Below are 144,179 nucleotides of genomic sequence, written 5' to 3' on the forward strand. Positions count from 1 at the left end.
AGTTCAGAGCCGCTAGCAGAAGTTAATGCCGAGAAGGTGCAACAAACAACTACATCTTTACAATTTTCAGTCTTAGATGATGGATGCATTACAATGAAAGGCTATACAATAGGAGGTTATATACTCCCATCTCAAGATCATGCTACCAATACTGGTGAAACACTCCAACCTCAAGAGACACATTTAGGGGAGGAAGACGAAGACGGAGATCATGCTGCGAATAATAGTGAAAATCTTGATGATATGTATGAGTACGAAGAGAGGATTGAGCGAGGTGACTTTGAGAGGGATGTGGATGACCATGAACTTGATCCCAATTTTGAAGAGGAAAATATGGAGTACCATGATGAAGGTGATGCGGACGATGATATTGGCGTCCAGCAAGTTACATATACCACCACTGCCTACACACCTCTTGCCGAGTCATTCTACACAAATACTTGAGAAAATATGGTTGATCTTTCACGTCTTTAGATACCATTTGTTTCTACTTGGGAAGATGGGATGCATTTTAGTAAAGGGTTGACTTTTGTAAATAAAGAGTCGGTGAAATGTGCATTGATAATATACGCAGCAAAGGATAATAGAAATTTTACAATCCAAAGGTCGACCAAAATTAAATTGCGCACCCCATGCATTGACACCAACTGCAAGTGGTATGTTGGGGCATTCATGAAGGCTAACTTAATAGTCTATGGATGGTCACGTCTTATGTGGGTCCACACAGTTGTATACCCTTTGGCCTGTGAAGAGACGGTAAAATGATGGATTCTAATTTTGTTGCATCGAAAATTGTGGAAAAATTGCGATAGGATCACATTACTCATATTGATCAGCTCTGAGATATCATACATACTAAGTATGATCATGAGCTTTCTTACTATAAGGTTCGAAACAAAAGGGAATTGTTAAGATATTGCGAAGAGACGGTAAAATGATGGATTCTAATTTCGTTGCATCAAAAATTGTAGGAAAATTGCGACAGGATCACACTGCTTGTATTGATCAGCTATGGGACATCATACATACTAAGTATGATCATGAGCTTTCTTACTATAAGGTATGAGACACAAAACAAAAGGTAATTGCTAAGAGATTCAGGGACTAGGAATAGTCTTACTAAAGGTTGCGAAAGTTGTTGTTGGAATACTTGGATCAGGATTCGCGTACCCAGTACAACTATCACACCATACCTAGGGATGTACCTGGTACTACGTTACTACGCTATGTACTTTGGGTATTCGCTCCATGCATTACTGCATTCAGATATTGCAGGCCAGTGTTTAGTATTGATGGGACTCATATGTATGGTAAATATCGAAGGGTGTTGATGATTGCAATGGCAATCAATACTAACAACAAGGTTTTGCCTCTCGCCTTTACTGTTGTGGACAAGGAGTCAGGGCCTAGTTGGGGTGGTTTTTAGAGTGTCAAGATTTCGATAGGGCATGTGATACCTGACGAGGACATTTGCATTATTTCTAACCAACATAAAGATACAAATGCGCCATTGCAGAGTGGCCTAGAGGTGATGATGGAAGCTTACAGGTATTTCATCAATATTGCCTTCGACATATTGCTAGCAACTTCAACACACACTTTAATGACCGGATTTTAAAGGCATTGGCCTTGAAAGCTGAATATGCGACTCAAGAAGCTAAATTTGAGTCCATAATGCAAACCATTAAGGATGTCGAGATTAATGCACTTAGGAGGATAGACCCAGATAATGACAAACCTGAACGTTATATGCCATACACATATCTAACGAGTGAGGATCTGGACAAATGGACCCAGTTACATGATGGTGGAAGACATTATGGGGCAATGACAACCAATATCTCTAAGTGCTTTAATGGCGTACTTAAAGGTGCCCGCAATTTGCCCATTGCTGCAATGGTTGAGTTCACTTGGTGCAAACTTATTGCATATTTCCATGATTGACATAAAGAAATTACTTTTGATCTCTCTCAAGGTAAGGTGTGGAGTGATTATGCCATAGAGATCTATACCAAAAATGTGCACAAAGTTTCAGGACACACTATGAGGGCATTTAATCATCAAGCTAGTATATATCAAGTGCTTATCCCGTACAACGACCATAGAGGTGGAGGGGGAAACCACAGTCATGAAATAAACATATTCGCTAGAACATGTGGTTGTGGAAAGTGGCAAAACATTAAGATCCCTTATTCACATGCAATTAAAGTTTATTAAAGTCTGCAACTTGATGCGACCAGCTATATTGACCCATGTTACAGTTTGGGCAACGTCATTCACACCTATTCACATCAATTTGTGGTGCCAAAATCAGAGTCATAGTGGAGGAACGTTAGCGGGCCACGATGGGTGCCTGACCTAAAACGGTTGTGGGCCAAAGGTCGTCTTATGTAGTCAAGAATAAGGAATGAAATGAATGGGGTACGGCAAGAACGGGGAAGCCGGAGGCAAGATTCGGACTTGAGGGAGATTCAATCGAGGCAGCGATGTAGAGTGTGTCGTGAAGAGGGGCATAACCGTAGAAGATGTCCCAATTTCCATGGGGCTTCGACAAGCGGTAGTGTTACAAGCTAGGCAAGTGCTGTTTTCATATAATATGCTCAAAATTTCATTTGCTTTTTGTTCTTCGCATTCGGGAACTAACGACCTTATTTAAATGTTTGTCAGGCGAGCGGAGTCTCGTTTTTAGAATGGCATTGTACATGGAAGTTGTGGTTATCTTCAATATGGACAAGTGCTAGGAAACTATGTAGACTATGTTGTATCGACTCAATTGTTATTTTGTTTATTGCTGAATGTTGTTGTAATTGAACTATTCTCTATCCATTGTACTCGTTACATTAGTTGTGTTGTGCAGCTTTTTATTGCAACTAACTTTAAAATATGTGTTGATTTCATCTACATCTTCTTCGGTTAGTAATTTGGCAAGTTCAACCACAGGAGCCTTGTTGCTGCTACTATAGCTACAGATCATGGCTTTCATCATATTTTATTTTTAACTGATAGCAAGAATGCAGCTCAAGGTGGCTAGATATCACTAGGGTGGCTGATTTGAATTTTCTTATCGTTCATAGTCTGTTTTGTAATGTTTTCTGTGTGCCTCATGTAGTGGTTAAATCTGTCTGGTCTGTAGCTAATAGGGCAACTATAATACCCATGAATAGTAACTGGTTTAATCCAGTTTTTTGCATCTAATGTACTCTCCCTTTGACTGGTATAAAAAAAAAAAATATACATATATATATATATATATATATATATATATATATATATATATATATTATGCGTTCTGAATCTGGTTTACAGCAACAGGTGGGGCAAGAAGAAAAAATTCCCAATGGAAATCGAGTCTTTTAAACTCGATTCCATTTGGGCGCCATGTTTGTAAATAACTACTAGTATAAATCGAGTTTCAAAGGCTCGATTTATACTGGATTTATTTACCAAAAAGCCACTGCAATGTAAATCGAGTTTCAAAGACTCGATTTCCACTGGGAATTTTTCTAATGGCATTTGGCCGTAAATAATTTTGAACTCTCGACCTAGCGTACTCGCTGCTAGTGAACTCGAGTACTAAATAGGACTCGAGTGTCTAATGCTCGAGATATACTGTTTTTGATTTTTTTTTAAAATAATATAACTTGATTATTATATACTCGATTTATACTTTTTTATTTTAAATAATGGAACTCGAGTATTATATACTCGAGTTTCATTGTAATTTTTTTCTTACTCCTGTAATTTTTGACCTTCTCTCTATCTGAACTATAATTGCACTTACTGATGCAAGTAAAATTATGAGAGAAAATTCAATATATATATATATATATATATATATATATATATATATATATATATATATATATATTAGATGGCACTGCAATATTGTTGGATTAGACCTTGAATCAAACATAGAAGACACAATGTAAATGGACCAGGTTCAAATAAGTCAATAATGTCCAGCATTTCCTAGACCATAATCCAGAATCTTTGATGAGACACCATCGAGTTGTCTTCAACACCTTGGTTATTTGAGAATATCAAAACAATGGTGTCTAGTCTAATACAAGTTACAAATAGCACAAAGTATGCAGCTGTAGATATGATGATTGCCTCTATGCCTCGTGAAGAACAAGAATCCAATCCATTGGAATGGTGATAGTGAAGCTCCATGCATCAGTCATGAAGAGTTCCCAAAATATCCTCATCTCTATACTGGAATAAAGTCCAAGAAACATATGTTAGGAGTACAACAATTATTCCATGGTGACAAGAGAAATAAAAGGTGAATATGTTCGTGACAAATTTAAATGTTTGGAGGAAGTGTTATATGGATTGCTGTGTTAGAATCAACATAAAATGATTAATAAACCATTCCATATATATGTGGAAATACAAAGGAAGCACAAATATTTCAATATATACCATCACCATGTATCTTTTGTAGATACACACAAAGCAATGGAAACTGAGCAAGAATTATAAAACTAGAAATTTGAAAATGAGTTTACTGCTTGATACCAACATAGCTTTAATATCAAATCAATGCTATAGAACTTATACAGAACAACATTGACTTTAAATGAGTAATTCTCTGTAAAGTGCAAAAAAATTGCTCTCTAAATTTTGTAAACATAGGTGCCTCCAGGCCTTCCACTAGTCATGTGTATTAAGTATTCAGAATATCTTGAAATAATGCAATGCTCATTCTGTAAGAGCATAGTTTAACAATATTGGAAAGGGAAAAATCATCTTTACTCATTTATTTTGGTCTAAAGTCAAACCTGTCATAGAAACCATGTTTCTCATCTATGTGTTAGACAGTATACAAATAAAGTACAAAGGCCTTTTGGAATTACTATGTATAGTTCAACAAATAGTTTGATTTCATGGAAAGATGCAACACCATTGGCATGGCATACAAGAGTTTGCAATGTCCAAGATCACTAAAATGCGGCCTGCTTTCAAGTGGAATGTGACCCTTTTTTTCTCTTCTATATATAAAGTTATGAACAGCATATTAAGTATTATTAACAACATTTTTCTGCAAACATGGTTAATGTCGGTTCCCTACAAACATTTTCCTGGTCTATACCTAATGCAAGACATAGCTGCACAAACATAATTATACCATTTATGTAGCATTCCACTAATGAGAATTTGCCCAGAGTTATAAAAGCAATTTTGGGGTAAACTAGAAGGAAGATGCAAGAGCAGATTATAGAAGGAAGAAATTCTGTGCTGAATAGGAGGAAGAGAAAAATAATTCATCTACTCATGGCATACCTCTTTCCATATGTCAAAATCTATCTCCCTATATCCTTTGATGCTATCATCTGCAGGTACAACCAGTATAAGCCCATAAAAGCAAGCACCAAATTACATATTAACCAAAAAGAAAAACTAGGGGGTGGGAACATACTCTAGATTCCAGATTCATTAGAATAGCAGATTTGGTGGACTGTTTGGCACAATCAAGCTGACCCTGACTAACTATGAGACCAACCATAAACCAAAAAAACAAAAATGGATGTACATATTTAGAACCAAAAAGGCATTTTCTATATATCATCTCAGCTTGTTCACAAAATATACATGCCTAACTTTGAACACTTGTTCTTCACAAAATACTAGACTACCCTATCCTTACTTCACATCAGGGTAGCTCCTGCTGCATGTCAGGAGGGGTTGGATCAATACCCTAGTCAAAGGATGGAATGGTTGACAGCTTAGGAAATGACTGTGGGGTAGGAGGACGGATGTCAGACTTGGGACATGGATGTGGGGTGGGTGGAGGGATGTTGGGGGTAAGAGATGGACGTAGGGTGGGTGAAGGGATGGTGGGGCTAAAAGATGGATGTAGGGTGGATGGAGAGGGATCAGGGATAGGGACAACCCGAGGGGTAGCAACAGGCGGACGAGAGCCACGTCTGGCAGGAGCTGTGCTCGTGCTTGGCCTCTCAATAGTGCTTGTCCTTTGAGTAGCCGATATCGCAGGAGTAGCTGCCTTCTCATTCGGGGCCTCAGGGATAAGAGGTTGAACATGATCAATCTCCTTCACTGCCTTTTGCACATCAGTAATGTCCTTGTAGTCCTCCGTGCCCACTGGGTGACGCTTCAACAAACGGATGTATCCTTCAATCTGCACATGGAAAAACGATCATATTAGTAATGCAATACCAAATCAACAATGCCAATCAATAATAAAATAAACGTTGGTTTTAAATTGGTCGTGCTAGTAATAATTGCAAATTATAGGGAGACCAAGTGTTACCTTTGACTAAATTTAAATTATCTTTCCTATTAAAGATATAGCTAGTGGATAGATTAGACAAAAATGCTAATAAAAAATTCAAATGAACAGAAAATTAAAAATAATTAAAATGGAAAGAAGAATGTAATCAATTTTTTCATCCAAATACCAAATATATCAAATACAAATGAGACTATTGTTGTAAATCTAGCAATTCTTGAGTTTATTGTGTTGGACCTACATGCATCTCATACAAAGACAAACCCCATTTTCAAAATTGTGTCATAAGTTGTATAGGGTTAGAACGATTTTAAGGAGAAATGTCTTAGGAGTTACTGCTATGGTATTTAGTGGCAGGATTGGAGTATCATGTGAATCCAATAGAAAATACTTAAGCCTATTTAGAGATGTGTTCACAATAAAAGATGGGTCTAGAATTTTCTCATAGCATTTAAAATCCTTCAAGTTTATAACTGGGTGGATTGAAAGAAACTGTCTTTCACTTAATTTTTCATCTAATGCCTTTTATTTATTCTATGTAAGCTTACTAGTAAATGTATGTTCTTATTACCAAATTAGCTTATTATATAGTAACATATATGTTTCCTGTGGTTTTCTTGTATATACTTGTCTACTACGTACTATAGTGCTCTACCATTAAACTGTTTTGGGTTCCCATAACACAATTGGGCAAACTGAAGCTTGGTATTCTACAAACTCTTTAGCTAAGCGCCCTAGATTTGACAGTGCAAGAAATTTGCTTATATATCCACAAAGGCCAGGAGAGAAGGGTTGTGCCCACTATATGCCCACAAGAACCTGTAAATTTGGAGATAGCTGCAGGTTTGACCATCCTATATGGGTTCCTGAGGGTGGAATCCCAGATTGGAAAGAGGTCACAATTTTTTGCTATCTTCTATGCCTATAATGATGTTATTTTATTGGAATACCAATATAAACACTATCATACAATATTAGTAGTTGTGGTAGTAGTAGTACAGTTGCTAAGTAAATTATATGTTCTCATAAACTATATTGTAATATATGAGTGAATTAATGGTGTAAACTATGCCTTACCAAGAATTATATGGTATAAACATTATTATGAGACTAATTTGCTTATATTTTGAATTTCTGGTTATTTTTTTATTTAATTATTTAAATTGGTATTCAATAGCTTTTATGATTATCATTTGCATCTTTGGTATAATTTTGTTGTATGCTAATCAAGTGTAACTTGTAGCCAATGGGCTCTAGCTCAAATGACATCTCCTGGCCTTGTAAGAGCAAGGTGGAGGGTGAGGTTGTAAGCTCAGGACCTAATGGGTGTAACTTATAGATGATAATAAATAAAACCTCATCTTTTGTATCTATAATGTAATTTTGCTTTCCTACAATTCCAATATCTTGTATACAATGTTGTTATAGAGGCCACCGGACATGCAACCAGTGAACTGGCATGACATCAGAGTTGGGCTTGAAAAAAAATTAAAATTTTATATACATGTTTTCTCTTGCCCCCCTCCCCATTTAAAAAAAAAAAAAAATCCTATTTTCTATATAGCAATAATTATATTAAATCTTATAAATTCATAACTTAAGTTTCCTAGTTTTTCTCTTTTCTATTTTTTTGGTTCTCTATTTTGAATGATTGGCTATAACTATAAGTAGATGATATCTCACTTCAATGAGTTGGTTTTACTCATATTCTTTGAAAAGAAAGAAAATTTGGTTCAAACAAAAATCAAATATTTAGGATTGGTTATAGAAGATGGTAAACATCATCTACAACCTCATATCTTAAATAACATTCAACAATTTCCTAGCAATGTATCAAACAAGACTCAGCTACAAAGGTTCTTAGGATGCCTTACCTATGCTGAAGCTTACATCAAAAAGCTTGCTGAAATGAGGAAGCCTTTACAAGCAAAACTTAACAAAGATGTCACATGGGTTTGGAAAGATTCTGATACTCAATATGTTGACAAAATCAAAAAGCAAATAGTTAAGATTGTGACTAAGAAAAAGGATAAAATAAAAACCATTTTTAGCTTATATATGTATACCATAACTCTAAAGGCTGAAACATGAAATATGAGCTTAGAGCATTTGAAATTAGATTTTTAAATCAACAAAGTTCTCTATAAGGAATCTTAAGTAGACAACAGCTTTAAAAGGGAGGTTTCATGCTAAGAAGACATTGGACCACATATATCATGTTCTCTAAACAGTGGTTTCATGCTAAGAAGTACGGTAAGATGTAGAAGATATGGAGAAGTTACCATTATAACCAATTTAGCGCCGGGGCGATCAATGAACCTCCGAGTTACCCTTTTGAACCAATCAAAGTACTCATGCTGTGGAGGCATATCACCAAGCACTGCTTCACAAAGCTGTTGAAGGCAATTACCCCACTCGATGATATGCCAAGCATGTCTCCGCTTCCAATCAACACTGACCTTCCCCCTCAAATCAATCTCATGAAGCACTGTATCAGTGTCAACATGACAGAGAATTTCTTGGATCATCCCAAATTGACGAACGACACGATCCGGTGTATATTTCTTTACTAGGTGGAAACATACAAGCGGCACCGTTGTCGTTAACACGACCCTCCCTACAACGCACCACAACGAAAGGTTCTATAATTTAGCTTCTTATGGCAGCCACACCACCTAGAACAACCAAAAAACAAGTAAGTAACACATTAGGCAACAATGTTTATATTTCAAAGTTCACCAAACATATATCTTGTTCCTAAACATGTAGAACAAGGCATTTTCATACCTGGCCTGACAACATTGAAACTATTTGCTCGTGATACCTATCCCTAAAGATGTGGGTGGCCTATTTTTCTTGTTTGGGACCCATAACCACCTACAATCAAGAACAAAGGATCATTAACTTTGTATGACTTTCCCACTAAGAAAATCACATGATTAAAACTATAATGTAATCAAGTTAATGTAATGAAGTTGTAGGAAACAATTTGCATATAAACTCTCTGAGTTCCAAATCATGGTCATTACGGTTAACTATAACATGTTATTGGGGAGAGCTTGGTTAATGTACACAGTAATTTTAAATAAAGTATTATAACCTTAGCCCACCTAATCACTTTTCAACTAATCATTACAAATGCGCATACTTTGTTATGCTGCATTTAGAATATATTTTCTAACAAGATAATTAATCTAGTAAACTAAAGTTTGGTTAACTAAGTAGTTTTTATATACTTATAAAATAATAAATAAATAAAAAAGTAGCATATATATTAACCTAATCATTTAATTTAGGAAATTTGACACAAAATTAGAGTATATTAACCTAATCATATATATTGAACCTCTGTTTAATATTGACTTAAATAATTCCTAGAAGCCTTTAAAATAAATAAATAAATTCAAGTTACATGACGTGTATGAGGTAGAGACTTATTTCAAGGACAGTGGACCACGCATTGGAAGACCATAGCGAGCCACGCTCAACTGTAGTGCACAAATATGGGAACATGGCCCATGCCTAATACTGGATCAACAGTAAGCACCCACCAATCTGACTGGCTGTCTTATCACTTGCCCTGCATAACTCTCTATACAACCATGCAAGGTAAGCACTTCCCCAACTGTACCTTCATGGGTTATGATGGTCTTCCAACTGCTGCACCCACATTAGATGCACCCTATTGCCGAATTTGTCTATGAAGATCGTGTCCCCCAGTAGCGCTAGGATGTAGCATTGTGCATACTTATGCAGCAAATCTTCTTCAGCATTAGGCGGCAATGAACCGGCAACTTACTCCAAAAGTCGTTTGATGACAATCCTCTGGCCAGTAGGTTGCTTTGTCCCATCATTTATTGGAACAAAGCCAAGGAAGTCCTTGTACACATCCCGCCATACTTTTTGCGTGCTCCCTATTGTAACCTCGCCATTAACAAGAAGCCTGAGAAGAACCTTCACATCTTGCAATGTGATGGTGACCTCACCATGTGGCATGTGTAAGGTGTGAGTCTCGGGCTGCCATCGCTCCACTAAGGCCATTATCAGGCCATGGTCAATCTCTCTACCCGAGGTCTTGAGGAGTCCCTCCAAACCAAGTCCCTTAATGATGTCAACGACTCGGTCGTCCACCATTGGCTCTAAATTAGAGAACTCTTCATTATGGCTATGGCTGTGGCAAGTAAGGGCCCCCGAATCCTGCATGACAACAAACTAGTGTACATTGTATGAATTAACTGGGGTACCATAAGAAGGATACAGTTCAGAACAACACATTCCAAAATATCAAGTTGATGGAAAAGGAAAACATAAAGAAGCAGAAAGCAATGTAAAGTAAATCTACTCCATGCATAAAGTGCATACACAACTTGACCAAGCCTTAATCTTAATAAGCATATAAAGGATGTATCTAATGCAAAAAACTCCCAGTTAACGTGCATGAAAAACATCACGAGGTTTTTCCATTCTTCTCTTCATCCTCCTGTTTTATGAAAAATATGTTTTGCTTTGCTCTCACCCCTTAACCCATCACCTAGTTTCTTAAATTGTAGTAGACTATGTTTCAATTTCAAAGTCTTGAAAATTTCTCAATTGCTATGCTGCCCTATGTTTAATTTAACAATATTTCCATTTATATAGGTTTACAGACAAAAGGTGAATTTATATGAACTTGGGCAATGGAACTTTCAATTTCTTAATGGCTTAAGTCCAAATTGATGCCAGGAATCCAATTCTATCCCAATTTTACGAACATAAATTTCAAATATGGCATGACTGTCAAAACCCAGTAAAAACATTTCTTCGTCAGGTACAAAATGAATGCAACCCTACAAATTTTCTATAGTTTATATTGTATTTGAAAATTCCAAATCACTAAATTCTAGTAGAACTATTGTTCCTTAGGTTTCAAATCAAAATCAAATCGATAAGGCCTAGAAATCTAAGAAATTCAGAAAAAAAAAATGGTGATCAACAAATCGGTCACCTAACTTCATCTCACATTTACAACAATTAATTAGAATATTATCTTTTTCAGCATGTTGATTTTTGTAAAAGCAAGGAACAAAAAAAGAAAACGCATTGTAAAACTAGATACAATCCCCTTGTGCAAAACATAAAAAGAAAAAGAAAAAATCAAACCCACAACATAAAACAAGAATTTAAGAAATGGATTACCTGTGGAAAAGGAATTTGGTGGAGGACAAGGATTGGACAGAATGAGAGTGAAGATTGAGTGAGAGTGGAGACGGTGCGTGAGAGTGGAGATTGAGTGAGAGTGGAGAGGGTGCGTGAGAGTGGAGCCTGAGCTGTGGAGAGTGTGTCTGTGACTTTTGAATTTTGAATAAACGATTTTATGAAATCAAGTCTTAGAGACTCGGTTTCCAAGTGGCTTCCATGTGGATAAACCATGTCATTCTTAGAAAGCAAAAATCGACGGTCAAAGGGTCGAGATATAACTCGAGTCTTAGAGACTCGATTTACAGGTGGAAGCCACATGGAAAAATGCCAAATCAGACATGATCAGAACATGGAAACTAAGTTTTTGAGACTTGATTTATAAGCCCTAAATAGAGTATTTTAAACTCGAGATGTTAGTTAAAAATATAGTTTTAAAACGTTGCCTACTAACTATATAGTTTGGCAACCATGGTTAATTCCCAATTTTGACCTTGGATGGTTTATAGATGTGTTGTTTAATTGTTAGTACTTTTTGCTTTGCTATTTGCCCTGGCTTGTTTTGGTTTTGTAGTTAGATACTTAGATTTTCCTAATGTTGGTTTCTTCCCTTCTTTGGTTTTGAGGTTTTCCCTACATACATACTATGATTTGTTTCAATGAATATAAGCTAAATAAAAAATAAAAAATATTAAAATTTTATGAAAAATTAATCATTTTCCAAAAAACATTTTCTAATAAATTATTTTATTTTTCTATGTTTGGTAGCGGCTTTAAAATGAATTGAAAAACTATATTTTGACTTCCTTGATTTAGTTTCACACGAGATAAGTTGTTTTCTATTAAATTTTATTATAAAACAACCATATCTCATACTAAACTAAATAAAGGGAGTTAAAAAATAGTTTTATTTTGACACATTTTTATCGGATACTACCAAATACATAAAAATGTGGAAAACTATATTCATGTAAGGCTTTTCATTAAAATTAAAACAAAAGGAGCTCAAGTTTTTTGACCAAAGTCATAAACAAAAGGACTTAATGGTTATTGATGAACCTTGCCATCAAATTAACTCTTAACACATGTGATTTATATTTTTAATTAAAAATTTATATACTATTTTAAAGAAATATTAAGAATATGCACTATTTTTATATAATATTTTTCACAATTATTAAAGTCATCAATTGAGATTGAAATTAAGTTTTTAAAAAACTAATAATAACCATAAAAAACCCTTTTTTGAAAAAGAAAAAAAATTTAAGGGTTGACAGAAAGAATTTATAATACAATGGAAATTTTATTAGATACAAATACAAAAAATAAAAAATAAAAAACACACATACACACACACTTTACAAATTATAGTACAGAGACCAAACAGAAGTGACTGTGTCTACTTTGATAAGAAGAACAAAAATGTTGCTTCGTTCCATGCGATTCCGTGCAACCCTGGCTTGCGCCGCCCGCCGCTTCTCGGCGCAAGCTGCAGCAGCAGTAGCAGCGGCGGTGGAAGAAAAAGCCGCCGCCGCTGCCTCAACGAAAAGCTCGGGCGATGGCAGAGACACACTGGGTAGGAGGCTTATGAGTCTGGTGTACGCAAAACGCAGCGCCGTCATCGCCATTCGGAAATGGAAAGAAGAAGGCCACACTGTTCGCAAGTACGATCTCAACCGCATCGTCCGTCAGCTGCGCAAGCTCAGGCGTTACAAACACGCCCTCGAGGTCTCTCTTTTTTCACTCTCTTTATTTGTGGTTTAGACATTTAAATTCTGTAAAGTGAATATAGATGTTGTTGTTGATTATTTTGTTAGAAATGGAGTTGGGAGTTTTATATAAAGATGGGTTTTTTTTTTTTTTTTTTTTTGGTGTGGATTGTTAGCGTTTGAGAATTGAATTCCATGTTTGATGGTTGGTAGCATTTGGTTTATTGGTTGAAGGGCTTGATTTAGTGTGGTATTATGAAATATGAATTCGGGTTTACAGTGAGTATGACTTCGGATAAGATATAATGGTGGAAAAAAAAATACATGTGGCCAACTTGACTAGTCTGGTGTCCAGCTTTTATTGTGTAAAGTTAGGAGTTGTAAAGGAGAGAAGTTGGGGTGTAGTGGTATGAAGAAAGATGAGGTGGTTCTAATGTAGTTGTGTGCAAAAGGGTTTGAGAATTATGTTATAGGTTTTGTTGTCATTGATAAGTCATTGTTCTGGTTCCTTTTTTGGTTAGGATTAATGAAATAAGAAATACGCAAACTAGTTAATGTGTGAGCTGTGATGTGTATGTCATCCCTTAAAGATAAAAGGGCTCGTAGCGAAAGCTAATAGGGTTCATTAATATTGCACTACAGGTCTGCAGATGCACTCAAGCTAGCTGCATATGCTGGAAGTTTTTGAGAACAACAACACATTCTTGATTTTGTGCCACCCTCACAGAAGCTCCATTTGCACATTTGCACTCTCATATGGAGTTGAAATATGGGAATTAAAATGCGCCATTAGCAGTTCCAAGCTTGGAAATGGTTAAGAGTAGGTTTAGCATTGCAAGTCTAGTTATTGGGAAAGAAAATTATAAGGCAAATTTTCAACCACAACCGTATTAGGGATTTATTAAGTTGGAAGAGAAAAGCACCTCCTTTGTGCGTCTTGGACAACTAATTGTGGATTTTGATTGGAGCTTTTAGAGCTTAGTGACAAGTACCGCTCATGACAGAGTAGATATATTTGTGGAGTATTTACACAATATGCAAGTAGGTGATACAGAACAATATGTAAGACTCAAAAAAAAAAAAAAGTAGGTGATACAGAACAAAGGTCTCTCAAAGGGGTTGTGTGTGGGGAAAAGTAAAAGAGAACCAAAAGATGGAACCTAGGAGTCAGCATCAAGCCATTATGGAAAGAAAAAAAAAAGGTGGGCTTTTGCGCCTAGGGTTGCTTGGAGTAAGCACCAAGCAGTGAAAAAAAGATAGAAACCTAGGCATCAATATGTGGGTTCCCTAAAGTTAGCAACATGGATTGGAGAAGATTGAAACTTAAGGTTGCCTGGAATCCAATCATTTGGAGAAAATTCCAACATTATTTTATTATTCTATGGTCAAGCATCCACAATTGTGAATTTTACAGCTTTTACATAGGGATCCTAAATTACATCAACGATGGAAAGAAAATAAACTCTTAATGAGATTACATCAGATATGGAAATAAAAATCAAATCCCTCTAATACCATTAATCAATGTCAATCAACATAATCTCGATCAATAAAATCCAATGAAATCAATCAGCATCAATAGGTCCAATCTGCTGTCCAATCTGAGGTGGGAGAAACTCAACTCTATCAGGTATAGCTCCTGGAGGCATGCTTGAACACCTAGGAAATGTAAACATGGGCCAACACATGTCACAAATGTGCTGAACCACATGTATACAAATGTGATTACCTGTTGAAGTTTAGATGCGTTAACTGCAGACATGTTAGATGCTTCTGTTGGTGCCAATAAAACAATGATGATATATATATATATATATATATATATATATATATATATATATATATATATATATATATATTTTGGAATTTGATTATTTGGTTACAAAGAAATACAACTTCTTTATTTAGGCCCTATGTTGTTATGAGAATTCTTATGTAAATAAAATAAGTTATACCGCCTATTCTGAAACTTCAAGTTTTAATCAATATTGGAGAACGCTCAATATATTTGCATCTCAAGTCATCTCTACTTGTCATTTAGGCATGATAGCTGCCAAAGATAGCTAGCTTGAGGAAATGTGATGGCGCAATAGAGAACATAATGAGGCAATTCCAAGGGCTTTGCCAGATTGCAGTTGCCCTGTGTTACCTTGCAGAGTTAGTTGACTTATTTCTTAATTCTAATCTTGTCAGATGACAATTCATGCGGATAACTTCTTGTTTAGTAGTTTAGCATTGTAGGATTGGAAGATGTATTACTTTAGTTGATGCCTGTGGTCCAAGTTGCGTCTCTGGAATGTAAGTCATTGATTCATGAGTTAATTGCCAAAAAAAGGTTCATCAAAAAAAAAAAAAAAATTGCCAAGAAAAGAGTAAAAATAACTTGTTGGAGTTGAACTGGTAGTGGAAATTCATACTCTAAGGTTTTGATAGAATACAGAAAATGCAAACCGCTGATTTGGGTCATCTCCTTGCCTTTCATTTCTAGTCCTTGCTCTTACTCAAAGATTGAACTGCCTTCTCTTTTTGTGGACAGCCAAGGAGATCTCAGCTGGATGCAGCTATCTTTTTTAAATATCTATTATATTAATGTCAATTATAATTGACTGCAGTGAGTAGTTGGATATGTGTGTGTTTCACCATTTTTGACTTCTGAGTCATTGTATCCTTCCCAATAGGCCATTTAGTTTACCATCTTGATTCGATTGTCTATGCAGATTTGTGAATGGATGACATTACAGCAAGATATCAGGCTGCAAACAGGTGACTATGCAGTCCACTTGGACTTGATTGCAAAAGTCCGTGGTGTAAATAGTGCAGAAAAATTCTTTGAGGATCTTCCTGATAAAATGACAGGCCATCTCACTTGTTCAGCTCTTCTCCATGTCTATGTCCAAAACAAGTTGTCTGCCAAAGCCGAAGCTCTGATGGAGAAAATGTCCGAATGCGGTTTCTTGAAGAATTCCCTTCCTTACAACCACATGCTTTCTCTGTATATCTCAAATGGGCAGCTAGAGAAGGTCCCAGGAGTGATTCATGAACTAAAGAAGAACACTTTACCCAATGTTATTACATACAATCTATGGTTAACAGCTTGTGCTTCCCAAAATGATGTCGAAACTGCAGAAAAAGTTTTCCTTGAGCTAAAGAAGGAAAATATAGTTCCAGATTGGGTTACATATAGTGCACTAACCAACTTGTACATAAAAAAAGCACTCCCTGAAAAAGCATCATATACTTTGAAACAGATGGAGAAAAATGCTTTTCGGAAAAATCGAGCTGCGTATTCTTCTGTCCTAAGTTTGCATACAAACATGAGGGATAAGGATGGAGTTCATCGAATATGGAAGAAGATGAAATCATTATATCGTAAAATGAGCGATGCTGAGTATACTTGCATGTTATCTTCACTAGTGAAACTTGGAGAGTTTGAAGAAGCTGAGAGTCTCTATCGTGAGTGGGAAACCGTTTCTGGGACTGGCGATGCTAGGGTTTCAAATATACTTCTTGCAGCCTACATCAACCGGAACCAGATGGAAATGGCTGAAAACTTTTACAATCAAATGGTAGAAAAAGGCATCACTCCTTCTTACACTACTTGGGAGCTTCTTACATGGGGTTATATAAATCAGAAACAGATGGGAAAGGTTTTAGACTATTTTACCAAAGCTGTTGGTAGTGTGAAAAAATGGAATCCTGATGAAAAGTTGGTTAGAGAAGTGTTTAAGAAATATGAGGAGCAAGGCAATGTTGAAGGGGCAGAGAAAATCTTAGTCATTCTAAGGAAAGCTGGCCATTTGAGTACTGAGGTATATAATTCCCTACTACGAACTTATGCTAAAGCCGGCAAAATGCCACTTATAGTAGCAGAACGGATGGAGAAGGATAAGGTTCAGTTGAATGAGGAGACTCATGAGCTCATAAAATTAACCAGTAAAATGTGTGTCAGTGAAGCTTCTATCACTTATTCTTAATTAGAGTGCCAATGGAAGAAAATGTTTCTGAGATAAGAAGGGTTTCCAAAACTAAACCTTACAGGCGAGTTGGTGGTTGGTTTAGGACATTCATACACGATGACTTCTCCACCCTAGTGTCTATGACTGTCTTACCATTCCAAAGGCATTGGAAAAACATGTTAGAAAGTTCTGTAGTATGGCAATGTTAATGTATGCTATATCAGCTGCCTTCAATTTCAATGGACCAATTTGTTCAGTTAATTTCTCATGACTAGATAAAATTATATCAAAACAGCAGGTTTTGTAGTATGAGTGAGCCAAAGATCTTGTGTACTTTTGATATTTGCTCATTTAATACAGGGATGCAAGATCTTCCTTGACCCGGACCCATCTAGAAAGCAAATTTTGTTGGCCTAAATGGTTTGAATTTGAAGTTTGGTCAACCAATATGAACTTCGTTTCTTTTCAACTTTCCAAAATGATTTACATATTACGTTATCTAAAATATTGTAAGAATATTTTAGTGTTGGCCTACTACTAATCTGGTTAAAGTTTGGCAGGTTATGAAGCCAATCATTACCAAATTTAGTAATAATTTGATCCAAAGAATTTGATTCATTAGTCATTACCAGCTCCACCCTAATAGTTATCAAACGGATTGATGATCAAAAGGGGCTCAGTTAAATAAGGTGAGTCGCATAATTTTAAGTTGATTAGAGTATCAAACAAAACACATTCAATATGGATTAGTTAAAAGAAAACAAAAAAGTTCTCAAACCAATCCCCTAATGACATGCCTTGAACTCATATAATCTCTAATCTCATAAGTCAGAATTTCAGAATGTGAAAATTTTAGATGTAGCAGATAAGGAACCCACTTTGTTAAACCAAACTTTTCAAAGAATGTATGGAAAGTTGGTGTGGTGGGTAAGAAGAAGCAATACAGTTCTATAGCTTAGAAAAAGTGTTCTCATAAGTGTCATCATTTGTACCAATCCAATTCACTTGATAAAAAACCCAATATAATAAATTTGTGCTGTCAATAATGGGTTCGCATGAAAGTGATGTTATTCCAATTACAACTTGTGATATTAACCAATTATAAAAAAATATTATAAAAAAAAATTACTGCATAGCATATCCATCAGCATTGTTAAAAATTATATTATGAAAGAAATATATTAAAAAAAGAAAAAGAAAAATTAAGAATAAAAAAAGGTTAATGGAGCTAGAAGGTAGATCCTCATCAAGTGAAGAATAAACACTAGCCTGCAACAACCAAAGAGAGAGGGGGTTTACCCAACCCAACCCAACCCACCTCCACGTATACATCCATGTTTTATTATTATTAATAATTTCTTACATTTCAAAAACCGAAATGGAAACCAAACATTACGCGTAAAAGAAGCGCGTGGTTATTTTTGTCACACCGAAGCCAAACATATGGATATGATTTTTTTTCTCCACGTAAAAATATTATATAGTGTTATTGTAGTTATGCAACAGGTTAGAAGTTGGAGCTTAAAAGCCTCTCTCTCACTCATTTCCAGAACAAGAAACCAGAAAGGAACTACTACATATACTGATATACATATACATAAACATAATAATAAGCCCCTCTCTATCTCTTTCACTTTCTATCCCTTAATTTCTTTCTTTCTTTCTTTCTTTCTTTCATTCTCTCATGGCTGCTGAGGATGTTTGTGAGGTCGGTTTTGAAGAAGGAATGTTGTGGTTACCTTCACATGTCCTAGATGAGGCTTGTGACACAAAGGTACGTGTTTTATTATTACATGGTAGTTGCTTTTCTGGGTTTATTAATTGTTTGTGAACTTGTATGTTGCACTCGTTTTTTCTTGTTTCTCCTCTCCATGAGTTTACCTCTACTTTGAATGCAATCTTTTTTTTTTTTGGTTGATTTAAATTCTTCGTGTTTGGTTTCTTTTTTTAGGTGAATATGAGGCTGCAACAACAACAGCAACACCACCAACTCCACCAACAACAACAACTTCATCATCGTAAATTGCCCAAAGAGTCACTCCCGCAGGTACTTCTTCTATGTTTCTCTTTCTCTCTCTAGCGTGAGGAAGAAAATTTTGTTCTTGTTAATGTTGCTGTTGTTCTTGTTACTTAAAGACCAAGGAAATTGGGTTAAGAATATGGTTTGCTAGGATTTTATTGTTTTGAATATTGAAGATTTTTGATCTGATTACTGAGGTTATAGATAGGCAATGTAGTAGTAGATGCATACTTGTAACACAGTGATCATCCACATCCACCTAACAGACTTTCATTTGAAGCTCAGCGTTGCATAAATTGATGTAGGAGAGATGTGGCTATTTGATCCGAAGAAAAAGAAAGAAAATTACTAAACACTACTAAGGACTAGTGAAGAATGAAATTTTTTTTAAGAATTTCTTCTTTTATTTATTTATTTTTTCCCACCCTTTTGGAAGCAAAAAAAAGGGGGTCTTTTTGAATGATGCAAATTTATGAAGAATATTAATTAGAGTAAAAATGTTGACATGACCAACCTTTTATTGGTTTTCATTTAGGCCCACTATTAATATCACATTTTCATTTATCAATAATCACTCACTACATCAACAATTTGTAAAAATTTTTGTAAAATAATTTGTATCTTTAACATTATTTTATTAATTTATTTATTTTCAACGACTCTAATCTAGTGGGAAAAAATTATTCCCTTTGACGATATTAGTAGAAATCAAGGAAAATTATGGCCTTGAAGGGAATTTTTGTTGAGATTGTAGGGATAGAATATAAATATCGTATCATTATTATTTTTTTGGAGACAAAACAACAACAAAAAATCTTTCTAACTTTGGCAGCTCATTTGGTGACAGTATAACACCTTTTCCTCGGGGGAATTGAGTTGCCTTACTATTTTTGAAATAAATCTTGCAATTGTCAATTTATTTTGGGATTAAATTTTATTGTAGGCCACATTATCGGTAATTTAATTGCTGAAACTTGACTCAATTCAAACAGTCAAGCTGTAACCCTAATAAGTAATAACATTTTTTTTTATGGGAAATAATAACATCATGAGTAATAGCTAACTCTATTAGCGATGAATTTTCTTCTATCTATGTTACAAAATTATCACCATTAACTATATCTTTAGTATGCTTTGCCAATATATGTACCGGCCTATTGCGTTGAAACATAACATGAGACACTTGAACTAGTCGAAAATCCTGAAACTTAAGAGATACCTTGGCCAAGTTATTCGAGATAGCCATAGGTGGTGTACATAACCCCAAAGATACAATCTTATAGTCACGTTCAAAGATCGCTTCCCTTATACCCATATCCCAAGTAAACGAAACCCAACCTTCATAGCTTTTGCTTCAATTTCCAAAGGTCCTAGTGGCTAGTGACTAAAAACCGCCCCATCCACGTTGACCTTCTTCTTACTTATTTACAAAAGCATTTCTTTTTCTTAATAAAATAAGATATATACTGCAAATATTATCTATAACTGAGCGGTCATATATATATATATATATATATATTTGAAGGCGCGTATTTTTAGATTTTCTATAGATAGGCATAAAATAATAAGCTTGATAGGAATCTAAAGCTTTGAGCTTTTGACATTGCTAAAGCCTAACTAACAGTGAAAGAATAAGTTTAGAAACCATGTATTTAGTTGTGACGGATTTAAATAAATTGGTGGAAGTTGTTCATGCATCTTGAGATTGGAGGCTGATATCACGTGAGAGTTTTTCTATTAGCTAAATTTAACAATGTTTGCTAAAGAGTTTGCAGTTTTTGACTCTTTCTTCTATCCTATTAGAGCATGAGGTTGTGAAATCAAGATCCAGTAAAAATATATAACTTAAAAAAATATAATAAAAATAACAATCTAAGCTGTGAAATCTAATTCATTCTCACCTTTTCAATTTGAGAATGAATAAATTTTCACAGCTTAGAGCTTTTAATGTTTCAATTTGATGCTCACTTTTTCTTTTTTGGATTAAGTGTTGATAGTCGATTTCAATTTTTTTTTTTCCAACTTGTTAAAATGAGAGAATTGATATCTTTAGTAACAGTTAAGAATATGTGTCATCAGAATTATAAATCTAGCTCAAGACCACAACATAGACGGAAAAATGGCCCCAACTGGGCAGCTGGAGGACCTGGAATGCAAGCTATTTTCCTTGAGTCGGGAAGAAGATCATGCGGTACTGGAGTTTTCCTTCCACAAAGGGCAGAGACCAATTTCCAATCAAAAAAGAAGCCAGGTACAATATTGAACCTATTTTGAATTTCAAGGTGTATGTTTGTGTTGAATATGCAGTATGAACACCCACATAGGTGACACTCTTGCATTCATTCTCTCAGGGTTTGGGGAGGAAAATTTATTTAAAACTTTATTTTAATTTTATATATATTTTAAAGATTTTGATAGTTATTATTTAATTTTTGAAAACTTAAAATAAAAATAAATAAATTATTTCAATTAATAATAAATTGATTAATTAATTGTCATATTTCTATCATGTCTTGTCTTAATTTTTAAATAATTATCATATTGTTCTTGTGTCATATTATGTCCGTGTTCATACTTCTCAATGTATATGTATGTGCCTGCAAGCAACAATATGTAGCCATGTTTGTTGTCAAATACTACTTTGACTAGAAGATCATTTATCAATAATTGATCATAATTAAATTAATAATCAAAATTAGTCTTATACTTAGGGTTCGTTTGAATACAGCTGAAAACTGAAAACACTGTAGCAAAATAATTTTTAAATGTGTGAATAGTGCTACGAGTCCCATTTTTAATAATAAAAAAAAAGCTGAAAAGTATATGAACAGTGCACCACTGTGCGGTTACTGTTCACGCACAATGGTGAACAGTGCATCATGTCTCCTGTTAAAATCTGTGCGCAGGAAAAAAAAAAAGTTTGAAACGGAAACGCAGACGCCAACCTCCCTATCCAAACCCACCCTTAATATTTATATTTAGTTTTTGTCAAATTAACACTAGGACTCATGAATCATGATGTGTTTATGTTCTATGAAAAGTATTTTATATAACAAATGTATATTGTACATCTGTCACATAAACGTGAAACTTATAGATTCTAAATACATGTGAGCGTAATGTTACATTACATAAGATACAATTTAATTATAAGTTCATGCAATACTTCTTTCACCTATAGCTATATGCAGTACTCGTATTGCCATATGCATGTAAGATTTGAGTTGCATATATCCATTACATAAAGATATAACCTTGGGCTTATTACTATGCAGCTTGCTCTCCGGTTCTCCTTCCTTCTCGAGTGGTTCAAGCTCTGAACCTCAATGTGCATGCATTAGGCTTGCAAATATCACCTCGACAAGGTTTTGCTCCTAATCATTGGGATCTTTATTTTTTAGCAGCTTTCTTAGTTATGTTTGATCTATCACTAACAGAGAAGACTGTATTTTTCAGATGCCAAAAGTGGTACCAAAGATAGAGATTGCAATTCAAACATAAATAAGAATGACCAGGACTTACAAGCACAATGTTGCGTTATGTCCCAAAATCAAAATTCTTCACCAGAGATATTTCTTCCAAAGGAATGGACATACTAGCTCTAAATGGACCAACTGGTTATGTTGTACCTAAAAATTCATAAAGCTAAAGCTAGGCAGAAAACTCGTGTTTTATTTATGTGCTGTTCATTGTATCATGTAAGTTGTAACGCAATATAATTAATAATAATAGAAATAATAGCAGCGCAAGATTTCCCGTTCATTTACATTAATGTCTACTGTCCAATTATCGTATATATTATATTTAATTGCAATAACTATAATACTCGGTCACAATAGTAGCTTTAAGTGAGTGTATTTCCCTTCTCAAAAAAAAAAAAGAAAAAAAGTGAGTGTATTCTCTTATTTCATCTCCCTTCTTTTATATGTGTGTGTGTGTTTTTCTCAAAAAAAAATTAATAGGAATTGAAACTTTTTTTTTTTGATAGGATTGAAACATTTGTTATAATAACTTAAAATGAAGAAATTTGCAATACCTTGATACCATTTTTTTTTTTTGGCAATATATTAAATCAAGTTTATACTAAGTTGATTTGGTTGTATTAGAGATTAGGATAAATCTTGATGGTAAATTTTTTTTTATTTTTTTTTTATGGGATCTTGATGGTAAATTGATTGATTCTTTTGGATGTATAATATTGATGTGGGTGCTTATTTGAGTCACGACAAATAATATCAAAGTTAACCTAAAAATTTATGTGACTTGAGGACACTATAATACAATACAACACATGTCATGATAATAACGTTAAAAATATAGTGAAAAAGATTGTGATACATCAAATAGTGCTGACATGCTTTGAATCTTGTATTCGGCCTAAATCGTCATGAACTTTATAAATGATTACAATAAATCCTAAATAAAACTTGAAAAAACTACCTTTAGGTAAATTTTTTACCATTAAAGATGAACACTTCAATTTTTTTTTTCTTTTCATAATTTGATAATCCGAAGAGAGAAGATTTAAACTAGGAGTCAGGAGTATTAGGAGTTGCCAAATAGTTGAATTATAAAGCTTTTGACCAACATTTAAGAGAAATTCTTCTTCCATAAACCTAGCACCTTATAGCATTTCCAGCAGTTTATCTAAATTTTTGTATTGTTTGGACAGTGAACAATGATATTTAGCTTTTACTTACCTACTTTTTCAAATATACTTTTCAACAAATTCTCTATCACTTTCTCTATCTCATATAAATATTGTTTCTTCATTAATTATTTATTCTTTTTTTAACAACTACATATCTTCCAACATTTTTTTATTCAATACCTTATTATTATAATAGAAAAAAACATTTGAAGTCTAATCTAAAAAATAGAGATGGAGAATCAATTTGAGTGTGAACAGTGGTGTTTTTGCCAAGGGAGTCAATATCGTACCGGAGGCTGTACCAGTTTAACTAGCGGTACGATATATTTCGGATACCGGTCAATACCGGTGTACCGTTTCGGGTTTACCGCTATATATATATATAAATAAATATAAATAGTATTTAAAGCCCATATATATATATAAATTCATAGATTAAACTAATTTGTAATCTTAAACCCAAGCCCAAGCCCAAGTCCAAGTTTATACATCTATATCTATAAAAAGAATTAAAAATCAAGTTAAATTTAAAATATTAAGCTTACCTTTCACGCATTCTCAAAAAAAAAAAAAAAAAAAAGAAAAGAGAAATAAAACAACTGACATTTGAGAGGACTTTTACAGGTCTTAGGGGCTGGAAAATAATAAATAAATAAAAAAAATCTGACGTAAAAAAGTTACTTTTGACTTTATTAATAAACTTTGCAAGTTGTCATTGGCTGTTTAAAGAAGCTGAAAGCAAATCAAGGCTGGCTTCAGTTGGAGTGTTGGACGCACCAAGAAGAGGAAAGAGAAAGCTAATCAGAGAGAAAGATAACGTTGGAGGAAAGAGAGAAAGAGAACGCCAGAGAAAAAAGAAAGTAAATCTGATAGAGAGAAAGAGAACGTCGGTTTTGCAAGTCAAGAAGATCATTTGAGTGACGCCCGTGAGTGGAGAGATGAGAGAGTGAGAACGTTTTTTTTTTTTTTTCTTCTTCTTTTTCTTGTTTCGGTCCAGTAAGCATTTACCGGCTGAAAATGCGGTATTTTTTCCGGTATGGCCGGAACGATCCGGTATGACCGGTATTTAAACCGGAACGAAACAACCATCTTTTTGTACCGGCGGAGCTATCAGAACGGTAAATATCGGCGGTACCGGCCGGTACAGTACGGAATCAACTTCTTTGGTTTTTGCTCCAAACAATAGATATAGAGCATCTATTGGAGATGCTCTTAGAGCATCCACAATGGTTTTTTCAATTCTATCATATTTTACCACCCAAAAAGTCACTTTATCAATTATATAATACAATTTTACAATACCTTCAGCATCCCAGCTTTTATTTTTCTATTCTACTCATTAAAATAATATTTCTACACAATAAAATAATATATCTCACAATCATCATCATTTACAATACAACACATTATTTATTCTTTCTCTCTCTTTCTTTCTGTTCAAGAACCACAATCACCACCACCGCTGCACTACACACACCTGACACCACCACCACCACTAGCAACCCATAATCTACCGTCAACACCAAAAAAAAAAAAAAAACCTAGACCATCAACACCACCCTCTCCGATCATCAACGCCACAAAAAAAAAAACACAACAACCCACCGCCACCCAGCACCACCAAAGCGACACAACCCACAACCACCGTGACCCACACTTCAACCACACCATGATCCACACCCCGACCACAATTATGAACCACATCGTGACCCACACTTCAACTACAACTATGAACTACACCGTGACCCATCGTGCCCCACACAATGAACCATCGAACTTGAAACCAACCCACACCACATACCCAACAACCACCGTGAACGCACACCTTAACCACAACCCATTACCACCACCACCACCACTGAAGAGCATTGTGAGCAAAACCCATCACCAAAAAAAAAAAGACCCACGGTGAGCAAATGCAGACCCATGGCGAGCAAAACCCAAACCCATGGCGGTAAACCCACAGTGAGCAAATCCTAGATTTACACCGGCAAACTCAGACCCACAGTGAGCACACCCTAATTTCGTTCAACCACCCAAACACCACCTAATCACGTACCACTCCAAAGGCTGATCCAAACCTAGCTCGCCGATCCACGTCAATCCAACCTCTAAAATCCAAAACCCAACACTGGTGCAAGTTTTGAACGAGAGAGATGTGAGAGAGGGAGGAGTTGTTGTGAAAGACAGAGAGAGGAATTGAGAGTCAAAATGAGAGAGAGAGATAAGAGACCGTGAAGAGAGAAAGGTTTACGCATAAAATATTAATATACCTTTTACCATTGAGCTACAGTGCGGTTCTACCTTTAGAACCGCACTGTAGCACAATGGTGTGTGTATATATATATATATATATATATATTTTTTTTTTTACAATAGTTACATGTTTTTATAAGTTTAAATTTGGCATTTAGTCATTCTGTTGCTAATGCTCTTACAAAGCCACACCCAAACACGCCATATGCCATCTTCACATAAAACAAGCTATTGTTATTTTCGAAAAGGTAGAGGATTCCTTACTTCTCTCAAAGAGATTAAATTCGGTCCGGTCTTCGCTAATGATAGAATGACACGTAAGCAGTTGTACAAAAAAAAAATACAACCTGTTGCACATAATGACAGCTAAAGCCAGGCCCATTTACAAAATCAGACTTAAATGTCGTTATACTTATAGCTGATATTTGGTGTGGTAGGTTTTATTATATTTTTGGTAAAATTGCTTACATGGCATTCTCTCATTTGACAGTGCAAACCCTTTGTTTTAGGCCAAGACCGACCGGACCAATTAACTCTCTTATTCAAAAGAAGATAGTCTAGTTTTTTTCGAACTAGAAGAAGAAGAAGAAGAAGAAGAAGGTGCGTGCGTGTTTGTAGTTGTACTTTGTTCCTCATGGAGGCAACTCTTCTCAGCTCGCACCACTTCCATCCCCAACTCTTTCCCATAAAACCCACTAAAATCCCAGGTCAGTTTTTGCTTTTTTATCTTCATTTGCGTTTGTTTCCTGATAAAACCAAAGGAAAAGCAAAGTTAAAGTAAGCCAAAGCAAAGAAAAGAAAAGGAAAAGTGAAGAAATGTCTGTAAATTTGTTTCTTTCATTTGTTTATTGGACTTGATTATCATTTTTTTTTTCATAAGAGACCAAGTGGGTGTCATTCTTTAGATGCAATTTCTTAAATTTTATTTGGCTTAGTGCTCTTTTTCTTTGGCGTGACATGTGGGAGTTTTGCTTCTTCGTGTTTTGTGTGTGCGATGATTTTGGTCCAAGAAAATGTTTTTCTTTTGGATAGTTATTGTTGGGGTTTGCTAAATTTTCAGTTTATGAGTTACTTGCATTGGTTAAGCCAAGGTTGATAACATATAGTGGTGTGTGTTTGTGTTTTAGTTTTGAAGATTTTTTTTTTTTTGATAAGTAACTTAAGAAATTTGGGAGAATTATTAGGATTGTGGGATTTATTAGGATTGTGGATTTGGTTAGTATGAGAATTGTTTCTGTGTATTATCTATTAGGATAATGTGGTTAAGCTGTATGTGGCCTGAAAGATTGTTACTTTAATTACAATTGCTCTTTTATTTTTGTATATTTGAAGATGTAACTTATATTGACATGGAGGAGAGACCTTAAGTACAGAGAATATGTACGCAAAGCTCTCCTAAAGAATTACATCGTATAAGGTTACTATGAGAAAAATTGTTGCTGTGTTGAATTTTGATTGTGTTCAGAATTGCATGCTGGAGTTGATTTCCGTGCCAAATAGTGTTTCATCTTTGTGAACATTAGATGGATATGGGGCAAAATCTTTCAAACTAGAGCCATTCGTTTTTATATTTTTCATAATATGAATGACGGGGTTTATTGATAATCGTTCATTGTGGGTTGTGTGAATGCACTAGAAGAGTTATACTTAGTCTAGCTCCAGATTAACATTTCTGTCTCTTTTAATTGGCCTTCCTCTTCAAATTGTAAAGTTATATGGAATCAAAAGGGCACATTTAGACATTGGAGTCATCGATTGAAGTTGTGTTACTTTTGGAAGCATGGGGTGAGCAATCTTTTGTCATCCTCATCTGTCGGGTTGGAAAACTTTTTCTGGAGGTCTCTCTTTAGAGTGTTTTGCTTCATATAATTAACATGCTCTATCATTTGCTATATCACCAATTGGCTTCACAGTGAAAAATAGTATAGCTTACTGGATGACTTTGGTATACTGAATACAGATATATTTGTATCTGGACTTATTGTGCAACTATTACATCTTAATTACAGGCGGACATGCGGAATGTGGCCTGCAAATTTGTAATTCACTGTTTGTCAAAACCCAAGTTGCCTTTAAGAGAAATTCTTTGGAATCTCACAGGAGGCATTCCCTGTTGCAAAACAAGCCTTTCTTCTCCAAAGTAAACAAAAAATTCTGTGTTAATTTTTCAGATCGGCTCCGAAGTGACTATGTGAATGTTGATACATCTGCAGCATCTCAAAATTTTAATGTTGTACCTCTGAAGCCTGATGATGGGGAAGATACTCATAGTTTGCTTGAGATTAATAACACTAAGACTGTACAGCACATACCCAAAATGTTTAAAAATAGGTTTCTAGATTTTGTACGGCTGAGTTCTGTCCTGAATAATGCTGCTGAATCATTTTTCAAGAGCGAGATACGTCGTAGGTTATTTGTGACAGCTGTACTAATTATAATTAGTCGTGTTGGATATTTCATTCCTTTACCTGGATTTGATAGAAGATTGGTACCTCAAGATTACCTCAGCTTTGTCTCCGGCTCTGTTGGTAAGTTACAAAAAAAAAAAAAAATGTGTACATATGTGTATTTATATATGTTTATGATGCCCATATGACTATCCCTATACTGTTTAACACCTATATGATTTCTCTGCCATGAAAGAACAAAAACTTGATTTTGCAACCATGGAAATTCGATGCCTTCATTTATTATAACTTCAATTTTTTCCCTTCAATTTATACATTTGTATAATCATTAATGTTGCTTCTGGCAGATGAACTTGGTGATTTCACAGGAGAGCTTAAGCTGTCGCTTTTTCAGCTTGGGATCAGTCCTCAGATAATAGCATCAATTATCATGCAGGTTGCTGCATTTCTTCTGCCATGATACACAAATGTGCTGAATTCTTTTTTATAGGCTCTCTATTAGATATATGCTATTCAATATCTGTGCTGAATTTTATGAACTTGATGTACAGGTGCTCTGTCATGTAGTTCCCTCCTTAGTAAAGCTACGGAAGGAAGGCTTAGATGGCCATGAGAAGATTAAGAGTTATATGTGTGTCTAGTTATTCATCTCAAGCAGTGAGCGAGTCTTTGCTACGCAGTTTTGTAGTGTTTGTTTCGTAAATGTATTTTGAAGATTCCCAACCCTATGAATGTCTCTTCCATTTCAGATGGTGGATGTCTCTTGGCTTCGCAATATTGGAGGCTGTGATAGTTGCTTGCTACTCACTTCAATATTCAATTTATGCAGCTAGTCATAGGTAATTTGCTGGGAAGAAATCATTTTCACAAATGTTCTAAGATTTCAATTTCCTTTCACAAGTTGGAAGTAAAATGCTCTAAAGATGATTTGACGATACATTTTCTTTCTGATATCAAAGATGTTGGGTTGCCTTATCCACTACTGCACCTAGCATGTCTTAATCTTTGTTTTTTACTATATAATATTCTTCTTTCTAATTGATGGTTGATATCTATGCTATATTCAATGCACGCAATCCTCAAACTATAGCATATGTATTAATTTTGGTTACAGTTAGGTGATCATGATACCATAGTCACAAGATGATTATATTTTTATTTTGATTTTTGCTTACAAGAGGGGAGGGGGGGGGGGGATTTTAACTTAATTTCTCCACTATAAAAAAAAAGGGCTGTGCCACCGAGCCAGAAGGTTCTGGGCCAAGATTATCATTTATTTCTTTGTTCTTTGAAAGAGATTTTCTTTTAGGGCTTACAATTTTATGGATTTGGCAGGGTCAAGCATGTGATGGTAACGGCTCTTTTATTGGTCTGTGGTGCAATGACTACGACATGGATCTGTGATACCATATCAGAATCTGGATTTGGTAGTATTCCTGACATATTAATTTGCATTTTTATTGTATTTCTTCTACTTCTCTTGTCATTATTTATTCAAACTATATTTGTGGATAAATCTTAATTTTCCTGTAAAGAAAACAATCAATGAAAATATTTTATTCTTCTAGATTACAGGACATTATGTTGAGTATGTAATTTATCAAATGAATAAATAATGGAAAACATTTTAGATGCTTTATTTTGTTTAGATTATTCTTGAACCTGTGATTGACTTTCTTAAGAGTATTTGGTCAGTCAATGCTTATGCTAAGAAGAAAGGTTCATTACTAAAGTTCAGAACAAAAGATTTTCATTTGAAAAGCATATATGACCAGAAATTTTCATATAGCACATACAATTATTCTGATGCATGTATTGAACGTGTTCTTATCTAGAAATCTTTTGTATTGCTTATAATCAAAGAAGTTAGTTTGCAATTATTTTAGGAATAGCATGAGAGATTTTTTGCCTGGGAGGGCTATATAATGTTAGAGCTCAAATGCTGAACTATGAGAGAATGTATCAAAACACGAAATGTAATGCTACTGTAGAATATGTGATCATTCTTTTCTTTGATAGGGTTTGTGCTACTGTGTGCTTATTCTCTTTCATATTTGATTTCATTACAGAATCAACTGCTTAATGATTCCTTCAAACTCGTAGCTTCTTTCTTTTTAGTTTTTCCCTTCTGATGTGGTTGTCAGTATTTTTCTAGCGGCACCTTTTGTCTTAGAAGGGCATACTCCAACCAGAAATGCTGGTATTGCCAATTCTAGTTGATCTAGTACATTGGACCTCTGGTTGATTTTATGCCTTCTAAAGATGAAAGAGATAATCTATTTTCTTGTTTTGTTCTCTTCCATTCCTAAAGAAGAAAGAAAAAGTAGACACGATGGTAACGTACTATCAAGTTCTACGTAATTAGGAACATTGTCTGATCTTGTATGATGTAATCTTCTCTTCTAGTCTGACCTCTTATGCATATTTCAGGTCAAGGTTCATCATTAATTATATGTGTGGGAATATTGACGGGCTATACAGAAACATTATACAAAATGCTGTCTCAGCTCTCAGGTTTGTGATAAGAGATGAACTTAAATCTATAACTATTTTGATCTCTGCCTCCCTTTTTCTAGGTTTAAAATCATTTTTGATATTATTCAATCTACTCTTATATTTAATAGTTTAATGAGAGAAGGTCAAGCTTGTCTTTGTTGCTCATGACTTAATTTCTGTTGCATCTTCCTAAGTTTGATGTTTAACATCTCAATCAGAACATGATGTAGCCCTAATTTCAGAACCTCTAATGGAGTATTATGTTAAATCTTAACTGTGTAAAATCATTTGTGTAAACTAGTAGTATGCAGTTCAAAATTCAATTACTTAAAAACAAATTTTATGCCCATACATAGAGAGACAACCAAATTATATGTGATACTTTTAAGATTTTGAATTGACATACATAAATTTATAAACATTAATTTACACAAACTCAATCAAATCTATATGACATTTATCCATTTATTGAGATCATTATTTTTAGTCATATGGTTGAACCTAGTTTGCCATTTGACTATCATGTTCTTGTAGCTGGTATATTCATAAGTATTTCATATAATTCTTGTCATTGTAGAACAGTAATTTAGATACTGCACAATCACCCATTCCTCAATCGCCACAAATAAACACAAACCCACAAACAATTACCATTCCAAAACCATGAAAAACACCCTAAAAAAAAAAACCCACATAAAATAACTTCACAAAATTAACAGATTAGTGAATGACAATAATTCACTATTTTTTTTTTGTTGTCTTTGGTCACAGAATTGAAAACCTTAGGGACAGACAAGAAATCCCAAGCCCAAAAAAAAAAAAAAAAAATTTCAACAAAGAGAGCATTATTTTAGAGAGGAAGTTCTCACACACACACAGGCTTAGTGTGGAGATGAAAGCTTTATATGGTCTGTTCTGTGGAGAAGGGAAGCCAAGGAAGCATAAAAACATTTTTTTCCTCTTTGTGGACAGAAGAAATCCAAAGAAAAAGAAATCCAACATAGAGAGAGAGCAATGTTTCGAGAGGCAGTTCACACACGCACACAGAGGCTTAATGTTGGGATGAAAGCTTTTTGTGGTATTTTTTGTGGAGAAGGGAAGCCATGGAAATGTTTTTATGCTTCTAAGAAGTATGAAACCTTTTATGCCTCTTTTGGCTTATTTTCCATTGATTGTGGAAAAAGTTTTCCATTGGTTGAGATTTTCAGCTCTACCAAATGGCAAAAAATGTGGTAAATGTTTTATGCTGAAATATATAGAGCATTGCAGGAAAATATACCTTCAATTTAATTTCAGTAGGTGACATTATCAATTTATATTGCAGGAAGTGCTGTCAGTTGGTGGCCCTATGTACTTGCAGTGTTGGGTATTTTCACTGTGGTCACTATGTGGGCAGTTGTGGTAACTGAAGGTTGTAGGAAAATTAAGCTGCAGTATTATGGTTTCAAACTTGCTTCTGCTGCAAGGTAATACCATTGTTTGTCCAAAACTTACTGTCTTTTTCTTCTTAAACAAATATACATTACACATGTTTACTTTGCCCTAATTTTATTTTTTTCCCACAATATTGCCTGATGAGATTATATCTATAGTTCTGCCTTTTGTTACACAAGAGTTACTCTATAGTTCTGCCTTTTGTTACTACTATCATATGTTGTATGTTTGATTGCTTGAATATTGACTAATAATATGCAATAGGTAACAAACTTGTGGAAGTTGTCCTCACCATATACCTAAGCATTGTCAGAGCACTAAATTATGGTATCTGGTAATATAATTGGTTCATTGACACTTTTGTTTTTTTTACAGAGAAGACTCCCCAGTCACTGAAGTGGAGCCCTATATCCCTTTCAATATTAATCCATCAGGAATGCAGCCCGTTCTTACTGCCACTTACCTCTTGGGATTTCCCAGCATTCTTGCAAGGTTATTTCACTGATGATTGATTTAGATGATTATATGTGCATTTTGCATCTTGAGCTTGAGAACCCATTGTATATGTACACCCTGAAAACAGTTGAAGCATCCTTTTCTCGTTCATTTTTTATGCATGCGTCTTATTAGCTGCCTTGCTCACTGCTTATTATTCAGGCCATGGGGAAAAAAACAAAAAAAAAAAAGGAAAAAGAAGAGGAAAAAGTTCTCTTGCTTGTCAGCTGTATTTGTTTTATAAAGAATTTAGTACTAACACAGCTATTCATTTGACAGTCTCCTTGGATCACCTTTCTGGGAGCATGTGAAGGAGATTTTGAACCCCGAAACTTCTCTTGGTGCAAAGCCTTGGGTTTACTATACAATATATGCGTTTTTTGTCTTCTTATTTAATATATTTGACATTGTAAGTTTCTTCTTAACTTTATGTTCTACACTTCTACTATCCTAGAAATCTATGTGCTGCTAGACAATCTTCTACAATATATTGTTTTCAAGATTTTCCTCTCCTCCAGGATTTTAATCTTCTTTGGAAATCACTACTTAGTTATATGACACAAAAATATAAAGCCAAGTGGTCCATTTTTATTTTGTGCTAAAATTTATGAGTCTCTTGAAGCATGGCCTCTATGGCTCAAAATATTCTGGACCTTCATACTCTGACGTTTGACAGAACTAAGTGACGATCGGAAGGATTGAAATCAGTATGGCACCTAAGTCAAGCTGTGGTAGTTCATGAATAAAATATAATTTCGCACTGGTTCATGTACCTTCTATGTTGGCACAATTTAAATGTGATTGAGGAATGCAAATGAATAAACAAGCTTTTTAAATTTTGGTTTTTTTTTTTTTACTATATGAATGTTTAGAAATAAAGAGCTATTTCAAACATGATTATCATAATTTGAAACAGAAGTATAGAACCATTAATAATACCATTTTATATCATTTAGGGTAGTTCTTAGAATGTGAAATGAGGCTATATCTCTAACCTTGATTTACTATGACGTGTTTTCACTTAATTGATTATCTCTTTATACTGGTTAAAACAAACAATGAAATCTACTATATTTTGCTAAGCAGCCCCTTGATTTGAAGTCTTATAATCCTTCAGTTTTCATCTTTGTAAAAAGGTCTCTCCTAAATGGTAATTCTGTCCAGGCCAACTTGCCAAAGGAAATTGCTGATTACTTAAATAAGATGGGTGCAAGGATACCAAACATAAAACCTGGGAAAGCTACCATAGAATACCTCACAAAGATTCAGGCATCGACACGCTTTTGGGGTCTGTATTTAAATCAAAGTAGCATAATGTGCAATTTCAACTTTATTCCACTATAAATAGTGGTTGTTGACTTAAATTTTGTTTGTTTCCTCGCTGGTTTTTGGCCATTCTTTTGTGGACATTGCACAGGAGGCCTGTTGTTAAGTTTGTTAGCAACTACATCAACCATACTGGATCATTACTTGCGCCGTATAAATGCAGGATTTGCAATTGGGTTCACATCTGTCTTGATCATTGTAAGTATAGTACTAACTTTACTAACTTTAGGCCCTGTAGATATGCATGTGCTCACTTTCCCCACGCTATCTAGAATTCTAGAGATAGCTTCCTCGGAAAGTTGACTAATGCTGATTTAAATATGTGCCACTAAATGCATTTTGCAAGCATGTTGAAGCTCACAATTCTTATTAAATTACCATAAATATTAAAACTCTAAATTGACTCTAGACTATTGTCAGTTAACCTAGCTATATATGTATATGTTTTCAGTGCTGGAGTTGTAATTTTGACTTGAGTGCATCCATAGTCTTGGCACATCGGTTAGTTGCTTTGATTTTTTTATATGATTGTTGGAGGAGGAGGGGGGGGGGGGAGAGAAGATTTGAACCTTGAAAGTCTTCATTGGAAATACTAGTTAAGATAAATTACTGAATTATGCCTTCTATCGACTCCTTCAACAATGCTCTTATCTAAATAGTTTGTACGGTTGTCTTATGTATGCAATTTGTCTAATGAGCCTTGACATTTGTTTGTCAGGTGGGTTCCATTATTGAGCTTAGAAGATCGTACCAAGCATATAATGTAATGCCAACTTTAAGCAAAGCTCTAAGACGGTATGGTGTATAACTTCCATACCTTCCAACAAGGCCACATTTCTTCATCATTGTGTGGTGGTGTCGTTTTTACTCATAAACTTTAAAGGAAATCCTGCCCAGCTGATACTGCCTTGTTCCAGAGATTCTCCAAATGGTTATGGTTGAGGGAAGCTGATGCTCCTAGCATCATAATTTATAACCTTCATGAGTGTTTCTAGTTTAGAGGAACAGCTGATGTTGCAAGAAGTCGTGAGTTCAAACCCTATTACATGTGTGTAACTTATCAATAAAAAGGAAAAGAGAGAAGAAGCTGATGTTGCAATAGGGAAGAGCAGGTTATGAAGCCTCGTTTTTGTTACATGGTTTATGCATCTTTTAGAGAATGTTTCAAGTCAGAATGAGATTTAATTAGCCAATAGTTTTATCCAAGTGCTGGACACTTGGGACGGCATTTTCAGATTTTACACACATAGAATCTGTATTGTAAGGAGTTAGCTATATGTAAATTATTTTTAGTCTTCTTGGTGAGCATCATATAATGTTATGTCAGAAGTGAAGTTCATTTTCTTCAATGGATTGAAGGTGTAATGCAAAACCTGTTTGGATTTTTTAGAAAATTTCCCAAAAAAGAGACGTTGCTCCTTTGGGGTTTTGAGAGCCTCTAGGCCGGTGTTTGGTGAACGTTTGCAAGCAGAGGATATGGTATGGGGGAGAAAGGTTGATGCATGCAATATCCTCTGCTTGCAAACCTTGACCACCTACGTTTGCCAAAAGGTCATTTTAATTGTGTAAGCACCTTATGCATAAAAAAATAATAATAAAAAAGAAAAAAAGAAAGAAAGAAAACGTATGTATAATTGTGTATTATCAACAAATCTAAAATCAACAGGATAGAAATTTTTTAAAAACATAGAAGCAAATAGGATAGATTTTATTAAAAAAAGAAAAGAAAAGAAAAGGCAAATAAGATAGAATTAAATAGTAAATACTATTGTGCATCAACCTACGTTTTTTAATATTTTTTTTGGACTACGTTTTGTTTTTGTGATAATAAAATAACAAAATATAGTATTTGATTTTCATTTTTCACCTAAACTCCTTTTTAATTTGTTCATATCAACTTCTTCATAACCTAAAATTCTCTCTATATATACACGGTTTTTTGGTGTATTCTTCTTTCTACTACTTTAAAAAAAAAAAATTTATGCTGTATTCTTTCCTTCTCATCTCTACTCTACCTACAACTTTGCAGGTATTTTTTTCCCCATCAAATTGAATAGGTTTTTTAGTATTTATTACCTTTTTATTGTATACTATATGACTTTTACCAACAAGTTTTATAGATAGGTTGAAATTCTATGTTTGTGTTGATAGATTATAAATGCTTATATGAAATAAAAGGTGAACTTACACACGGTAAATATGAATCCATTCCCAAAGGAATTATAACAATCGTCCATGGCCTAATTCGTTTTTCTCTAAACTTCTATCCCTCTTAATATCATAGTCATTGCACCTTTTAGATTTAGATTTAGGTTTTTGTTTTTATTTTTTCGATTGTTGTTGTAGACTGTTGCACATTTTTAATGATAGCTTATTGTAAAGTTGTGATTTACAACTATGTTTTATGTTGACTTTATTCCATGACAAAAAGTGTTGTATTTGCATAAATTTTTTTCCTTGTATTTTTGTGGGATTCTATTGTATTGGATTTAGTATTAAGTTGGTAAAGACTCAAGCTTAATTGAAGATCAGTGCATTTCGCAACTAGCTCGCGAGAAGTTTGCGAGAAGGGTTCTTGCGAAAAGGGAATGTGAGAAGCCCATGGCTGGAAGCTGAAGAGTCGTGCCAAGCTGTCAATTTCGCGAGTGTCTCACAGGTAAGGCCTTCTTGCGAGATACTCGCAAAATTCTCTGACTGAAGGACTTTTAAGTGTGACTTTCTTACCCTTCACCTATACTATATATACCCTCATTACCCACAAAAGTATGTGAGGCCATTCAGAGAGAAAAACTCTAGATAGGTTTTCAACAACACACACACCCATCTTTTAGAGAGAGAGTTATTAATCTTTAGTGAGAAATCATTCTAGTTTCTTCTCCTTCCCTTTTCCATTGTCATACTTTGAGAAGAGATTTGTACCCAAACATAACCTACACATTTTCAGAGTGTAGAGAGTGTTTTGGAGCTTGGGAAGTTTTAAGAATTTGCCAAAAGATGCTGGTGAGGCTTGGCGGATGCAATCGGGCGTATTACGAGATCTGGAAAGCTAGACAAGACACAGTTCCGAGAAGCTTTGTTGGAGTAAGAGTTTGGAGGGCTTAGGTACATTGGGTAGATTAGGCTTGGAGGGTTTCTTATTATTCGTGTATCCCAACTTATTGTCTAGTGGATCAATTTACTGCTTGGAGGGCGGCGGAGAGGTTTTTCGCCGAGTTCTTCTGTTTCCTCTTCGATAACACATCGCCGTGTTATCTTGTGTTTGCATCTCTCTTTCCTTACTCTTGTACTTTACTTTTATTATTTGTTGTTCATGTTTATGCACTAGAGTAGTATCGGTTGTTTGCGCTTCATTTATTTTTGTTTCCGCACTTAAATAAGTTAGAGTAAAATTAACTGAGCCGTAATTTTTTTTTTAATTTGGGGTCTAAATAGCTCTTATATTTTTAACACAAATTCGAGCTTTCAATTGGTATCAGAGTAGGTACACTTGTATTGGTTTCATTAACTAAGTGTGATCCTTGACCCCTTTGTGTGTTTTTCCATGGATAGTGTTTTGTATGCTTCTATGAATGTTGTTAAGTGTAACATGCCATGCGTTTGTGAAAATGCCTCTATGAGTGTTAATCCTCAAAATTGTGATGACATGTTACATGAATCTATGGGTGTTGTTGTTAATATTCCAAATGTCAAACTCTTGAAGAAAAATGGTAAGAAGTTTCATGAGAATTTGAGCAAGTTTATTTTTGAAAAGAATGATTTGATTGTTAAGCTCAATGAATCCAACAAATTGGTTGAAAAGTATAAAAAACTTGTTGAAAGTTCTCTTGAAAAGCTGAAAGAGTTTGAATGTTTGAATATGAATTTGGATGCTAAACTTGCTTTTCTAACAAACTAGTTGATAATCTTAAATGTGAAAATGAATCTCTTAAGATGTATGCCAAGTGTTTGAGTGTTGAACCTATTGCTAAAAAGGATGAAAATATTTGTTGCAATCATGTCGTGGTACCCGATTTTGTCCCTATTGTGTGTTCTACCTCAAAGGACAAATCGGTGTACATTCCTCCACACAAAAGAAATCAAAAAGTGGAGAGAAAGGCTCTTAAGTCAAAGTCTCCATTTAGGTCTCAACTTAAGGTTTTGGATGGATTTAAGTTTGTTCCAACTTGCTACCATTGCGGTGTGATCTGTCATATAAGACCTCAATATCCCAAGTTGAAGTAGAGAACAAAACCATGTTGCTAGATCCTTCCCTAAAAAGCCTAATAGACCTAAACCCATTATTTGTTACCATTGTGGTGCCTTTGGTCATCTCAGATATCATTACTCTAAGTTTCAAGCTCTTAAAAGAATTAAAAGAAAAGAGAAATTTGAGCTTCTTGGAAGTTGTGCTTTGCAAGCTAAACCAGTTTTGGGAGAAAATGGTAAGTTGTTGAAGAAAGTTTTTAATGTTCTTACCTCCTTGTCTATGTGCATCTCCGGTTCTCATTCTTCCAACCCTCGTCTCACTTCTTATGATATACTCATTCCAAACAATCATTCCGTTTGGATGAGGAAGGGTTCCTATGATTAAGCTTATGCTCGTTTGGTCCTTGATCTAATTATTTCGATCTTTGTAGGACCCTTTATGCATTAGATGCTTCATTGTCATGCATTTGTGCATCATGCATCTTTTTATATACATTGTTTTGTTTTTGTTTTTTATCTTACTTTTATGTCTTTGTTTTGTGTGTGTAAAAATCCAAAACCATATAAAAAGTGAAAAATTCAAAAAGTTTGATCGTATATGTTTGAGCACATTTCACATGTGAGTTTGGCCTAGTACCTTCGTACTAATAGCGTAGTGCATTTACGAGCTTAACTTGTTTTGTATGCACATCTATCTTTGTGAGAAAATTCTTGAAATCTACGTGTGATTGTTGTAAATTGATCTTCAAGCTTGTCATAAATGATTAGTCAATAGTCTTATGGTCTTGATACATGCATAGACTTGTGCCTATATCTTTTCCCATCTTTTTATATTTTTGCTTAAAGAGCTCAACAAATGTAAATCTCAAAATGAAAAGAGATAATGAGTTGCAAAAACTGTCGCACATATTAGTATTTGACTAGGAAAAAGGGAAAGCGACTTGTATTTAAATGTATGGTCCCTCAAAAAGCCAAATGCTCACTCACAAAGTTGAAATATCAAAACTTTCAAGCATCGATCTCAAAATGAGATGTTTTGTTCAAAATTTATCAATGTTATAATTTGTAAAGAAGCCAAATGAAAAACTTCAAAGTTATGTAATTATTTTTCTTGTGGGAGATCATATATGTTCATTTCTATAATTGAAATAGTCCACTTGACTTAGTACTAGTTGTGTACAACTTGATTGAATTAATCATTGAAGCTTCACTCTAGACTAAGGACTATTCCACATTTGATACATACACATAACACACAAGTTTAATGTTCAATGAACATTTATGTGTTTGTACATGCTCAAATGTGATGTTTGTGTGCTCAACTATATGTGGATCAAACCAAAAAGATTTTTGTTCTTTTTGTTTGCTTTTAGAGGTGATTTGTATCACTTATGTTTTTCAAGTTGTTTTTGTGTGAAAAACATGTTTTCTGGGTGCTTTCGTGATGTAAGCTCAATCACGAGTTAAAGGGTCCAATTCTCAAGTTTTTCAGTTTTGGACAGAGAGTTTTGTGACTGTTTCAAGATTAAGGCTTACCAGTAAAATTTTGCGGGATGCTAACCAGCGAAACTTCCCACGAAAATTTCCAGATTAGCTTTTAAAAGGCATTTCGTGGGTCATTTGTTTTAAACGTCTCCCAACCTCTCCCAAACCCTTATTTTAATGTTTCTACATCAAAACCCAACTAAATTCAATTGTTTTTCATTCCATTAACATCTCTAAGGTAATCTTTGACTATTTTCATTAATTTTGATCCTTAGATTATGTTTTTGGGGGGTTTTATGTTCATAGTTGAGATTTTTTCAAATAAGAGTTGGAAACTTAATTTTTGTCAAATTTTTTTTATTGGGTTTGTTTTAAATGTTGATTTGTTTTGGATGTTGGCCCCTTGTGGCAAAAATAACATGTATTTAGGCAAGATTTTCATATGTTCTACATAGTTTAACATATATGTGTAGTGTGTGCACTCTAAGTGTTTGATAAAATGTCCAAATGACATTTTCTCGCTGTTTTGAACTCTGATGAGTACCAAATTTTTGGGGATCACCATAGTTATTCATGTTTATTATGTTTTGATCATTGCTGGTGTGTTTTATACACTTTGCCCCGTGAGTGCTTATTCATGCATTGGTCATGCATCTCACCTTTGCTGCACACACTCTAACACTTGACATGTTTTACATTCACTCATGTTGTTTAAGTCTTTTTAGACCTTTTAGCACATATAACATGTTCTTGTGTCTATGTCATACCTAGGTCTATATCATGTTCCATCATCTTTAACATGTCATGTTTACTTTATGCTTTGTAGCATTGTATCTTTAAGATGTTTATCTTTTATTTGAGCTCCATTTTCTCATTCATCTTGCACCCCTCATGCATCTTGTCCTTGTTCATATCTTCTTTTATTTCCCTCCTTCCTCTTGATTCACTTGTCTATTCGTGACAAAAAGGGGAAGAGTATATCGGATTGTATACCGGAGTGTTTCATCATGTCTATATGACTTATGTGCACATTCTTAGGGGGAGAAATTTTTATCTCGTGCACATTCGTAGGGGAAGAAAGCTATAGGAGAGATGCATATACCAAGGGGGAGAAGACATCTTTTTGAGAAAACCTTGTTTTGCTTTGTTTTATATTATGCTTGTTTTCGCATTGCTTTTTGGTGCTTTGAGTTACATTTAGTATCTATGCTTTGTTGCTCTCATTGCATTGTGTTTATGTGTTGGAACACACTTGTGCCCTTGTTGGATCTTGTATCCTTAATGCAAATTCTTTGGTGTTTTGCATTGGTTGTGTGTTGGACATGCATATATCCTTGTGTCTTTGTGCTTTAATGATTGCATGTTCGGATGATCATTTGCTTTGCTATATGATCATTGTAGTCATTTTCATAGGATTGTTTTGGTGTATGATCAAGTTACTCATATGTTTCACATCATGTTTACTTGATCGTATTTTACTTGTTATAATATACTTGTCCTTTTATTACTTGTTTTACCTTAAGGGTCTAATGTGTTTTGTGCAAGTGTTTTAGGTTACAGGTATATATGTTCCAAGTGCTTCATAGCTTCTAGATTTAAATGTGAGTGAGTTTTGCCATTGTTTCCAAACTCACGTTTAAGTCTAGAGTCTGTTATAGGGTGTTTTGTCACGGAATAGCCAAAAGGGGAGATTGTAAAATTGTGATTTACAACTATATTTTATGTTGGCTTTATTCCATGACAAAAAGTGTTGTATTTGCATAAATTTGTTTCCTTGTATTTTTGTGAGATTCTATTGTATTAAGTTTAGTATTAAATGGGTGAAGACTCAAGCTTAATTAAAAATCAATGCATTTCGCGACTAGCTCGCGAGAAGGGTTCCTGCGAAAAGGGTGTGAGAAGCACATGACTGGAAGTTGAAGAGTCGTGTCAAGCTGTCAATTTGACGAGTGTCTCGCGGGTAAGGCCTTCTCGCGAGATACCTGCGAAACTCTTTGACTAGAGGACTTTTAAGTGTGACCTTCTTACTTTTCACCCGTACTATATATACCCTTATTACCCACAAAAGTATGTGAGACCATTCAGAGAGAAAAACCCTAGATAGATTTTCAACAACACACACACCCATCTTTTAGAGAGAGAGCTATTAATCCTTAGTGAGAAATCATTCTAGCATCTTCTCCTTTCCTCTCCCATTATCATACCTTGAAAGGAGATTTGTACCTAAATACAACTCACACATTTTCAAAGTGTAGAGAGTGTTTTGGAGCTTGGGAAGCTTTGGGGATTTGCCAAAAGATGCCGGTGAGGCTTGGTGGATGCAATCGAGTGTATTGCGGGATCTAGAAAGCTAGACAAGACACGGTTCTGAGAAGCCTTGTTGGAGTAGGAGCTTGAAGGGCTTAGGTACATTGGGTAGATTAGGCTTGGAGGGTCTCTTGTCTAGTGGATCGATTTACCGCTTGGAGGGCGGCAGAGAGGTTTTTCGCCTAGTTCTTTGATTTCCTCTTCGATAACATATCGCCGTATTATTTTGTGTTTGCATCTCTCTTCCGTTACTCTTGCACTTTACTTTTATTGTTTGTTGTTCATGTTTATGCACTAGAGTGGTATCAGTTATTTGCCCTTCATTTACTCTTGTTTCCGCACTTAGATAAGTTAGAGTAAAATCCACCGAGCCGTAATTTTTTTTTAAAATTTGGGGTCTAAACAGCTCTTGTGTTTTTAACACAAATCTGAGCATTCACTTATAAAGTTTCAATTTGACAACTTTTATGTAATGGTGTGGAATGTTTTCGCTGAGTAGATTATATAGAAAACGAAATACTTGTATCATTTATTTTCTCACCACATGATTATTTGTTGTTGACATCAATATTTTTTTGTATATTATATGTCCTATAAGTTTATGACCAAAACTCTGCAACACACAAGCTCCATGAGTGTCAGTAGTGTTCATTACTTGCACTCAACCACTTTCATATTTATGAAATTGGCTGTGAGAAAAGTTGTGCCACTAACATTATTGAGTCAATATTCTTCCTTTTCTTGCTAGGATGTTCGTTAGAATAGCTCTAATATTTTTGGAGACCAAGTCAAAGCCTTGAATATTCAAATTGTAAAAAACTAAATCTTGGAGCAACTTGGCTCTGTCGCTGCTTTGTAGTTTGTAAACATCTATATATTGCCATGCAAAAACTAACATGCCCCAAACAAGTAGGCCTATGTATATACAACCATGCAATAATATTCCCTGATTTTTTTCTTCTTCTTCTCAGAATAAAGGCCTAAACATTCAAATAGACTGTATTTAATTTGATCGTTTCATAGAGAGATGTCGAGTGCAATGTTGAATGATCTTCCTGAAGATGTATTAATGGGCATATTTTCAAGATTACCCATCAAGACTATCTTACAATTCAAGTCTGTTTGCAAATCATGGTATGATATCATCAAAGATCCTATCTTCATCACCAAGCATGTTAACCTATCTAATCATAGCAACAATGGCTATCTTGCTGTCACACGCCGTGTTGGTACTTTTGGTCGTAAATGTTTAATATCTTTGTTCTCTTATGAAACATTTCGAGAGGTTTTTAACATAACTATTCCATCTAAAAAGGAACATGGCAAGGCACCTTTTAGAATTGTAGGTTCATGTAATGGTATTTGTGTCTAAATATTTCTAAAATTGGAGACACAAATTTTTTGTTTAATCCTGTCACTAGTGAATTCAAAGAGCTCCCAAAACCTGATTATCCTGTACACAAGCTTAGTGAAGTTGAAATTCTTATACATATTGGTCTTGGATTTGGTTATGATCAGGAAACCAATGACTATAAATTGGTCAGAGTTTCTTATTCTAAGAAGAAAAGAGATATTTTATTCAGGAGTTGATGTGTATTCATTGAGTACAAATTCTTGGAGAAGAAAGGATACGCTTGTGCATGGAAGTATTGTGGAGAATTCTTTTTCCAATGGGGACTTAAATGGTGCTTTACATTGGAGGGGTGCAATTAGGAAAAAAAGAAATAATTCATAACATTGTCATATCGTTTAATATTAGAGATGAAGTGTGTGGATACATAAAGTTGCCCAATGAATTGAAATTTGATAAAAATGATTGTTACCCGTTTGTAAATAACGGATTACTTTGTATTGTTGTTATTAATATATATGAGCCTAGATTTGATATATGGGTGATGAATGAACATGGGGTGAAAGAAACTTGGACAAAACAATTGAGTATTGGACCTCTCCTAGCATGGAGCTTTGTTGGATGTGGCAGGAATGAAGAACTTCTCTTCGCAACTTCCTCAACAATGTGCCTTTATGACCTACAACAGATAAAACCTCCTCATGATATTACTTATGCAGATGTTATGGGTTCAAATTTTGTAGCCGAGATAGAGGTGGTCAATCACATTGAGAGCCCAGTCACAATTGAAGGAACAAAAGTTTGTGTCAAAAGAGAGCGTAAAAAGTCTTGGTTTAGGGAGAATTTTTTTTTTATACAAGATAGAATTCTACTCTAGCCTAATCTAAGTGTATATGTGTGTGAAGCTCCCTCCTAGAGACTTTTATTTTCATAATCTTTGTTGTTTTTATTTATTTTGTAGCTATCCTTGCGGTTTACATTAAAACGAAATGAAATTTGGTATCCAAATCTAATAAATAATTTTTTTTGTGCTATTTATCATTCTATAATATTTTGTATTCCGCTTTGAAATTGTGTTTTTACATAAAAGCTTTGTCAATCAAAAGAATGAATTAGTTTTTTTATTTATGCATTTTTTTTTTGCCATGAAGAATATATCATTTTGATTCTTATATTTTGGTAACAATCAATTTGGTTCCTATCATTAATTCACTAACAGAAAATGCATACGTAGCACATGACGTGCATGCACAACTGGCACATGAGACATTGATGTGGCGAATAAAATAATAATATTTAATAATAAAAAAAAGCCACATTAGCATTTAAATTGAAAAAATAAATCTCAAATTTTAAAGGAAGAAAAAATTGTAAGAACATTCCCAAATGTTCTTGCATTTTCTTATACTTTCTTGGAAACCAAACATCAATTAAATTTATGCATCGTTAATTTCAATGGACATAAAAGTCATCTTAACAACTGAGAAAAAGTAAAAGTTATTATGACTTTTTTGTGTTAGAACCCCTTTTTCCTTTTCCTTGTGTGTGGTTTGTTTCTCAAAAAAAAAAAAACAACTGTGAGAGAGAGAGAGAGAGATTATTCCACAAAAGTTCTTAATCATCCTCCTCCTCCTATAACAGTGGTATGAAGTCGGAAAAAAAAAAAAAACTAGAAGGTTGTCCACAATCTCACGCTCGAAGCAAAACCAAAGAAAATGAGAAAGTGGCATTAAAACCAAAGTCACCAAGTAGTAGATTGAGAGGAAGAAAAAGCTTACGTTTGGTATGCATTTGAGAGAGAATAGAGAAAGAGAATTTGAATATTCATCGTAAAAATTTAATCTTGCATACTTGACTGTTTTTCTCTTGAAATAAAACGAAATGTTGATCAAATTGGGGTCCAAATCCGGGTTTGTGTTTGGTTGCCAAGAAAGTACAAGAATATTTAAGAAAATTTGGGAATCCTCTTACCATTTTTTTTTTTGATAGCCCTCTTACAATTTTTTATTCATATCTTTAAAATTTGAGAATTTTTTTTATAAAATTTTTAATGTTGACATGGTATTTTTAAAATATTTATTATAAATTTAAATATTATTATTTTATTCACTACGTAAGCGTCACATGCGCCCGTTGTGAATAAGAAAATCTCTTTCATTTCATGGGCTAGCAGAATCAAATATTAAACGCGGTTCACTGTGAAGCTTGGGCTGGGTTTTTTGAAAACGCAGCTACAGAATGAGTTTTATGAAAGCGCAGCTACAAAATGCGTTTTTTGTGGTGTTGACTCACTGTATAAACTTTAGTTTAATTTCATTGTTAATTTTGTTGTGTTCTTAATTTTTCTTTGGATTGTTTTGCATAATTGTTAAAAACTTTCTTTTTTAGGGTGCCATCTAGTTGTTTTTTAAAAGACCTCAAAAACCATTATTTGAGTTGGTCAATATCAATATATAATGCTATGGACATAAAAAAAAAATTTATAGCAAATTTTACTATTATTGAAGTGGTTGACTGAAAGTGATAGAGAAAAAGTAGTGAATTAATAATTAATAATTGTGTACATCATTCACTCTCAACCACTTTAGTATAAGTGTGCATTTGCGTAGCTGATTTTCTGCGTGCGTTTGCGTTTGCGTTTCACTTGGCTGGTCCCATAGCACTGTTCATGAACTAGCTAAGTGATGAAAAACACGTAGCATTGTTCCACAATAAAAAATATTTTGCTACAGTGTTTTTAGCAATAAATTTTCAGTTTTCAGTGGTATCCAAACATACTCTAACACTACAAAAAACGCGCGCTATAGCCGCGTTTATAAAAAAAAGCGGCTATACCTGACCTATAGCCGCGTTCAAAAGAAACGCGGCTATAGACCAAACCTATAGCCCCGTTTCCTAGAAACGTGGCTTCAGACCCAATCTATAGCTACGTTTTGTTAAACGCGGCCATAGGTTCGGTCTGAAGCCGTGTTTCTAGTGCCTTGAGCTGCGTTTTACGTCCGGACTATAGCCGCGTTTGTCAAAACGCGGCTATAGGTCCAGACAAAAATATTTTTTTTAATAGGGTGCTATGTACAGTAGAACAAATTTTTTTTTATAAGGGAGGGTTATAGCCGCGTTTTACAAAAACGCGGCTATAGATCCAGTCAAATAATATATATATTTTAAAAACATGACTTGTATATCCAAATAAATTTTTTTTTTTATATATAAGGGAGGGGCTATAGCCGCGTTTCTAAAAACGCGGCTATAGGTCCAGTCAAATAATATATATTTTAAAAAGATTACCTGTGCATCCGAATAAATTTTTTTTTTATAAGGGAGGGGCTATAGCCGCGTTTCTGAAAACGCGGCTATAGGTCCAGTAAAATAATATATATATTTTTTAAAAGGATGACCTGTGCATCCGAATAAATTTTTTTAGTATAAGGGAGGGGCTATAGCCGCGTTTTCAAAAACGCGGCTATAGGTAACACCAATTAAAAAGCCCAGAACCCACTTTCCCACCTACCCCCACTCTTATCTTTTCTTTCTTTCGTCAATCTCTGCTTTCCTGGGTTCTTTCTTTCTTTCTTCTCTGCAAGTCTCGCCGAACTCCTTTCTTTCTCTTTTTTTTTTTTTTTTTTTTTTTCCTTCTTCACTCCAACACAGCTCTTTTTTTTTCTTTGTTTCTTTGCTGCTGCTTCTTTTCTTTTTTTTCTCTCTTTCATTCTTTTTTTCTTTCAACACAACGCACACTCCTCTCACCGGTACACTCCTTACCACCATATACTTCATTTTTCAAGTAAGGGTCACTGGAAAACTTCATAAGAAAAGCTAAAGGCTCACTCATCTCTACTATTTGAGGTAAAAATTCTCTAATTTTTTAATGGGTATTATACTTTTTCTAGAAGTTATTTTTGCTATTGTGTTGCTGATATTGTGCTTATGTTTAAATAGGTTTGTGTTCTTGAGCTTTTGTGTTCTTTGAATGGATTTAGTGTTAAATTTGGGTTGGTTTTGTTTAAATTTGGAGCACGTTGCATTTGTACTGTCAGTATATGGTGTTTGATTTTGAATTTTTTGGGTGTTTTGATTTTAAACTTTTTGGGTTTGTGTTTGATTTTTAATTTTTTGGGTTTGTGTTTAATTTAAAAATTCTTTTTGTTTGAATTTTGAATTTTTCGGGGAAAAAAAACCCAGAAAATTATTTTTGTTAAAAAAAAAAAAAAGCTGAATTTTTGAATTTTTTGGGGAAAAAAAACCCCAGTAAATTTTTTTTTTTGTTTTTAGGGAGGGGCTATAGCCGCGGTTTAAACGCAGCTCAAGTCTGGTCTGTAGCCGCGTTTTTAAAAAACGCGGCTATAGACCTGAAGCCTATAGCCATGGTTCAAAAACGTGGCTTCAGGTCAAGTCTGTAGCCGCGTTTTTAAAAACACGGCTATAGACCCGCAGGGTCTGTTGCTGCGCCGCTTAGGCCGGGGTTGTAAACGCAGCCATAGAAAACGCGGCTTCAGGTCTATAGCCGCGTTTTCGAAACGTGTCTATAGACCCCGCTTTTTGTAGTGTAAGTATATTTTGTTGTGAAAAAAACCAAAGGTGTCTTTGTAACATTACCGAGTCAAAATATTCAACCTTTTCTTGTTATGAGGTTCATTAGGATAGCTCAAATTTTTTTTCGGAGACCAAGTCAAATTTTTGAATATTCAAATTGTAAAAAAAAATATATATATATATATATTTCCATGCAAAAACTAACATGCCCCAAACAACGTAGGCCTAAGCATATAAAACCATGCAATAATATTCTCTGAATTCTTTTTTTTTTCTCTTAGATTAAAAGCCTAAACAATCAAATAGACTGAATTTGATTGTTTAATAGAGAGATGTGGAGTGTGCAATGTTGAATGATCATCCTGAAGCTCTATTAATAGAAATATTTGCAAGATTGCCCATCAACTGAAGTCACTCTTGCAATTCATTCAAGTGCGTTTGCCAATCATGGTGTAATCTTATCAAAGATCCCATTTTTATCACCAAACGTATCAACCAATCTATTCTTAGCAACAATGGCTATTGTGCTGTTACACGTCGTGTTGGCACTTTTGGTGGTACGTGTATAATATCCTTGTTCTCTTATGAAACATTTAGTGAAATTGTTAACATAGCTATTAATCCATCTATAAAGGAATATGGCAGGGTAACTTTTAGAATCGTAGGTTCATGTAATGGTGTTTTGTGTCTAGAAGTTTCTGAAATTAGAGACATTTTTTGTTTAATAATGTCACTAGTGAATTCAAAGAGCTCCCAGCAAGACCTGATTATCCAGTACCCGAGCTCAGTAAGGTTAGAAATCATTTACCAATTGGTTATGATCCAGAAACCAATGATTACAAATTGGTCAGAATTTCTTTTTCTAAGATAAGAGAGTCCTTTTAGTCTGGAGCAAAGAAGTAAATACCGTACCGGAAGCTGTACCGGTTTACCGCTATTTTATATACACACACGCACACACAAAGTTTCTAGAACCATGTTTACAAGATTATCCACTGTTCTTCTGCCCCAAGAAGCATAGGAATTATGTCAAAGTTCAACACCTAAAAGCAAGAAGAAGAACCAGCTACATGCATCAGATGAGAGACAAGTAGTTTTTGTATCTTTATTTATTCTTAGTGTTCACACGTGCAACAACCATTTGTAACTAATCCTCACACGAGTTTTGTATAATGTGCTTAGTTAGTTAGTGCTTAGTAAGTCAGTTAGCTTAATTTTTCTGGTATAAATGTAATATGGATGTATAGAATCATTTATGCTAATACAATCAGAATTTCCTCATCTTCTTGCTCTCTTGCTCTCTGTTTTTGTTGTTCCCTGATTGTATTAGATTCTTACAAATTACAACACAAAGGAATAACTTTGCCGAGGTAATTCATCATTAGAGAAAAGTTATAGATGCATGGCAAGTATAAATTGGTCTCATTTTTCTTTAGTGGAATTAAATAAACAAAATAGTGCTGAAATTGCATTTCGTAATGAACCTGTAAAATTGTCTCTCCAAGAAAAGAAACAACCTCCCTTATAACAAATGAAAGTAAACAAAAATTAATTAAAAAAAAACATAGAATTAAATTTCAGAGTATAGAAACTAAAAAAAAAAAAAAAAAAGCAACAAAATTGAAAAAAGAAAATAAATAAATTCTATGTTTTGCATTAAGAAATTCTGAACATGATGGAACAATTACAAGATACTCGTATAAAAATGTAAATTTCTAAAACTTTATGCAAAACTTATATCATACAATGACAACGATTTTCAAATTTAATTAAGGCAAAATTTTACCTGAGAGTGAGAAGTCGAGACCTGAGATAGAGAATAAGAAACCGAGAAATAGCAGAGTGAGAAGTCGAGATAGAGCAGAGTGAGAGATAGAGAAGCCGAGAGATGAGAGACACAGAGCAGCTGAGAGAGAGCATGAGAGAAAGAAAGAAAGAGGGCTATGCGGCTGGGACTTAGGGTTAGAATTATATTTAGCACAATTACCATATTACCCTTGAAAATTTGTCAAAATTTCAAAAAAGAAAAAAAGTGGCTTGGAGTGTTTCGGCCCGATACGGCTGGTACGCGTCCGGTATGGCTGGATTTCGCCGGTATGTGTTCGGTACAGCCGGTATATTTTTCGGTACAAAATAGAGGGGTATATGTATCGGTGCACTGGCCGATACGGTACGGTATTTGCTTCACTAGTATGGAGTTGATGTGTACTCATTATATACAAATTCTTGGAGAAGAAAGGATAAGCTTTGGCATGGAATTATTGTGGAGAGTTCCTTTTCCAAGGGGGACTTAAATGGTACTTTACATTGGAGGGGTGCAATTATGAAAAAAAAAAAAAAGTGATTCGTAACGTTATCATATCATTTGATGTTAGAGATGAAGTGTGTGGATGCATAAAGTTTGCCTAATGAAATGAAAATTGATGAAGAGAATTGGTATCTTTTGTAAGGAATGGATCACTTTGTATCGTTGTTATTAGTTCAAGACGTCAATGTAAACCTAGATTTGATATATGGGTGATGAATGAATATGAGGTGAAAGACACATGGACAAAACAATTGAGTATTGGACCTCTCCTAGCATGGAGCTTTGTTGGATATGGTAGAAATGAAGAACTTCTCCTTGCAAAATTCGGAATGATGTACCTTTGTGACCTACAACAAAAAAAAACCTCCTAATGATATTAATTTTTTTTTATAGAGTTTCAACTTATGATAAATATGTTCTTTATCATCAGACTAAGACATTAATAAGTTTTTGGTGTAGACAAGGATTAAACCCTAGATTTTTTATTCAACCATAAAAGATTTTACCAGTTGAGTTAACTGGAACCCACACCTCATGATATTAATTGGGCTGATGTTATGGGTTCAAATTCTGTACCAACAATAGAGGTGGTCAATTTCAATCATATCAAGTGCCTAGTTACAATTAAAAGAACAAAATTCTGTATCAAAAGAGAGCGTAAAAAGTCTTGGTTTTGGGTGAATTTTATTTCCATTTGTCAATGGTTCTTTTTACATTTCTTGTACCTTAGACATGCGTCTTGATATTATTTGACAACGCTTAGTCTAGGCTTTTTCTAAGAAAGAAATTGGGTCTGGCACTCTGCAAAATGGGTTCTAAAGTACCATTTCGCCGCTGCCAGTTTGTGTGCAAACATTGAATCCAAAGTCTAAGGAAAGACGCTGCAAATGGGACTTATCCTCTGTTTTTGCCGCAGAAGGAACTTTTCTCTAGTTTCTGCCATAGGTTTGACTTTTCTGTTGTGCAGTAAAACTTTCTACTATGCAGCAAAACCTTCTACTGTGCAGTAACACCTTCTGCTGTCCAGTAAAACTTTCTGCACTTTTCTTTAATGTGAATGACTACTCTTCATTTTTTATTGTAGAAATATTTTTCTACTTCCTACACATAAACGAATCTAAAACCCAAAGAAAATACCGATCAAGCAAATGTTAGTTTACATGGGTTAGCATATTCTCAAATATATGCATACATATATTCATATATGTACTTATACGTATTCATATATACGTATATAAAATATATTTTACTGAACATGAGATACAAGGTATATGTATATATACTTATGGCAGGATAATAATTAGTTTATGTCAAAAGTAAAACACGTAATAACCAAAAAAAAAAAAAGTTTCAGCAGAAGATGTTTAGCTAGTACAATAGCTAACATGGTAAATATAATAAAAAGGTGCTACAACAGAATAACTAGTGCAACATGTAAAGATACCACAACAGGACATCTGATGTAGCAAACGTGATAAAAACGTGCGATAATAGAATGACTAAATATAACAAATATAAGTTCTAACGAGTGAAATCAAATATATTTTTAATCGAAATCAAATATTGAATCTTCCCATAGAATAAGTAAACCAAGAGGGAATCCAGACCCCAACTTGAATAACCTTGTCATAGGTTTTTTCTATCAAAGTTATGCATTTTGGAGAACAGGTCTAAATGGCTACTGACTACTACTTTTAGGGGACTTCAAAGAGTGGGCTTGCCAAGAGAGAGGGAAAAGATGGTCTATTGATGCATGCCCCTATTCCTGCCGTGTTTTCTCTCTTCTTTTTACCACTTTCTTTCTTCATTTTTCTTCGTTCTTTTTACTCTTAGTTTCTTACTACTCTCTTGCTGTGGGTTGTTCCCCTTTTTGGTCTTTCATTTTTTGGGTCCCTTTCTCTAGGTGCCTCTCTCTTTAAGTGCCTCCCTTAGGAGCTTACTACTCTCTTATCATGGCTTCCCCCCCTTAGGTGCCCCCCGTTTCATCTATGGCTACCTCCTCCTTTTATAGTGAACTAATCCGATGAGATTTTTCCCTTTTACCCCTAGGGCTTCACCAACTATTTTTGGCTTGTTGTGGGCATTCCTTCAGGACTGCCCACCAACGCATTGGTTGCCCGGCCACTACCTTTGCTCAAAATACATTTGCTGCACCATTACTCATTTCGTGACAAAATTCCATTTTGTTTGTTTTTGCTGTATACCTCTACCTCTAGGTTCAAATGGATAAGGATTGTGCTACCTTACTACCTGGCTCTATGGCATGTATCAGATGGTCCCAACCATCTACTATTTCTTTTGGGTAAGATACCATCCCAGCAGAGTATGTTCCCAAAAGAAGTCACGATTGGAAACCAAATATAGACCCCCTTTTCCCCCCACCACCAAACCACACCCTCTAAATCTCCTTGACCGTGAGCCCACCTCCCTTGTATTGGCTGGATACAGGTTGGTGATGCTCTGGCCCTTGTGTGCTTGCTCCACTATCTTTTGTTTTTGTCTTATTTTGTTCCCACGTCGTTTCTGCCGTAGCAAATTAGTTTCGTTTCATTTTGCTGCATGTTTTTGTCTTATTTCTTTATGTGTTTCATGCTGTGTTTGTCATTTCCTTTGTTTTGGCTTTTCTTTCCTTCACGCAATTTTTGCTGCTGACAGATCCTTGTTTCTTTTCATCGTGCTTATTTATATTAGTTTTCACGTTTATCTTTTCATACAAAAGGATTTTGGCCTTTGTGGGCCAAATAATGTTGATTGGATCAAAAGGGTCTTGGGCCCAATTTGTTTTTATTTGCTGAAGCCATTCTGCTGGAGAACTGTATTCTACGGCAAAGTTGTATTCTACTGTAGAATTGTATTTTGCTGCAAAACTCTTTCTCTTACATTTCTTTCTTTGAACCTCTCTTGCTCTTTGGTCTTCTTGGCAGGCCTTTGGGCCTTGCTTTTCATTGGGCTTTCCTCCGTATGGGCTTTTTGGGTACGGATTCAAAAAATGGGCATCAACAATTGTATATTTGTTTGTTATGTTTTTCTTATGTTGGATTGAAATTTGGCTTCTGAATCCAAGAAATAATTCTTTTTTTGTTATTTATCATTTTGTTTTATTTGGTATTCCCCTTTGAAATTGTGTTTTTGCATAAATTGTTTTGTTTGTCAAAAGAATGAATTCGTTTGTTGATTTATGCATTTTTTTTTGGGAGCCGGGGGGGGGGGGGGCAATTGTCCCAACCTATTCAAGGAAGAAATCTCTTCCATTTCATGGGCTATCAAAATGAAAAATTTAAGGGGTTTGATAACATGGAGTTCTAGACTCACTATACAAACTTTAGTTCAATTTCATTGTTAATTTTGTTGTGTTCTTAATTTTTCTTTGGATTTTTTTTTTTTTTTTGCATAATAGTAAGAATTAAAATACGACTATTGATGATGCATAAAAATCATTAGTGAGCTGATTTTCCATGAGTATTTCAATGTGGTACCCGAGAAACAAGAAAACTAAAAACCAAGAGAGAGCACCAGTTGGGTTCTAGCCAAAGACCCTCCAAAGGTTGAGTTAGTAAAAGAAAAATCACCAAGAACTCAATAGTGTGAGAGTTAGGGATTTTTCGTGTACCTTAAAGAAGAAGAGGTCTGGTGTTTATATAGTGGTGTAGGGCCCAACCAAGATCCCTTGAGTGAAGGATCTTGCCTTACAAGGAAGATCTTGGAGTTAAGGCTTCGAGATCTTTGGGCTTTTCTTCCCATATAAAGAAAATATGAATGTGTAGTGGGGTCTTTGGGCGTGGTGCATAAGTTATTTCCATGTAGAGATTTGTGAGTGGGGAACAAGCAAAGACTGGTGGGACCCATCATGCTAAACCGTTAGTATGGTCATTCATCCATCAATATTGTCATCCGTCCGTCAGCTTGTTCATTCCATTTGCTGGTATGTGAATATTTTTGTGGGGCTTAACAAGTTCTACCGTCGACACGTGTAGCCTTTTGTGGGCAATCTTCGCATGCGAGCCAACCATCGATTTAACCGGGTGATATTTGATGGGTCTCTCATAAGGCGAACAGTTGCTGAATGAGGCATTCTCAGGCAGGTCATCAGTCGAGATACTTCCACCCTTCGTTTTGGAGAATTGTTTTAAAAAATCCCCTTCAACTATAATCTTCTTTATATCATATTGTTCACCATGTGGTTAGTTAAGATCAGATTCTACGTGTGATGGGTACTATTGGGTTAATCTCTCTCTCTCTCTCTCTCTCTCTCTCGCTCGCTCTCTTTATACACACACACACACACACACACACACACACACACACATACTAAACCCAAAATAATAAAAAAATAAAAAAGAGCATTACACGTGAAAAACACATGTGATGAGACTAATATATATATATATATATATATATATATATATATAAAGTAAATGTCCCCGAATTGTAAGAACATACTAAGGACAACATTGTTTTGGGACTATCATTGGTATCCTTAGCGCAATTTGAATGTGCAGTCAAAATTGTGCCTCAATTAATCAATTACTAGCAACAAGGACAACTAAGAGCAACTGCATCAGTTGATGCAAAGTTGTGCAAAATAGAAAAAATGTGCTCACTTTACACATTTTGAGTAAAAAAACACCCACATCAGTAGGTGTAAAATTGTGCATTTATGCAGAATTGTTACAGTAACCGTGCATATATGCACGGTTACTGTAGCTCGTGTATTTGATATTTTTTTTCTCTCTCCTACCTCTAACTCTCATCTCAACTCTCTCTTTCTCATTTCATCACAGCTCTCTCTTTCTCTCATCTCAACTCTCTCAGCCTCTCCGATCCAACAATTCGATGAGTCTTCGTTTTGAGTTGGACGAGTCGACTCGGATAACTCGTTGTTGAACTCATCAAAGGCATAGCGGGCACATGAAAACTTAGATTGGCTTACTCGGCGGACCATGATCCGACGATCCAAGGCCTTGACTCAGTAATCAGAAGCTCCAAGAAAGTGATACTGGTTTCGAATCCGGCGAGTTCTAGCCGGAGCTTCATTACCTTCTTGCTGTTCGGATCTATGGCTTTTGGGTTTTGATCCATTTTTTATTATTTGTTTGATTAGTCGGTTTTGGGATTTCATATGGCTGGGTTGAATTGGTTGATGATGGTGGCTGATGATGGTGGCTGTGTGGTTGTGTTGGGTCTGTGAGAGAGATGATAGTATTAAAGAAATGAATATTTTATTTGAATAAATGTGTATAATAGACAAACTGATGTGGGTGTTTTATAAAAATAGGAGTGTAAAATAGAAAAAGTAAGTTTTAAATGTGTAAAATAGAAATTTTTTTGCATCAACTGATGTAGTTGCTCTAAGACTTTCTTTTCTTTTTGTGTTAAATATCATTACCATGGCTAATGATGGTTTGTTCAATTTCTGGTTTCTTGTAATGGGTAGAAACTTTAGTTGCTAGTGCATGTATTAAACAGGTAAGCAAATCCTCCTGCGAAACTAAGTCAACAACAGACACAGCCTTATCTGCCAATTGATAAGCCACTATGCCACACTATTAAAAGAAGATTAAAAAACAAATGCAAGTTCATAGAACCGCATGGCTTGTAGCTGGTCATAAATAGCATCGAATAAAGGGCCATTAAGTAGAAAGTAGTACTAAAGTTATGCCGAGACTTTAAATCACTTTGATAGAGAGGCAATATCATGATCATCCCACTCAAAAAGCACTTCAAAAGAGTCCAATATCTAGGCAAAGCCGAACCACATACTCATGGCTTGTAACTGGTCATTGCTTTGGCTATGATTTTGATTTAATGGATTACAAACTCACCAAGATTAAGCATATGTACACTGGTTGCAAAACCTTGTAAATCATCCATGACCATAACTAACATTGCACCAGCCATTATGAACCTATAAATGTAATTGAATAATTTTGAGGTAGAAAATTTAAAATTTTTTTTTTACAACTAGTTGAGGTAATAAATAGTGATTAGTGTAACATTCCTTTTAGATGAATCTATTATTGATATTACTTTTATTATACATCAATCACAATATGTCACTTAAACAATTAATTGCGAATAAAATGAACAAAAAAAACTCTTTATTTTTTGGTTTCCGAAGATGGAGTATATGGAAATCCAAAGATCACCTAGACTTTATTTTATTTTAATAACAACAAGCATATGGTGATCTAAATCCCGAGATCTCATGTTCAATTTAGCACAATATCATTTCATGGAACTTTTAAAGTATCTCATAAACAAGAGTTTGACAAAATACTGAAACACTACTTCCTTATTTATATATATGTAAAATAATAATAAAGCTGATGTTACCATTTTTCCCTTTACCAAGTTGTAAAAATATAGCTATAAAAACAAAAACAAAAAATTGGGTCTTGTTAAAAAAATCCGGGCTCGATTAGTTGGGCCGAATGGGCCTTTCTTGTTTTTTTCCAGATAAGCCCATAAACTCATGTAATTTGCAAATCAGGACTACTCCCGCTAAAACATCAATTTTCAAATTTTATCACAGAACCTAAAACGTAGTTTCAGATCTCTCTCTCTCTCAGTGGCGATGATGGAGGAGCAGACGGAGATCGAGACGGCGGCAGAGTCAATAGACGGCTCCGTTATCTTCCGCGTCATCAACGACGTCGTTGGCTTCGTCCTTTACATGCACCAACAAATCCCCTCGTAAGTCCTCCTTCTCTATTTCCCCTTTTTCTTTTTCTGTTTGTTTGCCCGGAAAGTGCAGGAAAATCAGACAGAAAATTAATGAATCAATTATTTTTTGTTCAATATGAGTTTGTGGTCTTACGTGGCATATCATATCAGGTTTCCAATAAACTTCACAATTTTTTTTTTTTTTTTACTTTTTTTGGAATCTGAATCCCTACCTAATTAACAAAAGAAATATTGAATGTGAATCTCTACTAATTAATTCATCACCAAAAACAATTTTGAGGCTTTTGTTAGCATTTGTTTTAAAAAAATTTTAGCTGATAAGAAAAATTGAAATAGTTAATTTAATTGTTTAACCAACCCAACATGTGAATTTTTATAAGTTGAAAAGAAATGTAGAGGCCGAGAGCGGAGATATAGTTCAAAATCAAATTGAAGCGATAGGGAATAGTGAATATAATAATTTTATTGAAGGAATGGATCAATCAAACACTCTTTTAATAGGAAAGGAAACATCTTGGGGAAAAATTCTAGAACCACACCCTTGGCCACAACTCGCCCATGTGGCGAGTTGTGGTTGGTGGAAGGGCGATAGTGGGTCACCCCTCCACCAACTACAACTCGCCCACTATCGCCCTTCCACCAACCATAACTCGCCAGATGGGCGAGTTGTGGCCAAGGGTGTGGTACTAGAAGTGCTCCATCTTGGGTTTAGTAGTAGACCTGTTGGGATGCACACATGTGTCAATCAAACACTTGTCACTTGTCAACATTCGATTCCGATCCATCCAACAGGAACAGGTTAAATTTTAATTTCACCACTCTTGACAAACTATCGCTAGTGTTAGTTTGGTAGAACTTTTTTTCATGGGTTTACTTTGCTTGGGCAAAAGTACAGTTGTATCTTGAAAAAAAGATGAAAAGCTATATATATATATATATATATATATATATATATATGTTCTTATACAAATAGTTGAGCTGATAGGAAAAGTGAATTCGATCTTTTTAATTATTGTTGTGACAGTTAGGATGGTAGTTATGATATCTGATATTAGATAGGAAATGGTATCTAATATCGGTCACTTGTAAACAGCATATTGCAGGATATCAGTCTTGAATTTGATACACTGCATACTGAGTATACAGAATTGGTAATGTTAGTTGAGCACAGGCTAGTTTGCATTTTATCATTTTGGATTGAATTCTGTGCTCTAAAGAGTTGTAAGCTTTTAGGAGACGGATCTTACACAATCTGATATAAAGGAGCGGAGAAAGCTAACTGGCAGAATGAGGGAGGTCAAGCATGGAATAAAAAGACTGGAGAAACTGATGAACACGGTTTCAAATCTTCAAACTGCGCTTAAATTGATGATGAGTGAGATTCCTAACGTACAGGGTGTCATTTTGGTTCTTGGGGCTAGTCCTATTCGACCTCAGCATGTTTATGAGTTGTGCTTTTCACATGGAAAGGTTGTTGGTAGTGGTGAGGTTTATTTCACCAAAAGCAAATTGGCGGAAGGACTTTCAAGAAAGGTATTTTAGTGCTAATTCCACTTCCAAGTTCCACCTTAAATTGAAATTTTTATTAATTTATAATAGGAAATTGTATTTCATGTTTCTTTGACAGGCTATTCGGACGCTGATCTCAAAGGGTGCTGGATCTGGTTCCTATCCAGGTAGTTAATTGAGTGAGTTTTGTCTTGCTAATCCTCATTTCTTTTTTACTTAGCAAAAATAAAAGATTTATATTCTTTCTTGTCGTTTATTAGGCCCCAATAAGTTGTTTCTATTGGTTAAGGCTCCCTGTTCTTTCAACCTGCCTTTGCATTTTCTTCCCAAACGTGATTTTAAATACAGCAAAAAGGTAACAATTCTCCTTTATTTATTTATTTTGGGTTAAGTAAAAAATGCAACAGCAAAGCTATATAAATAGCATGCCTTTTTATCAATTTTTTTTTCTTCTGGTTGTATGGTGAGTCTGCTTGCTTTTATATGCGTAAGACAGTTGTATACCTGACATGATAGTGGATAGTCTTGATAAACTATTGTTCTCACTTTTCATTAATTGTAAATTTACTAGAGAGATTGCTATGTGCTATTGCTATGGGTGCTTCTAGCCAAATTCACTTATAGATTGCAGTAGAGTGTCCTATTTGAAGTAGGAAATAGGGCACTGTTATTGTCTCATATAAAATACTGTTTCTTTTACCCTCCTGGAATTATGATTGTGCTGTGGAATGGACTGAATAAGTCTACAGAGTGGGTTAGACAGCAGATCGTCTCTCCACTTGATATTATGGATGCTTGTCACTCTTTTAATGATAGTTGGGTGAATTCATTCTGTATTACCCTTACTTACTGAAAGCATCAGACTGTTTTGCTTTTCCTGATTATTGCATAAGAGGATCACGTAGAATTTTTTATATTTTTTTTATAAGTTTATGAGAATGATAAAATCTTTTATATGGTCTCATCTCACATGCATGTCCATCTGAGCTTGAAAGCATCAAAGTATTGGTTTCAAAGTCTACTGATATGTATCTTTTCTAAAAGGAAAAAAAAAGAAACAAAGTCGCATTCAATCTTCCTTGCATTATCAATTATTCGGTTACATTCATACTGACAATCTCTGATTCTGGTCTTAGTGCAAGTATCAGAGAACATGAGATGAGTTTGCCAAACTGAACCTATAGCTGCTAGCATTTTTCAAGTATTTTGTGGCTTCCTTACATGAAGACCTTCATGCATTATATCCATGTTTATGATTTTAGTATTACTTGATATTTGATAATTAATAAGGTAGCATTTTTACAAAAGAATTTTCGTTACAGATTGTGCCTTTCAGACTACGGTTCAAGTGCAGAACCCAAGATCAGGAAATGGATGCTTTGGATCATGCTTCTCAAACTGGGAGCTCCACCAGTTTGTCAGATTCTACTTCAGATGATTTAATCTGGTATGATAGGGTTAGATTTTGAAGCAATTAGATTTTATATAAATCCTTCTTCTATACTTTGAAGTTGCTACTGAGGGCTGCTCTGAGACTACAATGCTTTATTATCTTTCATTCAACTTTAGTACTGTGAACTTTAACTTGTTGAGATCAGTCTAACTAGTTATGCCATTTTGACAAATCCTATTTTTCCTTCTATCACTTGACAAGAATTTGTACATTCGCCAATTAATTTAGTATGTACCTTATGTTGTCTGTTCTTTTAAACAGTTACTTATTTCTAAAAGTTTATCAAAATGATGTAAACATAAGGTTGCTGTTTGGAAAATCTCATAAAATCTTTACTATTTTTTTTCCACCTTTGTTCTAGGATTTAGTGACTTCCAATGGACAGGTTTACAGTTGATCAATCGCCAATGCACCAAACTTGCCTGGTTTTGGGTGCTTGTATCGATTTTTGTTTGTTAGCATGATAAAACCACGAAGTCCATAATTTCTGGAGTTATTTATCTGATGTTGTTTGACAGGTTTCAATGTCGGCATGTGATCAAGGGCCTGGTATCCAACACACCAACAGAAGAATGAAGAAATTGGCCATATGTCCATTGTATATAGGAGTTTTTCCCTCATGTATTTGATTGTAATTAAGACGTTAACAGGCATTTTGTTACAATTTTTAAAACCAAAACTGCAAGTACACTTCAGTTATCTGTGTGTAGAGTAACTGGCCATAGTTATTGTCACTTTTTACTAGCAGATTGGGAGGGGGAGATGGGAGATGTTTTCACAATGCATACATTGTTTCCTAGTCAATAGTCTCAACCAAAGGGCTAAAAAGTGACGAGTTTAGGGTTCTATTACTCCCACAGTATGTCAGGATACTTTACATAGGGTTTGGATTAGGTTCATTGTTTCTAGTGCACTAGATTCTGTCAGATTGTGACACGTGTCTAAAAATAGACATGTGTCACTATTTCAACGGGTCCAATGCCACTGGACCCAAACTACTCCCCTCTACATAAAGGGTATTGGACGACAACTACCCTTTGAGAGGGTAACCACATTGTTGCCACACTGCAATATGAATAATTGGGAGACGTGTACAATGGTTAGGGATATGTCTTTCTATTTTTTTTAAAGGTTTATGTTAACAATATCCTTAAAACAATTGTTAAAAAATTATATTACGAAAGTTTTAACACTATTATTATGGAAAATATAAAAAAGTTGTCAGAAAAATTAATTATTTTATCGTTTTCTCATAAAATATTTTTAACAAAAGTTCATAAATCAAGGCCTTTAGGGCATTTATTAACATTTTTCTTTTTAAGAAGCCTTTAGGACATTTGTTAACATTTCTCTTTTTTAAAAAGCAAAGGTAAAAAATTGTTTATATAGATGGAGAAATCAACGAGGATGTGAAGTATGCAATAAAAGCCAGATGGATAAAATAGAGAAAAGCACCAAAAAAGTTGAGTGACCGTAAAATATTTATTAAGTAAATGGAAAAAATCATATATAAGTAAATGGAAAAATTTATATAAGACAATGCTTATTGAATTCAATTCTCTAGGCTCTTCCTAAGTCATAACAATAGTTGTGAATCTTATAAGACTCTTATAGGATTCAATTGGGAGCTTTCTCTTAAGTTTATTTGACCTTTTTTGTTAGGTGTAACTTTCTATTTTTTGAAACTTACCGGTGCGTTTGTTAAGCGTGATTAAATATATATTTTTAATTTTTAAATAATATTACAAGTGGTTTTACAAATTTTTTCACTTATACATATTTTTAAAAAATACAAAAAATACAAATAACATGTAAAAAAGTCTTGGATTTTTCAGAGGCACGATTGTACTTATATTTTTCAACTTATTTTGTAAGCAAAAGAAAATATTTATCCCAAAACTCAAACTCAGACACAGTACGAGACTCGAATAGAAATAGCCCAGACAGTGTACGAGAACTAGAAGAATATCTAGAAACAACAACAGCAACGACAACAACAGCAGCAACAACAACAACAACGGGTCTGCCAGATTCAAACCCTAAAACCCCTTCTCTCTCTCTAAACCCTCCCAAATCCCAGAAAACACAATGAAGTTTCAAATAGAAGACGTAACGGTGTACTTTCCGTACGATCACATATACCCAGAACAATATGCGTACATGGTTGAACTGAAGCGAGCTCTAGATGCCAGAGGGCACTGCCTCCTCGAGATGCCCACTGGCACAGGCAAAACCATCGCTCTTCTTTCTCTCATTACCAGCTACACTCTCTCTAAACCCAACAACCCTGTCAAGCTCATCTACTGTACCCGCACTGTCCATGAGATGGAGAAGACCCTTGCAGGTACACAATTTGAATTGGCTTTATTTATTTTTTTTTTAATTTTATTTTGGAGTAATGGGTCTTGGGTGATTTCAAGTGTTGTATGCGTTTTTGATTGATTTGTCAGTTGTTTTTGGTATATGTGGTTTAGAGTTTGCATCTTGTGGGTGGAGTGAATTGGGTTTTTTTTTGGGGCGGGTTCTATGTGTTTTGGTTAATTTGTAAGTTGGTTTTGGTAAATGGGGTTTACATTTTGTATCTTGTGGGTGGAATGAATTGAAGTTTGGTTTGTTTTCGTGATTTTGAAGTAATAGGTTTTGGGTGATTTAGGGCTGTTTGGAAGTGTATTTTAAACCACACTTTTCAGTGTTTAAATAATATTATATGTATTTTCACACACCCACGTATATCCAAAAAATACAAACAACTATAACAACATTACCAAACTGGCCCTTCAATTTTGGAATTTTATTTTTGGTATTGTATGTGCATTGGTTGATTTTTGAGTTGTTTTTAGCTGATCAGGAAAGAACAAAGTTTGTTGGGCAAATGGGGTTTATACCTTACAGATGGGAATGAATTGGGATTGGTTTGGTTTTGTGATTTTAAGTTATAGGTTTTGGTTGATTTGATATAATATTTATTTTTAGTATTGCATGTGTTTTGGTTGATTTGTGAGTTGTTTTGAGATGCAGAGCTCAAGCTCCTCCATGCTTACCAGACTATTCACATCGGGGACCGTGCTAGAATCCTTGCTGTTGGGCTCTCTTCCCGCAAGAACCTGTGTGTTAATTCGCGTGTTTTGGCTGCAGAGAATCGGGACTCAGTTGATGCTAGTTGCCGGAGATTGACGGCCAGTTGGGTCAGGGTGGCAGCAGCGGCAAACCCCAATTTGCCCACATGTGAGTTTTTTGAAGAGTATGAGAAGGCAGGGTCTAATGCAGTGTTGCCTCCCGGGGTTTATACCTTGCAGGTTGAAATGAACTGGGATTTTTGTGTTTTAATTGATATCTGTGTTATTTTGGCAAATGGGGTTTATACCTTGCGGGTAGAAATGAATTGTGATTGATTTGTTTTGGTGATTTCAAGCAATGGGTGATCTTTAATTTGAATTGGGATTTTTGTGATGTATATGTTTTGGTTGATTTGTAACTTGTTTTGGGTGATTGTAAAAGAACATGTATTTCCAAATGGGTTTGTACCTTGTGGGTAGGAATGAATCATAATCAGGTTGTTTTTTGTGCATTGAGGGAATGGGTTTTGGTTGATTTGAATTAGAAAGTTTTGAGTTATATGTGTTTTTGGTTGATTGGTGAGGTGTTTTGGGTGATTAGGAAAGAGCAAGTATTTTGGATTTATGTTAATTGTTAATCATCATATTCAAGTAGCTAAAACTTATCTTGCAACTTGGCTTATGAAATATTTGTTTAATTCCTGGATTCTGTTTGGTTATGAAGAAACAACATGTTTAGCTATCTGTGTAATTCCTAGATTCTGATTATTTATGAAGAAGCAACAAGTTTTGCTATCCTTGGAATCTATGTTGGCAGTATATTAACAATGTTGTTGCATGAAGTCTGATTAATGCCCCTTGTTTTTTTATTTTTTATAATAATTAAAGGATTATTATGAATAATATTGCTGTCTACCATAATATGAAATATTAATATGGCTAAGATTATTTCTTACATTCCAGTGATGTGTTGCAATCTGATAGCATTTTACCAAATATTTCTGAGTTCCAAAATCATTTCTATGTTGAACAATTCTTGCAGGATCTGAGGGCATACGGGAAGGAGAAAGGGTGGTGTCCATACTTCTTGGCACGACATATGGTGCAATTTGCAAATGTGGTGGTTTACAGTTATCAATATTTGCTTGATCCCAAGGTGGCTGGGTATATATCCAAGGAAATGCAGAAGGAGTCTGTTGTGGTGTTTGATGAGGCACATAATATTGATAATGTGTGTATTGAAGCTCTTAGTGTTAGTGTGAGAAGGCAGACACTTGAAGGGGCCAGAAGGAATCTCAATAAAATGCGTCAGGAGATTGAGAAGTATGTGTTTTTCTTAAATTTTTTTTATTTCTTCCTGTTTTGCTGTTACATGACGAATTAGGTTCATAATTGACTTGCTTCATGGACTTTAAATATTCTCTTGTAATTATTTGCAAATATGGAGCCATTATTGTATGGTTTGGTTAGACCAGTACCTGGAAAAGTCTTTCTATTTAATTTGTAGGCCTTCTGTGTTTGCCTGCCAATATTCTGATGTAATTCTTAAGAAGTAATGGCTGGATTTCTCTTGCTTAGATTCATTTCTAATTTCTCTTTGAACCATAAACTAAAATTTGATGCAGCTTTTATGAAATTGTTTGACATGGTAGGAAGGTTTAAGGCCACAGATGCTGGTAGATTGCGCGCAGAGTACAATCGGCTTGTTGAGGGTTTGGCACAAAGAGGAAACTTACCTTGTATGTGGATTGCACTGACGTTAATATTCATTCTCAAGACCCAAGAGTTTTTTTTTTTTTTTTTTTGACAATGTCCTTAGTTATCTTGAGCTGGACTTCTTTCTCTATGCAGTCACAGACAACTGGCTCTCCAATCCTGCCTTACCTGATGATATTCTGAAGGAGGCTGTGCCTGGAAATATCCGCCGAGCAGAACATTTTCTGCATGTCTTACGTAGATTGGTCCAATATCTGGAGGGGCGGCTGGAAACTGATAACGTTGAGAAGGAGGGGCCTGTTGGCTTTGTTGCATCTATTAATACCCATGCTGGAATTGACCAAAAAACACTGAAGTTTTGTTATGATCGCCTACATTCACTGATGTTAACACTAGAAATCACTGACACTGATGAATTCTTACACATCCAAACAATATGTGACTTCGCAACACTTGTAGGGACATACACTCGTGGTTTTTCAATTATAATTGAACCTTTTGATGAGAGAATGCCTCATATTCCTGACCCTGTGCTGCAGGTTGGTTTCCCTTCCCCATCTTCCCCTCGCATTGTTTTTGTCCTTTTTTCTTTTGTTTCTTTTCTGTTTTATTTTACCTTTAGGGAACACTTTATATGTTAGCAAACTTTCAGTATTCTACAAATGGAATGGATGTTTGACTACAATGTTAATATGTACCTTATGAAGTCCTATTCAACGATCTGTTGTATGTAATTTTGAACTTACAACATCTATGTTTAAGGCCACTTTTCCTTTTTCTTTTATTTTCCCAGCATCTTAAGTAATGAATCTAGTGGGTTGATAGACCCTTTTGGATATACACCATTGTAAGTTTCTTTAATACTTTCTCCCCTCTCCCTATGTATTAAAAATATATAATATTCTCAAAAATGAATCTAATGGGCTGATGTTTCTGATCCTTCAGTTTTATACATTTAAACCTTTAAACCTATAAATGCTCTCCCATCAGCCATCTCCCTGCTTCTGCAGATGTGTCTGTTTGCTGTTACTAGGTCTAATTTTATATTTTTGACAGTGGATGCAACTAAGATTTCCAACCTGTTTGGCATATCAGCTTTTTGAATTTATTATTGATTGGTTTTTCCCTCTATGTGTTTGGTATTTCAGCTTAGTTGCCATGATGCTTCTCTTGCCATAAAGCCCGTATTTGATCGATTCCAGTCAGTTGTCATTACATCTGGAACTCTGAGTCCAATTGATCTCTACCCCCGTCTACTTAATTTCCATCCAGTTGTTAGTCGAAGTTTTACGATGTCCTTAACAAGAGATTGCATATGCCCAATGGTTCTCACTCGTGGAAGGTATAAAGTTCATCTAAAATCCGTTAGCATTTAACAGGCAAATAATGATTTTTAGTCTTTTCAGTTTGGTTCTCACCTTTTAATTCGTAATACAACTAAACTCATTTATTAATACTTTAGTTTGTCGCTTAGTATCTGGTAAATTGGTTCTTATTTCAGTGATCAGCTTCCTGTCAGTACCAAATTTGACATGAGAAGTGATCTTGGTGTTGTACGAAATTATGGGAGGCTTTTACTGGAGATGGCATCTGTTGTTCCAGATGGGATTGTATGTTTCTTTGTTAGTTACTCATATATGGATGGCATAGTGAACAGTTGGAATGAAAATGGAATTTTGAAGGTAGCAGCTCTATCTATATTTTTTAGTTTCAAGTGTTTTCTTTAAATTTCACCTCACTGTCCTTCATTAGTTTGTTAAGTATCTGCTTATGCTGAAAGGTGCTTGATGCTCTCATTGTCACAGGAAATAATGCAGCATAAGCTTGTCTTCATCGAGACTCAGGATGTTGTAGAAACTACTTTGGCTCTAGACAACTATCGCAAGGCTTGTGATTGTGGGAGGGGTGCCATCTTTTTCTCTGTTGCCAGGTGCTGTATTAGTCCTACTAAAATGCTTTTTTCCCCCTTTAAATTCTTTTCAGGGGTAAAAAGCTGCCTTTACATGTTGAAATCTATAATACTTGAATTCTTGACTGTTTTCAACCTATGTAGCCTTCTTGTACTTCTCCACCTTGCAAAGGTGGAGACTTTAGTTCAACTCATTCTCAATGCTTGGAAGTGTTTGAGTCATAGCCTATTGGTTTCTCTAATATTTTACTGGAAAAAAAAAAAAACTTTTGAATACTATTTGCAATCAAATGAAAGAGGATGTCATACCCAGAGCATAAAGCTCCCACTTTTGTGGGGCTTGGGCGAGGTTACAGTAGGCAGTCTTACCCCCAATAATTTTGGAGAGACTAATTCTCGAACTTGAACCCGCGACCTGTCGCTGTTGGTGAAAGGCACTTGCCATCACAATGGTGTAAATTTTGTAGTATAATCTTTATGTTAATACTATAAGTGATAAAAGAACACCGTGCAATGTCTCATTTGGTCTGAGGCAACCTTCTCTTGATCTGGTGCCTTTAGCACTGCTGATGTTAGCATATAAAATTTTTCCAAAAGATTTTTGTGATTTTTAAGCCTAAAGTTTTGCATTTTTATTTTTTTTTAATATCTCTAGTCTCTACTGTATCTTTTTATGAGCATTGTGTCATTTTCTGGTCTTAAAAGGAAGCTTGTGGAAGGGGAAATCTTTTATCGATCTAGGTTCACTTAAAATTGAAAATATATCTGTACTTTTGCAGGGGAAAAGTTGCTGAGGGTATAGACTTTGATCGACATTATGGTAGACTGGTCATTATGTTTGGTGTTCCTTTTCAGTACACATTGAGCAAGTGAGTTTTTAATCCACAGTTCTATGTTGTTGTTGCTTATGAAATTGATTGTATATGATGTGACAGATTAAAGTATGGTTTGCAGGATTTTGCTTGCCCGGTTGGAATATCTACGGGATACCTTTCAGATTAAGGAAGGAGATTTTCTGACTTTTGATGCCTTGGTATAGTTCCATTGCCCTTTGTCAAAAGAACAACTATTGTTTTGGCGGTCTTGTTTCAAAATTCATTTTTTGTGTGATAGATTAATATTTTTACCATTGGATTTTACTGGAGCAGAGACAGGCTGCTCAATGTGTGGGCCGAGTGATCCGGTCAAAGGCTGATTATGGGATGATGATCTTTGCTGATAAAAGGTCTGTATATGTATATATATACACTAAAATACCACCTGTTTGTTAAATAATTTTTATATACATTGATCAAACGTTTGTGCTTTTGTTAAACTTCAGCCACTCCATAAGTATTAGTTTATGTGATTTAAGAACTTCATTTGGATATTTCACGTATCATTATGCTGATTTTACGTAGTGTTGGGACTTGGGGCTCTTGAAGTTTGGGCTAAAATCATACTCATATTTGTCTAGAAACTTAGGTGAAGACAAGGGGATTGAACCTTGGACCTTGGCCACCACATGGGGTTGGAGTGCCACTTGGGCGCCAATGGTGATAATCAAGTAAAATTTAGTACAGAATGATCATAACTTAGATATTTGCAGTACTTTACCATGTATCCTCTTCTTTCATTGTTAAAGTGAATAAGATAACTGACCATATTTGGTTCCAAAATGAATAGAAGTAGGAAGGAATTAGTTGAGTTTACCTGCAGCTTTTACACTGAAATTGCTATACTTTTATTGGGAAAACATCTTTGATGAGTGCTCTGTTTTATTTATTGTTGCAGTCCCCAGAAGCGCTAACCACTCACTAATTTAGATTAAATATATTTATGTTGGATTGTTGACCTAAAATTTGTGCAGGTATAGCCGTCATGACAAGCGCTCTAAATTGCCTGGGTGGATACTGTCACATTTACGTGATGCACACCTGAATTTGAGCACAGACATGGCTCTGCATATAGCACGGGAGGTAGGTCCCTGTTACTACCACATGTTTGTACAATCTTCTCCCATTTTTTACAGTCTGAAATTGACAAATCTGTTATGACTATTGAGGGTGGGCAAAAGGCCAAATTTGAAAGCACATTAGAGTCATGCGTTATCGGTTTCACCAAATAGCAATCAAAAGACATTTTAGATTATCCAATTGTTAGAAATTTCTTTCTTTTACTTTTTTTCCCTTTTGTATGTGTTTTTTGGGGAAAGACCATGGGTGTTGGGTGTGGGAGCAGTTAGCCTCAGTCACACCTTACCCTGTGCACATATGCCTTTGCCACAGTGCTTTCTGGCTCTGGTTGTCTTAAACCAGATAAAGATATTTGTACCAAGAAAAAAAAAAAGATGACCATCTCTCTGATTGATCACTCAGTAACTTTTTAACGGAAACAAAATTACCAAAAGAAAATTCTACAACTATGGATCAGAAAAATGTTAAAACAGTGTTATTCAAGAAAGATGACAAAATTCAATGTTCATATCCTGTGTACAAGTCAGTTTGATACAATAAAATAAATTGTGAGTTTGTGATATAGAATATGGTTGTAAATCCGATAATGTGTTCTCTCTGATTTCAGTTCCTTAGGAAGATGGCTCAACCATATGATAGGGCTGGTGGCAGTGGTAGGAAAACCCTTTTGTCCCAAGAAGATGTGGAGAAGATGGGTGACGGCATCTTGAACGAAATGCAGTATTGAGGACTTATCTGCCTGCTAGCAAATTTTCAGTCTGAGGGTGGTTTGTTGGTCGATCTTTCATTCCTTGGTCCATGCTTACATAGAGTAGTTGGCTAAGTCGTGGAACAATTATGTGAGAAATAGCTTCCTCTTACAGCAGAAAATGCCATTCTTATAGCATTGAGTTTTCCCTGATCCTTGAATTCAAAAAGGTGTTAGAATGTTCTGCGTGGACTCACAAAAATCAAATTTTGTTTTGTTTTTATTTGTTTTGTTTCTTTCTTGGGGGGACAAATTACTGGTGCAGGTGTATATTTTTAGTTATACTGCCATTCCCTTTTCTCTATTGTGAGTTGTGGTATTTGTGGCTCATTTTCGTACTGTCAAATCATAAAGCATTCATGAATTTTCCTCAGCAATGTATCACTCTCTTTTGTTGCCCCACGGATGAATAAACTATAATAAGTGAAAACTATTGAGGACAACAAAACAGAGATTATGATTATGATTATGATGAATGTTATTATAAGCAAATTATAAGTAACAAAACAGGGCTCCGGTATAAGCCTCTCTGCCCTGAAACTTTGAATTTGCCTGGTTAAAGCTTAAGTTAAGGCTGGTCTTTAATAGTGAATGAATATAATAATAATAATAATAATAATAATAATAATTAACAATATTCATTTCAAGAAGAAAAAAAAGGAGATACATATTACAATCATATCCTACAATGAAGCTCACTTTTACTTTTTTTAATTGTTTAACTTTCCTTATTTACTCATGCAACTTTTTTAAACCTCATTTTTTGAAGTTTACCTAATTTTATTGTTTGATGATACAGTCTGGACTTATGAAACTGTCAAATTCTATAGCTTTTGTGAGGATCGTATATCTCTTACTAACAGCTTAGCATTTGAATCATAGTATAATCCATGATGTTTAACTCTCTCTCTCTTCCTTATTTATTTAGTATATATATTTAATGAAGTGAAAAGAGATGCATTTATACGTGTCGATTGGTTTGCATGAAGGCTAAAAGTTCATAACTATTGAACAGCTAAAAGGTTATATATATACAATGCTAATTATCATGCTGCTTAATTACAAATATTACTTTTGGTCATCTCCTCTTGGCTATAAAGATGATTAGCTATATGGTCAAATATTAACTTCAAGATATAGTATCAACAGGTACTAGACCAATTTTATATTGCATTTCTTGAACCTTTATGCTAACATACATTTTGTTAGGTTACACTTGGGAAATGACTACTAAATCTCACAAGTACTAAAGATTATACATTGCTACTTCAATAAGTCAGTAATTTACGGATTCCCCCCTAACTCATATCCTTCAATTATCTAAGAGTCAGTATGGGGAATGATTTGATTTATTGCCCTCTTCACTTCCACAATGCTTGTTTTCTTCCCATTAACATTCTCTTTCACCTGAAGATACACACAAAAAAGAAGAATTAGTATCATGATGTGCATAACAAATGAGTTTAATGAAACAAATTAGTAAACTATTAATTAAAACTTTAAAAAATGTTAATGAGTGGATATCTTGTACATTCAATATATGTATCATCTTTCTCACAGTATATGGGTCACATGCAAATGTGACACCAATAAATTATAAGAGATGATACATATATCAGATGTATGAGATATCTATTGATTAATTATATATTCAGCATTATACCTTGGCTCTCAATTCAGCTACAAAGAACCCACTGTTTAATGAAGATTGCACTGTTGTGGTCTCAATTCGGAGCTCTCGAAGCTTTTGCATGATATCAAGTAACAACCCTTCTCTGTAAGGACATTGGAGCTCCAACAACCCTTGACTCTCTATAATTGACACTTCTACCGAAGTTCCTGTTGGCGTTGCTGGCGGTGATGAAGGTGGTGGTGGTGGTGGAGGTGGCGGAGGTGGTGGTGGTGGTGGTGGTGACTCGACAACCATCTTGGACTTTGCAACACCACCACTCCCTTCCACAATTCTTAACTTCCTCTTATCTAAGCCAGATAGGCCGGCTCGGGTCCGGTCTGAAGTTACCCCACTAGTAGTGGCTCGCAAATCCTTTAAACTACTAGACCTTTGTAAGTCTCCAGTTGATCTTGACCGTTGATCAACTTCCATTTGTCTATTACGTGTCTCAAGATCTTGAATCTTTTTACGCAATTGTTTCACATACTCAATTGTGTCACCTAATATTGAGGCCTTGTCCATTTTGGTCACGAATGGCACTAGCGACCTTAGTATAATGAACCTCTCATTAAGCTTCTCACGGCGGCGCCGCTCAGCTAAGACATGGTTAGCACTGAGCTCATCTTGTGGGGTACCCTTTTTGAACCGAGTGGCAACATCACCATCCCTTAATTTTGGTGAATTTTCATCACGGTACTTAGTGTGAAGAAGTGGTACACTAAATAAAATGTACTTTAGTAGCCATTGTGATGTGCCCTCAAGTGGGACCTGAAGGTGGTGGTCCACACGGATTGTCCACTTGGCAAAAGCTGATTGGTTGGAATAGGGGGTGTAGGTGGATGAGTCAGTAGCCCATCGGGGCTGTGTTTGGAGGATGGTGGAGACCGTTTGAGAGTAATGGGTATCCTCCTGTGTCAAGTCGTCTAATGGAGGAGTTCCTCCTGCACATATACACAAACACCAACACATTGACAAATGAGAATGATTATAAAATAATAATAATGGGGTTCATTGATTTTTTGGATTAACTTTTATTTTCTTATTATAACAATGATTACCCCAATAGAAGGAATTAGTAACTTTATTAGAAATATATGATGTTTTTCACAATTGTTTATGGTTATTGTGATTATAATAATATATATATATATATATATATATATATATATATTTTGTTTTGAAAATATAGCTTTGACCTAATTTTATTGATAATTGATAACTTTATTTTTATTATACGTAACAAGCCATATTAACAATATTAAACTAATTAGTGCGAAATATTATTTCTATATAATATTTATTAAAAAAATTAACATTCATCATCAAGTGAGTTGAATATTCATCATCATCGAGTTGAACATTCATCATCGAGTGAGTTGGAGCCTCGGTAAAAGAAGAAAGGTAAACCATTTATGTAATAATTTTTCTAACCCAAGTTTAAAAAAAAAAATTAAAGATCTAAAAGGGTTATAGGGGACAGAGTATATATAATTTACTTAAAATATTTATTAAAAAAATTAAAATTCACCACCAAGTGAGTTGAATCAGACAATACTTCCTCATATTTTAAGAAGAAGAGTAAAATATATATGTAATAATTTTTCAAACCCGAGTTAAAAATTAATAATAATAAAGGATCCGAAGGGGTTATGACTTATAGGGGACAAAGTGTCAAGTGTCAACCATAATATTGAATTTTGCATGGGTTAGTTGAAGATTTCACTCCCCAAAAACCAATAACTGTGGTGATGTTTTTGCATCGTTGCACGCAAGTGGCGACAACTACGCACATAGATGAGGTTTGTTCCTTTTCAGCCAAAACAAAGTACGACTACGATCGATCCCAATTTACAATTTGAAACCCAGCACAGCAGCACAACTTCCACGGCCACGGGAACGAAAAGGGGCGCGTGGACTTGTTTTCATGGGCTACCACTGTGGGACTGGGATCCATTACTAGAATCTAGAACTAATAATTTTTGTCAGTAAAAGCCAAAATATATATACATATACATATACATATTCTATTTTATTATTTATTTCCCATGTGTATGGACTATCATGTCACTCTGCCGAACATCATCATCATACAGTGATTAGGGGATTTAATGCAGTGACCCCACAGGGCCCATCATTAATTGTGACCCCATGTTTTTGAAACCAAATTTATTATTAGCGGTATTAGTATCATGCATTACATACATATGTGTGCCAAAGCAGCTAATCAGTGTTTTTCATTATCAATTATTAATCATGTGGTCCGTGTTGTACTGAATCACTGCTCTGCAATGTGCTGTGGTGAATAGTGAATACACCACTATTGTATTTGTATTTGTATTTGTATTTGTATTTGTATGTGCAGTATTGAATCCCGCACTATATTAGTTGGAGTTGGGGGCCTTAATTATTATTTATCTCATACATTGAAGTCAATTAATTATTACTACTGTGGTATGTGTTGAATCATTTTATTTATTTATTAGTTGGAAACCCTAACTACCAGTTTTTTATTTTATTTGATGTCATGTACCTGAAGATGGTGGTTGAATATGAATTCCACTGCTTGTTGGTTCTTGTAACATTGGCCATCTTGGAGCCGACTCGCCTCGGTACGAGTCGGCTCGACGGTGGAGGTGGTGGTCGGCAATTTGGTTTCCAGGTTGGGTGACAGCGAGCATGTGAAAATCAGAGTCCAAATTGTTTGACGCGTCATCTGGTGAGCCTAGTCGGATGTCCTCTGACATCTCGAGCTGCATAAGCTCGCTGGGCTGATCAGTTGTGGGCACGGCCACATGCACTATGCCCATGGGCCGACCATTACGGCCCGTTTCTGCTTCTGAGTCTGATTCTCCACCCTCGTCCTCCTCTTCTTCTTCCTCCTCCTCTTCTTCCTCCTCCTCCTCGTCTTCTGGGTTGGCATTGATAGCTGGGTCTGCTGAGGTGTAAACAGGCGGGACGGGTGGTGAGTGGAAGCGCGTGTGCCCGGATGATGAGGCAGGATTGGAAGTGGAGTGCTCGGAAAGAGCTGGTTTTGGTGGGTGAGGGTTGTGGTGGTGATGGTCAGTGAAGAAACTCTGGATGTGTTGAACAAATGCAAGATCCTCTTGCACCTACAATAATTTAATCATCATATATACACGCACCTTGTAATTGATTAATTGTAAGTACATTTTTTTCTTTTTTCTTTTTAAGCAGCTGAAGAGTACCTACTAATTAATAGTAAGTAAGTTCCTACGTACCTTATCAGTTGTGCCAAGTTCCACGACACCGTCAAGTAGAGGAATGCATACTACAGTCTGAAACAGAAATTAATGTGGTTTTTAATTCTTAGCTCATAAAGCAAATTAGGAGAGCAAGACAAATTACATTGCATTGGTCGGTCTTGGGATTAATTACCTGAACACGAGCACTCTGGTCCAATGGCAAAGTAAGTTCATGTTGAAAAAAACAGGAGAATCTAGTTAGTTATTGAACTGGATATTGGGATAATAAAATATGCTACTCACTACTAAAAACAAGCTAGCAATATTAGCTACCAAGAAAATTCTAAGTTATCAATTTTTGCTTTTTCTTTGTTTTGTATATAACTTAATTTCCATTAGGAAATTATAGAAGTTGTTATAATAATTTTCTGTACTTAATTCCTGATGTATATATCAAGTATGTGTATTTGTCTTGAAAATTTTATATAAACGGTGATTTAGCCAAATGAAACCTCTATCGTATGAAACATTTTACATTTGTGAGTGTGAAACAGTAATTACTATTGGGTCCGTACAATTTAAAAAAAAAAAAAGTAAAATAGTAATAGTAATTGTAAAATGCCCACATTTGAAGTACGAACTTCACCAATAAGACAAAAAGTACTTAGTGCGTTTCCAAATCTTTAGCTTTCTTTACCATCAAATTTTCAAAGAGGAAGACAGGTAGAGATACCTTGGCAAGAATGGCTCTAGAAAAAGTTTTGCTATCGACATCATTAGCACCGGTGAGCCATACATGGTGCCGCCTTGAATATGCTTTTCCAGGTAACCTACAATAATTCCTCCCCTCGTAAATTACATGTCTATAAAGAACTTTTAAACGTGTATTATGCAGAAATACATACATATATAGAATCAGAAAATATGTGCTTTTTGGAGTGAAAGTGAGAGAGTTGCAAATGTTGCATTGAATCGTATATATACACACCAACATATCATATTACCTTTATACATTTTCTTTGATATAGGTAAGAGTGTACTAGCTAGGTTTTTTTTTTGGTCATGTTGTTATAGTAATGCATGATTCACAGCTAAATGTATTTAAACATGCGGTCCAAATCTTCTAAAAAAATAGTACTAGATGAGGATTTTATATGTTAAAAAGAGCCAACGTGGTTAAATTCTAATCAGTGCTCCATCCCTTTCCGTTATTAAAAAAGGGTTCAACGCAGCCCTCTATGAGAGCAGCGAGTACTCAGAGCCATGAAAGCTTAGATTTGAGGTCTTAGCAAGAGAGAGAGAGAGAGAGATTTAAGAAATCTTTGTAGGACGTGCTTTAGTTGCATAAATAAAACGGGATTTGGGTTTTGCTTTTTTTTTTTTTCGAAAGAGATAGGAAATTCATTGAGGCAGTGTGATCAACCTCTATTAATTTATTTGACTCTCTCTCTCTCTCTTTCTCTCTCTCTCATGCACCTTGACTTTTTTATACAGCACTCTCAGAATATATTCCCATTAACCACCAAAGTATTTTTCAATCTTACAATTGTAAAAAAGACAAATCAGTGTAAGCCTAGTAACCCTGAAAACATGAAGTAAGTAAAAACCAAAAAAATGGTGCAAAAGGCTCTCACTTGACGTGTTGTAAGGGCAATTTAAACGATGTCACTACCATGTTTCAAAAACAAGCAAGTAATTCAACAAAAAAACAAAAAGAGCAGGTTCAGTGTTTGAAGAACTTTGGTGCACTGTCTAGTTAGCTACTGTTTTGGACAAGCTCAATTACTAGCTCTTTGTTGTGCCTATTTTCTGGCCTTGGACTAGACTTTACAGTAGTAACAGTCGCCTAATGATTTCGTGCACAATTACAGAAGAGAAAGACAGATAGAAAGACGGTCGTCATTATTTTCTTGGCTCACTTCTTATAAGAAAGAAATTGAATAGGATGGTTTCTGAAATAAATGTCCTACTATCTGGGAAAGGAAAATTTTGAAATTCTTTCGGTAACTTTTGAAAGAGAGACAATAGATAAATTGGAAGAGAGAGCATTGCATGTGTTGCTTGCCTATGTGACAAAGTGTATGAAACAAAAGGAAATCATTCACACCCCATGATTTTATTTTATTTTTTCTGCTGTTTTAACTTGCAATTTGGTGCACACTCATGAGATTCACTTCAAGAAATTAAGATTGATGTAAACACAAAAAAGTTCACAAGTTAAAATAATAAATAAATTAATCGTAAATGGTTTTCAAGTCAAATGACATTTTCTATTGCTTCCAACTGATATTTTCAGAATTCATACCCTTTTTTTCCTACTTAAAATGTACCAAGAAAAGGAAATTAATTAAGACAGAAACCCTTACATAAAATGTTTTAGCTAAAGAAAGGAAGCTAATCTAGCAGAAAGTGTGAAGTAGTTAATTCAACTTACCCCGCCCCAGGAGGAAAAGAGAAAGAGACACACATCAAATAGAACCACTCCGACTCCGTCAAGTCCTCTGGCGACAAAGCAGCACAAGGCCTTCGTGCCGGCTGGTTAGTCTCTCCGGCGGACAATGAATCATAGAGCTCTCTAAGCTGCTGGCTTCTCTGAAGGGATGCTTCCTCAGCACTAACCTCCATAGGTTGCACTGTTTTCCTAGTCTTAATTGCTCCGTTGTAATACCCATCTGCCCAAACTAAGGTCCTAGACCATCATAAACATCAAGAAATGAGTAACAAAAAATCTCACAACCCCAAATTAAGCAACCATAATCATACATAATTGATAATGAGAAATGGGTTTTGATCAAAAAGTTTTCTTGTTGCTCGAAATTAATTATTTAGTTATAATTACCCTTGTTGTGGACAGAGTTGCCAGAAGAGACTATAAGTCCATTGAACCGATTGCACCGCCGCCTGTAACATATTTTGAAGCCGGCTACTTGGCGGTGCAGCCATGCTTGCAGTTGAGTTTCAAGTACCAAACCTACTCTATCTCCTTTTCTATCAAATATCAACTCAAAAAAAAAAAGAAAAAAAAAAAAAGAAAAGGAAAGAAATACTAAAATAAATGAAAGAAAGAAAATCACTTTTGGATTCCAAAGATAGTAAATAGACAGAAAGGAGAAATAGCCATTTGAGCTAAAAAATCAAAACCCCTTTAATCCCACCCCCCAAAAAAAAAAAAAAAAAAAAAGTGAGAGAAGAAGTTTAGGAAAGAAGAGAAGGTAATATGGCAGACCTGCAGGTGAGGAAGAGAGAGAGAGAGAGAGAGAGGCAAAAAAGTTAGATGACTTTGAGGAAGATCTGTGAGTTGCCCAAGAAGTGCTACAACTTTGTAAAGGTTGATGATCCAAACAAAAAAAATACACAAACACACACCCAAATGATAGTATTGAAGGGTCGTTAGACTAGGTTGATGGCAAAAAATATTCAATAGAGGGAGAGTGCGGTTAGGGTTTGTGTGTGTTTGGCATAGGAGAGAGAGAGAGAGAGAGAGAGAGATGTGGGTTTTGACTGGTCGGTCTACCAGACAGTTCTGATACATGTCATTTTGTGTGTGGGTTTTTGTTAGTTGTGTGCGCGCGTTTGTGTTGTGTTGGTAAGTGAGAGTGATATTTGAAGAGCGAAGACTGAGCGTTGGAGTTGAAGAAAACGAGTTTGCATTGGGTAGAGAGGTTACTACTCACCAATACTTCCACACCCACCTGTCAGATTAATAGCAGCTCTAGTTTCTCTCTAATTTCTCAAGACTAATGTTTGTTAGAACATAAATATCATATATATATATATATATAATCTGGCTTCTAAAAAAAAAAATCTGAATTTATATTTGATACAACTTTTAGTATGTTTCAATCATTGTATATTGTGAAAATTTTATAAAAATGATTGTGTTTTTAGGCTTAATTTACATGATATATATGGGTCTAATGACTAGTGAAAAAGCAATTAATTTTCAACTATGAATTTCGGCTAATTAGGTGAGCACATTGAAAGTATGTCTGTGATTCTTTTGTGCAACTAGTGTTTTGTTTTTAAAAAATGTGACAAGAAGAAATTATTATTGCCATGGTCAAGGGGAAAGGGTGGTCTCCTACATTAAAGATAACCCCAAGAAAATGGTTAAATAATTGGGTCACTGCTGGTTTGGTACCCTCACCCTAATGATAAGGGTGTACTTATCTTTTGCTTTTTGTCAGTTTATTTAAAGAATGGGAAGGGTAGATGAGGCACTAAAAAAACTTAAAATCTACTCTAAAATAAATACTTTTTTTTTTTTGTTGCTGAATACTCTCAAATAAATACTTGATTAAGACTGGGCTTGATTGTTGAAAAGAGTACCTTCTTAATACAGTCAATTCAGGCAATGGAGAAGGAAGTGGAAAAAAGGGGCCATTGTTTAATTGGATCCCTTGGTTGAAATTTGAAACCTACTTTCTTGAAATGAGAATGGAAGGAGAACCAAAAACCAAAAAACATAAGCAATCAGGATAAAAGTTTTTTTCCAAAACTTCAAATTACTTCTATATCTTTTTATTAAATGTGAATTTTAAAAACTTAATTATTAAATTGCATATTTTTTGTATTCTTAACACGCATGTAAAATTTCTTTCAAATCAGTTATTATTTATTATTTGATCAATAAACTTATTTTTTATGCATAATTTTTTACCATAAAACTTGAAATTCAAACATGTCATTGATGATATAGCTATTAATCTTTGATATTCTTGAAATTTTGCAAAAATGGAAGGTATAAAAAGAACATGTAATCAAATGGTTAGAGTTTCAAAATACATATCTAATAAAAAAATATATGAAGAGTTTGAAGAGTTTTTATTTAAACTAGTTTAAAAAGAACCCTTTTTTACCAACTTATACTTGGCACAATTCTTTGTTATTTTTATATTGTTTAATAACTATCAATTGATTATGATCAACACAATTATTGGACTACATTACAAATTTTCTTGATTAAGACTTCAAATTTCATATTTAATCAAAGGAAAGTGCTAACGAATGCCCTTAGAATATTGGTTAATAATCTATTTAGAAAAATTTTTTATGGAAAAAGAAAAAAAGTAATTAATGTTTTAACAACTTTTTTCATTTTCTATAAAAGTGGTGTTAAATTTTTTTTAAAATGGATTATTAACCAATACCCTAAAAGCACTCGTTATATATCCAATTTATACACTTATGTTTTTGACTAATTAATTACACTTTTGCTCCTTTTATGTTTGAGTTGTTTCTATTTTATTCTTTATGTTAAAAAAAAAGTTTTATTTTTGTCTCTCACATTTGGTATTGTTTCCAATGTCATCCTCCTATCCAAATTCATTATTTTATAATGACGTTTTAAGCCCATTAAATTCATGTAAGAAAGAATGACTTAAAAATAATCTCTCTCTCTCTCTCAACCTTGCACCACTACATGTTCATTGTGACCGCAATCCCACCTCACTCCAAATCTTCCAAAAAATACCACTCAAATCCTCCTCTAAATCTCTTAACTTGCTAGGCAAATACCAAATCTCTCAAGATCCTCCCAAAATTTAATTTCCCTAAACCCTCTCTAAATTATCAAAATCTTTTTGTTTTTTTTTGAGGAGTCCTCTCCTCTCCTCTTCTCATGATTTATATCATGGCTAAACTGTCTTTTTCTCTCTTACCTCACGTTGTCTTTGGCATCCCCTTTCACTAGTTGAAGCAAAGCCAAAAATCCTTAAGAAAAGGGAAAAAAAATGTAATGTTATTTCATTATTTCAAACTACAAAAACTTGAATTTGAATAATTGATTGATGGTATGACTATTGATATTTGATTACCTTGAAAATTTGCAAGCATGGAGAATATATGAAGATAATATAATCTAATGGTGAATTTGTTAAAATTTACATCCAATTAAAAACTATTGGTTGGTGCAACTTGAACCCAACCCTTTTTAAAATATAAAAGTTGATTTAAATTAATTAATGCGTAAAATGTTGACTACATAACAGAGATTAGACAATATTATTGAATTACAAGATTCTTTAATTAAAAAATGAAAATTTTAAAATATAAGGGGTTTTGAAAAGAAAACAACCCAAAAAAGTAAAGGGGCTAAAAATGTAATTTAGTCTATATATGTGCATTTTTTTATATTACTAAAATTAAAAATATACTAAAATTTTATCATTTTATAGAAATGATAGTCATTACTATATGATTATGATATCTTACAATTTATAGAAATTACTTCAAATTTTATCATTTTATAGAAATGATATCTTACCATTGATGTTAGGTATGAAAAGGTAAAATAGATAAAGTGACTTTTATAAGTGCCAAATAACTATATTTTTAGCTCCACTGCTGTGGATGCTCTTATGAGAACATTATATAATATAATGTTACATTTGTTAACATATTCATCTAATAAATTGGACCATATAAGTTATAACATCAAAAGAATATACACAAAAAAAAAAATCTAAAAAATTTGAAGAAATTAGTTTTACCTTGTTAGAGCTTATCATACACGAGTCACACAATGATCATTAATTAATTATGCATCGCAAATTGTCTTTTGTTTTTGGTATCATTGAGATTTGAGCTTGACGAAAAGTATGAAGTTAAACAATAGCCTAGCTAAAAAGTTAGTTCAGCTTTGACTTTGAGATAAAATTCTAGCCCGGATCATCCTACGACCCACTAGTTAATGATCAAGCCCATATAAAAGTTGGGCTACCAAGTCACTTTTAATTGCCTCACGTAGGTATATAAATTTGATAACATTTTGTTTACCAATATTTAACACATACCATTAGAGACTTAGAGGCTTTTTGAAAGTTAAGTATGTTTATATTTCAGCCTAAAGTGAAGTTTAATATTATTTACTATTTGTTTATTTTCAATGCACACATGCACTAGTAAAATTGAGGCAATTTAATTCACTTATTTTGAGTTTAAAAGGCATAAATTTGTAAACATGTACCATTACAGATTTGGGATACCCAAGTCACTTTTAATTAGTTCATGTCTTTTGAGTTTGGAAGGTATAAATTTCACAGACTGATAAAGACATACCATATTAGAGATTTGAGATCTGCTAATAGTTAAGTATGTTTCTGTTTCAACCAAAAGAGAAAGTTCAATATGTTTATTTGTTTATTTTCAGTGCCCTCATGTGCACTAGTAAAGTAGAGACTGATGCTCTAATACGTAGGAGCATATGCAAACAGCGATAGACGGAATCAGACTACTAGCCTCTTCATTTTTCCATTTACAGTAAATATAATGCAATCACAACCCAATAACACTAAGGATTACATTAACAACCACCGCATACCCTTGGTGCGATGGTCACTACACATATATAAGTACTTGTGGGGTGTGGGGGGTAAGGGCCGGAGTTCAAGTCTCCAAGAAGGAGCTTTTCACACATATACACTTAGATTAGGCTAAAGTAGAAATTTTATTTTGTATTAAAAAAAAAGGATTACATTAACAATAACTTCGACACAAAAACATTCACAATTGTTCAGATAACATATTGTGATTAGTGCAGAATAAGAGTGATGTTAGTGTAGTAGACTTATGTTTAAGTGAGATTACATTAATTATAACTTAATATATAGTTTGAAGATCTCATTTTCTACGCATTAATTATTGCTTATAAATAAAATAAGTGGTTGGTTATATATAGAGTTGCCCATATGGCTAAAGAGGTCATGAAGTGGGCAAGAGAGACAGTAAGCCACCCTAATATATATATATTGGGTCCACACTTTGGCAAACTATTACGTACAATTAATATAGAGATAGAGATAATTGAGGTATAACTTTGATTATCTGATCGGTTCATGAACTGAACCCAACCAACAAATTAATTTCTATGGCTTAGCCTTAGCATTGTGATGCGAACCTCAATCGACACGCTTTGAGACCCAACAAAAATATTGGAATATTTAACCCAGGAAAGCTAAAAATCAGATATTTGATAGAAACCCTGACCCAACGTTTATAATCGAAACGCGAACCAAATGTATAAGTTGACTTTGACCCAATGATTATAAAGAATCACGAACCAAAGGTATAAAGTTTGAACGCCACAAGGAAGAATCCTTGATAAGTTCACAGTTCTTAAAGAACCAAAAGAGAGCAAATCCTCACCTTTTCTGAATTTTATTCAATAATAATCTGAAAAACGTTTACAGACTTCAGAGCCTATTTAAGGACTCCACAAAACTTGACAGACAAGAAAATATATTCTGAAATAACTCCTAATTGATACCTTACCATATCAGGATCAAGTTTGACCTAAAAAGCATTAAATGCACCTAAAAACAAGGAAAATACCTAAAAAACGTACTAAATAATAAAACCCTAAATAAAAGCTGATTTGGTCTGAAATTAGCAGATCCAAAATAGGAAAAAATCTGCCTTAATTGATACAGAGCTGGAAAGTCAATCAGCCATTAATTCATGCCATAAATCACTCCCAATTAAGTCAGATCAGCCCTAAATAGCTTGAATTAAATTTACTACACCTTCATCTTCCTTTGGGCCAAGCTTGGAACATCCTGCGTTAGAATCATCCCAAATCTCTTGAATCAGCCCATTAAGTGCTTCTTGGATCTTGCTCTTGTAATAGGCCCAACTGGAACATGCAATGGATCCTTGAATGCTTGTTGATTCTCATCACATTGTTAATTGAAGGTGATAGTATAGCATTATTTACGCCTTAATTACTAGTATTAGGTTCTAAGAGCACTTGACTTTCGCATTACGCCTTATTAATATGGGGTGATGAGTCATTAGTGTAGTTATTCCATCTCATGCATGTTGGAATATTTATTTATAGGTAGGATTTCCTCATAGGTTGTCTTAACGTGTTGGTTAGAAAACGAACCCATCTCATGGAATCACTAGACTAATCTCTTAGGATCGATAGATTTAAAATTTGGTTCTTCTAACAAAAAAGATTAGAAAGTGTCACTAAATTACATGACTCTTGACAATTGTTATAAATTACTTCTTCTTTTTTAAGAAGACTTGACATATGTTACTTAGTCGATTATGTATTGTGATGAACAAGACATGACTCCATTACCCTTTATTATTGACATAGAACTAAGACACAGTTACAAGTCAGGTTCATTGAAATAAATGTGATAATTTTGGTTTTTAAGGTAATACTTTGTGCACATAATTCCTAGGTTTCTTGTAACTTAGTGATACTAAGATATACATTATGGCATTACCCTTGTAACTTAGTGTTATGGACTGGTCTCTTTCCTAAAAGAGAATTAGGATTCAAACTCCCTCTCTTGACTCACAACAATTTAATTATTAAACAAAAAAGTCCTTATTCTTGTTGACATTTACCTTTGTAAATTTTGAAATGGTATATATGATTGGCATTTGTAAAAGAAAGTGAGTCATTTATTAGAAATACTGAACATTGAAGCACTATAGTCTATCATGCTTTTTTTCACCCCTCAAAATTTCAAAAGTAGAACCCTTGTAGGGTTGGCTAATGCTCTATAATCTATATGTAATAGTTTTTACTATGCACTTTGAAATGACCTGTTTCATCTAACTTTCTAATCTAGACAACATACTTTAAGAAAAGAGAACAAAAGAATGGTTCAACTCTAAAATTTCCAAACAAACTGTGTACTACTCCAATTTAATGATAGTGAGCATGTCTCAAAAAGCTTTTAAAAAATTTTGATGGATGCATGCAATTATGGTTTTTTTAGGGTTCATATAAAGTATACATGCTGAATATCATAGGGACATGGTACAATTAGAAGGAACAACCCAATTTCTTGGAATCAAGACTTGCAACTAGTCCTAGTATATGTCTTTAAAATATAGATTCACTCAATAACTTTATAGTATGTGTGGTGAATCTATACCTTGGGTTTTCCTAGAAATGCTTTTACTAGCCTTCATGGGTCCAAACTGCTTCAACTACCCTTATTTGCTAGATCATTTACTACGCTTAATAGTTTCATACTACAACATAATTATTACTTAGCAACAGTTTCATACAATATAATTATACATTTGAGCCAGCTTTTAGCTTGAACTATGTGCTGGGTTTAGGCCTAGCCATCCATCCCTAAAGGCTCATACAACCCATGTCAAGTGCTAATTTTTTTCCCCTTTAAAATATGGAAGTTCCTTTCCTCCTTTCAACTCTTTTTTTTTTTGGGAAAATGAAGTACTTCTAAACTTGAAATAATAATAACTAATTCTTGTAATTCAGGTGCGTTACGTGGTTCTTCTATTTGGAAGACATGGATTCAAATCTCTCTTTCCCAACTTCTTGTAAGGAAAAATAAAATAAAAAATTTTGGTTTATGATTTTTTTTGTCGACTTGGATCAATTGCTTGAGTGGTTCAAATCTGTCCTTTTTTTTTTTTCCAAAAAAAGTCATCCCCAAATTGGTAGCCATGTACTTTGAGCCCAATAAAAGTTCAAGCTATTTAGTACCACAAACAAAAGAATTTCTACATGTTTACTGTCAGCCTAGTAGCCAACGACAGGCCAGATGGTCCTGATAAATTCACTGTCATAGGCCACATGGTAATTTGATGTATAATATAAAGTAAACAATCATAAATATTTCATTTATGATGTACCACACATTGGTTCAAGAATAACAGAGTGGTCCATAGATTCAAGAGGTACAATAAAATCGACGGTCCTAAATTGTTTCTTAATTGAATTCCCTTCTAACCTTCTCACCAGCCATTCTCATGTATCACTTTTGACTTGATTTTCTGGTGAGACTGTTCAAGAGGATTGTTAGAGTGGTCCATGTACCAGCTCGATCTCCTTGGCCCATTGGGTCTAACAAGGCAGACTCAGGCCTGGTCCTCCATTGAAATAGTGCTACATTTGGGCTTGACCAGGGCCCATTTCCAGTTTCCAATCTTTTGTGGGCTTAATTCTAGGCCCCATATGTAGCCCATCCTAAGAGATATATATATATATTTTTTAAATTTTGGAGGAAGGAGGGGGAGGTGGGTTGAATCCATGACACCGGAGACAAGGGAAGAGATAGTACCTTTAGGCTACTGAGTCCATAGATTCATTTTCAAAGGGGGAAAAACACACACACACACATACTATTAATTAACTGGTTTGTAGGCAAACTCTGTCCTCTGTAAAAAAAAAAAAAAGGAGGGGAGGGGAGGGGATATTTGCAAAAATTGTTTAGTCTTTGTCAAGATGAGGGACGCAACAATTTTCCTTATCTTATGGTTGTGCGCATGCACTATTGTATGATATTTTTCTTAAATACGGCAAATACACATTCTTCTTTCAAACTTGCAATAGCTTCCTATTAATTTGAGCAACAAAAGTAAGTGCTGGACAGATACCTAACTTAAGCTAAAATAATAATAATAGCATTGTGTATCAGTGGCAATATGCCTCAGGGCCGAGCATTAATTCCATTTTCTATAGTAGCGGAAGCAGAAATTTCATGACTTTTCAGTGGACTCTCCACTTGTCGTTTGTCCTATCTTTTTGCATTTTTTAAACTTTGTTATCACTTTGTTAGTGTCTTATCTCACAAACAAAAGAGATCACAGGCTAACCTCATTTGGTGCTGCCATGGTTAAGGCTCCATTTGCTAAACACAAAGTCATTTCCTTCTAGATTATAGATGTTTTTGAGCCAAAATGGGCTTTTACCCATTTCTCACAAACTTTCCAGCAAAATGCTCCATGTCTGAAACTAATTAGGAAATATCCCTGTTTTGACACTTGATTTTCTAAAAATTGAGTTTCAAATGTATAACTCGATTTTTGGAATATCGAGTTATAGCGAACATGGACTTAAATTTTTTTTTTTTTCCACTTGAATTTTTTCAAGGAACTTGAGTTCCAAATTTTTTTTTTTTTTTTTTAATTTTCAATTCGCGATAACTCGATTGTCCAAAAATCGAGTTTTAAATTGAAACTTGATTTTTAGAAAATCAAGTTTCAAAACAGGGGCATTTCCCTAAATAGTTTCAGAAATTGGGCAAAATGCTAAATATTTTTTTTAAAAAGGGCAAAAACCAATTTTCTCTGATGTTTTTGTGATCAAATATCTTAGCTCTTCCTGTTGTTTGGTATCAAGAGAAACAAATAGAAACCAATTCCTAAAGAGAATCCCAAGAAAATAATTTGCATAAAAAAGGAAAGATTCAGTAAAGGGAAAAGAAATTTGTGGAAGTAAAATCCATTAATCAAGTGCCCCTCATATTAATCTTATATTGTGGGGGAGAAAAGGAAGATGATAGAAAATAGAGGAAGAAAAAAATGTAAGGAATGTGTGATTTTTCAATGTTTAATTCTAGTGAAAAGGGATAGGAAAGAAAAATGGATGGTTAGAGTTTTCCACTTGAGCTTACCATTTTTTTGTCCATCCAAATTGGGAAGAAAATAGGAGGGGAAATGACATTAAGAAGAAAATTGCAAAATTATCCACTACTCACTTTTCAATTCTTCAAGTTTTATAATAAGGGTATAATAGTATTTAAAATTTCCTTTTCATCATTCCATTTTTCCGTCCTTTATACCAAATGTGGAGGGTAAAAGTTCCTGAACAAACATTTGGGCTTTGGGCTTTATAGACGGGTACCAGTTTGTTTTTGATTAAAGGCCTCTAGGCCCATAAGTCAGGCTGCACTGCGAAGGTCCGAGGAGTTGTCCGAGGAGGAATGTTTCCTCGAACAAGCCTGGCGATAACCCTGGGACTTGCTAAGAAGATTAAAGGCAGATCTCTGGAAAAACTATTGAGTAAGAGGGGGATCCAAGTACTCTCTAAATGCAGCGGTGTGAGAAAAATATCTCAGAAAAAGGCTGCTACCTCCACATTAAAGACCCTGCACCTACCTCCCTGGCCGCATTAATGGGAAAATGACCCCTGAACAGTAGAATTCAACCTTCCTACTATTATTTAAAGACTTCAAGAAGGTGGTGGAAAAAGGAGGAGAAAAAGGAAAAGATTTGTGTGACACGTGGACGAAATAGGGAAGAAGAAATATTATTTAAGAAAACAAGATAGGAAAGAAAAAGGGGAGGCCCCTTAGCCAAAAGGAGAACTAAGAATCGTAAACTTTGGCATAAAAGAAGAATATACATACAAATTGTCTTCGGCTTACGTCCGAGGAGGTTCCCTTGTTATATTTGTTTATCATTTGCTCAGATTACGACACTCTAGCCTGCTAATCGAGCTTCCAACATTCCTAAACTAGATTTCAAATCCACACTCTACAAATCTTATTGTTTAAGGCTTATTGGGTTTGAGCCTACGTTTGTCTTTGGGTCCGGGTACAATTGTGCACTTACACCAAACACACAGTAAAAAACATAAATCTATTCTATCACGGAATTACTCATTTTTAAATACACCCCTTTGCTATAAAACTATTGTTTTTTTTAAACCCTTGTGGTATTTAAGATAATGCAATTGACCATTTTGCTAATTTTACTTGGACAAAAAATGACCAAGTGGATATATATGTTAGGTGAAAGTTATAACGTGATGCCCACGTGATTATTTTATCTCTAGTAGAAATGAGGGTAACAGAAGGGTTAATTGAATTATTTTAAATACCACAAGAATTTGAAAAGTCAATTTTGCAATAAGAGGGTCATTTAATAATATCTCATATCATAAGAGGTTTTTTTTTTTTTTTTTTTTTTTTTTTGCATTTAACTCTTAATCTTATTTGCCAAAACCCTTGTAATTGAATTGACACTTTTCATTACAGAAAGTGTTTGGAAGTTTAGAAGTAGAAATTGTTTGAGTTGCGGGGCATTTTACAACTATCTCTAAAAAAAAACTTTAATCTTATTTAACAACTCATTTGGCTCAACATTTCAAATCAAAAAAATGCATATACTATTTTTTGTTTAATCTCAGATATTTTCCTCTTTCACTCTAATTAGTGATATTATATATATATATATATATATTTATTTCTTTATTTATTTGGTAATGTGATGGTATGTTATTAGTGTCTAGTTACACGAACAGAATTATGCTAGAGATGTTGGTTTACAAAGTAAATGGAGAACTCATTTAGCACTTACTCAAGAAGATAGGAGACAGAAAGCAAGTAATGAGATGTTTAGCACTCCTAATGATAATGCCATTAATCTTATAGTTGAATTTTATTATTACCCTATCATTCTTTCTTGCAGTTAATAATTGTTATACCGAACTTTATTCTTGTTAGATGTACACTTTTGTTCCTTTAATCAAATACTGGCTGCTGAAAACAATTGCGCATGTTTAGGGTAATTTCTTGCCTACTCGGCAGCTCCAGAATAATTTCCTAGAGGGCCAATAAGTAACATAAATTATACAAAATTTTTTAAAAATAGAACTTGAATTTATTAACATCACCAAAAACACACACACACACACACAAAAACCCAAATACATGAAGTTTTACAATTGTTTCTACAATGTTTCATATTTTAAAATTGTTGCATGATATTTTCATTATAAACTTTATGATCTACATCTTTGTTAATATACATAGTCAAGCAATTATGCATCCACTAATCTCTTGTTTGATTGATTTATTTCAAATTTTTTTAAGATCTAAAATAGTTTTTTCTAAGCTTTAAGTTTAAAAATTTTCTACTTTTGTTGTTGATTTTTACCAGATTTTAGATCAAATTGGCTTTTTATTGGGTTTTTGGGTGTGTGTGTTTGTGTGTTTATAAAGACTAAGAAATTATTAAGATGATCATATTCAAGTTTGTTTAAGCTGGACTTAAAAAAAAAAAAAAAAATTTAAATCAGCGCTCAAAATTATATTTTAGGGGGTCAAAACAATTTTTTTTTTTTAATTATATATAGTACATATTTTTTTTGTCAAAGGGTTCATTTGAACCTCTAGGCTTCAAGTGGAGCCGCCCATGCCATTATCACACTTATGCGTTCAATTAATAATTCTACAATTTGTCTTACGAGGTTTAAAGTTTTTAACCAGACTCTAAAGTAATAGTAAAACTTATTTTAACTTAAATTATTATTCTTTTCTTAAAGAATCGATAGGTAATATTATGTATTGTACAAATTTAACTTATTCTTTGCTTTTTGCATAAGAGATCTGACATCAAACTCAACCATGACACTAATTTGAATGAAGGGAGAATAATACATCTTATTATATATCCTATATATTTCATGAACATCAATGACAACAAACAAAAAAGATTCTAACTTTTATTAATTATTATTAATATAGTTCATGATCGTAGAGTACAAGTAACATATATAGGTGATTTACAAGTAAATGAGAATAGGCCTGAGTCTAGATACCTGTAGAGACCTTGCAATCTTGTGTTCTCTAACAATAAACATGCATCCTTACTCATTTCTTAGCAGTGTAGAACTTAACCTCTTTATAATTATTATTATTTTGAATAAAAGTTTAACTTTTTACTGCTTATTATTATCTCATATTTTGACACTAGCATTATAACCACAGATTTCTTCAAATACGGGAAATTAGTAGAACTACTTCTAAGATTAATTAAGATTAGGGTCTAGCAGAGATATTCAAAATTCAAAATTCAAAATTATCTCTTTCAAATTTCAACTAGCGAAGAATAATAATAATAATAATAATAATAATAATAATATTATTATTATTATTATTATTATTATTATTATTATTGCTCCACTTTAACCAGCATCTTCTACGTGTATTTCATCAATTTGAAAAATGTTAACACATAGTACATGCTACTTTTTTTTTTTTTTTGGGAATGCAGTACATGCTACTTGGTCACATCAACTGAAAATTTCAGTCATATATGATATTAATTATCTCAATTGCCTGGTTGAATCTTAAATCGTACAAAGTGCCCCTTTTCTCGCAGCCCAATTTGGCCCCCCATCTTTGCAAGTTGTTAGGAGAAAAATCAATTACATTAGGGACAAGGAAATGAAATGGTGCACTAAGTCATTTCTCTCTTCTATATGTTGGTTGAATTTCATTTCCATTCCTCTTTATACGTTAATTCTTTAATCAAACTTTATACTTTATATCATTGTCTAACAATCTCTTCATACAATCTAATTACATTCATGATGATTTTGTTTTAGACTCGAATTGATTAGGAAGTGTGTAAATTTAACGTGATAATAATTTTTATTTTAAAATGTATATGGTTGATTTATTAATAGCATCATATATCAATTTTGATTGATGTGTATGATCAAACTAATGAACCTTAAAAACTATCATTTAGAAGTTCATATGGGAGGATTTTAATATCATGATCACTTGTTACATGAAGCAGGATTTACAATAGTTTTTTTCTTGGATCTAAATACAGTATGTTATGCACCTAAAGCTAGAAATCACAAAAAAAAAAAAAAACAAAAACAAAAACAAACAAAAAAAATCCCATATTGTTAATTTCACTGTGAAAAAATTTGCAAAAAGTTACATTGCTCAATATTAATTGTTACAAAGGAGTGTAGCTCTCTCTCTCTCTTCGGCGGTGATATGGGTAAGCGACTTTGCAACGACAGTATGGTCAAATAAAATAAGAATGTCTTTTTCTAGATCAACATTTTTGTTTGCAGCTCCCAACGAGGTCTCCTTTGTTCATGCCTTCCTCTCTCTCTCTCTCTCTCTCTCTCTCTCTCTCTCCTATTTTTGTCCAATTATTCAGTTTTCTGGTTTCAACTTTCAAGAATTGTGTTTTAAAATTTTTATTTGCACTGATTTTTGTTAAGTGGGTAGACGGATATGAGAGATTTTGTTTGTTATATTCAGTGTGGGTGATATTGTACCGTACCAACCGACATATATCATACCGGCCAGTGCACCAATACAGATACACCCCTGTTTCGTACCGAAAAAAATACTGGCCGTACTGGCAAAATCCGGTTGTTTCGGCCGGTAAATGGATATCAGGCCGAAACACAAAATGCAAATCTGAGATTTTGAGTAAGCCAAAAAAAACCCAGCAAAGAAGGAGAAAAATGAAAGAAAAATGCAAAGGCAACCGGTGAACATATATAAATTCCAAATTTACAACATATATAAACTCAAAAAAAAAAAAAAAAAAAAAAACAAACACTCCTCGGTGGTAACACTAGTACTGTCCCAATTGCACCGCTTGCCATGGCCAGTTAACCACGCCGCTAGTGTTCTTGCTAGGAATTTGTAACGCCACTCCTCGACGGCGAACTGGTGCACCTCTTTCTCTCTTGCTACTTTGTCGTTTATTTGCTCCACACTGGTTAATCGCTGCTCAAGCACTCAATGTTGCTATGAAGCAGACCGAACTATGAAGCAGTTCACTTTCTTTCTCTTTCTCAAAAAAGAAGAAGAAGTGGTGTACCAGCTGTTTGGTTTACCCAAAAAAAAGAATAAGTGGTGTATAGCTATTTGGTTTACCCAAAAAAAAGGATAAGTGGTGTACAACTGTTTTATCTTTCTTTATTTTTTCATTATAATAAGATATATTTGTTTTGTAACTTTTGTTCCGGTACATTACAATCAATAATAATAATATATAATAATGTGGTTTATATTAGAATATTAGATTATCTATAAAACATTATTATATAAAACATTAAACATTACAATAAAATAATCATTATAACTAAATATTTATAAAAAAAATCATTATAACCTTGTATATTATATAAAATAGTAAAAAAATAGCGGTATCCTCGAAACGGTATACTGGTATTGACCGGTATCCGAAATATGTCATACCACTGGCCAAACTGATATAGCTTCAGGTACGGTATTGACACTTATATTCTACACTTTATGGCCTTGGCATATGGAGGAGGCTGTTTGTTGATGCTAATTTTACTTGATTTAAAATTTGAAAATTAATAAATATTTAAATGTTGATGCTAATTTTACTTGATTTAAAGAGAAGGTAAAATTAATAAATATTTATAAAAAAGAATATTTTTATGGAGTTACGAAGTGATAGCAAGTGGGAGTAAGTAGTTAATTAAAATAGAAAAAGTGGCTTTTTAAAGAGATAATTTTCCCTAAAGATGCAAAATTAGGTATGAGTTTTTTGTACAAGATAGAAATTCTACTTTAATTTAATCTAAGTATATATGCGTGTGAAACTCTATTTTGAAAACTTGAATCCCAGCCTTTGCCCCCACATTTCACAAGTACTGATATTTATAAAGTGACCATCACACTAAAGTGATGTGAGTACTCTTAAGAATATATGAATGTCTAAGGCATAAATACTTACTGTGGGGGGTAAAAAGATCCTGATGGGAACATGGGCCTTTTGGGCCGTGTTAAGGAGGGCCGACCTGACCCTGGGTTTGGAAATTGTTAATACTATGGGTCGGCCCATGCGCCGAGGGTCCGAGGACCCAGCCGAGGGTGAACTTACCCTCGGACTGACACCAGAGAACCCGGGACTTCATGGTACAGGTTAGGGAATGACACGGTCAAGACCAATGGTTAAAAGGGGTGAACCCTTGAATGCCCCAGAAGCACCAGTGTTGAAGAAATGTCAAAGACAAAGGCTGCTACCTCCACATTAAAGACCCTGCACCTACCACCCTGGCCGCATTAATGGGGAGGTGACACTTAAACAGTGGAAGGGAAACTTCTAGTTACTGTTCAAAGGCATTAAGAAAAGAAATATCTATACTAAGGGAGGAGTTGGGGGCAACACGTGTATAAAGTATTAAGAAGAAGAGTATTTAAGGAAAGACCTAGAACAGAAATGAGGACGGAACTTTTTGTAACCTAAAAAGAAAAAAAGACAAAGAGAGAGAGAGAGATAATATAAGAACAGCTCTCGGCTTACGTCCGAGGAGACCTATTTACATTACTCTTTGCTGTTTCCTAATACTGGCAATCTTTAGTTTGTCATTTAATCTTCACTCACTTCTAACCTGGGTTTCAAGCCCACTCTCTAAAAATTTTCATTGTTTAAGGCTCATTGGGCCTGAGCCCATAACTGTTCTTGGGTCCAGGTGCAATTGTGCACTTACACTTACTGTACCATTTGTAATCCTAACTATATTACTTGTATGTAATATAGTGACCCTAGGATTACTCTAAGGTAGCCTAGGGTTATTATAGCATAAGATTAGTATCCTATAAATACTGAGCATTTTATATATATTTGTTTACACATGCAATATAATGCCATAAGTCTTATAAGAGCATTCTCATCAGCTCTCTAATAAAAAATTTCATTTTAACATACTAAAAACTTACTTTATTATTTTAACACACCATTTTTCAATTCATCATTTATCACATCTTCTATTCTTCAATCCTATACATTAAAATAATATATCCAACACATTAAATAATACATTAACTCAAAACCGCCATAAACTAACCACCAACGACAAATCAACTGCCACAAACTACAATCACAATCACTAGATCTCCAACAAATTCCGAATCCAAAAACCTCAATAAAAGAGAAAAAAAAAAAGAAAAAACTCAAAATTTTCAACAAACACCATTGAAGATGAGAGAGATCTTGAGCAGGAAGGACTGAGAGGGAAGAGATAGAGTTTGACGGAGAGAGAAGAAGTGAGAAAGAAGAGAAAAGAAGAAAGCGATGAGAGAGGAGAGTAAAAAGAGAATAAAAAAAATATTAAAACTTATAACACATCTGTCTGTACGCTCTCATATTTGAGAGTGTACTATAGCATGTCTCAAAATTTTGAGACATTTAACACACCTCATGATGCTCTGTTTTTTGTACTTGGTGTGCCAAGTGTCAAATATTTGACATTTGGCACACCTGATAAGAATGATCTAACGTGCTGACATGGTTTGGTCTTTCCATAGAGAGAATCTAAATTCGAATTCCATGTCTAATTGTTGTAAGACACATCAAACAATAATATTTTTTCTTATCCCCTTTTTAAAATTTTATTATTGTTCTTAAAGGTTAGACATGGCTTTTGTTACTAAAAAGTTACCAAACATAGTGGGGTTTTTTCTTTTTTATTACTTTTTTTTTTTTTTGATAATTCAATAGTTAAGAGTTGGGATATAAACCCTAAATGTCACTATTGTAAAAACTAGAATATAACAATTGATTGAGTTTAAAAAACTCTTGACCCAAACATAATGGTTTTGAACAAATTATTTGTGACTAATTAATGCATAAAATATGAGGCTAGAGGTAGCTTGCAATTATAATGAAACCAAAATAACCTCTACAACCCATGACCTTCAAAATTGAGACACTTTAAAATTTTTAGGTTAACTCCCAAAAAAAAAGAAAAAAGAAAATTTCAATTGTTAAATATTACAAGAATGATTTGAATTTTATCACATCATCAACATTTAAACAAACTTTGATTAGCGTTATTTTAACATTTATTTAATAGTTGAAAATATTATGAAAAAAATTTAATGCTAATCCATTTAGCTGTGAACATGTAAGATTTTAAAAATTCAATTATTAACACGAGCATTGTGAATAAGTATATATATTATAAGATGCTAAACAATGGAGTTGGACAATGTCAAATTATTAGAAAAATTCCCAAAGTTTAATGATCCTAATGCATGAACTCTTTCATGAATTGGTTGGATTAAGTTTTACTTTCCTTACACCACCTTGATTATGCGCGCGTGTGTATATATATTTAAATTATTTATATACTTTATTTTAACATATACCTTGGCATCATCCCAAAACCTCTCTCTCTCTCTCTCTCTCTCTATATATATATATATATATGAATTTTTTCGCTCTACCAAGAGTTGATGATATGGAGACGAAATACTCATAATTTGACATTGTTCAACTCCATATTGTTATCTCTAAATCCTATCTATTTTAGAAACGTTTAAAAAAAAATAATAATAATAATAATAAAAGTGCGATGAGCGTAGTGCGATGACATGCCAATCTTCTTTTCTTTTTTTTTTCTTTTTTGTTTAATTTTTAGTTTGGAGAACAATGGAGTAACATGCCTAAACATGCTCTGAAGAGCGTAGTGGATTGGGAAGCAACTGGATTTTTTGGTGTACAAATGGGAGAGGACCTGGTGATTGGACTCCGAGACTGTAGGTACCGAGTGGAATGACGGTGCAGCAACTATACTGACATAGCAGGATATTGATCCAATTTTTTTTTTTTTTTTGATGGCTAATATTGATCCAATTAGATAGCACGAAAAGATAGAGGTAATGAACTCAAACAATATTTTATCATTCAATTCAAGTCATCAAAGTAAGTACGGATTTCCTATCCAAAAAAAAAAAAAAAAAAAAAGTAAGTACGGATGTTTTCCGTGCCACGGACTTGACTTCAAAAATTATTTTACTGGTACTACTTATTAGAAGTAGAAAATGAATGGAACGAAACAACGTAATGAACTTCCCTTTTTCTTCCTTTTTGGATAAAAAGGTTCATTTCTTTTTTAACTTTTGTCCATTTTGTCAATTTTGAGGATCATGATCCACTATTTTTAGGGTCTAAATGGAATCGAGCCGAATCGAATTTTAAAAATTAAAAACTGTTTTTTTTTTAAATAAAAAATTTATTTCGAATACAAGTTGAGTTTGAATTCTCCTTGAATAAATTCAAATTTTTTTTATGAGAAAAATGATTAACATATTCTTTCCCTACACAAAGTAATCATTGTGATTTTTTTTTACAAAATAATAAATTTATAATAATACTAATTAAACAATAAATGAAATTATATTGTTTGAGTTAATTAGGAAAAATAATTTTTGTTCTTGAAGTTATAATATTTAAGTATTGTTCAGAGTTATATATGAATTTTACTATGAAATGTACTATTTATATTATTAATAAATTACAAATAATAGCATAGCATCTTATAATATATATACTTATTCACAAACTTCCACAATCTACCTAAACTCTATATAAGTATATAAGTACATACAAAGATATAATATTAGAAATAGTTATATATATCTAGTGTTATTCTCACAAATTTATTTATAAATACATTATTATGTCTGAGCTTGATGTGTATATTATTAAAATCTAAACCCAGACTTGAGCCCGGCTTGTTTGTTGAAGATAAACAATTTTTCCTTGAGCTGAATCTGAATTGTTCATAAACACTCCATTAATTTATAGTCTTTTTTTTTTTTTTTCTCTTGTTTTATGTCTAATAAAATAAAAGCACAATAACAAAAATAACATAATTTTAAGTTTTTTTATTTTTCATTTTTACTTCTTATATCTCAATAATTCTTTGTATTTTAAATTTATTTTTCTATATCATTCATTTATTTTACAAAAATCCTAAATACACTGTGAATCAAGTTCATTAACCTTAATTTACAAATGTCAAGAGTTTTGTAATTTAGTTAATTGATATTTTTTATATTTTTAATGAAAACATTTAAAATTCAAACCTCGATCTCTATTATAAATTTATAAGGATCGAATTATTAAAAAAAAAAAGAACTTACGTCAAAAACCGAAAAAGAATAAGGAAAGATTTTAATATTGTGCTTTCTTAGTTTTTTTTATACCTAAAATGGTAAGTGCGCTGTACGAAAATGTGCATGCTTAAATATGTTCAATAACCAACGTAATGAACTTCCTTTTTTCTTCTTTTTGGATAAAAAGGTTCATTTATTTTTTAACTTTTGTCCATTTTGTCAAATTTGAGGATCATGATGCATTATTTTTAGGGTCTAAATGGGATCGAGCTGAATCGAATATTAAAAATGAAAAATTGTTTCTTAAAAAAAAAATTATTTCGAATACAAGTTGAGTTTGAATTCTCCTTGAATAAGTTCAATTTTTTTATGAGAAAAATTATTAACATATTCTTTCCGTATATAAAGTAATCATCATGATTATTTTATTTTACAAAATAATAAATTCATAATTGTGGCGCGCAAAAGGTAAAATAGGAAAAATAAGCAAGTGCTAATCATATTACTATTTGCTCACACAATTAATTTTTAGAGGTGGAATGCTATGTCAACTTTTAAGTATTCGTTATGTGATAAAAATTGATGATCAGTACAGTCTTAAGTATTAAGTAAAAATATTTAGTCAGAAAAAGCCCTAAAATGGCTAAGTGTTCGTCCTCGGCTTGGGTCCGAGGAAGAGGTTACAATTGGATAATCTCTCTCTTTTTCCTCTTTCCTTCCCAAAAAAGAAAACCCCCTTGATCTAGGTGCTTCTTGGCTTTATATAGTTTAGCCAAAATGCATCTAGACTTTACATTTGGAGGGTTTGGATTAGAATTTCTTATTACTTGTCCCATTAAGACCTTGTTAGAAGGTTTTTACACTAAGGTGTGAGCTGTGTGGGCACTATTCATAGTCATTTCTCCATTAATGCGGTCAGTTAAGTGGTTGTAGGGCATTTAATACGAAGGGGATGACTATTTTGTCCTTCCTTTTTCTTCTCTTTCTTGTTCAATGCGAAGTTACCCTTGTCCACCCTTGAGTTGCGTCGTGCTCCCTTTAACTCTGACTCTTGACTTTCCAAGGTTAGGTAAATTTCCTCAATGCCCTCGCCAACTAAAGTTGTTCGATTTCTGTATGTGTTAGGTGCGTACTTTCTGAGGTCATCCCGCCAACATTTCCCGAAGTTTACCTCCTCATAGATGCCTCACCTATTATATCAATTGTTTGGATCCTCCCCCCCCCTCCCCCGCAATAATAATAATTAATAATTAAACAATAGTTGAAATTATATTGTTCGAGTTAATTAGAAAAAATAATTATATGAATTTTACTACGAGATGTACTATTTATATTATTAATAAATTATAAATAATAGTTTAGCATCTTATAATATATATATATATATATATATATATATATACTTATTCACAAATTTCCACAATCTAACTAAACTCTTTACAAGTATAGTTTTATACATGTATACATATAAGGATATAATATTAAAAATAGTTATATCGAGTCTTATACTCATGAATTTGTTTATGAATATATTATTATGTTTGAGTTTGACGTGTATATTATTAAAACCTAAACCTAGACTTGAGCTGAGCTTGTTTGTTGAAGATAAACAATTTTTCCTTGAGCTGAATCTGAATTTTTTATAAACAACTCCATTAATTTACAGTCTTATATTTTTTTTCTCTTGTTTTATGTCTAATAAAATAAAAGCACAATAAAAAAATAATATAATTTTATGTTTTTTTATTTTTCATTTTTACTTCTTATATCTCAATAATTCTTTGTATTTTAAGTTTATTTTTCTATATCATTCATTTATTTTAATCCTAAATACATTGTGAATCAAGTTCATTAACCTTAATTCACAAATGCCAAGAGTCTTGTGATTTAATTAATTGATACTTTTTTTATATTTTTAACGGAAACATTTAGAATTCAAACCTCTATCTCTATTATAAGTTCATAAGGATTGAATTATTAAAAAAAAAAAAAAAAGAACTTAAGTCAAAAACAGAAAAAGAATAAGGAAAGATTTTAATATTGCGCTTTCTTAGTTTTTTTTGTTTAACCTAAAATGGTAAGTGCGTTGTCTGAAAATGTGCATGCTTAAATATGTTCAATAAACAACGTAATGAACTTCCCTTTTTCTTCTTTTTGGATAAAAAGGTTTATTTATTTTTTAACTTTTGTTCATTTTTGTCAAATTTCAGGATCATGATGAATTTTTTTAGGGTCTAAATGGAATCAAGCTGAATCAAATATTAAAAATTAAAAATTGTTTCTTAAAAAAAATTATTTCAAATACAAGTTGAGTTTGAATTCTCCTTGAATAAGTTCAATTTTTTTTATGAGAAAAATGATTAACGTATTCTTTCCCTATATAAAGTAATCATCGTGATTATTTTATTTTACAAAATAATAAATTCATAATTGTGGTGGGCAAAAGGTAAAATAGGAAAAATAAGCAAGTGCTAATCGTATTACTATTTGCTCACACAATTATTGTTTAGAGGTGGAATGCTAGGTCAACTTTTAAGTACCCATTATGTGATAAAAATTGATGATCAGTTCAGTCTTAAGTGTGAAGTAAAAGTATTTAGTCAAAAAAAGCCCTGAAATGGCTAAGTGTTCGTCCTCGGGTTGGGTCCAAGGAAGAGGTTACAATTGGATAATCTCTCTCTTTTTCCTCTTTCTTTCCCAAAAAAGAAAACCTCCTTGATCTAGGTGCTTCTTGGCTTTATATAGTTTAGCCAAAATGGATCTAGACTTTACATTTGGAGGGTTTGGATTAGAATTGCTTGATACTTGTCCCATCAAGACCTTGCTAGAAGGTTTTTACACTAAGGTGTGAGCTGTGTGGGAACTATTCATGGTCATTTTCCCATTAATGCAGTCAACTAAGTGATTGTAGGGCATGTAATGCAGATGGGATGGCTATTTTGTCCTTCCTTTTTCTTCTCTTTCTTGTTCAACGCACGGTTACCCTTGACCACCCTCAAGTTGCATCGTGCTCCCTTTAACTCTGACTCTTGACTTTCCAAGGTTAGATAAATGTCCTCAGTGCCCTCGCCAACTATAGTCGTTCAATTTTTGTATGTGTTAGGTGTAACTTTTAGAGGTCATCCCGCCAACATTTCCCGAAGTTTACCTCCTCATAGATGCCTCGCCTATTATATCAACTTTTTGGATCCTTGTCCCCCCCCCCCCCCCCACAATAATAATAATTATAATTAAACAATAGTTGAAATTATATTGTTCGAGTTAATTAGAAAAAAATAATTTTTGTTCTTGAACTTATAATATTTAGGTATTGTTTAGAGTTATATATGAATTTACTATGAGATGTACTATTTATATTATTAATAAATTATAAATAATAGTTTAGCATCTTATAATATATATACTTATTCACAAATTTCCACAAGTATATTATTATACATGTATACATATAAAGATATAATATTAAAAATAGTTATATCAAGTCTTATACTCATGAATTTTTTTATGAACACATTATTATGTTTGAGTTTGACGTGTATATTATTAAAACCTAAACCTAGACTTGAGCCTGACTTATTTGCTGAAGATAAACAAATTTTTCCTTGAGCTAAATCTGAATTGTTCATAAACAATTCCATTAATTTATAGTCTTATTTTTTTTTCTCTTGTTTTATGTCTATTAAAATAAAAGCACAATAACAAAAACAATATAATTTTAACATTTTTATTTTTCATTTTTAGTTCTTATATCTCAATAATTCTTTGTATTTTAAATTTTTTTTTCTATATCATTCATTTATTTTACGAAATCTTAAATATACTGTGAATCAAGTTTATTAATCTTAATTCACAAATGCCAAGACTACTTGTGGGGGACGAGGATCCAGAGTAGTTAATTAAATGGGCAAAGACATTTCCGATGAGGTAAACTTCATGAAGTGTCCTTAAAAAGAGCTTACATAACTTATAGAGAAGTTAAACTACTACATTTAATAAAGGCTCTGAAGACTTCCACCTAACCTCAAAAGGTTGAGAATCCATGGTAAAGGGAGCATAGTGCAACCTGAAGAGGGAGAAGAGTGATTTGGCACTAAACAAGAAAGAGAAGAAGAAGAAGGAAGGATATAGAAGTCATCCCCTTTGCATTAAATGCATTGCAACCACTTGCTTGGCCACATTAATGGGGAGGAGACCATTAACAGTGCCTACACAACTAAAACTTCAGTGCAAGACCTAATCATAAGGCCTTGAATGGACAAGTATTAAGGGAGTGTGATCGTAACTCTCTAAGTGTGGAGTCCAGATGCATTTTTGGCTAAGTATATAAAGCCAAGAAACATCTGGATCAAAGAAAAAGGTAAATGGGGAGTAAAGAAAAAACAAGAGAAAGAGAAAGAGAGATAAATTGACCAACTGCAAACCCCTTCCTCAGATTAAACCTAAGGATGAACACTTAGCCAGTAAAATGCCTTATTTATTTAGTATGTTCACTTCATACTATGAACTGATCTGATTACTATTAGCTGTATTGTAATTGGGTACTTAAAAGGTTGACTTTACATCTCACTTCTAAATTTATATTGTGTGTGCAAAAATAATACATCAACATCCACTTGGTATATTAGTTGTCCATTTTTGCCCGCCACAATATTTTTTGGTATTTCCAACCGAAATATTTAGGATTTAAATACTCGATCTCTTTTATAGATATGGAATTATTAAAAAAAAAAAAAAAAAGAACTTAAGTCAAAAACCGAAAAGAATAAGGAAAGATTTTAATATTGCGCTTTATTATTATTATTTTTACCTAAAATTGTAAATGCGCTGTACGAAATGGTGCATGCTTGTTTTCAAAAAAAAAGACAAAGAAAAAAAAAGTGCATGCTTAAATATGCCTTACGTCAGGAGCATCGAAGAGCATGGGTGATATACTCAAAGTGCGCAACTCTGTTCTTGAAGATGTAGGTAAAAGACAAAGACAAACAAGGAAAGTAGCGTGTGTCTATATATATATATATATTCCCCTTGGCAGCCAGATAATGAGCATTGAGAATCTATAGTTAAAGTTCAAGAAAGGTGTCGAAGAACCAAGAGAAGGAAGAACGTGCATCTCCTCTACGTACCGGATCAATAATCAAAAAATTTTTTTTAAAAAAAATGAATAATTAAAAAAAGTTAATTATTATTGATGATTCTGAGATAGTTAGTCAAGCATGTTCGTCCAGATAGGTTAGCACGGACTTCGTCTCAATACTTGTAAGGTTGAGGATGGAATCCTCTCTGAGTGGTCACGGGTATGGTGCCGGTCACAGAGTCTCCGATGGTAAAGTCAATGAATGGATTGGCAGAGAGGTTTATGAGAGCTAGAGTAAATTGTTAAATTACCAATTGTCCCAAAAACTTAAACTGCTAGAAAATTGTAAATTTAATCACTTAACCATAAGTCTCACACTCTCCCTCACTTGTGGGCCTAAACTTTCCCTTTATAAGTGGGGGTCCCACAAGTGAGAATGTAACTTTTTAACAGAGATCGAACTTAGGATCTCTTGCTCTAATACCATTTTAAATTACCGATTATCCCAAAAGGTTAAGCTATTGGGATATGGTAAATTTAATCATTTAACCAATACTTCTAACACTCCCCCTCACGTGTAGGCCGAAACTACCTTTTAATAGGCGAGGCCCAACACGTGGGAATTTAAATGGGAGGTAGAGTGAAGGAGATAAGGATCGAATTTAGGATCTCATGCTCTGGTTAAGCTATTGGGATATGGTAAATTTAATCATTTAACCAATACTTCTAACACTTCCCCTCACGTGTGGGCTAAAATTACCTTTTAATAGGCGAGGCCCAACACATGGGAATTTAAATGGGAGGTAGAGTGAAGGAGATAAGGATCAGAGCATGAGATCCTAAGTTCGATCCTTGTCTCCTTCACTCTACCTCCCATTTAAATTCCCACGTGTTGGGCCTCGCCTATTAAAAGGTAGTTTCGGCCCACACGTGAGGGGGAGTGTTAGAAGTATTGGTTAAATGATTAAATTTACCATATCCCAATAGTTTAAACTTTTGGGACAATCGGTAATTTAACATAAATAAACAAAGTATTAGTGTTCTAGCATATGTGTATGTACCTCTTTTAGTTCTAAAGTGTATCTTATATATATTCCCTTTTCTTCTAGCTGTTGTACTCCATTTATGGTGGCATAAGTGCCTGTTTTGTAACGCCTCTAGATCCATTCAATGTGGGTTGTGATGGGTCTCAAACGGTTTTATTGGCTAATTTGTAACTGTCTGAGGTATTAAATATTCCTCTTTATGGCTCTTCTATCATCGTCCATGCTAGGTCTGGGTGGACGATGGTACTTGATGGGTTCATCTGGACAGCGATATTTATTGGGCCTATCAGCTGCCCCCCTATGGTTTTGTGGTCGTCCTTACGTGTAATGACGACCACAGGAAGATGGAAAGTTTTTTGTTCAGACGTGACCCTTAGGATTTCATTCTAATCGCATTTAATGCGTAGTGGCGATGTCGTAAATGTCATGGCCATGTAGCACATTCTGATTGGTGGATGCCTTTGTTTGGTTCGAGAGGCTTTTGGTCTTCCTGCTGGTTTTTAGATTCCTAGGCTTGGTTTTTTTTAAAAACTCTTTGCTTTCTTGTCCACTTTCTCACTTCTTGCCATTTTTGCAACTTTTTCTGAGCTTCTCAATCTTTGGTGTCTCCCATTTTTTCTGAGCTTGAATTTCTGAGCCTTGGAGTTTTTGAGGTGCCATTTTCTTTCCTTTTCCTTTTTCTGTAGTGACATTTTTTCTGCCTTTTCTTGTTCTGTTTAGAAATCTGTTCTTCTTTTTCTTTAGTTTCCGTGCTTGGAAGTTCTGAAATTAGGCAACTCTTCCCTCTGTCTCTTTTCTTTTTGTGCAATTAGGGTCATCTTTAGGTTCTTTCCATACCCACTGTCCTTCAATCGAGGGGTTTATAGTTGGGGGTCACGGTTTGGATTTGGCCTTGACTGATCTATTTCCTTTATTGCGTCAGTCCGTAGATTGGTTTGAGGAGTTAGTGGGTAGCTAAGGAATCATGTCTGAGGTGAGATCTAGTGAACTGGAAACTGCGTTGTTGTCTAGCGACAACCCTATTGAGGCGGAGGTGGATACCACTGCTTCTGGCCGAAGAGAAACTAGGGTTTTTCATGCCCTCGGGGAGGTGTGTGCTTTGGACTCTAACGCCCTCTCCAGGTTTAGAGATAAGTTTCAATTCCCTGAGAGCGTTAGAATTAGTCTTCCCCATGAAAAGGAGAGGGCTTGTCATTTCTCGCCTGGGGAAGTGTGCTTTTACGAAGCAGCTTTCCAATGCGGTCTTAGGTTTCCCATCGACCCCTTCATTATAGAGCTCCTGAACCATATCAACATTGCTCCTGGGCAACTTATGTCAAACTCGTGGAGAATCGTGATTAGTTGTATGGAGATATGGATGGTCGTCATTGAAGGCAACATGATTAGGGTGGACGAATTCATACACTTGTACCGTTTAAAGGAGTCAAAGGAGTACGGGTACTACGAACTTGTGCCCTGGGTTAGGAAGGCGAGGATCATTACTGATCTACCTTCGTCCTTTCGATACTGGAAATTGAAGTTCTTTTTTGTGTCTAGAGACGGATGAGAGACTCCTTCCGACGATCTTTGGGGTGAAGTTCCTAGGTTGCTTTGTCGTTGGAGAGCCCCGAGTCTAGGTGTGCTGTCTTCTTACCACTCCTTTCTTTCTCTTCTTTTTCCTTAATTTGTCACTAACCTCCTATCTATAACGTCTGTGTAGTTAAGAAGCGTCCAAAGCTTAAGAGCAGGTACAAGAAGCGCGTCCAAGCTGCTATTGAATTACACTAAGACGATTGACGACTTCGATGACTTGGTCGATCTGAGAACTTTAGTTCATCACTACCTTGGTCCAGAGCCTTCCTCCTTTCTTCTGCGCATTATTGAAATTGAGGAGAAGTATGAGTGTTCGTTTGGTTCTTCACTGTCTTGGATTTTTTTTTTACATGTGTTTCTCTGCTGTAGAGATGACGGCGGAGTTTAATCAAGGGATGTATGCCAAGATGAGTGCCAGAAAGAACGAGCCTCTCTCGCACCTTGGGAAAAGGGTGGTAAGGGTGGTTGAGAAGGGATCTCTCGTTTCCCCATGGTTTCCATCCCTAAGGCCATGAGGGTCGCATCTCCTGCTACCTCGGTGGAAAAAACCACCCATCGTTCAAAGAAGCAGCGGGTAATGGACAAGGGCAAGGAAAAGGCTGACCCACGATTGTCAAGTATCTAGGACAACGCTGGCCTGGATCTAACGAGGGCGCAGGATGCCTTCACTGTTGAGGATCTTAAGGTGCTCTTGGGCATACACTTCAACGAGATCGTGGGTCGTCACATCCACAAGCTCGTCTAGGTGATGTACTTCTATTATTATTATTATTATTTTTGCATGAATCTGAAGGTTTGGTGTTTTACGTGATCTCCTTTTTAGGTCCTGGGAGAGATGATACACATTACATCGGAGTACTTGAGCCACAAGGCGAAGGCTGCATTAGTGGGGTCTAAGGTGGAGGTTTTGGAGGCGGAGAATGCTAAGCTGTGTAAGGAGCTTATTTCTGCCATGGACGAGGCTAACACCACTAAGGAAAAGGCTAAGACTTTGGTTGACGACCTGAGAACTGAGAAGCATCTGACCATGGAGAAGGAAGAGCAACTCCAAGTTGCGAACCAGAGGGTCAAGACCATCTTTGCTACGACTGTTGAAGCATTTTAATAAACTGAGTACAACATTGTTCTCTTCAGTTGGTACTACAAGGGCTTTGAGCTTCTTCGGCGGTATCTCATCAAGCACCCTACTGGTGTGGACCTAGAGGAGGTGGACAAGGAGATGGAGACGGACGAGGCTTCTTAGTTTGCGACTGCTACTCCTGAGAGGAATAACTTGTATTCGTCCAAGGAATTTTGGTAGTCATTCCAGTTAAGGAAACTTATCACTTAGCCATTTTTAGGTGATTTACATTCAGTTAAGGGAATCTTATCACTTTTTTGGCTTCGTCAATGATTTACATCAGTCTAAGGGAATCTTATCACTTACCTATTTTTAGGTGAGTTACATCTAGTTAAGGAATCTTATCACTTTTTTGGCTTCGTTAGTGATTTACATCTATCTAAGGGAATCTTATCACTTAGCCATTTTTAGGTGATTTACATTCACTTAAGGAATCTTATCATTTTTTGGCTTCTTCAGTGATTTACATCTATCTAAGGGAATTTTATCACTTAGCCATTTTTAGGTGATTTACATCCACTTAAGGAATCTTATCACTTTTTGGCTTTGCTAGTGATTCACATCCATCTAAGGGAATCTTATCACTTAGCCACTTTTAGGTGATTTACATCCACTTAAGGAATCTTATTACTCTTTGGGTTTGTTAATGATTTACATCCGTTTAAGGGAATCTTATCACTTTGGCTACTTTCGATGTCCTACACTTGCATACAATCCGTTGGAATTTTTGGCTGAATAGTACATTATTGATTTATTTCATATAAAGATGTCACTTTTGTGAATACAATGATATGTTACATTTACTGATGATATTTCTTCAGATGCTCGATGTTCCATGGCCGTGGTAGCTTCTTCTCGTCCATTGTCTCCAGGTGGTAGTTACCCTGTCTTGAGTAATAGATGACCTTGTAGGGCCCTTCCCAGGTTGGTACAAGCTTGCCTTAAGTTGGATCCTTTGTCGCTGGAGTGACTTTGCATAGAACGAGGTCTCCTATGTCAAGTCTTTTAAGCTTCACCATTTTATTGTAATAATCAGCCATCTTCTGCTGATACCTCGTCATATTTTGGGATGCTAAATCTCTTACTTTGTCTAGGCAATCCAAGTTGACTCTCAATTGATCGTTGTTACTATCTTCATTAAAGGTCTTTCTTCTCATGCTGGTGACTCCTACTTCGACTGGAATTACTGTCTCGATACCATAAGTAAGCCTGAAGGGCGTCTTTCCTGTTGGGGTTCTTGCTGTAGTTCTGTATGCCCATAAGACATTAGGCAACTCTTTTGGCCATGCTCATTTTGCCTCCTCTAGCCGAACTTTGATGATCTTCAGCAGCGTTCAGTTTGTCATTTTCGTCTATCCATTGGCTTGCGGATGCCCCGAAGATGAAAAATGGTTCTTGATCCCCAATCCTGAGCAAAATTCCATGAAATTTTTGCTGTCAAACTGTTATCTAGTTGTCTGATATGATCATTCGTGGTATCCCGAATCTACAAACTATATTCTTCCACATGAAATTCTGGATCTTTGCCTCTATAATAGTTGGTAGTGCTTCTACTTCAACCTATTTAGTAAAATAGTCAATTGCAACCAGTAGAAATTTTACCTATCCTTTACCTTGGGGTAGTAAGCCTACGATGTCAATCCCCCACTAGGCGAATGGCCACAAGGAGGTTATGGGCGTCAACTTCTCTCTTGGGATGCGTTGAACATTTCTAAACATCTGACACGTGTCGCATCGTTCAACGAACTTCTTTACGTCTCTTTGCATAGTAGGCCAGAAATAACCTATTTTGATGATTTTACTTACCAGGGATCTTGGGCCTACGTGGTCTCCATACACTCTTTCGTGAATCTCCTCCAAGATGTACTTAACTTCACTTTCTCCGACACACTTTAGGTAAGGCATTGAGAATCCCCTTTTGTACAGGGTGTCATTCAGGATGGTGAACCTGGCTGCTCTCTTCTTGACTTTCCTGGCCTCCTCGACGTCTGCTGGAAATTTTCCGTCTCGGAGGAAAGACATGATCAGGGTCATCCAATTGTATTTATTTTGAACCGCGAAGGTGTGAAATTCTTCAATGTTGGGACGCTTCTGGACTTCCATCTTCAAGTTTTTTATTGACGATTCCACTTCTTATGATGCCTGCTTCACTATCTTGTCTGCTTCTATATTCTAGCTCCTAGGGACTTGTACGAATTCTACCCGATCAAATTCTTGGACTAGATGCTTCGTCAGCCTTAGATATTTCTGCATCCTGTCCTCCTTAGCCTCATATTCTTCTTTTATATGTCCCACCATCTTAGAATCACTTTGAAGGAGTAGGTTTCTATTGCCCAACGATTTTCTGATCCTTAGTCCCGTCAGTATTGCCTTATATTCCGCCACGTTTTTAGTGGCGGGAAACTGAAGTTAAACTCCATATCTAAGCATATCTCCTTCAGGGGTGTTGATAATAACCCCTACTTTGCCTCTTTTTCGGGCTAACGATCTGTAAGCCTGGATCGTCCATCTCTCCGCTTCACTTGTGCTCCTTCTTCGTCAGGGGTCGTGAACTCAGCGATAAAGTCCGCTAACACTTGTGCCTTGATTGCTGTTCTGGGGTGGTACTCAATGTTGAACTGGCTAAATTCGATTGCCCACTGCACTAAACTTCCTACAGCCTCGGGCTTGTTCATCGACTTCCTTATGGGTTGATCCGGCATTACTAGAATAGGATTCGCCTGGAAGTAGGGGCCAGCTTACGAGAGGCTACAATCAAAGTGAATACAATCTTCTCAATCTGTGGGTATTTTGCCTCAGCCCTTGGAATGCCTGACTGACATTGTAGACCTGGAGTTGTGTTCTATTCTCTTCCCGAATCAAGGCATTATTGCACTCCTCTGTCCAGGTAAAAACTTGTTTCAAAGTTTTGAAGAAGGGTAAGCATTTGTTTGTTGCTTTAGAGATAAACATGTTGAGTGTTGCTATCCTCCTTGTTAGTTTTTGGACTTCTTTCACCATCCTTGGTGATTTCATCTCCAATATGACTTATACCTTTTTTGGGTTTGCTTCTATCCCTCTTTGGGACACCATGAACCCTAGAAACTTCCTAGATGCAACCCTGAAGGCGCCTCTGCTGGGAAGCAGCTTCATTTGGTATTGTCTAAGGGTAGTTAAAGTCTCCTTGAGGTCATCCAAGTGTGCAGATTCTTCTTTGCTCTTGACAAGCATGTCATCCACGTATACCTCCATATTTCTCCCAACCTGCTTACTGAACATTCTGTTGACTAACCTTTAGTTGGTTGCTCTTGCATTTTTGAGTCCGACAGGCATTACCTTGTAGCAGTAGAGCCCCTGGCTGATGATGAAGGCAGTCTTTTCTTGGTCTTCCTCTGATATCTTGATCTGGTTGTATCTCAAGAACGTGTCCATGAATGTAAGGAGCTTGTGTCTTGCCGTGGAATCCACAAGTTGATCTATTCTTGGCAGGGGGAAACTATCTTTTGGGCAGGCCTTCTTCAGGTCTGTGAAGTCTACACACATCATCCACTTCCCATTTGCCTTCTTTACCAAGACAACATTGGCCAGCACTTAGTAGCATTTCTTGGCTAGCACTTGATCTCCCTTTACTTCGCCCATGCCATTCCATTGGGAATTTTACCTTCAGGCACTAGGTGGACGTGGCTGCCTTCTAACGGTTGAGTGTGGGCCAATTATCAAGTTGTACGAGGAGGGGCAGTCTACCACCAAGAAGTTAAGCTGATGAGTTAATTGTTGGGGTTAGGACCCCACCATGACCGTAATATCACTATACTCTTAGGATACACCCGATCTCTATTGAAGCTGACGAGAGGGGACTCAAAAAGCCGTAACCTTTCGGGATTTACCTTTAGCTGCTAAAAAGTGGAGAGGTAGATAATGTTTGCAAAACTGCCGTTGTCTATGAGGATTCTCTTGGTGTTGAACCCTTCTATCATGAGCATGATAACCAAGGGATTTGAAAGATCCATCTGTGGACGGTCCTCTTGTGATCATTTTTATTTCTCCTATCGCACTTTGTGGACGATTGAACGCGTTGTCCTCGTCCCTCAGAATAGCTTTGTGCTTCTTCTTTTTATCACTTTTAGATCTGTTGGATTTCCCCTTCTTTACAAACTTCTGTAGCTTCCCCTTCCAAATGAGTTCTTCTATCTGCTCCTTCAGGTCTCTGCAATTTTCAGTGTAATGGCCGTGGTCTTTGTGGAAATGACAGTATTTCTTCTTGTTAGGTGGTGATTGCAATGGCCTTGTCCATTTAAGGTAATGTTCGTCCTTAATCTACGTCAAAATTTTGTCAACAAGCATAATCAAAGGGGTAAACTTCGCTATCCAAGGGGTTTTATTGTCCTTTCGCTTGTTTTCATCGGTATCTTGACAGTTTCCTCTTTCTCTTTTTCGGCTCCTTCGATCTTCTTCCTCTCCTTCCCTCTCCCTAGGCTTCTTCTCGTCCTTTATTACTGCTAAGGAATCTTCGGCGTTCATATACTTCTGCGCTTTCAACAACATTTTCGCCATTATTTGAGGAGGGCTTTTCATGAGTGCAACCACAAACTCTTTGGACTTCAATCCAGCTTTGAAGGTCGTTAGCTGCACTTTGTCATCTGCTTCATCTACCTCCAAGGTTTCTCTGGTGAAACGCTTCACATATGACCTCAGGGTCTCCTTATCCCCTTGCCTGATGGTGAGCAGGTGGTCTGTCGGCCTTTTTGGGCACTGTCCACTAACAAAATGGCGTAAAAAAGAATTTCCTAATTGCTCGAAGCTACCAATGGACAATGTTGGTAGCTTACTGAACCACTCCCGTGCTACTCCCTTGAGATTGGTGGGGAGAAACGACACAGTATCTCGTCAAGGGGTTGTTAAAGACCCAAAGTTGTCTTGAAGGTGTTGAGGTGGTCTAGCAGATCTTTTAGACCGTCAAATGACTCGAGTTATGGGAGATGAAACTTTGAAGGCATTGGGCATTCTAGGACCCCTGTTGTAAAGGGCAAGTCCGTCCTCCTGACCATTCAATCTGAGCTCCGATCTATTTTCTCCCTTGTTGCACTTCTCAACTCGTCCATCTCCCTTCTCATTTCCCTAAGGAGGTCTGAGTTCGCTCCTTCAGGCGTATTTGGTCGTCGATGGTCGTTCCTTCTTTGGCCGTCTCCATCGTCGTTCTACCTTGTGAGTTCTTGCTGAAGTTGCAACCTCATCTCCTGGTTCCACCTTGTGAGTTCCTCAACACTAGCTATGAGTGTTTGAATTTGTAGGGCTAGTGCAATAGAATCTTGACGCATGCCGAACTCCATTTGGACCTTAGAGTTGAATGGAACTACGCTTTCAAACCTAAGTACGAAATTTTCGTTCCCATAGACAGCGTCAAACTGATGATTCCAAAATCGTCAATCAAGTAGGTTTGTCTAAATAGGTCAACATGGGCTTCATCTTAGTACCTATAAGCTTAAGGATGGAATCCTCTCTGAGTGGTCACCAATGTGGTGTCGGCCACAGAATCTCCGATGATAAAGTTAGTGAATGGATTGGCAGAGAAGGCTTATAAGAGCTAGAGTAAATAAATAATTAGTGTTCTAGCGTATGTGTGTGTACCTCTTTTAGTTCTGAAGTGTATCTTTTATATATATATATATATATATATATATATATCCCCTTTTATTCTAGTCGTTGTACCCCATTTATGGTGGCATAAGTGCCTATTTTTGTAACACCTTTAGACCCATTCAATGTTGGCTTTGATGGGTCTCCAACGGTCTTATTGGCTGATTCGTAACCATTTGAGGTATTGAAAGTTCCTTTTTATGGCTCTTCTATCATTGTCCATGCTGGGTCTGGGTGGACGATGGTACTTGATGGGCTCTTCTAAACAGCGATATTTATTGGGCCTATCAATTATCACTGCGCATTATTGGTGTGATGGTCACTCCATAAACACAAATTTTTTGTGGAGTATAGGGAATAAGGGTTAGGGTTCAAGTTTTTAGGAGGAAATTTCACCAATATATAAATAGGTATATACAAGGATATGTTGTAATAATGATGTTTGAGTTTGGAGAATATGATTTCATAAAGTGAAAATTCAAGTTCTGGAATTTTCTAAGTGAAAATTCGAAAATCAATGTTTTCGATCAGTTGGCTTGATCGATTGAAAATAGTAAAGAAAAAATCCTAGGGTTTCTGAATGTCTCGATTGATGTTCGATTCCTGTTAGACCGATCGAAAAAAGCACTCGATCGATCGATCGAAAGTAGTTTTCAACTGATCGAAAAAACATGAAACGAGATTTTCTACAGAATTTTCTGGTGACTATTCAGAAAGGTTGAAGAAGTTCCAAGCCTTATTAATAGTTTTATGATACATTTTAACTCTCCATATATGCCTTTTGATGAAATATAACTTTATGGGTATCTATAGAGGCTTATGTTCACTTCACAAAATAGTAAGTTTCAGAGGAATACAAGAAATTCTGTGGTCATTCTCTACAATTGCTATTTGTAAAACCCAAAATCTTGATTGTATCCTAGTGACAAATTTACAATAACCCTTTAGCAACAATAGTGTGGGGGGGGGGGGGAGGGCAAATATTGTCTAAGGAAAACGATATAGTGCCTCCAAGTTATCTATTTTCTGTTTGTCTTTTTTGTGTTAACCTTGTTCTTCATTATTACTTTGTGTAATATTCCCAACATATATATATATATATATATATATATATATATATATATATATATAAAGTTTACTATTGAATGTCAATTTATGCCTTAGACTAATGCGTTTAGATGAACTTATTTTCATTAATTTATTTATGTAAATTTACATTTGTAACTTGAAATGTTTGATACCTTAAAAAGTTACACATTTTCTTTTAAAATGAAAATTAGGTATGAATTAAAAATAGATGGCTTGGAGTTATAGAACTTGACATATAAATTAACTGAACCAAAGAAATGACTTATTCCTTGTTTCTTTCGAAGCAGTGGTAGAGTCAGAAATTTATCTTTGGAGGGCCAAAATAAATTTTTTTTTTTTGGTGTATGAAATGTAAATTAGTAATGTACAATACTTCATAACTCAATATACCCATAAACAAAAGTGTATTAATTAAAATTAAACAAACGTGAGACAAGATTGACAAAACGATTTAATATCTTTAATCAATTATGAGATGAGCAAAGTTGCAAAACGTAAAATAACATAAAAGTTAAACATTTTTTTTCAAAACTGTAACCTATTTTTAAGAGATCTAAAGTCATCAAGTATTAATGACTTTTCAATTTTTCTATTATTATGTACAAGTAAGTTATAAATGTGTTGGGATGAAAGTTATACTTTTTTTTTTTTTTTTATTGAGGTAATTGTTTTTTTTTTTTTTTTATACAAGATAGAAATCTACTCTAGCCTAATCTAAGTGTATATGTGTGTGAAGCTCCCCCTTGGAGACTTGAACCCCGGCCATTGCCCCCCCCACACCCTACAAGCACTTATACTTGTGGAGTAACCATCCCACCAAGGGTGTGCGGTGGTTATTGAGGTAATTGTTAAAATACCTATATGTTTATTTTAAAGATGTTGAATTTTTAATTATTGTATTTTGTTGACATATGTATTTATGGATTATATTTTATTTAAATGAAAATTATGTTTATTTTAGACTTTCTTAAATATATATGTATATTATTAGGTATCAGGGACCAAAATAATAAATTTATTTAAAAATTTTTAAATTATTTAGAATATTTTCAAAAAAAAAAAAAAAATTTCAAAAATTTTGGGGGGCCCAGGACCCACTCGGTCTTCAAGTGGCTAAGCCACTGTTTCGAAGTTGTTGGCAACTTGGCATCTATATTATACAACAACAAAAATTAAGTCTTTAGTTGCAAAATTTTAAGTTTAGATGTAAATTCTTAACAAACTAGTCAAGATCCACTCCATGCATTCTTTTTTGCCATTCAATTCTATCACAGGTCATATTTTTTTGTTACATTCTTGATTGAGATATAAATTTTTACTATCTTTATTAAAGTTATTTTTTGTCTTTCTTTACTATTATTATTATTTTTTTCGTTTTCTCAATTAGTTTGAATCAACTCACTCTTTTTTATTGTTGTACATTAATCACTATTTTCTAAACATAACCAAACATCTACTAGACTAACCCCGAAATTTCCAATGTGTATGAAGCAGCAAAATTAAAGTAACAATCATTTTCAGATTGAAACTATGCATGACAATGAAATGCTTCTTGACATGCCGAAATCAACTTAGGCTCTTATCATTTCTAATGATCAGAAGCATACTAAAATGTGATCCCAAATGACTCTCCCTCAATAAGGATATTATACTGTTGACATTATGGTATTAGGTTAACCATATCCAAGATCTGTAGCTTTCAACGGGAAGGTTTTTGTCAATATCATAGCTGACTCTGATTATGGTTGAGTTGTATAGTAATTATGGCAAGCACTCAAAATTTTAAAAAATGCAAACACTAAGGGTAGCTCCAATTTTTAAAATTAATATAATTTGACTGTTTGATCCCGTGAATTGTGATAGTCAGAGTTCATTATATAAATATTCAAGATGGCTTTCTCTTCTGCTTTTTTTTTTTTTATATATTTTTTTATTTAAAGGGAATTAATGCTTCTAGACACCATGATTCTCATTAGTGCCTCAAGGTCCCATGGAAGGTACAATTTTCGTACAAGAAAAAAAAATAGTGCAAGTTTTTCTTAAATTCAATAATAAACAATGTGCATTCCAGGTGCCTTTTCAGCAATTGATGAAGTTCCTTCTAGTAAGCATGCATCAGGAATTTAGACCCATCTCAAATTCATCAAAAATTACATGTTTATACTTTATACCCTATATGATGCATGCTAGCACACTTGTGTGAGTGGTTATATATATAAAAAATATAAATTAAACAGTACTACCAACAACAATAAATCTTTTTTTTGTTCTTCTCAATTTCGAGGAAGTTGCTGCGAAGAAAGCAAAAGGCCAAAAACGCTTTAAATTGAAGTCAAGAAAGAGATTTCCGCGGTAAATACACGGTGTTTGTTGAGTGATAGATCCATTAACCCTTTTCTCAAAAATAAAAAAATAAAAAAAAGGTCCATTAACCCAAGTCAAAAGATTCTATGAGTTGGAGTGTCAATTCCAAGAAAATATCAAATTCTGAAAGATAGAATTTTAATTCCCTTAGGTAGAAAATGTCAATTTTCGTATATCCTATAATTTAGAGAATTACCCGTATTTGCTAATTAATTCAAAATTTTACTTCTATTTTATTTCCTCAAAATTAACTACAAATAGTTTAAATTTAGAAAATAAAATATTTATTTCTTCACTAAATAAGATGTTTATCAATGTTCAAAGGCTTTTTTATTATTAAAAAAACTATCCATAATTGTCAAATTATTAGTTATTTGCCTTTTTATTTTTAATACTGCTATGAGTTTGTAGAAGATTATTTTAGACAAATAAAATTTATATTTTTAAAAATTACTTTTAAAAATACAGTGTTAATCAAATTTTAAGTATTGCGGAACAACAAAAATGTTAACTTTCAATAATTCTAATCCTTGTGAGTTTAAATTGTTAAGAATTAATCTAAAACTCTTCAAGATTTGAAATACTCCAACTAAACCGGTATTAAGAATCAAATGTAAATGGGAAATCAAACTTTCATGCTATGAAAATGTGGCTGTAATTCTAAAACTAAATTAGGTTTTGTTTATTGTTTGTGCCATCCGGCCCACTAATATTAAGTTGGCTTGGTTCTAATTAAGTTATAATTACTAATTAGATCTAAGTAGTTTTTGGACTCCTATGGATTTATATCTTGAAGGGTTTTTGGGCTCCCTAATAGTATCTTCAACAGTGAACTAATTAATTTTGATTCCCCTTCCTCACTTGTTCTATGCAAAAAACAAAAAAACAAAAAAACAAAAACAAACAAGAAAAAGTAGAAAACAAAACCAAACAAAAACTCATCTTCCTCTGGATTTCCGGGAGTGCTCTAAATCAATTGCTAAAATGACACACTAAATTAATCAATTTTTTTTTTTGAGAAACAAATTAATCAATTAGCTTAATATTAATATTTGTACGTAACCTTTTGACCATCATACAATTGAACCAATCTCCAATAATCTGGAATTAATATTATATATGAAATTTCTATGATCAACAAATTTAAAGCATAGATGAATAGAAGGAGTACTAATTAATTGAGAATATACTAGCAAACATGAGCACGTAACAGACAAAAAATAGTGGCACAATGCGACGTAGCCCACTATATCGTAAAAGGTGGTGTCATTTTCTAATTGTTCGTCACTATTATTAGCAGCAGGCTAAGCCTTTTTATCTTATTATAATGCACCCGACACATTTTTCAACTACCTCTTTTTAGAATATGTATTTTCAAGTACGGATATAACAATAGTCTAATAGTAAATATAAACATCCGAGGTAATCTCTCAGAATTACAACGTGTACATTTATGCATACCTTCCTACCATATATTTCATTTAGCTCCGTACATATATACTGCATATGAAATAAAACTAGTTTAATACTACTACTACTAGTAGAACCTAGTATCAATCTTATTATAAAAGATACATAAATTGAAATGACAATAAATTTCATTGGTATTACATCAGTGAAATTAATATATATCCTTAATATTACTTGTATTCTTTATTCCCAATGAAACATACATGCATAAGAAGCAGGCATGAATGAATTGAGGGTCGTATACGAATGATCGCCTATTGAACTTGGCACTTGGTACTTTTGTCAACAAGTTCTGCTGCCACACAAACATTGAAAATAATAATTGATAAGTTTGGTGAAAGACTAATTTTGTCGGGGGTATATATCGTATGGTGTCTCTAGTCTACAGGCAATATAAATATGTTAAAGGTCTTATAGTACGATATATAGTACGATATATAGTGCGATATAGTATTACTACTACTACTTACCAATATGTATGTATATATATGTATGTATTGAGATATATGAATACCATATATTACTTAGAAGAAAAACGAAGAAGTGGGATATATAATTGGAAACCCTACCTGAAGAACTAGTATGCATTATAGACTATAGTACACCACCTCTCTGCCCTTGCTGAATATGCATGTCTCTCTACGGTGGGCATGCATTTGGAATTGCATATAGAGGTAGTGTTGTGAAAAGACTAAGCTCCACAAACAAAACAATACATGTATGATAAGGAACCGTCGTGCCGTGCAAGCGTGTTCCACTAGAGTCACTAAGTTCAATCTTACATGTGGGTTTTCATGCCTCATTTCAATAGGCCATGTATTTGGCTTCAAGTGCATAGGCCCTATGTCCACTTTCGGGCTTCAACTGTTGCTAGCTAAAGCTAATCATCTACCCACTAATTTGACATGCATTCTCATGGTTTGCCATGTGTATATATATAGATGGTTTCTCTTTCACTCCAACTCAAAATTCTCAACAAGAAAGTGAAGCTCAATTCAAGTCTAAAGAGGAAAGAACGAAGAGAGTTTAGTATTCATCACCAATATGGGCTCAGCTGTGATAGATATTCCAGATGGAGAGGGAGTTGGAGTTACTCTTAGAGAGAAGAAGAAATTCCAATTTTCTCTTCAACCCATTATTTCCTATCTAAGAGAAAACAATAAGAAGATCCAATTTTCTCTTCTTCCCATTGTTTCCTACCTTAGAGAAAAGAAAACTAAGCATGACATGAGAAGAATTATTCACAGTACCAAAGTTGGAGTTGCCCTTGTTTTGGTTTCACTTCTCTTCCTCTTGGATCCTATTTATGCTCAAGTTGGAGATAATGCCATGTGGGCTATAATGACTGTTGTGGTCATCTTTGAGTTCTATGCAGGTTTGTTTGTTTATCATACATATTGTAATTGATTTATAATCTAATATATATGGTCCCTAGAAAAGTCCCAAGTCTTCAAATTTCATTTTTTTTGCTGCCTTTGTATAATATTGCAGGTGCTACACTAAGCAAGGGTTTGAACCGTGGAATGGGAACCATATTAGGAGGTGGGCTAGGGTGTTTAGCAGCAGCTTTAGCTCAAGAAGTTGGTGGGAAGATTGGTCACGCCATTGTTGTTGGCATTTTTGTTTTTATTTTTGGTAAGTGATAGCTTGTCAATGTGGTTATTATTAATAGTAACACATAGTTTACTCTCTCTCTTTTTTGGCTTATGATACATGGGGAAGGGAATTCGAGCAAAAGTTCTTCTTCATGAGGGAATTGTCACACAAACGTTCACTTTTAGTTCTTATAAACAGAAAGATTAAAAAAAAGTCGAAAAAAAAATGTCATTGATATGGTAATGGAGTATAGCTAGTTTGTCACTTATGTGTCCAAGTTCTCTATCTATGTGTGTTCCATCAAATTTTTAAGCTCAAAAATTAATTACTCTTTTCTTAATAAGTTATCAGTTGTTGATGATGCATGCCTTACCAATGAAAAAGAAAGAAGCTTATTAGTTGGTGGTGGGATACTGAAGTGGCATTCTACAATGCAGCTTTTTACTATAGAGGTCATCCTGTTTATTAGTTTATAACTTATTATTATTATTATTATTATTATTATTATTATTATTATTATTATTATTATATATGAGAAGGGAACCGAGTATATATTGCTTAGGTGGTCATGACAGCAATAATTATAGGAGAAGTGCATATACTCATTCACTTCATTTGGCAAAAGGCAATGGCTTTCCTTTCACTGAAAAGACAAAGTTAATAACTAAATTAACACTTCAACCTTTTTAAAGTGTAATGACAGATCAAATATGAGATCATGCAAAATATACCAAAGCTTAAATTAGTTATCAAAAAACATAAACGTCATGCATGTATATTGTTAGTCTCAACATGACCACTATATATGCATAGTAGCCTAGGTCTTTAATCTTCATAATCAAACCTATTTCTTAATAACACTGTTCTCATTTTTCAGCTGCAGCAGCAACATATGCACGATTAGTCCCAAGAATTAAGAAGAGATATGACTACGGGGCCTTGATTTTCATCCTCACCTTCAATCTAGTTGTGGTATCGGGTGTACGTGCTGTAAAGGTCTTGCAAATAGCACGCGAACGTCTCTTAACAATCGGGATGGGTTTTTCCATCTGCATTTTCATAAGCTTGCTCATCTTCCCAATATGGGCTAGTGATGAACTTCATGACTCTATAGCATCCAAATTTGAAGACCTCGCGCGATCTATTGAAGGTAAGCTTCTTTATTAAAGCAAAAAAAGAACATATATAGTAGATTTTTTAGCTATATATATATATATATATAGTAAACCACGATGTCAGTGTGTCTTATAAAATTTATGTTGTTTCTTGCAGGATGCATGGAGGAATACTTCAGTATTGTGAATGAAAAAGAAAGTCAGCCCAGTGCCAAAAACTCCAGTAGTTGCAAATCTGTCTTATACTCCAAGTCGAAGGATGAGTCATTGGTATAATATTTCTTCTTTTAACTCAAATTATTATATACTAACAACCTATCAATTAGCTAATCCTCTAAAATACCATAAAAGTTCATCACTATTAAACATGCATGTTTGCTAAGCTACTAGATAATATGATATAAATCAGTGATTTTGTGAAAGCAATGATGCAAGATATACCTTGTCCTTAGAAAGAGAGACATGTTTACTAACTATTAAGTTCAGACATACAGAGTCTCTTAATGTTCTTTTAAATTCTTTCTCTTCTTGAAAATTGATAATTACCATCTTTGTCATATAAATCTTATCTAGCAAAGGGAAAAGGATGCTCAGAAAGTTCTACTGTATTTTAATTTTAGGCAAACTTTGCAAAATGGGAGCCATGGCATGGAAAATTTGGGCTTTACTATCCTTGGGGAAGATATCTGCAGATGGGAGAGCATCTTAGAGAGCTGGCAGCAACCATCATTTCAATAGAAGGCTGTCTTCAATCTCCTAGACAGGTACATAATTCAATTCATTTGCTCTTATAGTAGTCAATTAGCCAATAAAGGTCTAGCACAATAACTTATAGGAAATTGATAAAATTACTATCAATTAAAGTATAAAAAGTTTATAAATTGATGTGATAATGAAAGCAATTTATATTACTTCAATGCCATAATAAATAAATATCATAAAAAAAATTTGGTAACTGATGACACTAACTAGTAAGTTATCTATGCGATGCACGGTTAATGTTGTAATATTTTATGTAAGATGATTTTGAAGAATGTTGTATATGTATTATAACATAATTGTTATAGAATTGTATTAGTAATAAGTTCATCATAAAAAAACAATAATTATAAATTGCACACACATATCCATTATAATTATTCAATTGAAGTAATGATAAAATTTTTTTTTGAAGGAATATTATAGAATAAAAGTTGATATAGAATGTATTTTTCTCTTTCTCCTTAATTCTAAAACAAAATACACATTTCAAGCACCCACAGTCAATAACATCTACATCATTTACAAAGTCTGCAAATTCACAACTTCCGACCTTAACATCAAAATCACAATTGCTGTTGTCACTCAACATAAAATGCAAGCCCCCTTCCTTAGTTGTAGTCAATTCATACAGTTTAGGATTAGATGAAACAACAATGTTAGAGTTAGGTAGATGTTGTCAAAAGATTGAAGGTAAATGACATCATTTTTTGTCTATGTGTATTTAACATGGTATAGAGCATAAAGGGCTGGGTAGGTATATATAAAAGAGTAGAAGTGTAAGAGATGAAAATGATGCATTAAAATGCAAAGAGTTTTGTATGTATGAGAGATGAAAAATCTTAAAATATTGAACCAAATGATACAAAAATATTTATTTTTTTAATAAGAAAAGTCTTAAAACAATGAACTAAAATGAAATAAAAAGTCAATATTTGATTTGTTCTTATCCTTAATGTAACACTTGAGAATATTTCAATTCTTTTTGCATAGAATACACTACTTAGTAAAATCTCATACTTTCTCACACAAGGTCTTTGCTTTTATATATATATATATATATAATGTAGAAAATTTTGTAATATCTTTAATATCATTGTAACTAATGTCATTGAAAAAACTTCAATAGCTTATTTCTTTTATTTGAATCGTGTTATTAGCCCTCGACAACTTTAAGACACTTGTTGAAAGAACCGTGCGAAGCAGTTGTCTCATTACTTGCAAGTACTCTAAGAGAGCTTGGAGAGAGTATCTTGAAAATGAGAGCATGCCATGCAGAGAAAATAGTGCCAAAGTTGAAGTCAAAGAGACTAGAGCTGAGCTTGGTCATTTCTCCCTCAAAGCTAGCAACTATAGAGAATGGTGAAGGATATACAATAGCAGCCTTTATGTTCTTATTGATAAAGATGGTGGAAAAGGTGGAAGAACTGGCAAAAGAGGTGGAAGAACTTGGAGAACCTGCTGGTTTTAGTACTCATTAGCTTTAATTTATTGCTCCCTCTAATCAATGAGCAGTTGCTGTACATAACCATTAGCCACTTTTTTTTGGCTTTGGGATATACATATATGTTTTTTGGGAAAGAAGAAAACGATTTGGGGGTGGCGTTTATAGGAAATGAATATTTAATTAGGGTTGTTTTGGTGGGGGGGGGGGGGGGAAGAGTAGAGGGATATAAACAAGGGAGAAGAGAATATAATCAATATTAACAAGCTTGGGGATGCATGAATAATGTTACTGTCTTATGCTAAATTACAGAGCTAATAATACTACCTTTGCTGACAAAATCAAGAATTGTCTCTTTTTAATCTAATGACACCAATATCTAAAATCTAGTTAAGGCCAAAGTGATGAGGACTTTCTAGCTATGGCACCACAAGCACAATGAGGAGAGAAAATTCAGCACTACGTAGTGGTACTAGCAAATAAGTGAATAACATTTTACTTTCAATGGCAGTAAAATCATAAACAACCAAAGTGAAATAGGTAGTTTGAGTGACATTTGTTCAACCTGATCCAAAGTCCAAACTGACCGTGAAAATCCCAAAGCATGACATGTAATTTAACATTTCTTCATTGCTAAATGGACTTTTTATTAGGTTGTTACAAAAAAGAGGAGTCAGCTAAACTAGAGCTCTCATTAGTGAATAAATAAGCAATTTTAGCTATAATAATGTATTCCAATAATTACATTACGTGGATTGAGAAATTTAAGTATAATTAATGAATTAAGATTATGTTTGAGAGTTTTTCTTAGGGAATTTATTAACAAGTCATAAAAAAATAAAAACAGAAAGAAAAGAATTAAAGAGGGATTAGAAAGAAATAGAAAGGATTATGATTTTTTTAATATATATGTATATGTATGTATGTATGTGTATGCAAAGTTGTTAGAATCGGATCCTATGTAGAATCGTGGGAGGTAAATAGGATTGTGGATCGTAAGATCTTACATTATTTAGGAAAAAAAAAACAAAAAATACACATTGGTATGTTAAATAATTGTATAAATTATACATTCATTGATATAGTTACTATATATCACTACATCCATGTGTAAGCATCATTTAAAGAGGCAAAAAATCTCAAAATGTAACACTCTATTGGGATTTTTTTTTTAATATTTATTTGGGTCTAATTGACACTCTTTCTACATTAGTGTAGAAAAACTTGGTTTATTGGAATTTTATTTTTTATTTGAGTCCAACTAAGCCTTTTGTCAAGTTAAAGAAGATTATAAGAAATCAAGGTTATTTAGGATCGTCAAAATCGTATGATCCTACCGATCATGAACGATTGCTAAAATCCTTGAAAGATTCGGATAGTTTTGAGTAGGTGGAATCATAAAATCGTAAAATTGTAAGATTTAGATCGAGATTTACAACCATGTGTATATGTGTTTTTGTGTATGTGGAAGTTTATAAATAAAGAAAAAAATTGAAAGAAGTATATATTTTTCCTGTGTGATATCATTGATATCAACGTTCTATCCACTTTTAATCCCAAAGCACACAATTTTTTATATTTACAATTCTTTAGATGTAGACAGTAATATATAGGAATCCAAATATGCCCAAATAGCAATGCTATGATCCAATCTGATTCCAAAGTTGAGTTTTGATTGACTCACATTCAAACATTCAAAGTACACACTCCCCTACACGTCTTGGGAAATCATGGGTTAAATGTAAATATTTTTGAAAAATATGTACACTTGATGTGAAAGTATGGATATTGTGTGTACAATGTCTGTATCAAAAAAAAGTGTGAAACAATTATATTCCTCTAAAGTTTTCCAAGAATTTTGAGTAAATAAAGAACAGGACCCCTGAAAATAACTCTGTATCCCAAGGAAAAAAGGACAAGCAAGGGACTGATATGGTCATAGTTGCCCCCCTTGTAACGATCCATTTGTTTTATTTATCCCATTTTTCTCTTTGAACTTGGTGCCGATAAAATTTTTGTTGGCCATCGATTTAAGACTCACTAAAACTATTTGAATGTTGCATATAAAATGAAAGACAAGGTTGGGCTAACAGCACTAACATGGGGTGATATTGTTGTTGTCCACTATTTCTGGGCTCTCACAGTCTTGAGACTTGAATGATTGTCACTGGTTGTTTTCCTTCAACAAAAGAAATTCTTTGACTAATCGTTGTTGCTTAAATTTAGACTACATATTATTTCCAGTAACGAATGGCCATTTGGATTTTGAAAGAACAGTAAATTGTTTGAGGAAAATGGCAAAGGAAGGTTTGGTTTTATTCATATATTATGACCAAGTGGTACAGAATTTTCAAATTGATGGTATAGGTGTGGCATCACTGCAAGTCATTACATTGAAACCCTATGCGTCCATCAACAAGGGTCTAGTGAGAACGTGCCAAGAATATGATTAACGACCCTTAAATTATATGATTGATGATGCACTAGTTTGTAAGACTTAAGTAGTAGTAAAATTCGTTACATCTCTACCATTACTCTGTCAAATTATTCCATTTTATGGTTTAATGACACTGTAGAATGGGCTATTTGGTGAATTATGCCGTTCATTGTCCCTAACCTTTTGTGATCCAATGCCCTTTTACTGTAAATTAAAGAAGATAACTACCACCAAAATAAAGAAACAAGCAAGAAAGACAAACTAATGATACAAATCAACCAAGACAAAGACCTATTCTAATGACAATGATGGAAAAACCAATGAGACCCACCTTAAAAAATGTCATAAAGGCTTCATTTTGACAAGAATGAATGAAAATTCAAGAAAGGAAGAGACAGAGAGATGGGTTTTCCTCCAAAATTTATAGTAGCCATAATTGCAATCTTTTGGCTATGCAGTATCGCAAGATGTGTCCCAGACACTAATGTCACAACCGTTCTCTGCAACAGTGGTGTGTATTCTTAAGGTGATCCTTTTGTTACAAGTCTCAACTATGTTGTTGCAGAACTAGAGAGTGTTACACCAACATACAAAAACTATGAGTACTACAACATATCACCTTATCCTAATGCATTTGCCTATGGTCATGCTGCTTGCAACCTAAATATTACAAGCTCAGATTGCACTACGTGTCTTGCGGCTGCAAAGACGGCCATGTTTGGTACTTGTCAAAGCCGTATAGGTGCTCGTGCAGTGCTCCATGATTGTAATATAAGGTATGAGCAATACCCATTTACTGTTTAAAAAGATGGGTAACCAATGGATTAGACTTTTATGTAGCATGTTTGTTATCTGCCGCAAAGTGTGTGCAACGTTATCCTTTTCAATTGTGCTGAATGCTCTGCTCTCTGTTGGTTAATGGGTTTTCTCACTTCTTTCTTTTCATCTGGTTTGGGATTCTTACAGGATGTGTTGTATTTATCCATATAAGGCTATAATGCATGAAAGTCTTAAATTACTGTTCATTGGCCTAAAATCACTGTTCATGGCCAATGAACAGTACACAATGTGCGTCCCAGTGAAGAAAAAAAAAAAGGGAAGGGGCTGAAACGCAGACGCTGGGCGTTTCAGCCCCTCCCAAACGCACACTTAATACATTGGTTGCTAGTCATACAAAATAACTAGTCAGATAGCAATCCATAACAATATCAAAGTCAACTGTCACAGGCAGAATGATTATAAGTTTTTTTTTTTTTTTTTTTATAGAGATATTTATATTGACATTTTAAAAAGTGAACAGAAAGCATGTTATGATTGACTACAGATTAAGCAATAGAGATATAAAAAGGATGAGAAGAAATTGTTCCAATGCGAGGCCAATGTAGTGCCCTCTCTTCCCTTTTCCTACGTGCCAAATTAAAGAAAAAATGTTACACGAGTTTGTGAAAGTTGAAAGGATTTAAACTGATCAAACCCAAATCTATGTTATATCCTAGAAGGATTAGTAAATTTATAATTAGGACTCGTAATTACTTATTTATTACCCAGTTCAATCTGGTAAACAGAAGATCTAATACTCAGCACACGTCTGTTCAAACACACTTCCAATCTGATCTACATAATCTAGAATTTCACAAGTACAACTACTCAAATAACTAAGAGCTGCAGCCATGGGTAAGGTGCAGCTATTCCTATCTTCAGATTCTGTCCAAGTGACATACTAGAGCAACTGTTCTTAATCCGGGGTGTAAATGCTTGTATCTTTTGCTCATCAAAATTTTAGGTGATAGTCTTGGAAATTACATGGAATTTTGTTATGCACAAAGTTTTGCTTGATATTACCGTTTATAGCACCAGTTATACAGACCATTTGTTTCAACTTCTTGGGAATTCACCTATAATAAAAGGACTAGTGAACATGGTGTTTGATCTGGTTTTATCAACTAGCAATAAAGGATGCTGCACATGAAGATCTTTTCCTTGGCCTAAGATAGCTCCCCTTGATGGAAGCAATTTGTGTATTTCCGGATTAGAACTAGAGATTATTCCTACAAGAAGATTATAGGTAACAATAACTAAAAGCCAAGGCCACAGGGAAGAAAAAAATTTAGAACTTTCTTGCAGTGGATAAAGTTTATAATAGACCCAACTAATTCTATATAAAAATCAATTACAAGTAGCATGATATCAACCCATTGGAGACCATAGATAATTCTTCTAAAGACTTTGTGGCTAGAAGGTATTTGGTTAGCAAGCCACAATAAAAATTCTATCAACAGTTTCAGGGACAATGCTAGAAGTAGACATGTTTAAACTCATAAACAGTCACTACTCCTTTCATATTATTACAATATTTGGTTCTTGAAATAAGCCTGCAAAACTGATGCAGTGAATTAAATGCACGTCATACAAAACAAAAGTGACTAACCTGGAACGAACTGCATTTGTAGAAAAACTGAAGTATTCCATTCAAGTTGCATGGCCCACAGGTAAGACAATCCTCTTCCTTAAACTGCTAAGTCATCAACTATGTCACAACCACTAATGATTTTCATTAAGCAATGCATTTCAATTTACCTCCCAAATAGAATTCTAGATACGTGGAAGCTAAAGACACCTCCATAATTCCAACAAAGCAAATCAATTAAGCGGCATTTTCATGGGTTTCAATTTGATCAGGCCACCTATATAACTGCAGTATGTGTACTTTTGCACCTTGCACAAACCAAACTTTTTACAGCTAACTAACTGCTATGTATACTCCTGGAAATTACTGGTTCATTAGTCAGAAGTACCATTCAGGTGACAACCCATTCAAGCAATAAGAAATTCTGGTATTTAGTAAAGAAGATTATAAGGACTCACACCAAAAAACAAAGAATCAGTGGATACCATACCTATTCAGTAGTTTCATGATAAAGCTAAGTGTATAAGATGATATCTATAGCTTATTGAAACAGAATCCTCTAATGCATTTCTTATGTCTCATGTTAGGTGTTACAATAACTAGAAAGAAAGCAAAATGATTAATGTAATTAAAGATCTTCTTCCTTTATCAGATTGAGTAGCGTTTAGCATTACAAGAAATTATTTGGTGCCCATTCTTCCTTCTTCACCAACATGAGTATTAGAAACTCATATTCTGCTTTTACCTCAAAGAGAGTAATTATGGAGAAGCATAAAAACACAGTTGAAAAGCTCACATCCATGCCATACAACCTCCAATCCAAAAAGTTAGCCAAAACAAGGGGGAGGGAGGGGGGGGGGGTGTGGAGAGCAAGAGAACTCAAGATTCTGCTCCTGCCAAAAACACTAAGAAAGCAAGGGAAAGCAGGATGCTTTAGGTTAGCATAAGAAATTCTAAAACACTCAATTTTCATTCGCTTCATACTTTCCATTAACAAAACGGACAGAAAAGAGAACTGAATTTTCTGGTGTAAACATTACAAACAGGGAAGCAATTAGCAATGAAATTACAATCTTTTTCTATAAACAAAATTTAACTAAGAAATATCAGCAACATTACACCTTTTTTTTCTTTTTCTTTTTTTCTGTTCTTTCTGAAGAATTACATCATATGCCAAAAACCAAAAACCTGTATGCGTGTGTATCTCTTCACAACTATCAAGTTTGCCTCAAGAAGGCCTCCTAAACACATTCTGGCACTAAAATTTAGCACCCTCCTGTTCAAACCATGTGTCTAGCGACCAAAAATGTGCCACCAAGCATTCCCTCAGAAAGCACCCAACATGACAGACATGATTCCTCAACAGTCAATGCATATCATCCATTGACCAGTCACAGAATACATCCGTAAAGAGGGAAAAATCTTATCGAAAATAAGAATATATTGTATTTGCTGGTTTGCAACAACATTTCTCAAATGCCAAGTCAAAACATGCCTGTTCAACTAACCAGAATGGAGCTTTCCCCAACTCAGCTTTATATATGATCATTTCACCGGTTGCCAAACAGTAATACACATCATTATAAGTTGAGTTCCTCTAATTGTGCTGATGTAAATTAGGAAGCTGTCATGATGGAGGTTGAGAAGGTTTTGTTGAATTTCGTCTCCCAAAGGATTCCCTCTTGAGGAGAAGTGCATAAAGAAGCTCATTCCATGAATCAGGGACACCAGGCAGGCACCAATGGCTGCAGTCTTGACGGCTGAGGGAGGCTGGCCCAGTCTCAGGCCCTAAATAGTAAACAGAAGCATGGCCATCTTTTCTCCATAATGTCATGTTTGTTACTTTCAATAAATCCAATTTCATTACTTGTGACTTGTTTGAGCGCTCTGTTAACACATCATAGAGAATTTTGAAATAGTTGTCTGAATCAGAAACTGGAAGTGAGCCAAAGTCAGGTAGTGTTTCTAAGTGACAACCACCACCAGAATTCCAATCACCACCTCTGTTACATCCAGCCAAGTTCTCAGTTCAAAATCAAATTTTGTTACAGATGATGAAAAATAACAATTATAACTACCAATAGACATAAAGGGAATAAAAGCATTTTATCTCTTGTGGACTAAACAATGAATCTCAGACTAGTAATATTTTTTGGTAGTTTCCACTGACACTTGTTCATATTTGGTCAGCTATGTGACAAAATATAACGGACGAAAGGATTCAGGTTGCCACACCCTAATAATTGGTAAGAGAATAATTATAACATCCCGTTTACTTTATTTGAGACGTATATTTAAAGAGTCCAAAGCCACAACTTATCAATCTGGAAAAGTCCCCCAGTAGAAATATTTTAGAATTAGCTACCTATGGACAGATCTGGAATTAAAATCTTTGGTGTCGCAAAACATACAAATGTTACCAGCATATGCTAAGAATTCAAACTCCTTTTTTATTCATAAGTAACACGTGCACCCAATGGGTTTTGAACTTGACCTCACTGTCCACCCACACTTGTGAGAGGAGGAAGTGCTATGGACATATCTGGAATTAGAATCTTTGGTGTCGCAAAACATACAAATGCTACCAACATATGCTAAAACCACAACAGACCTCCAAAGCTAAAAATTCAAACTCCTTTTTTATTCATAGGTAACACATGCACCCAATGGGTTTTGAACCTGACCTCACCGTCCACCCACACTTGTGAGAGGAGGAAGTGCAATTTGAAAATTATTTCATTGGCAATTCAAATTGAATTATTAGGTGATATGGAGATAGATAATGAAACAAAAATCAACGAGACTACCAGAAAAAGGTGACAAGGAAAACCTGAAATGCACAGTAGAATAGGTTCGGAAGAGGACATAAGTCTTGCTCATGTTTACTTGGCTACCAATCCAATCCATTACAGTCTCAAGCGATCGTCGGTATGCACTTTCAACACTCATATTCATCTTCACCTCCTCACCTTCTTGGAAATAACAACCCCTAACAAGGAAATACAAATATCACACATCATAATACTATTATAGCTTGAGGCAATGATGCCTATACATACAATTTTGTTTTCAAAATCTCAATACCTGTAGCCAGAAATTCTTCATACACAGTTCCCAAAGAAAATTTTAGAACCACAAAAGAGAGATGAGAAGAAAAGCAAAAGCAAAAAAGCAATAAGATAGATAGATGAGATCAAAAGTGGCCTTGAATAGAGTTAAGCAAAGTAATAGGAATTTCTGTCCACTCCTATAATCTTTAGGACCGGGGGGGGGGGGTGGTATAGGAGGACGGTTGCCAAACATTTGCCACCATAGGAATCCCAATACTTTAGATGACAGTCCCTTGTATTAACTGTCAGTGCTTAATGCTTATAGTTGATGAACCATTACTGCTGCTAAAACTGTCCATGTTAATTGGGAGTAAAACTTGTATATCTTACATGGATGTGGTTTAGGGGAAAAATGTTGGGCTTGGATTTAATTTTTGTTTTTCTACAGTTATTTTTCAATATTAGCGAATGGATTTTTTTTTTTTTTTTTATTATAAGTATATTAGTGAATGGTGTTCCAAGCAGATTCTTTGATGGTAGTAGGGAGTTACTATAGGATCCTCTTCTCTCTGTTCCATAAAATTGGTTTCAAGGGCAATTGAAGGGTAATACGTAAAACAGATTCACCCTTATTCATACAAATGGGGAACCTTTGATGATACCACATTTTTTTTTTCACCAATGGGACTCGTCTATCATTATTTCTTTTGCTTGCTGGTGTGGCAAATAGGATGGGAAATTCACAGGGATTTTCTGTGGGGTGGTACAGGTGAAGATCACAAGTTCCATTTGGTGAACTGGTAGATTTTTTGCTCTCCTATGCAAAGTAGAGTGTTTAGAGATTAAAAAGCTTATGACTTTTTAACAAAGCTCTCCTACACAAATGGCTGTGGAGGTATGTTGTGAAGCAGGATGCATTATAGAGGAAGCTAATAGATATTCTCCACGGCACCTCTGGGGGTGGTTAGTGCTTGTTTACAGCAGGGGAGGCTTATGGAGTGTGCTTATGGAAACATATTAGACATGATTAGGATGATTTTGTTAAATTTGCAAGATTTGAAGTGGAAGACGGTTCCAAGATCCACTTCACCACAGGTTGCTTACTTCACTTGGATGGTTTGGTTGGACCACTGCCCTAGGGAAATTTTTGACAATGGACAACTTAAAGGAGACATGAAATACTAGTTATGGACTTGTGTTGCATGTGCAAAGCTAAGAGTGAAGATGTGTACCATTCAATTCTACACCATCCAATAGCTCATGAGTTATGGACTTCGAATTTCTGTCTCTTTGGGAATAGTTGAGTGATCACAAGCCTGTAGTTGCTCTCATGGCATGTTAGAAAGCAAACTTGGTAAACAAGCTTCTGGTGAGATATGGAAGTCAATTCCAATGTGCTTAATGTGAAGGGAAAAAAAAAAAGGAAGACAAAAAAGAAGAAATAGACACACTTTTGAGGGAAAGGAGTGTTCAATTAAGCAGTTCAAGTTTGCATTTCTCCAGTCCCTACCTTAGCGGACATCAAGTTCTACCTCTTTTTTAAGTTTTAACACCTCCACTTTCATTGACTTAGCTTATAGGAACTTTACCCAATACAATTGAACTTTTCAAGAATGACTAGGGTTTTGGTAGGGCAGCAAACATATTTGATTTAGCGTTGCTAAAGAGGTGGGAAGAAACTGACATCGAATCTGTCCTCAAGCTGAAAACAGCACCATGAACACTAAACGTGAACAGTAACATGAATGGTGACAAAATGCTGAGAAGACAAGTAATGGAGAAGAGAAAGGGAGGGGAAAAAAACTGAGGGCAATGTGTCTCTTATGCTTAAACACTTAATTTTTAATCAACTCTTATCAATTCTTACATTTTCTAAATAGAACTAGAAATCTTACTTGAACTAGTAAACAAACTTCTAGAGGCATCGATATGCTCTTTAAAAGCATCATTAGAATCTTCTTTTCTTATCCCCTTGTTTCTTTGGAAATCATATCTAGCCTTAGCTAGTTTGGAATATGAAGATAAATATGATACTAGAAGCACATCTCCATCTAAGTCGTTCTTCAAAAACCATATAGGCAATATCTGTTCATGATATCCTCCTCATTATTTGCTCATTGAACTCAATAAATGAACTAGATTTTGAGGGAGTACCATGGTATTAATCCAAACCTTTCCCATATTAAAAGTTTATACGAGGTCTAATGATGTTAGATTTATGAACTCTCTTTTAATTGATTCCAACTTATGCCTTTAATTTATAATTTCAAATCTACGCTGAAAAATTATGTGTTGTATGCTAATGAACAGCACCAAAGAACCTTCTTTCCAATTAATTGTTTCATCTATAACTAACACAAAATAATATGTGTGAATGTGCGCACATGGAGTTGACTCCCCATGTGAAGGTATGGTAATTGAATCATATGTATCTTGGCACCAATCTTCCTTAGCAAGGATAGAGTAGAGCTTCCTCAAACACATATCAAGGTGCAAATTTACTCGCACTAGACTTTTTCTCATCCTAAATTCCAACCTCTATGGAAAATTAAAAAAGATAGTCATATGCTTTTCTCTTACTAAAGTCACAAGCTAAGACCGTGATTATCAATCAAATTGCTAAATTTTAAGAAACTTGGCATTTAGCTTGTGGGTTTTTTAGCCTTCTATTTAATTTCGTAGATTCCTTAAATCTCTTCCTGTTATCCATATCCCTATGTTGTTGATGGGAAATGAAAATAGATATGAAATGGATGCAATTAAACCAGAAATTAGGAAAAATTTATTGGATAGAATATATTTACTCTCTTATAGTCTTCCCATAATTCCACCAATGCCCAGCATTCAAAATCAGCACATCTGCGTCTCTCCACTTGTTAGAAATCCAGTCAATTTTATCCACTTTCAGAGTTACCTTCACCTTTTTTGGAGAACCAGCAGGAGCCCGACCCTGAACTACTAGAAATGGAGATCTGTAGTATTCAACTGTGCAGTTGAAGTCAACAAATTTGAACACCAAGAAGCCCGAGTGCTTTGTAATTGGGTTCCCATTCACCTCATAGATAGAAGTCTTGTTAGGAACAGCAGAGGAGAGCATGCAGAGGAGGGACTCCCATTGGTTCCTTCCAATTGAGTCACCAACAAATACAACCCGCCTATTTCGCAGCTTGTCCAACATCTTCCCCGCATCAAATCTATTCTCAAGACAAAGGAGAGAACCACAAATAAGATTTTCATCTTCCAACAAACTAATTATGTCAAGAACAAAATTCTTTGTACAGAAACAGTTGAACATGGGAAAAACTTCATTTATAGAAGCCACAAGGTTGACAATCCCAAAACATATAAGAGAAATCACAAGGACTGAATTGCAATGCTATGAAATATGAAAAGGTTAGTATTAACTATTAATTGCATGTAAAATAGGAACATACTTCTACTCACACTTGAAGACAAAGAACAGTATCACTAAGATTGTTTTGGGCACATGAGTTTGATATAGGAGACTACTAAACTGAATAACAACAACAAACAAAGTCTTAGTCCCAAAATTTTGGGGTCGCCTATGGATTCTCAACAGATTAGTTAGGGGTGGCCATATGAATTATTTTCCTCCATTCTACTCTTTCTAAAGTCATACTCTCTGTTACACCCTTTATTGGCATGTCTTTTTTTATTACTTCTACTAATGTAATTTTTAGTCTTCCTCTACCTTCTTCTACTACTAAAATGAATGGTACCCAAAAAAAAAAAAAGGCCTGAATTGCAGCTAACTTACACATAGGTACTCATAAAAATAAAATGAAATAAAAAACCTCACCACTTGAAACCAAAGCTGAAAGTTCACGGGTTCAGATAAGCAGCAGAAGAGAAACAACCAACAAGCTGTAAAGAGATCAAAATCACTCCAACAGACAATGGCAAGGACACCATCAATCAATAAAACGTAACTTATAGAGAGGAAACAATAGACAAATTCATAATCCTGTATTAAGGCTTAGATAGTAGTACCAAAAAAAAAAAAACTCTTCTTTGTTGCAGCTTAGAAAAAAGAATTTACAGCACAACTAATTGATCATAAACTAATCCACATGCACATATCAAAATGACCATATCATTCCCGATTCTACACAAGTAGTTTTAACAGATTAAAGTTTAAAACAAGGGGAAAAGACCAACAACAAACAAACAAACAAATTATTGAATTCCCGATTTGGCTCCAAAGAGAGTTTAGAGGCCTCCTCTTCACAATGGTCTAATACACCTATTACTTTACCTGATGCAAAATCTCCTTTCTTTAGAAAGCAAACTAATAAACAACATGACATTCAAAATTTGCTTAATAATGATACTATTTCTTCTAAATTTTCTCAGCAACCAAACAGAAGCTAAACAAGCAAAAACAAAGAGATGAACATGTACAAAACCTGGGCAAGTTGCAATCTTTGGGCTGCCAACGCCACATAGTGTAGAAACTATCAGGCCTACCATTCTCAGAGCACCTAAAACCTCCATCCAAGAAAGGGCAATCCTGGGACTGATAGAGTGGATAGCTCTCATCCCAAACCCAATTCCCATCAAAGATATCACAGACATCACCAGCTTCATCAAGAAAATCCAGACTCACATTCAAATTGGCTGCTGCTGCTGCTGCTGCTGATGTAGAAGAAGATAATGGACCAGACAAATTAAGCCAGGTAATTCCTCTGGCAACAGTGTGGTAATCCAAGTAATAGAAGCAACTAATGAAGAGAAGGGTGACCAGAAAGAAGCCAAGAATGGCCAGTGAAGGCTCAAGAGGGTTCAAGCGCTTAAATTTCTTGAAGAAATCCAAGTGGGTCATTGTGCCTTCTTGGTCTTTTGAAGTTGTGCTCTTTGTCATCTCTTTGGATAGATGATTAAAAGAAAGATGCGTTTGTTATAGAATGGTCTAAAGGGTGTTCTAAAATGTTGGTTTTAGAGAGAGAGAGAGCATTAATGTCAAAAACTGCTATGCACTATAGGGATTCTTTTCTTTTTCTTTGGTTCACCTATTGTCAAAAACAAGAAATTGAAATGCTTTTATAAACATTCAAAACGTTGCTATTTTCTTCTTTATTATAGTCTTATAAGTGGGAACTCAACTATTAAAAAAATAATTTTCAGAAAATGAAGACAAAGTCATAATCTTTACCAAGAAAAAAAAAACAGATACAAAAACAAAATCCCAGACTTCAGAAATCTTCAAATGTAGAAGGAAGCAATTATATTATTATCTAAAAAATTCAAATTAAATACTTGATCTTTAGATTCTTCAACCATATAAAATCACAATATTTAAACACAAAACGTGAACTTTATAATAAGTGATGGACACAGACAGAGCCAGTTACTACCAGTTTGTGAAGAGGAGAGAGAGAGAGTCTGAGTTTAGTTTAGTCTTTAGCTTAAGGGGTTTGGGTGTGGAAGTGGGGTTAAGAAAGTGGACTAAAATATGAGGCCACGACAAACATGCTATGGTGACAACGATATTGTGAGAAAAGAACATAATTATGTTGTTCCACCAATACCCTTTTTGGAGTTCACATATTTATTAAAGACCCCATATTTTTTGTGAAAATTAAATAAGAAATTATATATTCATAATATTTTTACAATAATTTTTAAGTGGCAAGTTATTACTAATTGTTATAGTTAAGACAAAAAAATAATCTTAGTGTTAGATTCAAATTTGAGCTAATAACAACTAACCACCTATAATTTATTGTGAAAATATTATAAAAATGTTATGAACATAACATCTCTCAAATTAAATTATTTAGTTTTTTTTTTTTTGAGAATCATTTTATTTAGTGTATTTCACTATTTTGTCGTGTACGTCTCTTTTTCTTTTTTTTACACAAAAATGGACCCTACTTGTGTTATTTGCATATGAAATCCATATTTTGAAAAAACGGTAACTTTTATTTATTTTTACAAGAAGTAAAAAGCCCTGTAAGTAAATTAGTTGTTACTTATGTTGTTTCTAAATGAGATATTAATGTTCAAATCCCCACTTTCTTCAACTATCAAATTATATATATATATATATATATATATTTTGAAAAAATGGTAACTTTTATTTATTTTTACAAGAAGTAAAAAGCCCTATAACTAAATTAGTTGTTACTTATGTTGTTTCTAAATGAGATATTAATGTTCAAATCCCCACTTTCTTCAACTATCAAATTATATATATGTGTGTGTGTGTGTGTTTCTCAAAAAAAAAAAAAAATCACATCTCTCTATTGTTGTAAGAAATAACTATTGAATTATTATTTTTATATATAAAAAGTCATTTATTTGTAGAAAAAAGATATGTTCACAATATTTTTACAACAAATCTTAAGTGTCAAGTTGTTACTAGTTATTATTATCGGGGTAAAAAAGTAATCTTAGTGTTAGGTTCAAATTTGAACCAATAACAACTAACCACTTATAATTTGTTGTGAAAATATTGTAAAAATATTGTATATGTAGCACTTCTCTTATTTGTATCGTGATGACCTAATTGAGGATTGTGATATACTTACTATCACCTTATCAACCATGACAATAGATGTGTGTTGCAAATAATGATGTTATCTCTAACATTTTATGGAAATAAATACATCCTTACAATTTTTTTTTTTTTAATTTTCTTAAATTCCTTAAAAAAAGTATTGAGTTTAAAATTTAAATGAGCCTATATTTTTTTCATGAAATGAAGTTTATTGACATTTTACTTTCAATGATGAAAAAATCATTTGAAACACTTGGTGTACTAAACTTCTATCTCATATAAAAGTAAGTCTCATGAGAACAACAAGTAAGAGTCACTTTTATATGAAAGGGTGTGAAATTGTTAGCATGTTTGAGTTTTTTTTTTTTTTTTTTTTTTTTTTTTTGAGAATATGCATGTGTGAGTTGATTTAGCGTTTTAGACAATTTTTCTTAGATGTTATGTCCACAACATTTTCATAATAAATCATAAGTAGAAAATTATTATTGGTTCTAATTTGAATTTAAAACTTAAATTAATTATCCATCTCTAACAACCAATGACAATTTGCCAAATTTGTTATGAAAATGTTGTAGACATAACATTTTTCTTTTTCTTATCACTTCCACTGGTTAGTTCAATATCCAAATGAGAATAACGTTTGCAATACAATTTTTAACATTTAGATTAATTTTGAAGTAATTAAAAGTCTTAAATCCACATAATTATGATTAGTTATTTAGTTATGTAGATATTTATACACCTTAAATAGAAAGAAAAAAAAACTCAAATAAAATTTAAAAAAAAAAAAAAGAAGCAAATCTCTAAACTGTCTCTCTAAGGTCCGTCCGTTTGGGTGGAAAATAGGGAGGATGAAAAATAAAGGAAAGAAAATAAGGTGGAAAATATTGTTTTTCACTGTTTGTTTGGGGAATGAAAATAGGAATGAGAGAAAATCAGGGAGAAAGTTTTCTCTCTGGGCCCATTTTTTTTTTCCTTTCAAATCGAAAGGAAAATCTGAAGAGAAAAGTGTTATGGTAGTACTTTTACAAAAATACCCTCTTCCCATCTATTTTTTTTCAACGTTCTTTTTTTTTTTCAACGTTACCTGAACGTTCTCTTCTCTCTTTCTTTTTTTTTTTTTTTTTTCAATGTGACCTAATCTAATTTTTACATTATAATAATATAAATTTATATATATGATGTGATAAATTTTATATTATATAATAAGTACAAATAAAACTATTTCTTACAAATTATGAAACAAGGTATAATAGTTAATTTATATAAATTACATTTTCCATCATTCTATTTTTCTCTCCAACCGAATAAAAGAGTTTTTCACCCCTCCAACCGAACACATAAGAAGGAAAACTAAATATTTTCTGTCTTCCCGCTTTTTCAGTCTTTCAACTAAACGGACCCTAAGTCTAATAGCCATGTCTTTCCTTATAATTTTTTTTTTGGAATCTTCAACTGTATATTTGCCCCTTTTACATTAAATACCGTAATCTGTGCACCTAACTCTTCCTATATGGCCATATGTACTGGTATTACATTTTCTTATTTCAGAGCTCTTTATTTGCATATTTTATTAATTTTTATTATTATTATTGAATCTTTTTCTTTTTATATACAAGGTAGAATTTCTACTGTAACCTATTCTAATTCCATATGTGTATAAAGTTTCCTCTTAAAGAAAAAAAAAATTAAAAAAAGAAGCAAATCTCTAAACTGTCTCTCTAAGTCTAACAGCCATGTCTTTCCTTATAAAATTTTTTTTTTTTTTGAATCTTCAACTGTATATTTGCCCCTTTCACATTAAATACCGTAATATGTGCACCTAACTCTTCCCATATGGCCATATGTACTAGTATTACATTTTCTTTTTTCGGAGCTCTTTATTTGCATATTTTATTAATTATTATTATTATTATTGAATCTTTTTCTTTTTATATACAAGATAGAATTTTTATTCTAACCTAATCTAAGTGCATATGTGTGTAAAACTTCCTCTTGAAGACCTGAACTCCGAACTTTACTCTCCACACCCCACAAATATTTATACTTGTAGGTAACCATCCAAGAATTTCCTCCATTTAGGTGGTAGTTGCCTAGATATTTATAGGCAATAAATGCATTTCTAAAACAACAAAAACTTCAAGTAGGAATTGATTTTTCCAATTGATTTATTTATTTTGAGAACAAGCTAGAAATTTTCATTCATGATTAGTTACATCAGCAGCCAAATCTGTAGTGATCAAAATAAGGAACTTATTCCATGCCAATCTTTAAACTATATAGAACGCAAATTAAGGGTGTAGATTTCTTTTTTATTGAGAAGAAAATTAAGGATGTAGATAGTTGTACTTTTATGTAAGGGGGAAAGAATTATTTAAAATGTAAGTGCACTGTGCACAAACATGAGAATAGGACAAAGAAATCAATTTCTTTGTTTACATTATTATGGAAAATAAGATAAAAAGAGTAGGATTTATTTGACTTGGTTTTGATGGACAACATTTAGAGTACGTTTGATATACTGAATGAGGATTACGATAGGAATTGTAATTTTTATTACTAAGAATAAAATGTGTTGTAATGTAATAACTAAACATATTTATTAGTTTGGTTGTGAGTGATAACATTAAAATGAAACTTAATATTTATTTTAGGAAATTTCTTACTCATGCAATTATATCTCCTTAAAAATTGTTATTTTTAAATTTAAGAGAGATATGTGTTATTTTTTATGATTTTTTATTTTTATAATTGTTAGATGTATATAGAAAGTTTGTTTATTTAGAAATATATTAAGTTTTGAAATTATTGTACTTACTAAGGAATAGATAATAAAACCTTTTAAAGAGGAATAACTATTTCTCATTTTGAAGAATAACTATTATAAGGAATAATTATTCCTTATAAATAATTATTTCAATAATTGATCATTTTTTGAAATATTTTCTCGAGAATTGAAAAAATATTGACAGTTTTTTCAATTCCCGAGAAAATGTTTCTAAAAACGGATGGTTTAACCGGACTCATAATAAAAACATATTAAACTAAAGAATAACTAAACCATAGGAATAATTATTACATTATAGCGCCTATTACAGTCTACCAAACATGTCCTTAGTGCACGTCCACCTGTGATATGAAAAAGACGGAAAAATATGGACAAAGTTTAGTTAAAAAATTGGTTGTAGTCTAAAGCTGTTTCTTACTCAATATATATATATATATATATATATATATATATATATATATATATATATATATATATATATATTTTTTTTTTTTTTTTTTTTGAGAAACTCAATATCTTTTTATTAGAGGTGAATTTTAACAAATCCACCATTGGATTTTATCTTCTTCTTATATACTTTATGCTTGCAAAAAATTTTAAAAATTGAATATCAATAGTTATGTCATCAATAAATTGTTTAAATTGCAAATTTTTGTAATTTAAAATTATACATAAAATATAAGCTTATGATCATATGGTAAATAATATCCAATTAACATAAAATTTTATATGTGTATTAAAAACGTAAAAAATATGCAATTCAACAGTTAAATTTTCAAAATATGTACTAATATTAATTTTATAAAATAAGGTTTTAGCTTTTGGTTATAACCAATTTTGTAACTAAACTTTATCCAAAAAAAATATTGATATTTTGGGCGGCATAGTTATTTTAGTAACTTGTTTGAAAAATATAAACATCAGATAAATCTACGACATTGAAATTATACAATCTATGTTAAAGAATAATATATATATATATATATACACACTACCAAAAAAAAAAATTAAAAAGCAAGCGAGAGGCTAAAATGAAACAATAAAAATTGAACTAACCTTTAATATGTTTCTTTTTTTTTAGAATCCTTTAATATGTATCTAAGAGTGTTTATATGTAGATTCTCAAAAAAGAAAAAAAAAGAGTGTTCATATGTAAACACGTCAGTGTGTATGGAGAGAATTAAAAACTAGCTTAATTAAAAGCAAGAGACTAAAAAGAATTAAAATATGTATATATGTAATAACTAAAATTTAATTTGTGGTGCACTCAAAATGGGTCGGCCGAAACTGTTGAATTTTTATATTATAAGTGGTGGCCAAGATCGTGATTCTGCTGCTACCTCATAGAAATTCTGATTTCTGAGTGCAATCTTGAAAGGTCAAAATAATTAAATAAAAGATCAATAATGTACTTATAAATAAATACAAAAATTAATAATAAAAGATCAACCACTTAAACAAATCCCAAACGTGCCTCAATGCGACATTGCCTAACACCTTAAAACTCTAATAATTTTTTTTTTTTGATAAAAAAAAATCTAATAATTAAATTAAAGAAAATAACACGATTCCAATAAATTAAAAATAATTTTTTTACAAAGCAAAATGGAGAATATTGTGATTACATACATAACGTGTCCCATTGGGACATTAGTCACGTTACCTAACAACCAAAGCTTTGATAAACAAAAGAAGATAATATGATCCCAATATAAATAATGTTGAAAGTTGAATATTAGCATTTGATGTGTATATAATATTGTATATATTATAGTAGATGCGGAAGAGTAAGCCTATGTTTACGGATGAAATCCTTAATTAAAAGTTACATTTTTATTATGTAAAAGTGTAGAATAAAGTTTGTGTTATAATGAATTATAACATATGTGTGTGTGTGTATATATATATATATATATAGGCCAAAATGAGAATATACCCCTTTTGCATAAAACATGTAGCAAAATGCGCATGTTCTAAAACTATTTAGAAAAATGCCCTTATTTTAAACTCGATTTTTTAAAAATTGAGTTATAGGCAATCAAACTTTAAAAAAGAAAAGAAAAAGAACTACATGGAACTCAAGTTTCATGTAGTTTTTTTCAAGTAACTCAATTTTCACCGAATCGAGTTTTTCATTGAAACCAAAATAGGAGTATTTTGCTAAATAGTTTTAAAACAGGAGTATTTTACTACTTGTTCTAGGAGAAATGGATAAAAGCTCATTTTCTCCTATATATATAGTAAACTAAACTCTAGACTTGTAATACAAATAGGAGATTTGCCTTACACACAAAATAAAATTAGTTTGGGCTAATTACATTAGCTAATATGTCTAATATATTTCTAACAAATAAAAAAATAATTTTAAAGGCAAAATGGAATTTGAGCATTGTGATTATATATATATAGAATTTGTAGAGTCAAAGCTAGATGGAGAGCTTTCAGTTTCAGCTTACACAGAGATTTGGCAAAGAAATCATCCAAAATGTTTATGACAAAGACAATGAGTTATAAATTAGGTGATACCACCTTGTCATTAACACCTCAATGTGCCTTGCTCTCATTTTCTAATTATAACGAATCCGAAGAAATGGTCGTCAGTGATATCACATTGGAATTACAATGAATCGTGCTTGCCTTGTCAATGTTTCTATAGTGCCTACAAACCCAATCAAAAGAAAGGGATAGGGGAGAAGAATGTGGAGCATTTTCTGCATTATTGTATTTTATTTCTGTTTTCAAAACACCAACTAATGATTTGAAAATTACCGACGCGTACTTCATTCTTCTTAGACCTACGTTAATTTTTTTACTGTTTTCATTTTGGCACTTTATATTTTAATATCTCATTTTTGGTCTTTCACATTTGATTTTCTTCTCATATTAACCTCATTATCTATTTCTGTAAGTGATCTAGCTATACCAAAATCTTATATGGGTAATGTGTTTATATGAATAACAATCATTTGGCACGGAACAATCAGATTACTAACAAAAATAGACAGTCAAGAGGCAATATAAGTGCCAGATAAATGTTGTCTATTAAGGCATGTCACTCATATAATTTTAAATATCATTAAATTACCAACAAAAATGAATAGCAAAACTAATATAAAAATGAAATCAAATATATAGGGCCAAAATAAAAATTTTAGAACATAAATGCATAGAATGAAAATAACCCAAAATTTTAGGAGTCAAACATTTACTTTAGTTTTTTTTTAAAAATATTTTTTTATACAAAACTTTTGTCTTCTTCTAACTACGTACTTTGGACGATCTTTTAAGTTTTGTAAATAAATTAATTTCTCAATTTGATATGGGATGAAAAAATGATTGATGTCGATATTTGATTATTTATTTAAGTAAGATTATGTTAAAAAAAAAACTTAATACAAACACCCCCTAGGATTTCGAAGTTGTCCAACTTTATTATAAAATAAAATTTAGTTATATGCAAGTTACCTTCCCCTCAAGATACTTTTGTCCGGCTTATTTTTAAAACAAAATAAACTATACCAAACCAACTTTTAACTTTTAAGAGTTTGTAACTTCAAATGTCATCCTTAAAAAATAAAAAGAAGAAGAAGAGAGAGATATTTTAATTGACTTGATAAAAGAAAATATTTCTCTAATTATAAAAAACAATAATGTTAAGCTCGCTGTGAGTAAGACTCTTGACATAGAAGGATTCAAGGTTGCCAAAATCAAGATCCTACGTAGGATCGTGGGAGGTATGTGGGATCCTAGATCGTAGGATTGGATCATGAATCATAAAATCCTATACTATTTGAGAAAAAAAACATATTAGTATGTTAAATAATCACATAAATTATACATTCATTCATAAATTTGCATCCATTTGATGTAATCACCGTACATCATTACATCCATTTATAAGTATCATTTAAAGAGGTAAAAATCTCAAAACATGACACTCTATTGGGATGTTATTTTCATTTGGGATTCAATTGACACTCTATTTCTTTATATTAGAATAACAAAACTTGGTTTGTTGGGATATTATTTTTTATTTAAGTCCAACTAAGCATTCTATTAAGTTAAAGACGATTACAAGAAACCAGGATTGTTTGGGATCATTAGAATCGTATGATCCTACCAATCCTGAATGATCGCAAAGATCCTTGAAAGATCTAGATCGTTTTAGGCCTATGAGATCGTAAGATCATAGCATCTAGATTGAGATTTTGACAACCATAAAAGGATTGAAATATTCTTGATATATTTATCTTGTGACCATTGTCGTTGAAAAAATGCCAATGAAAAAATAATGGTTGATTTAAATCAATTGATTTTATTTTAGAGTGGAGGATAATTCTTCTAAACTTGCCATAATTCATTTTTATTCTACAATTCTACATACACAAAAGGGATTACAGAGTTACCATGCGTAATATTTAGTGACACTTCAATTATGAATTTTCATTAACTTTACTAGAATTATTTGATAAATATCAATATCAATATCAATATCATCCACCGAAAAAGAATTGAATAAAAATATTTTTTACACAAACATTTCCAGTTATTTCTCTAATTTTCTTTTTATTCTACTTATTTGTGCATTAAAGTTAACGAAAATAACCATGTAGTTAATGTTTTGTTGAGTAATTAAGGGCAATAAGAGGCGTACATGAACATAAACCTTATAAGTATAAGCCCCAAGCTCACTCTAAAAAAAGTAGTTTTATTTATTTTTAGAAGACACCCCAAAAGGAGTACTCATCTCCCAAAGAAATGTTTCAAGTAGATAATCACTAGAAAACTAAGAGCAATCGCATCAGTTCTTTTAAAAGATTCCGTCTATTTTACATAGAAAACTTACTTTTTTATTTTTATTTTACACCATTATTTTTACAAAATACCCATATTAGTTTATCTATTTTACAAGATATTTCAATAAAATATTCATTCTTCATCAATTTTTTTATTATTTTCCCTAATGGTCATACTTTTTTAATTTAAACTTATATTTTAAGTAAACTACCAACACCGATAGCTCGGCTAGTGGAGCCGCTTATGGTGGAGGTCCGATGGTCGAACCACCAAAATAGTGGCTCCAACGAACGCCACCGAATTGGTCTCACCGCCTATCGTACTGCTGAATAGTGACCCATAGGTGGGTGGATTATTAAAATAATGGCTTCGACAAACGCCATTGATGCCCAAACTACCAAAATAGTGGCTTTGGTGACCGCCACTAGATTGGTGTCTCTGACCATCGTACTGCCATCATTGGTGGGCTAACTGTCGTAATAGTGGCTCCAATGACCACTGCCGAATCGATGTTTCTGATCACCGTACTGCTAGAATCAATGACTGAACCACCGAAATAGTGGCTCTGATGACTGCCAGAATAGCATTAAAATTTCTATAAAAAAAAAAGTTATCAATTTTAAATAAATTAACATAGGGAATAATCAGCGAGAATAATCACTAGAGTTATAGCCACCTCTTCCAAGTTGGGGATGGGGCAGGTTTCTATCTTCATTCTTCAACATGAGAAGCTATGTTTAATTACCTCACCAAGCTGGCAATAATAAAAAAATATAGGGAATCATTAGTTCTAAAGAAAAACAAGGAACCGTTAACAAATTAAAAAAAAGGCATGGCTAATAAAGTACACCACCTGGCTATTAGTCAGGGCTAGCTCAACAATTTTAAAGGCCTTAGGCAAAAATTTTAAGTGGATTCTTTTTTAAACTTTAAAGTCTAAATGTACATGATTCAATAAATCAGTATCACTATAATACAAATGAGTTGATATAATATCCATCAAATTATTAATTGGTGTAATAATTTATAATAATTGATAAAGTAAGAGTTTGCATTAAAAAAAAATGTGATAACTTATTAATTAGTGTTGGGCCAGCTTAGCTTAGGCCTTGTGATGTGTTGAGGCTTGTGGACAAGACTGCACAGTGCACATAGCACTGTGCAGTTGTTGGTGCTCATTTTGGAAAAGCCCAACAACAAGAAGAAGCCCAAATATATAAGCTGAAAAAGAGTTAGTAGTTTGAGAG

The 144,179-nt window shown here is 34.0% G+C and overlaps 8 protein-coding genes across 9 annotated transcripts; 6 read left to right on the top strand and 2 right to left on the bottom strand.

The window, feature by feature from the left end:
* The first annotated feature begins 12,784 nt into the window (after positions 1-12,784).
* Positions 12,785-17,402, top strand: LOC142614248 (pentatricopeptide repeat-containing protein At4g02820, mitochondrial). The gene is made up of 2 exons (XM_075786827.1): positions 12,785-13,156; positions 15,855-17,402. The coding sequence occupies exons 1-2, from the start codon at positions 12,851-12,853 to the stop codon at positions 17,109-17,111; spliced, it is 1,563 nt and encodes a 520-aa protein (XP_075642942.1). The 5' UTR covers positions 12,785-12,850; the 3' UTR covers positions 17,112-17,402.
* A 1,245-nt stretch (positions 17,403-18,647) lies between these two features.
* LOC142611764 (uncharacterized) lies at positions 18,648-22,865 on the top strand. Its single transcript, XM_075783892.1, has 5 exons — positions 18,648-18,867; positions 19,045-19,140; positions 21,193-21,364; positions 22,389-22,478; positions 22,570-22,865. Exons 1-5 carry the CDS (start codon positions 18,778-18,780, stop codon positions 22,710-22,712), a joined length of 591 nt encoding a protein of 196 aa, XP_075640007.1. The 5' UTR covers positions 18,648-18,777; the 3' UTR covers positions 22,713-22,865.
* Positions 22,866-26,566: 3,701 nt separating this feature from the next.
* Positions 26,567-35,487, top strand: LOC142611579 (preprotein translocase subunit SCY2, chloroplastic). The gene is made up of 13 exons (XM_075783650.1): positions 26,567-26,727; positions 28,030-28,548; positions 28,776-28,864; positions 28,980-29,059; positions 29,178-29,267; positions 29,764-29,855; positions 30,859-30,942; positions 32,249-32,390; positions 32,734-32,850; positions 33,133-33,262; positions 34,018-34,141; positions 34,271-34,377; positions 34,898-35,487. The coding sequence occupies exons 1-13, from the start codon at positions 26,655-26,657 to the stop codon at positions 34,985-34,987; spliced, it is 1,737 nt and encodes a 578-aa protein (XP_075639765.1). The 5' UTR covers positions 26,567-26,654; the 3' UTR covers positions 34,988-35,487.
* A 21,397-nt stretch (positions 35,488-56,884) lies between these two features.
* LOC142614094 (uncharacterized) lies at positions 56,885-60,692 on the top strand. Of its 2 annotated transcripts, XM_075786640.1 has the most exons (7): positions 56,885-57,041; positions 58,126-58,183; positions 58,266-58,565; positions 58,660-58,708; positions 58,802-58,896; positions 59,864-59,988; positions 60,513-60,692. In XM_075786640.1, the coding sequence occupies exons 1-7, from the start codon at positions 56,923-56,925 to the stop codon at positions 60,568-60,570; spliced, it is 804 nt and encodes a 267-aa protein (XP_075642755.1). In that variant the 5' UTR covers positions 56,885-56,922; the 3' UTR covers positions 60,571-60,692. The 2 variants fall into 2 exon arrangements, with proteins under 2 accessions (XP_075642755.1, XP_075642756.1); XM_075786641.1 differs by lacking the exon at positions 58,126-58,183 and having other exon boundaries at positions 56,917-57,041.
* A 1,254-nt stretch (positions 60,693-61,946) lies between these two features.
* Positions 61,947-69,755, top strand: LOC142614162 (general transcription and DNA repair factor IIH helicase subunit XPD). The gene is made up of 13 exons (XM_075786707.1): positions 61,947-62,338; positions 63,013-63,290; positions 64,093-64,373; positions 64,707-64,789; positions 64,902-65,305; positions 65,915-66,108; positions 66,268-66,448; positions 66,572-66,696; positions 67,455-67,544; positions 67,630-67,708; positions 67,824-67,900; positions 68,525-68,633; positions 69,238-69,755. Exons 1-13 carry the CDS (start codon positions 62,083-62,085, stop codon positions 69,355-69,357), a joined length of 2,277 nt encoding a protein of 758 aa, XP_075642822.1. The 5' UTR covers positions 61,947-62,082; the 3' UTR covers positions 69,358-69,755.
* Positions 69,756-70,515: 760 nt separating this feature from the next.
* LOC142613283 (transcription factor BHLH42) lies at positions 70,516-77,434 on the bottom strand. The gene is made up of 8 exons (XM_075785571.1): positions 77,093-77,434; positions 76,688-76,942; positions 74,987-75,083; positions 74,447-74,461; positions 74,290-74,346; positions 73,581-74,160; positions 71,042-71,991; positions 70,516-70,785 (listed from the first exon to the last, which is right to left on the bottom strand). The coding sequence occupies exons 1-8, from the start codon at positions 77,194-77,196 to the stop codon at positions 70,699-70,701; spliced, it is 2,145 nt and encodes a 714-aa protein (XP_075641686.1). The 5' UTR covers positions 77,197-77,434; the 3' UTR covers positions 70,516-70,698.
* Positions 77,435-116,974: 39,540 nt separating this feature from the next.
* On the top strand, positions 116,975-121,116 carry LOC142614095 (aluminum-activated malate transporter 13-like). The gene is made up of 6 exons (XM_075786642.1): positions 116,975-117,394; positions 117,511-117,654; positions 118,493-118,765; positions 118,888-119,000; positions 119,351-119,494; positions 120,650-121,116. The coding sequence occupies exons 1-6, from the start codon at positions 117,064-117,066 to the stop codon at positions 120,968-120,970; spliced, it is 1,326 nt and encodes a 441-aa protein (XP_075642757.1). The 5' UTR covers positions 116,975-117,063; the 3' UTR covers positions 120,971-121,116.
* A 5,627-nt stretch (positions 121,117-126,743) lies between these two features.
* LOC142613572 (protein trichome birefringence-like 10) lies at positions 126,744-134,136 on the bottom strand. Its single transcript, XM_075785966.1, has 4 exons — positions 133,255-134,136; positions 131,632-132,021; positions 128,608-128,766; positions 126,744-127,780 (listed from the first exon to the last, which is right to left on the bottom strand). Exons 1-4 carry the CDS (start codon positions 133,707-133,709, stop codon positions 127,405-127,407), a joined length of 1,380 nt encoding a protein of 459 aa, XP_075642081.1. The 5' UTR covers positions 133,710-134,136; the 3' UTR covers positions 126,744-127,404.
* Positions 134,137-144,179: the final 10,043 nt, after the last annotated feature.

Source organism: Castanea sativa, chromosome 10 (genome assembly GCF_040712315.1).
Source record: "Castanea sativa cultivar Marrone di Chiusa Pesio chromosome 10, ASM4071231v1".
In the NCBI taxonomy this organism is placed as follows: Eukaryota; Viridiplantae; Streptophyta; class Magnoliopsida; order Fagales; family Fagaceae; genus Castanea; species Castanea sativa.

Bases quoted from the DNA above. Each gene is read 5' to 3' on its own strand.
- LOC142614248 (XM_075786827.1), top strand. From the start codon at position 12,851: ATGTTGCTTCGTTCCATGCGATTCCGTGCAACCCTGGCTTGCGCCGCC. The intron at 13,157-15,854 runs GTCTCTCTTTTT...TTGTCTATGCAG, and splicing joins GTTACAAACACGCCCTCGAG to ATTTGTGAATGGATGACATT.
- LOC142611764 (XM_075783892.1), top strand. From the start codon at position 18,778: ATGGCTGCTGAGGATGTTTGTGAGGTCGGTTTTGAAGAAGGAATGTTG. The intron at 18,868-19,044 runs GTACGTGTTTTA...TTCTTTTTTTAG, and splicing joins ATGAGGCTTGTGACACAAAG to GTGAATATGAGGCTGCAACA. The intron at 21,365-22,388 runs GTACAATATTGA...ATTACTATGCAG, and splicing joins CCAATCAAAAAAGAAGCCAG to CTTGCTCTCCGGTTCTCCTT.
- LOC142611579 (XM_075783650.1), top strand. From the start codon at position 26,655: ATGGAGGCAACTCTTCTCAGCTCGCACCACTTCCATCCCCAACTCTTT. The intron at 29,268-29,763 runs GTAATTTGCTGG...TGGATTTGGCAG, and splicing joins ATTTATGCAGCTAGTCATAG to GGTCAAGCATGTGATGGTAA. The intron at 34,142-34,270 runs GTCTGTATTTAA...GACATTGCACAG, and splicing joins GGCATCGACACGCTTTTGGG to GAGGCCTGTTGTTAAGTTTG.
- LOC142614094 (XM_075786640.1), top strand. From the start codon at position 56,923: ATGATGGAGGAGCAGACGGAGATCGAGACGGCGGCAGAGTCAATAGAC. The intron at 58,709-58,801 runs GTAGTTAATTGA...GTCGTTTATTAG, and splicing joins TGGATCTGGTTCCTATCCAG to GCCCCAATAAGTTGTTTCTA. The intron at 59,989-60,512 runs GTATGATAGGGT...GTTGTTTGACAG, and splicing joins ACTTCAGATGATTTAATCTG to GTTTCAATGTCGGCATGTGA.
- LOC142614162 (XM_075786707.1), top strand. From the start codon at position 62,083: ATGAAGTTTCAAATAGAAGACGTAACGGTGTACTTTCCGTACGATCAC. The intron at 66,109-66,267 runs GTATAAAGTTCA...TTCTTATTTCAG, and splicing joins ATGGTTCTCACTCGTGGAAG to TGATCAGCTTCCTGTCAGTA. The intron at 67,545-67,629 runs GTGAGTTTTTAA...TATGGTTTGCAG, and splicing joins TTTCAGTACACATTGAGCAA to GATTTTGCTTGCCCGGTTGG.
- LOC142613283 (XM_075785571.1), bottom strand. From the start codon at position 77,196: ATGGCTGCACCGCCAAGTAGCCGGCTTCAAAATATGTTACAGGCGGCG. The intron at 71,992-73,580 runs GTACATGACATC...GTATATGTGCAG, and splicing joins TATTCAACCACCATCTTCAG to GAGGAACTCCTCCATTAGAC. The intron at 70,786-71,041 runs GTATAATGCTGA...GTGTATCTTCAG, and splicing joins TAGCTGAATTGAGAGCCAAG to GTGAAAGAGAATGTTAATGG.
- LOC142614095 (XM_075786642.1), top strand. From the start codon at position 117,064: ATGGGCTCAGCTGTGATAGATATTCCAGATGGAGAGGGAGTTGGAGTT. The intron at 117,395-117,510 runs GTTTGTTTGTTT...ATAATATTGCAG, and splicing joins CATCTTTGAGTTCTATGCAG to GTGCTACACTAAGCAAGGGT. The intron at 117,655-118,492 runs GTAAGTGATAGC...CTCATTTTTCAG, and splicing joins CATTTTTGTTTTTATTTTTG to CTGCAGCAGCAACATATGCA.
- LOC142613572 (XM_075785966.1), bottom strand. From the start codon at position 133,709: ATGACAAAGAGCACAACTTCAAAAGACCAAGAAGGCACAATGACCCAC. The intron at 128,767-131,631 runs GTAAATATATTC...TTTCCTTGTTAG, and splicing joins TATGGGAAGACTATAAGAGA to GGGTTGTTATTTCCAAGAAG. The intron at 127,781-128,607 runs GTTTTCCTTGTC...TGGATGTAACAG, and splicing joins TATTCTACTGTGCATTTCAG to AGGTGGTGATTGGAATTCTG.